At 34.3% G+C, this 120,472-nt stretch overlaps 3 protein-coding genes and 1 pseudogene across 6 annotated transcripts; 3 read left to right on the forward strand and 1 right to left on the reverse strand.

The window, feature by feature from the left end:
* Positions 1 to 3,890: 3,890 nt before the first annotated feature.
* On the forward strand, positions 3,891 to 17,051 carry LOC149411858 (juvenile hormone epoxide hydrolase 1-like; annotated as a pseudogene). The gene is made up of 6 exons (XR_016304723.1): positions 3,891 to 3,906; positions 8,022 to 8,228; positions 9,355 to 9,747; positions 13,449 to 13,797; positions 14,800 to 15,041; positions 16,208 to 17,051. The product of XR_016304723.1 is annotated as a juvenile hormone epoxide hydrolase 1-like (transcript).
* Positions 17,052 to 18,076: 1,025 nt separating this feature from the next.
* LOC149411859 (phytanoyl-CoA dioxygenase, peroxisomal-like) lies at positions 18,077 to 43,371 on the forward strand. Of its 2 annotated transcripts, none has more exons than XM_089646510.1 (8): positions 18,077 to 18,475; positions 24,289 to 24,411; positions 24,935 to 25,046; positions 25,225 to 25,380; positions 38,331 to 38,480; positions 41,070 to 41,210; positions 42,152 to 42,256; positions 43,176 to 43,371. In XM_089646510.1, exons 3-8 carry the CDS (start codon positions 25,008 to 25,010, stop codon positions 43,218 to 43,220), a joined length of 636 nt encoding a protein of 211 aa, XP_089502636.1. In that variant the 5' UTR covers positions 18,077 to 18,475; positions 24,289 to 24,411; positions 24,935 to 25,007; the 3' UTR covers positions 43,221 to 43,371. The 2 variants fall into 2 exon arrangements, with proteins under 2 accessions (XP_089502636.1, XP_089502635.1); XM_089646509.1 differs by lacking the exon at positions 18,077 to 18,475 and adding an exon at positions 18,492 to 18,663.
* LOC149411860 (uncharacterized) lies at positions 25,397 to 28,883 on the reverse strand. The gene is made up of 2 exons (XM_089646511.1): positions 27,920 to 28,883; positions 25,397 to 26,757 (listed from the first exon to the last, which is right to left on the reverse strand). The coding sequence occupies exons 1-2, from the start codon at positions 28,247 to 28,249 to the stop codon at positions 26,251 to 26,253; spliced, it is 837 nt and encodes a 278-aa protein (XP_089502637.1). The 5' UTR covers positions 28,250 to 28,883; the 3' UTR covers positions 25,397 to 26,250.
* A 6,854-nt stretch (positions 43,372 to 50,225) lies between the features above and the next one.
* On the forward strand, positions 50,226 to 112,394 carry LOC149411861 (uncharacterized). 2 transcript variants are annotated; one of them, XM_089646499.1, is made up of 11 exons: positions 50,226 to 50,436; positions 51,544 to 51,669; positions 88,185 to 88,349; positions 103,028 to 103,222; positions 103,464 to 103,631; positions 104,540 to 104,737; positions 105,519 to 105,861; positions 106,733 to 106,860; positions 108,426 to 108,520; positions 108,646 to 108,748; positions 110,695 to 112,394. In XM_089646499.1, the coding sequence occupies exons 1-11, from the start codon at positions 50,323 to 50,325 to the stop codon at positions 111,613 to 111,615; spliced, it is 2,556 nt and encodes an 851-aa protein (XP_089502625.1). In that variant the 5' UTR covers positions 50,226 to 50,322; the 3' UTR covers positions 111,616 to 112,394. The 2 variants fall into 2 exon arrangements, with proteins under 2 accessions (XP_089502625.1, XP_089502626.1); XM_089646500.1 differs by lacking the exons at positions 50,226 to 50,436; positions 51,544 to 51,669; positions 88,185 to 88,349 and adding an exon at positions 98,807 to 98,948 and having other exon boundaries at positions 110,695 to 112,393.
* Positions 112,395 to 120,472: the final 8,078 nt, after the last annotated feature.

Consider the following 120,472-nt stretch of genomic DNA (forward strand, 5'->3'; position numbering starts at 1 on the left):
AAAAATCAGGAAATATTGGAACTGTCCCTATTAATATGGCAACCCACTGTACACTGCAATGTATTTGTATGTTTAACAGTGGAACCAAATATTGTCAACATTGATTTTTCCCATAAAACTATTTATTTATCAGTAAAAAGAAATTCTTAAGAGCGACAGTAATGTCAGTACAGCTGGATACACTTTCTTCGCAGACGATGATATTGCTAGTTGAAAACCTATGGAAAGCGCCGATAATTCCAGTATTATGACGAGTTGCTGCAAGTAAAATCCTCAAAAATTCACTAAAACCCTCCACACAGCATCCCCAAAGATGACATAGGCCCTGAGGGAAATTATTTTCTTCAGGGCCTCCTGTGTGGAGTAAATATAATTAAAAAAAAGTACTAGGTAAATTATTTGATTTGTGTATTTCACACAAACATTATAACATTATTATTTTTTTTACCTTTAAGTTGGCAATTACAGAAATATTCATTTAAAAAAAAGATTTCTTATGCTAGGTTTTTAACATTTGGCATTTTATTTGAAATTTAATTTAGAAAATAAGGAAAATATTACTGTAAGTAGATTTTCCAGATTATATCTTTTTCTTTACACTGTCAAAAATTATAAGCAAATATTGTTTCCCTATAAATGCGTGAGAGAATATTAATTTCACCTATCTTTAAAGTATGTTATAATATGTCAGAAACTTCAAAAATATCTGATATGTTAACTTAGAACTTATTTAAAACTTGTAAAAATTAAAAGAGCCAAGTTTGACGGTGATTAAAACCGTATGTAGGGCAATAGATGGCAAGCAGTAAACAATTTTTAATATAATTAACTATAGTTTAACACAACAGTAGAATAGCATCAAAAAAATATGAAGGACTTAGTTTTCAATTCAATTTGTTTATTCTTTTAAAAACATTACAAAATTACATTTTACTTTGTTTTTAAGTACATTGGTAAAATAGTATTACATGATAAATAAGCGGTGTATCAACAATACCAGCATCAATAGAGCTTGCCTTTTAAAGGCAGTTTCACCGATGCTAAATAGGTCGAAATCCGAATTGATTTTGTTCAACAGCAAGACAGCTCTTCCCACCGGCATGACCTGCAGGCAAGTTGGTCCTGCAGGCCGGGAGATAAACCAGTCTATGCTGTCGGTGACGGAGACAACCATCAGGAACATAGAGACTAATACTCTCCATGATAGTCGGATTTTCAAACCATCCACGAAACAGTTTGAAGAAGTGTGATACAATGTGCACATCTCTTCTGACCCGTAGATGGTTCATACCGAGTATGCCCAAGAGAAAGTCAGTAGGATAGTAGCCATACTCCCGCAGGTAGAAGAATCTCCAAAATTTCTTCTGCACGCTTCCAGCATGAGGGAATACTTCACCAGATGTGGGCTCCAAACCATCGACCCACTCTCAAGCCTACCTCTAACCAACGCAATGTATAGCATTTGGAGAACCCGTATAAGACGGATACAATATAGTAAATATCTCAAATCCAAATATAATATTGAAATTTTAATAGAAATAATAGACACTCTTCTACAATTTCTAGTTTTTAGTTTGGAATTTTAATTGACAGTAACAAAATACATCCAAAACCTTCAAAACTTAGCTTTACACCCCGCACACTGCAGTGCACCTCGAGTTAGCCATAATTTCACTGGACTGCAAATGTAGCCAGCCACACTATAAGGGTTGACAAACAATTTTAGTTATTAATACAAAATCAAGTTAAGGGTTTTAATGGTATGTAGTACTGTAGTGACTACAATCACATCATTTGTCAAATATTCAATGAATGCACATATTAAATGATAAGAAGATCCTGGCGATAATTGGATAAGAAAACGGTGTGCAATATAGTTGTGAATGATGAATATTTGGAGCAGGTGGATGAGTTTGTGTATTTGTGAAGTATGTTTACGAGAAATGGAAGAAACTCCATTAATGAAGGACTGAAAGCAGTTGGCGCTATCAAAAAATTATCCAAAGAAACAAAGCTAGCTGTCCACAATGGAGTGCTGGTACCTACCCTGAGGTATGGCAGTGATGGAACTGGCAGAGGAATGATGACTGAATGCTGTACAGATCCCCGAAGTATCTTAGTATAGAACCACAAAAGATTGTGTGAAAAATGTGGAGATCCGCAAAGAACTCAAGGCTAATGTAAGTGTGATTAAGATTAAGAAAGGGACACTCATATCGTTTGGGTATGAACGAAGAAAGGAGTGTAAGGAGAATATAGAGAAGTCTGGGACGTCCAAGGAAGACATAGCATCATCAAGTGAATCAGTTACTTGAGTCGGGCCTTGAAAAGAATCAGAATAATAGAAGAGTATGTATGAATGTGAATGAGGCAAGGAGTGTGTGCCAAGACCGAGGTGTTTGGCGGTCCATCTTCTGCTTGCCCCTGCCAGGAAACGACATAATAGTTAGTTAGTCAAGTTCCTGGCATGTTCCTTGTAGAGGCACAATGTATTTATTGCACATATTATGTAAAAATGCTTAAATGTCATGCCACGCTGCTAAATTGTTCTTGCACATTTTAAGTAATTACAATTTTTCTTTCCCGAATAACACAAAATATTTTTTTTTTACAAGAAAAAATTGTTTCAGAAATTACGTTTTGCATCTAGAAAGCTATTTTATTTTATGAAATTTTGAAGTTAAATTGATACAGTTAAGTGAAGCATAATATAATATATGTTGATTACTAATAAATTAAAATGAATTTTGACATAGATATATGTGTACATTATTTAAGTATTTATTATAAAGAAGCGTAAATTAACCCACTCCCCGACATCCGATCCAGCTGAAACTCATCAGATAGACTCGTCGTCAATGACAATACGTTCTATCAAATTTTGGTGGCAATCACATTTCAGACATTGCAGTAGTTAATACACAAAATATTTTTTTTTATTTGACGAGGTTGATAATATAGTTGTCGACTTCAGTTCCTGGGTAGGAAGGTTAAATCCTCAGTCAAACCAATTTTTTCTAATTTTTAAAAGACAATTTAAAATAGAAGTATTATGGAAAAAAAAACTTTGTTTCTACAGGTTGATATTTTTTATACTGTTTTTTGTTTTCTTAAATAAGTACTTAGGTATATATGTATTTTTTTCTTAATTCCAATCTTTGTGTTTCTGTTTTATCACTAATTACATTTTTTTTCTATAAATGTATTTTACGAAAACTTCACTGGTCTTTGACACATTACGCGTATTATGCCCACATAATTTGGGCGTGGCATATACGTATCTTATGTTCGGGTGACACACTACGCTATAATCTTACTCCAGAGAGGGGGTCAGACAATTGGGGAACTGCCGCGGAATATGATTTCTTTGTATGGGATCTGTCACTTTGACAGATGACAGTCGCCACGCCCACACTTATAACACATCATCTTTGTAGGTGTGTATGGCATTGTATGGCAAGCAATATTGAGTTTTATAAAACGCTTTGAATTTATAGCATCGCCTTTATGCAACTTGGTAGAATACACAATAGTGACGAGTAAGAGTGGCAGCGCGTCATTTAAATTTTGTTTGTGATTTAAATCTTCGATTGAATCTTTTAGTACTAGTAAATATACTTTAGATAGAACTTACGAAAGCATAATTTTGTACAGCGCCATTAGGGAAGGTCGTTGAAACTTAATTTAGTTGGGTTCCTTTTTTGGTTTTCGTACGCAGGCGGCGGCACTTCTCATGGCGGCCCTGCTTTTATGCGTTAATAAACCCAAAAACTGCACCGGTCCCAGCAATTATTTACCTTGCCACGCTTTACCGGTTTCTGGCGTTCTTTAGTTGTTTCTTCTTTCAGTTATTTGGCGACGGTCAGTTGGTGTCGGTAGTGAGTGCAATTGTGTAAGGATTTTCTGGTTTGTTATTGATCTTGTATTATTGGTAATTAAACCAAGCGATGCCAGAACTACCGAAATTCGTTGAAAATCTACCAAAATTAATATCCTCTGAAAATGTACCGAAGTTTTTCGAATTTAGAAACAAAATTCTTGAAATCTCAGTAATTCTCAGGGAAATTACTGAGATTTAATTACTTCCCTATGGATTCGAAAATTTCAGGCACATCCTCACTAATCTAACGGAGCCAAATCTCGATTGTGTAGGACCGACATTTATTCCGTATATTAACTGCTGTAATGTCGTCAGATTTTAGAGAAATGTGTATCTGTCTGAGTGTGATTGACACCTACCATATATCCCGCCATCCGATCGAGCTGAAACTCGACAGATAGACTTGATGTCGATGACAATACATTCTATCAACTTGCATTTGGTCACATGCATTTTTCTGAAATTGGATGACATTACATCAGTTAATATACGAAATAAATGTCGGTCCTACACAATCGAGATTTTGCTCCGTTGTTACATCCCAGGGATGGTCGCTGGGGAGGAAGGTTCAATCCTCAGTCCAACCAAAAAAATAAATATACATATTTTTTTAAGTACCTACATAAATCTCATTAAATGATATATTATAGTAAAAAAAACTTTGTTTTTCACGTTTATTTTTATACTATTATTATTTTTTTATTTATTTTTATTTGGTACAATATTTTTTACATTTTAAGTTTTCCAGTAATGTAGGCCTCACTGGGTGGCTTGCCCGTGCTGAGGCCTTCATTTTATAATATGAAAATATAATCTACATAATACATTTAAAGAGAAAATAATACATATAAAATATAATCTTGTGTGTTATTTGTAATTTGTTTGATGTGAGGTATCCATCTAAGGTTATGGTCAATTAAGATTCCTAGATACTTTATTTGTTTTGTTTTGTCTAGAGGAGGGCAATCGCAGATGTTGGTGTTTAAACATTCGTGTATTTTTATGGTGTTTGTGTTGTTTTTTGCTGTCCCGTGCTATTTATACTGTATGTTGTGAATTATGTCTTTGATATGTTAAGTGTAAGTATGTTTGAGTCTAGCCATGTTTTCACTTGCGAGATTACCAAATTCGCTATGTTATGTACATTATTACAATCCTTAGATTTGAAAAGTAAAACTGTGTCATTGTTATTGTTGTTATTACATTACAATATAACTTATGTACGACTACTATGATACGGGCGTAAGCCGTGAAATTGGCCCATGGTGGAATAATAGCAGAACTTGAAGAAAACTTTCACAGGACTTTGAAATTACCTGAAAAACCTTACCTCAGCTTTGCATTCTTTCCGAATCTATATATTTTTAACACGATCATACATGGTTTTACAAAGGTTTTACCACACAAACGCCTCAGGGATCTCATTTTTACAGCATTCACTCATTCAATGATTTTATATTCATACCGATGACGTGCAGAGAAAAAATTTACGCGTTTCATTGATTTTAAAACTCAATCTTGTCTCAGAGAACTTGAATATACCGGTGAGAGGTCGTAAGTAACGTCATAGTTCTAGTAACTTCAGTCTTTTTGTTTTGATACAAGACGCAGGAAAAGAAAGAGGATGATCGTCGATGACGTACATATGTACTAACTTTAGTTCTGTGAAATAACTGTACCTAAATTAAATAAGAATATTAATTGTTCCAAATAGAGTTTACTACAAGTTTTTTGTACTTCGATCCCTAGTATCTAGTATGGCGAAGTTTCTGACTGCAACGGTATCAGTTGTGCAGATTCATTTTGTACTGGCATCCCTAGTATCTAGTATAGCGATGTTACCGACTGCAGCGTTTTCAGTTGTTCAGACTTCATTTTGTACTGGCATTCCTAGTATCTAGTATAGCGATGTTACCGACTGCAACGTTTTCAGTTGTTCAGACTTCATTTTGTACTGGCATTCCTAGTATCTAGTATGGCGATGTTACCGACTGCAACGTTTTCAGTTGTTCAGACTTCATTTTGTACTGGCATTCCTAGAATCTAGTATAGCGATGTTACCGACTGCAACGTTTTCAGTTGTTCAGACTTCATTTTGTACTGGCATTCCTAGTATCTAGTATAGCGATGTTACCGACTGCAACGTTTTCAGTTGTTCAGACTTCATTTTGTACTGGCATTCCTAGTATCTAGTATAGCGATGTTACCGACTGCAACGTTTTCAGTTGTTCAGACTTCATTTTGTACTGGCATTCCTAGTATCTAGTATGGCGATGTTACCGACTGCAACGTATCAGTTGTTCAGACTTCATTTTGACATCCCTAGTATCTAATGCTACGTATACCATGATTTGTGACGTATACAGTATACATACGCGAGCCGAACTGCCGAACTGAACCTCAACTTATGGGAAAGGAACTAAGCAACCGCAAATGGAGCGATATGCCGCTTGCAGTTGCTTCGTTCTTTTCCCGTAATTCGTGGCTCCGTTCAAGTTCGCAAATGTATACGTACCATAAACGTATACGTACATAAATGTATACGTACCATAAACTTACCTTTTTAAGCTGTCGTACCCTTAAATTAAATATACCATTCCTAAGAGAAAGTCCAGTTATATTCAATTAAGTTCTAAATCCTGTATCTAAATTTCGCCAATAAACAATTAGATAATGTTAATTAAGTGTTAATCTCAAGTGACCTACCAGATAAGTATTGTACTGTATATTTTCTCCATAAATAGTTAAGTAATAACATAGATCACTGTAAAAATGTATTATAAGTTTGTACAGCGCCCTTGAGGTGATTTTGCACAAAAACGGCGCTATACAAGTCATCCAATTATTATTATTATTATTATTATTATTATTTATAATATGGCGACTTTACCGACTGCAACGTATCTGTTGTGCAGACTTCATTTCGTACTGGCATCCCTAGTATTTAGTATGGCGACTTTACCGACTGCAACGTATCAGTTGTGCAGACTTCATTTTGTACTGGCATCCCTAGTATCTAGTATGGCGACGATACCTACTGCAACGTATCAGTTGTGCAGACTTCATTTTGTACTGGCATTCCTAGTATCTAGTATGGCGACTTTACCGACTGCAACGTGTCAGTTGTGCAGACTTCATTTTGTACTGGCATCCCTAGTATCTAGTATGGCGACGTTACCGACTGCAACGAATCAGTTGTGCAGACTTCATTTTGTACTGGCATTCCTAATATCTAGTATGGCGACGATACCGACTCCAACGTTCTGCAGACTTTATTTTTTTAAACAGATAGGTACTTTTACAAAATGTGTAAATCTTAAATCAAGATGGAAATTTATATGTATAAAATTTCCCTTCATACCTTTTTATTTCAAGGATTGAAGTAATATTAAACTGGGCTAAAGTTCGACTGCGAATATTAAGAAACTGATTTATCAAGTTTTCACTTTCCATGGCAGTAACATGAAGAGCATTTAGGTAGGTACCTATTAATTATAAAGCAGTGGCGAATTGAGACCTTTTTTCAAATTACACACATGAGTGCAAAGCTGATGTAAGCGTAATGAGAAAGATCAAGAAAGGGACGCTCAGATGGTTTGGGCATGTAGAGCAAATGAGCGAAGAAAGAAGAGTGTAAGGAGAATTTACGATGCAAATGTGAATGGTAGCAGAAGTCGGGGACGCCCGAGGAAGACATGGCACGATCAAGTGAATCAGATACTCGAGTCGGGCTATGTCAAGATTCAGAATAATAGAAGAATATGTATGAATGTGAATGAGGCAAGGAGTGTATGCCAAGACCGAGTAGTTTGGCGGTCCGTCCTCTCTGCCTACCCCTGCGGGGAAACGGTGTGATGGTTAGTTAGTTAATTAGTTAGTCACACATGCTGGTATCAGGGATCGAAACTAAAGAATGTGCGAATTGTTTAATCAAAATTTGAACCTGAGGGATTCCAACATATTTTTGATACATTCGCTGTCCATTAAAAAATAACTTCGACGTACTTTGTTTATGCTTTTTCAGTACTTTTCAAACTTTTCTGTATAACTCTATTTTTGATTCCATGTACGACAATGTCAAATTTTTTAGGAGTAGGTTATCGTTTGCGTGTATTGCAAGTGGAACTATACATATTTCAAGCGACATTTATTTCAGATGGGTGCCTTCTGTCGTACATTCTCCTTCCTCGTCCTATTGTTCGCATTGTGGACAGGATTCAATCTGTATAAAGTATGTAGGGTGCCTCCAATGCCAGAGGTCCAACTGGATAAATACTGGGGCCCAGGACAGCCCGGCAAATCAGCAGACACTTCCATCAGGGCTTTCAAAGTGGAATTTAAGCAAGAGGTAAGACTTACTTACATTAATTCTTCCCATGTATACCTCATACTCCATAACAATGCACATGATGTATTACGCGATACACTTACGCTTGATTCCCCGACATTTGAACCCCGACAGTTGATCCCCCCGACAGTTGGCCCCTCGGCAGTTGATCCCCCTGCAATTCGATCCCTCAGACACTGATTATTTATTTTTTACTTCCTCGAATGCAGAGAGGATTTACGACCTAACTAAACCAACTGTATGGTTATCCTCTCTGCTTACTCTTTCGGAAACACGGCATTATGGTAATGCACGGTATTACAAAAATATTTTTGTAGCTGATTTCCACTCAAGACGCCTGCAGATATCACAGTGTCAACTTTTGTTATACAGCCGTATATTATCCTGTCTGCATACGTTATCACGGAGGAAATACAACAGAAATATTTTTTTGGAGATCAAGTGTCCGAGGAGTCAACTGCCTAGAGATAGACTAACCTGGGAATCAACTAACCGAGTGATAGACTGTCCTGCGAATCAATTGTCCGACGGACCGACTGTCGGGGGATAAGGGCGGGTCATTACGCATCTGTTGAGATAGCAGTCGTTGCACTTCGTACATTATAGCGAACTAGCGTCAAAGTCAGTACGGAGCTATTCACTATAATGGTGATTAAAGAACTCTCCACTGTACGATTGTGGACTGGTTCAAACATTAGAAAACATCGAAGAAGAGTGTCCACTATATTAGTTCACCATTAACACACCTGACTGATATCATATACGGAGACGGTCTGCAGAGCTCCCGGTGAAATCGGGCCGTGGGCTCATTGCACCAGAATGTATCCTTACTGTTTGACGTAAGCCTTTGATGAAGTTTTCTTGGGTTGTCATTGGGTGGCGATGAACCCCGGTTCCACAACATGATACCCTAGGTATCTGCATCCTCTCAGACACTTCATACGACTATTAACTGCAATCCACTTGGCAGTGTCCAATCTTACTAGCTCCCTCAGTCGTCTTCCATCCATATTGAGTACTTTGGATTAAGTAAATCAATCCAGTAGTTGTTATTTCATCCTTAAGGTTTCTATCGAATTTGTATTCATGAAATATTTATTATAAACTAAGTAATGCTATGTTTCAGATGGTAAGAGATTTGAAAGACAGACTGATCAAGACCAGGCCATTTACAAAGCCTTTGGAAGGTGTTGGTTTCCAATACGGCTTCAATAGCGACTACCTAGCGGAAGTTCTAGACTTCTGGCAGACCAAATACGATTTCGCAGAGAGACAGAAATACCTCAACATGTATCCCCAATTCGTGACCAATATTCAGGGGCTGGACATACATTTCTTGCATATCAAATCAAGAAATCCAAATCAGTTGAAGGTGGTGCCTCTGATTCTGTTGCACGGATGGCCTGGTAGCTTTGTAGAGTTCTACAAGACGATTCCATATTTTGTTAGACAGAGAGAAGGGAAGGATTTTGTTTTTGAAATTGTGGTGCCGAGCCTTCCTGGATATGGGTATTCACAGGTATGTGTTCAAAATGTAAATATAATCTTCTAATTTTATACGTTTTTAAATTAAATTACTAGCGCAGACCTGTGAAAAATCACATGATATTATAATGGTATGATTTGTGAGGCTTAAAGCATTTATAAAATACTAGGTGTGGTCCGCTACGCATTGCTGTGGCTCAGTGTGTCTGTGCAGATAGAAACAATAGCGCGTGTTGCTTTTACGTCCAACAGATGGCGCTGTTAAAAAAAACATGTTTTTTCATCTGTTGTTAATTATATTCTTATAAGATTTTACCACATCTGATAATAATATCATATAGGTATATAAAAACTTACGCGTATTCGAATGCAACGTTGTAGACATGGGCAGATTCATTCACAATAATGAATCAATTCAGTCTTATTCACCTGGTCAAGTGAACTAATTCATTAAATTCATTCATTTAATTCCTTCATTCGACACTTCATTTTGGTATTGTACCTAGATTGCTCACATTTAGGAAACTTAAAGAAAACAATAATGAACCATTTTTTCGCATTCACATAAATGTGTTCGTTTTGAAAAAAACATTTTAAATAAACACACAAAAAATATCAAATATAGGGATTTATTATGTACATTGCAGAAGTACATTTATAACTTTACTTAGAAAACCTGTATTTGTAAGCTTTACACTTTATAGCACAGAGTTCTTAAAGCGAGGAGAGCTTTGGAGTAACTTAAGTAAAAAAAGATATGTCGTTCCACAAAATAAACATGTTACAAATTTTTTAATAAATATGTTATTTTACAAACAAAAATTAAAAGTAATTTTACAAGTCACTAATAAAATCGTTAAAATGGGTGCCGCAAAGGAAACGGAAGGCGCAGGGCGCTGGACCTGGAGAGGAATAGTCGGATGTTTATTTTTTAACTGCCATTTCTAAATTGTGGAGCAATGCATCCCTCCATCTACTTCAGAAAAGTAACACCAAAGTTCGATCCTTTTTCTGGAATATATCTTGGCTATTCAATATGTTGCTTTTTCCTATAAAAAACGAAGGTAAAACATCATTAAACGATACCAAAAATAAAAAGTTTCACTCGATTTTTCTTTTTTTGCATAGAAAATTTTTGCTGGCAAACTGAATCCCAGAATAAAAAATATTATTATCTTTCTTCGTAAAACTATCTATATATTTACTATCCTTTACATAAAAAATATATTATTTTAGGGGCAATGAGATACGTTCTTAAAGCAATTATAAGAACTATATTATTACTATCCCACTTTTGTTTAACCGATCGGTTCACCTGGAATAAGCTTCAACCACATATATATTATATTTATTTATTTTAATGTTTGCAGGTACTTACCTCAATGGTAATTTTAAATCCATGCGCCAAATAAAAACTGATTGAACGTCTGAAATTGAGTGGCATACAATTCAGTACAAAAATACAGAAATCAAAACAAATTACTTGTGATAACGCTTAGAAACAAAACGATATTTACGTTATTGTTCTTATAAGTATGTTTTTTATGTACCTGCTTACTTGTAGACGTAAAACGAGATCGGTTGACTGTCGAATTGTGGGTGATGATCACCCACAATTCGACAGTCAACCGATCTCGTTTTACGTCTACAAGTAAGCAGGTACATAAAAAACATACTTATAAGAACAATAACGTAAATATCGTTTTGTTTCTAAGCGTATTGCATTATTTTCGCATGTGAAAAGGAGAAGAATACAGGAGATACTTTCGCTTTTTCACTAGAATTCAGATTCCGAAGTAGAAAGTTTTCACCTGACTAGGTACTAAATCGAAGGTTTAGCCACGCGGGAACTAACGACGAACCGATTGACAGCTGACATAGCGCAATGAATTAGGAACTTCTGACTAGTAAGTGTGTTGTGTCTATCTGCGACATTAATGAATTGCGTTCTTGCAGACGGTGCGGACGGACCTGTAACTAGTAAGGAAAGGGACTCGATTACGAATAGGGAATTGGGAACTCTGTCTCGAGTGTCACTGTCTCTGTCCTGTTTCACTTATTCCCTGAGATTGAGCGCTTGTCCGGACAGACTCGGTACATGGGACATAGGATTTGTGTCACGACGCGTGACGTCACAACTGAAAACGGAATAAATTCGTTAATTCCTTGACTGGGGACTCGATGAAAAGAGTCTTTTGGATTACGGCGCGGGACGCGGGATACTAGATACGCGATTTAGTGCGACAGGGCACAGTACATATAAACTTCGCGGCGCGCCGCCATAGTACCGTAATAATATTTAATTAGATTTCTATGAAACACTATAATATTTAAATCATTTAAAGTGCACATCATTATTAATTGTTACCTTATTATCATGAAATAATTTAATTGTAAAATGTTTAGAAAAAAATGCCAACGATAACGAATTAAGATTCAATTCCTTTTGAAAATGAGAATAAGATCGATTGTGTTACAAGATTGAATTAATTCATGGAATTAATTCAATCAATTTTGCCCACCTCTACAACGTTGTATCGAAATTTCAAAGCAATCGCTGAAGAACTTTCGGAGAGCTTAGATTTTGACCAAACAAACATTTATATTTTTATATAGGTAAATATTTACCTTTTTATCTACCTTCTAAAAATATAATACCTATGTGAGTATTACATATATATAAACCTTCCGGAATAAATTCTCTAAATTTTAGTTAAAATCCTATCAAAATCCGTTGCATAGTTTAGAAGAACTGAGCGCACAAACAGACAGGATCAATTCCTTTAAAAAACAAATATTTATGTTTATAAGACAAGGTTTTATGAATAGCATAAAGGATAACAAATAGATATTTCAGGCGACTAATTACATTTTTGTTGACAAATTAGAGGCGTCAGAAATTTACCTTTCGAATAAACACCGCTAGTAAACTAAAAAAACCATTTATCAAAAAATTGTATTCTAGAAATACATCCACATTTCAAATACGGAATGTTTAAAAAATTAATTAAAATTAAATAATTTTGGTACCTACTTTATCGCTTGTCCGTATTGTTCCCACAATTAATTCCGATAGTAGTTTTTCAAACATTTTCGGATTACTTGTAAAACGATCGGATGTACGACTAATCGATAGTGTCGCACGTTCCTAATTTTGCGGTGGTGGGAGGCTGTTTATTTTAGCAGAGGTCCCCAATCCCCATCTGTGATCCTATTCTGTTGATTGACATATTTAAGGCAGGTCCATGTTCATCTCACATGTGCATCCTTGTTCTTCTTCATAAGCCTTCTAACGTCCGTCTTTTGATTTATACCTCCCACATTTTTTCACAAGTTGTTAGTTATTGACTGCTCTTGTTTAACATTTACATTTTATGTATTGTTATGTAGCCGTTTGAATCGTAGGAAATAATAATAATAGCCGAATGCTAGTCACACATATGTCCCATCCGTTACCATGTCCCGTAAGTATAAGATGTAATACTCTGTGTGGACTATGTGTACGTTGTAACGTAGCCCTGCCATAAGATAACGTTGAAAAACTCTTTTGTCATTACTGAACCCCTGTACCGCTCTGAATGAAGTAGCAGAAGATGATAACGGACCTCCCGGCTTGAGTGAGAGTCGATATCGTGCCTTCGAATGAGCTAGTCCGAGGTGATGTCGATCGACTGGTACATAAATCCAACATCTCTAATTGCATAGCAGTATCTAATATAGAATTAATATGTTTAGGGAGCTTCGAAGACAGGACTAGGAGAATTGGAAATTGCAACAGTGATGAGAAATCTCATGGAGAGATTGAACTACAAGCGCTTCGTGATCCAAGGCGGGGACTGGGGATCAGTAATAGGCTCCTACATGGCCACCGTCTTTCCGGACCAAGTGATCGGCTACCACTCCAACTTTGGAATGGCCTTCACCGCCTCAAGCACCTTGAAGTTACTGGTTGGTTCCATCTTCCCATCGCTTGTCTTAGACAGGGAGTTTGAACAAAACATCTTCCCCCTGAGCAAGATGTTCGCTAAGTTGATAGAAGAGAGCGGTTATTTGCATCTTCAGTCTACAAAACCGGATACAATTGGTAAGATTTTTTAGTTTGGTTTAACATTTTTATAAAACGTAAACGATTGTACAATATGATGTAAATTTGATGGGCACGTGGCACGACTAAGATGTTGGACTTTCATTATTAATGTTTGGGTTATTTGGTTTGGAAAGAGAAGCCAAGGTCGCTTACAGATAATATGAACTGACGACTTGAAAAGAACTGTTGGTATCGGACGAGTGAGAGTCGTTAAGAATAGGCTGCGAAATTTTAAAAACTGTTCCTAAAACTAGACGCCTTAACGTAAGTATCCTCATAGCTTCTTTTTATCCTTCTGGTGCCCTCTCCTACGGGTATCATAAGGATAATCTTCAGCCTGCAGGGTATATCCGGAAAATCTCAGCGAAGCTACACTAAAAATATGCATAACAGTGTAGGGTTCGAATTCGCGAAGTGCAACGTCTTTCATCAATATATCATTGGACTTTCAGTTGGGTAACTTTGCAATTCAGGGGGGGGAACTATCAGCTTCTTCGAGTTGCACACAAAATCGTATAATTATTTCTTCCGCATGCATGCCACGAACAAACATTTTATTTAATAGTTTTATAGTAGACTAACTTATTGAGTAAAACTTCGAATTGTGATGTTTCATCGTTGAAGGTAATATTAACCATATGCCAGTAAAACTTATCGGTTAACGCTAAATTGGGCTGCGGGTTGCGAATCACTGTTACAACTGCTATGATTCAATGTCTATATCTACATGTATTGTGATACAGATAGGAAGTGGCAGTTACTCTTGCTGAAATGCCACCATTGGAACGATGCTATATTATACATGGCATTATGTAATTCGTAACAAGATCTGAATAAGTACTTAACTTATCAACTTTCCTTTTCCACGTCCACTTCCTCTCGTCATTCACTTCAGCCTAACAACACACCACAATTGGGGATGCCACACGGGTCCCACTTCGGGCAGTTGGGAATCTTGTGCGGTGTTCACATAAAATAAAAATGAAAACATTGTTTAAGGTATTGCTTTGCTGGACTCTCCCGCCGGACTGGCAGCCTATATCCTGGAGAAGTTTTGCGTTTGGACTAATCCCATGTTCAAGTCTCTGCGAGACGGTGGCATCGAGAAGAAGTTCGCCCTCACTGAGCTGATCGACATGGTCTACTGGGATGGTCTACTGGGATAGTCGGTCCATCGTCACCTCGGCGAGGCTGTACGCAGAGTCTGTCACTATTAAAACCATGGGGAGGGGACTGGACAGGTGAGAATTTTATTATTATTATTGATTCAGAGACTGTACGCATAGCTCCCGTCCACTGTGTTCATTTAAATATGTTTCTTAATAATTTTTATACCAGGGTTGCATTTGGTATATTATTAAGAGGAAGCTACAAGCCAAAATGTGTATATTCTTGATATACCTTATATTGTAGGTAATAGGCATTAAAATCGCTTGACAAACGGAGTCCAGAAACGTTTGATTTCAAGCACAAAACCGGTTTTTATTTATTTTTTAAATAATTTTATTTTTATTTTTTTTATTTTTTTATATTAACTCCACACAGGAGGCCCTGAAGAAAATAATTTCCCTCAGGGCCTATGTCATCTTTGGGGATGCTGTGTGGAGGGTCTTTTGTGGAGAGGAAGGAGTGAACATGGGTCTTGAAGAGTCCCATGTTATAGGAGGGAGGAAACACAGAGGCCGGCAGTTCGTTCCACAGCCGAGCTGTTGAACTTAAGAACGAATCGTAGAAGCGACCCGTTCTCATGTGACAAATGTCAACCGTGTACAAATGTTGGGCGCGCGTTTGGCGTGTATCCCGACTACGCACCGGTGCCGAAGGGATCAATGACGCTAGTTCCTCAGAGCATCTTCCATTGTAATACCGATAGAACAAGGACAGCATACCTACCTGACGCCTGTGCTCTAAATATTGCAGTCCGTTTGTTAAGATTGGGGAATCTATCAAACGGACTTTTTTTATAAGAAAGCAAAAAAGTTAATCAGGTGAAACTGTCACAGATAATCTTAGCTATAATACTGTATTTTTTAAAGTTGTTTCCTTTACGCGTTCATACATTTCTATTGAAAATGAAAATTTTTAGTAGTTTACATTTATATTTTTTATTAAGTAATTTATTTTTTTATTTGTATTCTACTGAAGCAAAACTATAGGAAAATCTTCAATTTATCTAAAGCATATTTTTTGGTATTCATAATGTACACCAATTCGTTATAAAGATTAATCAAAATAGTGAGGGACGTTTTTCGCTATTGTATTGTAAGTTGTTAGGTTTTATTTTTGACCAGGAATGGTTGCAGTACTTTGGTTTTGCTTTCTCCCTCCTTTTCCTCTATTTCTTCCATTGCTGGGCTTTGACCCACTTTTATATTTTATAAAGTACGTAATTATTATTTGTTTACAGTATCCCCACCGAGGTGCCGACGGCCATTGCAAGATTTGAGCACGAGATGCTGATGTTCACGGAGGGCCAGTACCGGAGCAAGTTCCCCAACCTGCTGCAACTCTCGGACTTCCCCGACGGGGGGCACTTTGCAGCCCTGGAGCACCCGGAGATCCTATCCGAAGATGTGTGGTTGGCCACACAAAAATTCTTAGACTTTCACCAGAAGAAAAGCACAAAAATTGAACTGTAAACCAGTATGTCATTTGAGATTTTCACGGCCAGAAGCATTATCTTGATTAATTTTTGGGTTATTAATTTAGCGGACGTTTCGGACCGCGTTGCTTTTTATAATTATACAGCAGTACTTGTTTACGAATAGATCATTTTTATTAAATAATAATAATTTAAACATATTAAAAACTTTAAAATGGACTTTTTCATACTTATTTCTAAGTGTATCCCGGTAGGGTTTTTTTTTGTTTTTAAATCTATCTTCACGGAATAAAGAATAACACAAGAAATGCCTTGTAGGCGTGTTTCGTGATCCAAATACAAGCCCACTTTGGGCCTATATTTCTATACAAAACTGTGTTTCACCATGATTACGAAATTAAAATGAATAGCGATACACAATTTCAGACAGACCGCGTGCTAAATGGTCTAGAACCAAAAGTTACTGTGGCTCATTTGTTTCCATTCAAATGTATTTGGAAGGCACTTCTAGTTTTTTTTTTATTCTATGGCAGCCTTATTCTGAGATTGATGAAATTTTGCACACTAGACCTTCGAAACAAGAGAAAGGTCATGTCTACATAAAATTTCATAAAACCACCCTATCCCCTTTTCCCACCCCCTAAAGCAGAAATTTTTATAAGAGGATAATTACAGTGTACTTATCTGATTTCGAAAAACGTTTTCGGAAACGCCGGGAACTTTAGCTAGTGTGCACATAAATGATGAGAATCATACTTCTATTGGAGTAGATGCCTGTTGATACAATTTTTGTTGTTTAAATTCATTCTGCTTGGCTGCTATAATGCACAGTTACTTACGCCCGGAATGTAAGTCGGTCCGTATCCTCGCTATGTGCGTCATTCCTCGCTCAAAATTTAAGCGGACGAAATCGGCCGCTCAAGCCGTGGTAAGAGACAGAATAGTTTTCTTTTTAAACGCCTAGGCGCTAGCAGTAACAAATGTCAAATATGACGTTTACGTGAGTAATGGCGTACAGAAGTAAATTACCTGATGTTATCAGTATGTACTGGACGATAGATGAGAGATGTTGATGTTTCTTATTGATAATCAATCTAAAATAGACTATTTAGTCTGGTAAGGTATTATAAGAATGATCAGGAAAGTGTTTTCAACGGTAATTCAATGATTAGTGCATTGAATCCAGCAAAACAAATACTATTTAAAAATTAGTTTCCTCGCATTTACTACCATGCTGATTGAAGTGGGGAACTTTATTGAAAAATCAACTCGTGAGTTAGAAGGTAAGTTTTTAGATTCTCACGGCCAAAAGCATTTTTGTTGTTTGTTTTTGGGGTGTTATGCCGTGTTGCGCTAACTCCTTCTTTAGCCGACGTTTCGGACAGCGTTGCAGTGTCCATCTTCGGATGGACACTGCATCACACTGCACACATCTTCGGATCTACCGGATCTGCCCTGATGATGGACACTGCAACGCTGTCCGAAACGTCGGCTAAAGAAGGAGTTAGCGCAACACGGCATAACACCCCAAAAACAAACAACAAAAATCGTGAGTTAGAACATTAAATTAAGCCTAAAACATTTGAAATTTTGAAAGCTCTCGATCTCCTGATGTTATTCCTATATTAAAATCATAGACAATACCTGTAATGTTGCTGATATCTAGGCTTCCGACCTAGGTATGTACGGATTATGTTAGTCGCGCTAAACTCGACATTCCAACCAAGCCGAACTTAAAATCAACTGATAGGTATACCGGGCCTCAGAGCTCGAAACACTAGATGTTAATCGTTGCATAATTTCAATGCAAACACATATTAACATGTAATCTGTCAATGTAAATTTTAAGTCCATAATCTCAGTTTGACTTACGGAAGTGCGGTAAACAGTTGCGGGTTTGCCAAATGTAACAAGATAAAAAGGGAAATATTAAAAATTATTATTTTTCATTCTCTCGCTAGTCAAGTACCCATCTATACAAATTTGACGATAATTCTTATATATAGATTCATAAAAAGATTCCTTTCTCAGAATGCCTTCGATTTCATGACATGTTAAATTGATAAGAGGAAGGTAAGCAGCTCTCTAATCTTTTGGCTGAGATATCACCTGATAATAGATATTAGTTACCGGTAGATAGTGAATTGGTTTGTGCTAGGTTGTGCGACAGGGAACTGTCACAATAAATATATTAAAATGAGTGTCTTTCGTATGGAAGAGCTTCGAAAACACTTAGATGGCATTAAAATATCCAAAAACCCGTGAGTAATATAGGACTTTTTACTTTTAACCTTATATTGACTTAACTAATAGTTTCCAAAACATCCAAATGGCACGAAAGTTTTCTAAAGCCTGTAAGTTATATTGAACGGTTCCATGATAACTCAACACAGTGACAATTCAACACACCTTTAAAAAGTGATATAAAGTCATTAGAAACAATGAAAAAACCTAGATTTAAACCTAACCTAACTTACAGGGTTTTCCAATAAGAGGTGTTATTTTGATATTCAATCGTAAAAGATCAATGGTTTCGTTGCTTGTGTGGTACGTAGCGCCGTCTTGTTGAAAGTAAACGCTGTCCAGATCAATACCATTCAATTCCGGCCATGAAAAATCATTAATCATCTCTCGATAGCGCAATCCATTCACAGTAACTGTTGCTCCAGCCTCATTTTCGTAAAAGTAAGGTCCAATGACTCCGCCGGACCATAAACCGAACCAAAAAGTCACACGTTGAGGAGAAGGAGGCTTTTCAACAATAACTCTTGGGTTTTCCGAGCCCCAGATGCGACAATTTTGCTTGTTGACGAAGCCACCGAGGTGGAAATGGGCCTCATCACTCAAGATGATTTGCATTTGATTCACTCAAGTGAATTTTAATAATTTCAATGCATTGTTGAAGCGTGTATCGTTCCATTTTTGTTAATGGCGTAGTTTCTACTTGTCAAATGTAAAAAAATGACAGATTCAAAATCTACCGAAATAGCGGGCTATTCAATTTTTTATTTTTTTTATAGTGAATACCTCACAAGAGTCCCAACTGCTCCCGTCTGGAGCCAGTGAGACTATGGCATCCCCAATTGGGGGATGTTGTGAGGCTGAAGGTAAGTGGGGAAGGGAAAGAGGAAGGTGGGGAAGTACCTGGCTATTCAGATCTAGTCACTAAACATGGCTAAAGCCATTTGGAGCAACGTTTCAATTCTGAATGGTGGTCTTACATGGTGCTCTTAAAATAACACCTCTTATTGGAAAACCTAATACTTAACCCAGTTAATAAAGTTTTTGTTTCATCACTTTCCATGACTTTATATAACTTTTTACAAATGTGATGAATTATCATTTAGATGATTTATCCGGTCACCATATTGAACTTCTTGCTTTTAACCTTGTATTGACTTGACTAATCGCTTTCAAAACACCTAAATCACATGAAAATTGTCCAAAGACCCGGAGTATTTTGAACTTATTGCTTTCAACATATATTGACATGCCAAATCTCTTCGAAAACAGCCAAACGGCGCAAAAATTGTCTAAAGCCTATAAGTAATATTGAACTTATCGCTTTTAACCTTGTATTGACTTGACTAATCGCTTCCAAAACACCTAAAAGGCATGAAAAGTAATAAAAGCCTATAAGCTGTAAGTAATATTGAACTTATTGCTTTTAACATATATTGACATGCTAGATCTCTTAGAAACACCCAAATGGCACGAGAATTGTTTAAAGCCTGTAAGTAATACTGAACTTATTGCTTTTAACCTTGTATTAACTTGACTAATCGCTTTCAAAGACATAAACGGCTTGAAAATGCATTTAGATGTTTGATTGTTAACAAAATAGTTTATAATTGTACTTACTACAGGAAATTTTGCGAGCATGTATTTAAAGTTCAATAGAACTGAAAACAATGTTTAAAAATATAGTAGGATTAAAAACATTACGCATTACAATGTTAATTAAAAAAAATAACAGAACATACCTACGAAAACCGCAAATATCGCGTCTTCGTTTTCACTTATATACATGGTGTCCGGAAACTCGTAGTACAAGCGGGAAACTGGTGAATCTACATCACATTTGGAGTCGATTTTGTAGTATATATTTTTTTTATTTGAGCTTTCGTTTTCGAGTAAATCGAGTCAGAAGTTGATTTTTTTTTTGATCAAATTCTTATAAATTATTACTGAAGATCAAAGTACCCAACTAATTAAAACTATTTAAAAGTAAAACAAATAATGACGAAAAAATTTGAACCCTGAAATAGCCGAAAAATATTTTTTTGTTGTTTTTTTTTTTTTTATAAAAATGCTCAAATCAAAAAACTTTATGTTTATTTAGGTTCCCCGTGTGGTATACATTCTCCAGTTTCCGGCTTGCACTACGAGTTTCCGGACACCATGTATATATATATTTTTTTTAATGGTAATTTGTCCGACTAAAGCTATCATAGGATATTAAAAATTATATCTATTTCTTTGTTGCGAATCACTCGAACTGAATTAATAATACACATATCACGATAATATCTAACTCTCATGGTACGGCGCCGAAAAAGAACATTTTTGGCAGGTTCTAATTGAACTAAACTTTAAGGCGATGCACTACGTCGTGTAATATTTTAAATTGAGCAGATATCAATAACAACCCTTACGTAGATGGCGATAAGGTTTAAATTCCCGTATAACACCATCCGCCTTTTTTGATTTATGCAAGAAAAAAACATGGCCAAAAAGTGCCTTTTATCTTATTTTGTGGATGTTCAGGCATAAATATTTAATTTTTTTTCGATTATTTTATAAATAACTTAATTTGCCCCATTATACAATAAAATCATAACCAAAAATGGGTTCGTAAGTAGGAGATTTTGAACTTTAAAGCAGTTTTCATAGGCCTTTACATGATTTTTTTCTGGCTTATAAAAAATCTTATCTAAAAATACTCGATTATTTCAAAGGTCAAGATGTATTCTACTCGCAGTATTTAATTAAACCATCTGAAAAATTTCTAGGCGACTAAATTTTCAAACCAAAAACACATGATTTTGCATTACTACGTATGGCATCGCCTTAAGATCTTACTTTTCATTTTAGGACTTTGAGATAAGCAGATAATTCAATAACGAATACATTGATACACAATACATTACAGAACTTGTGTAAAATAAACATTCACGGGTATTTTTATTGAAAAAATATTAAAACTGAATAAGCTTGTTTTTATTAGAGCATTGTACAGAGATGGGAGACATCCTGTATAAAACTGTTATCTCAATGAATATCGCAGTTACGAAAATGCGGGGGCTTTTGAAATATTTCCCAACTTTTAATATATTTCTTGAAATTGGCACATTAAACTCGGGAGTTTTGGAAATTGGGAAAAATATGGCCAAATAAGCTCCAGTATTTAACATAATATATTGACACCCAAATGGTACGGAAATTGTCCTAAGACTGTAATTAATATTAAATTTATTGTTTTAAAATAAAATGATGTGCCAGATCTCTTCAAAAAAAAAAGCGTCATGAAAATTGTCCAAAACCCGTAAGTTTTCATCAATTTGATTGCTTTTAATATTACATTGACTTGTCTTCAATGACCAATCACACCGAAAAAAGTCCGATGAACAAAGTTTTTAACATCATTGATTTGTTACGCTGATATCCACATTTTATTTAATTTCAATTACCATAATTATAATTTCGATATTATTTTGAATAGAGGGTTTTTGTTACAACTTTGGGGAGGGTTTTTTTGTAACGTGTAGACGATGTTTAATACTAGTCAATCCTTTTGTGAGTTTTTATGGTCGTTTTATCCTATAAATCACTAAGCCAAGATTTGATAGACATAATCCAGTAATTTGTCTGTTAACTAAACAATCTTCGAAAATTTTCACCGAATACGCGTGTGTTTTATATACATATTTTATATAGATGTCAGATGGCAGGTTTTTGAAAAACAGGGCCATAAATAATAATAATAAATGTAGAACGATCCATATAGAGAAAGGCAAAATTGTAGATGGGGACGAGAGTATATTTAGAAATTTCCAAATTACTAGTATGAAAAGGGATGAGGTTTATAAGTATTTAGGATACCCACAATCAAATAGATTAGACCATAGTAGTATTAAAAATGATATTAGGATTAAATTTCAAACTAGGATAAGGAAAATTTTAAAATGCAATCTATCTGCTAAAAATTTAGTAAAAGCAATAAATACTTGGGCAATACCTCTATTAACGTACTCATTTGGCATAATTAAATGGTCTAATACAGATTTAGATAACTTAGAAAGATTAATTAGAACTACGCTAACAAAGTTTAATTGCCATCATCCAAATTCAGCTATAGAACGAGTTAATTTACCTAGAAATTTAGGAGGTAGAGGTATAGTCAAAATAACTTCTTTGAAACATAATCAGGTGGAAATGCTAAGAACTTTTTTCCATAGGAAAGCTCATAGCTCAGAAATGCACAAAATAATTTGCAAGCCAGATAGAAATATTACACCTTTAAATTTATACGATGAGAATGCCAACATTTTTATAAATCCCAACCAGGAATTATTAGATTCCTGGTCAAATAAAATTTTACACGCAAAACACTTCAATTATCTCAACCAAACGTATGTTGACAAAATTAAGTCAAACAAATGGTTGAGTATTGGAGAGTTGAGCGCAGAAATAGAAGGATTTATGCTTGCAATTCAGGATAGAGTCATTAATACTAAAAATTATAGAAAGCATATAATCAAAGATACAAATCAAATTGATGATTTGTGTAGAAAATGTTTGGCTTTTCCGGAAACTATAGAACATATTATATCGGGATGTTCTATATTAGCACCGTCCGAGTATACATTTAGGCACAATCAAGTTTTAAAAATAATTCACCAAAATTTGGTAATTAAACATAACTTGATTGACTGCCGTAATGTAGTACCATATTATGAATACGAACCAAATTCATTTTTAGAAAACGAATTTTATAAAATATATTATGATAAAACTATACTAACAGACCGAGCGATTAGTCATAATAGACCCGATATAGTTTTACATGACAAAATTAAAAAAATAACTTATATCATTGATGTTGCTATTCCAAATTCCTGTAATATTCAAAAATCTGTTAGTGAAAAAATAAGAAAATACACAGATTTAGGAAACGAAATAAAAAGAATTTGGCATTCTCAGACTATAAAAATATTACCATTCGTTATTTCGGCTACTGGCATTATACCTAGCTCTCTAATTAAAAATTTAGGCGTATTAGATCTATCAAAAAATTTATATATAAAGATGCAAAAGTCGGTCATTTTGAATACATGTAGGATAACAAAAGATTTTTTAAATATTTATGTTGAGGGATCAGTAGGATTTATAGGCCCTGTTAGAAGTTCTACCGAGCCGAACCCTCTGATATGAAAATATCTGGAGACGGTGAATTTTTTTTCCCATTTGATATCTGGTGATTTGACGTGTTGTTGTTCTTGTATTGTTTTGTATTTATTTTACTTATATAATGCACTTACATAGTGTTGATTGACTAGCTGATCATTTGTGGAAAAGTGAGTGGAAGGGTTAAGTTTTTCCTTTGGGGAAGACTTAACCCGGACAACTAAATCGGAAGTTTATATGAAATTTGGATGATTTGTATAGCGCCGTTTTTGTGCGAAATCACCTCAAGGGCGCTGTTGTACGTAAAAGTAAGACGCGCTATTGTTTTGTGTCTGCAAAGGAAGACTGAGCCATAGCAACGCGAGGCGGGGCACAGCTAGTTATATATAGACATGTGTAATGTTACAATTGCATTACATAGCATATGTGTAATGTACGTGTTACATAAAAATAAAGTTGATTATTATATATGCTTTTAGGGTATCGTACAATTTAACTAGAGACAAAGGAATCTTGCAAGAAAGGGAACGCGCTTTTTATGAAGAAAATGGATTTCTGCAGGTCAATCGTTTAATCGAAACATCAATCTTGGAAGAGTGCAGGTGACTAAAAATATATTTTACTTTTTTATGTTTCCGTGGAAGAGCTGTAAACTCCTGGGCCCCGGCCCCAAAGACCACGGGTTTTCAAATCAAAATAAAAAGATATGTAAATTTACTCGATTAAATAAACAATAGTTACTCGATTAAATAAATAAAATATCGATAAAAATTACGGAAAATCATATCTTAGTAGCTCAGTGGTTAGAATTATCCCGGTCCAGGTCCAGGGTCCGATCCCCAGTTGCGACTGCTACTTTTTATTTTTTGTTTCTTGTTTGGTTAAATAAAATTAACTTCGTCTGCACTGATATTAACAATAAAATAAAATAAAGATTAGGACCAAGATTCTACCTCGGAACATTTTCTCTATCCGGGAGTATATACCATTTTGTTTCTATATAAGTATTTTTTTGCTATTGCATTACGTAATTTATTTACGACTAGACTAGTATTGTGACGAAGAGAATAAATTGTAATACGTAACTAAGTTCATTTAAAAAAAATATATTATGTATCGTTTTAGGACTCATTTTCACGATATTTGCAACGGAAGGGAGAGTTTGGATGGGAAAAATTTAACGAAGGAAGTATCTAGAATGTTTTCTGATACAGAAAACAGAGTAGTGTACAATAAGGTTTGTAAATCCCTCGGTTGTTTGAACCAGAACTTAGAATTATTTATTTATTTGGCATGAAAAAAGAAATGAAGGCCTAACATTTGAACTATATTTTCAAAATTCAATTATAAAAAAGCGTGTTGAAACTACTGTGCAAAAATCCATTTTGTTTATTGTGCTTGTGGTCTTCTTTCAGATACAAAACATTCTTGCTGACAGAATTTTTTCCAAATACACAGAACATACAAATCTTCTGAGTTATGTGGAGAGTATCGTCGGCCCCAACATCATGGCACTGCACAGTGCGCTGATCAACAAGGCCCCAGGGACTTCTATTTATCCTCCACATCAAGTAAGTATACTAGATTCCACACATAAAAAACAGGAAACAGGTAGTTCGAGTAAATAAAGTCACCAGTAACGAAAAATATGGAATTCCACAAGGTAGCATTTTGAGTCCCATTCTATTTCTCATTTAATGTGTAAACGGACTTACTGATATAATAAATGAATCAATCAACTATGATTTAGATTCTACCTGATAACCCCAATAAATAAATTAACCAACATTAATATGATATCAATTAGTTCTGTATTTCAAAATATCACACTTACAATATGGAAGAAGAAGCTTCCGTGACCCTTTTTTATATGTGCGCATAATATACCTATGAATATTAAGTTATGTTTTTGCCTAGGTACATATTATAATATTATATCACAAAATTTCAACTAAAGGAGGAGGCGCAACAGGGCGTAACTCCCAAAAGCCAAATAAATTTTACATAAAAACAGTGTTCTGAGCCACTTTATGAATCTGGATCGTTGCACCAATTCTCCCGGTGGGGGATCTGTATTAGACAGGTACTATTATGTCCAATGTTGTTCTAACAAAGGGCATATTTCAACACATTGTAACTCTCAAGTGCATTAATGTAGCACACTTTAATAAATAAAACTCAAAATGTGTCATAAATCATTGTTCGGTGACGTCTTCAATTGTGTCGAAAAGAAGTAAAGGATAATGGGAAGCAATTCCAGCAAAACTACGCAATATAACTTTGAGGATATTAGGTTCTCTATTGATCACAGTTGCAAGCGTCTCCAATTAATAATATTCAATGTTTCATATTCAATCATCAAGAATAATGGTCGTACTTGAAGTGTCTGAATACGTTATCGAAGTCGTGAATGAGGATGTAAATAGATCAATGTTTAAACATTACAAAGCATGGGAAATCTCTGGAAAGATGACTGGGGGCGACGAATCTTGGCTCGAAATTTGTATGGCTAGAAGATCTGAATTAAAAGAAGAGGGACGATTCGAGGTATGCGTTGGTGAATTGGATTGTGGACGATTAAGGTGTCGCGATCTATTGATGAACATCCCGTCTATCTCATACATGAACAATTCTCTTTCATGCTCTGGTAACTTCCTCAATTTTTTTGCAAGAATTCTGGCAAATAGATCGCATTCGTCTTCTTCATTGCTTCTCTTATTGATAGCACTTCTGAGGGTACTAAATGCCTCCTTCATTTGTATCCCAGCTTCTTGGAGTTCAGGAGGATTTTCTCTTCGGCGAAATGCTTTCCGAGCAGTTGTTCTTCTGGTGCGGGTTGCTGGTGTGAATAGTGGATCTGCAGCTATTTCTTCTTCTTCGTTAGAGCTAGTTTCCTGCTGTACGTCATGGTTTGTTTCCTGTTTCACCTCGGGGTTTGCAGGTTCAACCTAAAATAACAACACAGCGTTCATTAGTCACACTTTTTATCACTTTAGAAGCCGTCATCTGCAAAGTGTAGTTAGTAATTGTGATGTGTGGAAGAGGGACAGTTGATAGGTCGGCACTTGCATTATTTCAGATTTGTCAAATTTTAAAACTGGCTAATTAGTTATATCAGTTGGCAGCGTCGTTACACACAGAGCCAATAAAAACCATTTAGGTTTTGGCCATTTTAGATATTTTTAAATCAACCATTTTAAATGAAAATGAGACATTTTTGGTGGAATCAGAATAAAAAAATTAAACGAGAAATAATCCACACATTTTTAGAGCAGTTAACTACATTTTAGATCATTAAATGATCTACATTTTAGTAACATTATCTGTCAGATTAGATATTTATTTAAAAAAAATTTAAATAGATTCACCATTTTTGAAGTAAACTTTTAAATATAAATCTTGTTGTTCTCTCTTAAATGATTATTTATGAACTGCTGTAAATGACATTGAAAACATCGATGGTCAATGCAGGATGCAGAGTTGATTGACGCATTCTGATAGGCAGAAGTCCTCGCTTTCGGAGCATCAAAAAGTGCATTGTAATCCACACAAGTATAAACGCTAGGCATATATAAGTTGAGCTCTTTCAACATAAATATGATATATAATCATATCCATCTTATTAATTATATTCTTATACACCGGTTAAACGTATAAGAATTGTTTATTCGCTAGTTAATGTTGGCATGGTAAAGTCGGCTTTAGTTTTAACTATACTGACGCCTTGAAGTTAACTTTTCAATGTTCCGACATTACGCGTCGCGTTATATTTAAACCGTGTTTATAAGTAAGGGGCATACGTGTGACCATAATATAGAAGAAGATATAACGAGTTTTATAGTTTTGTAGAGTGTCATTTGGTGGCATGTATGACACAACGCGACTCAACCATTGATGTGTTATATTTAGATGAGACAAAAAATAGGTTCCGCTTGTTTACCTCCAATTGACCTTCAACTCTTCCAACGCTCTAACTAAAACAGTCTACGCGCACCGCTTATCGCGTTCTAACAGATGTACATGTACAGTACGCAGTAGCGCCTCTAATTGTAGCTCTATGGATTTAACATTGGCGTAAACGCGACTACCTTATTATTTAATTTAACTTACGGAATTTGGTGCAAGGATATTTCTGTCACCAAGGAACTCCAACATAGTTTCATAGGCAAACCAGACTGGCTTGTAAACGTCGTCACCGTTTTTAAAGGATGCCCTCTTCATTTTCTTCTTGCGCAGGTAACTTCTGAAGGTAGCCATCACCGAGTCCTTCTTCTTCTTCAATTCTTCCACCGGTATTACCAGACACGCGCTTAACCTAACCCAGGCGTCATATACTTTTTTTTTATCCTTGCGGAAAACATGATTTTGATCCCATAAAATGGGCTCGCTTCGATAATACCTCAAGAAGTTCAGTGTGAATTCGTTAGTCCACTCACTCATGATGATATTGTCATCAATTTTGATTTCGTGACTTTCGTTTTACCGATGACGCGATACGCACTTTTGATATCAGTAGTGGTCAACTCGCTAATTAGTAGGTACAACAATATTGTTACCAATGTTGAATTTGTTTCAAACTTTAGACATGCGTATTTACCAGTGACGCGATATGCACTTATACTAACATTTATTCTCTAGCTGAAGACGGACATGAATGTGTATTATTTATTCCCTTAAGTCTTCAGATTCTGTAATTAAGTACAACAATATTTATATAATCATTAAATTCGTGACGCGGTACGCACTTCAAATTTAGTTTCTAGCAGCAGATAGATTTTTAAGAGAGCCGTTCTCTGTGAACATTACACTCGTTAATTACAAGGATACTGCTATCAATGTTGTGTTTTTAACGCGATACGCACTTTTTCGTGACGCGATATGCACTTTTGTTATTAGCTGCAGACGGGTATAATATAATTATGAAAGCGTATTTACTGTGTGAAATAGTCCCGCTCGTTAATAAATCACAAGTACGTTGAATTCGTGACGCGATACGCACTTATACTTTCATTTTTAGTTGCAGACTTTTTAGTCCAGTCAAGTTAAACATGAAAAGGGGGTTGTGCTTGCAAAAGGTCCAGTCATTCTGAATTTTTTATATGTTGTTAGGACCTAAACCAGTATTAAAAAAAAAATTTTGCAACTTCGAAAGTGCTGTGCGAGCGGCGGTGGACCTAAAAAACCAGGAAATTTTCGGATTTTTTTCAGTTTTTGCTCAATATCTCAGTAAAGGAAGGGTCTGACCGGTGTAGTTGTCAAACATACTTTTAAAGAAGACTAAATTTGCTATAATTTGAGACCAAATTAAGCTATATAAAGCCATTGGTTTTCAAGATACAGTTCTTCAAAAATAGGCAATTTTTTCCAAAAAGTGAAATTTTTTCGAAGTGGTCACTTATTTTGTAAAATAATTTCTAAAATACGCATCTCACGTCAAATATTGTATGAAATAAAGTTGTTGTAAATTTAATTAGCTTTCATTTGAAATTAGATTTATATCTGTAGACTTAACGATTCTCTCAAAAATGACAGATAACCAAAAACAGTCATAAGTGGATTTTGGGTGAATTGCAAATAAACTGTTCTCACGTCTTTTTATGGTTTTATTTATCAAACGGTTAACAGATTTTTGATGAAAAAAAGAAAAGATATTACATCTATCGGGAATTACGTCATCTTCAAACATTGTTTTATATACCTACATACCAAAATGCTTGTACAAACATCATGGTACATACTATAAGGACAAATTACATGTACACAAAAAATGAAACTAATATAAATCATGTAGGTATTGTGTCTTGGTTGCCAAATCATGTCTTTCTTTTTATCTTAGCTGGGAGACGCGCCCAGTCTGTAGTCTGGTCATCTTCATCGTCCGAGCATTTCAGCTCCACATCCGGGACGCTAATGCAAAATTTGCCACCGTATGACTGACAGAGGACTGAGCAGTGGAGCCCAGCCTTTCTACACGAGCAGCTCCCAGAGCATCCTTTATTGCATTTACACGAAATTTTTCGCAAAAGGGCAGGAGGTGCGGGATCCATCGTGGTGGGGATGGGGGTGAGTCCTTGAGAAGACAGCTTCCACCCCCATTCAGTGGGATTCAAGTTGACTCCCCGCCACTTCTGCACTTGGAGGTAGCACCTTGCTGCATGGTGGCCTGCAGCATTTTCCGTCAGTGGCAAACGGGCGAGGTTTATGTTTGTTGAAGTGACAAACGTCTTATACCTCAGGAAATCCAAAGTATCCCTCGCGATGTCACCCCCATATAGAGCCACGAAGCACTTGATGCCTGCTTCACTCACGGCTTGTGGGGTAGAGTCTGGCCGAAGGAAGACCTCCACTTGCTCAGCAAGTGGTTCACTCTTGCTCAGAAGTGTGCTGATTTTGGTCTTTCCTTGGCCAAACGGTGCTGAGGTGGTATCGCACCCGGCAAATGCGTGGATAAATAGTACCGTTCCTGGTAATTGTCGGGAGTCCTGGTTATTGTAGGAGGTCGTAGAGTAGTGAGAGCAACCGGCTTCACCCTTCGTGCTCTTCTGAAGATAGACGTTTGTCTCTTCAGCGCCTAAACCATTGAGAAGAACGAGCAGACATCTTCTCCCACTATGACGACCCGATCGGCATCTGCTCTTTTTGATAAGGCCATCATGACGATCTCTCGATCAGCATCTTCTTCGGCAACAGCCACTTCTACTCCCTCCTTCTGAAAGGCGTCACAGAGAAGAGTTTATAGGGCGTCTCTTATTGTTTTCATTGCCCAAAACATGCTCTTGAGCAATTTGAATTACTGTGGATTCATCGAAAGTCAATTCGTAGCTGGAATGAGCTGCGTATCGCCGGAGTCGTTCCGCTGTTTTGGTGTTTTTTTTGTAGCATCTTCGGGGTAGCCGTCAAAAACGATGGAGACGTTCTTCCCAAAGTGGTTTCGGACGTAGGTGGTATAACGCGCCAAAAGTGCTCGAACCGTGCTTTTCCGCTGCCACACGACCTTGTGCAAGAGGTAGCCAACATCCAAAATGACGTGAGTGCTGGCATCTATCGGCGTGTGGCTGGAAAGAGGAGTGAAGGCAGAGTACAGAGTAGATTTTGTGCCCTTGCGCATCCCTTGTTTATTGAACAGAGACATCGGGAACGGGGCCAACTCATACTTGAAGTCATCCTGTAAATCCTGTTCAGATTTCTTTGCAATACACACTCGCTGAAAAATTGTGAGCGGATCCACAGCCACTCTTCTGTTTTTGTCCGGCAGTTTAACAATTGAGGTGATCGATGTCAGCGTGGTAACTTTATTTTTCCGTTTTATTACTACCTTGTCGTACATTTTCCCCACAATTTTCATTACTCCTTCCGTTCCAACTCTCTGGGCTGTGTGGCAATTAATTTCAGGACCTGCCAGTAAACCACTACTGATAGAAATTAAACTGTCAGTTTTGGTAAATGGAGGGTGGAGAGCAAACCAGTTTTTTAGTTTTTCCACATCACTATTATCTCGGATGATTCGAGAAGGTCTCATGTCTACATGCTGCTCTCTAGTATGACATGATAAGCTGCAAAAACTTTCCAGTTCTTCACAAATGTTCAACATAAACACCATTCCTGTTGTCCACCTTGCCAGAACACTTTCGGAGATTCCTCTTCCTTGGGTCAACCCACCGTAGGTTTTCATGGATCGCATCAGCTTCTGCTCAATTGTTAGGTCTGACCACAACCCAGACCAAAACTTGTCAGACCGGCAAATGGTGAAGGATCCTTTTGTGAACATGTCGTATTCACTTTTATCCATCCGATCTTGTAGAGCCATCATATCCTGAATGTAGAGGTGCGCGCTCTTAGCATACAAAAAATGTCCAGCTGCGTGGAAAAAAGGGAGCATCTTGTGGACAGTGTACAAATGAAGGTTCCAATCACCAGAACGCTCTGCCTGGATGAATAGTTTTATCAAAGTGGTCATACGAAAGTATTGGACCCACAACTGTGATGTTGGACCATTCGCTTTAATTTTCTCCAAGGCACTTTTAAATTTTGCCTTTAGTATTTGGTAGGTATCAATTTCTTCTGCTGATATAGTGAGAGACCTTTCAGTGTCTCGCAGCAATTTTTCAGTCTCGTCTCGCTCCTCAGGAGTTATGTCAACCTCATAAAAAAACAATGCTAGCCAGTGTGAGGTTTGCCAAAATGTGGGCTCGAACAGCTCGTGAATATGCGTGCCCATTCATATGGGTACCCATGGGTATAGGTACTAATGGGTACTTGAAATTTGAAATAGTCGTAATTATATTATAACCCTAGGATAAACCCACGATGATTAATGGATTTACTTCACAGCACAATAAAACCATAAAATGACGCGAGAACAGTTTATTTGCATTTCACCCAAAACCCACTTATGACTGTTTTTGGTTATCTGCCATTTTTGAGAGAACCGTTTAGTCTACAGATATAAATTTAGTCTCAAATAAAAGTTTATTAAATTTACAACAACTTTATTTCATACAATATTTGACGTGAGATGCGTATTTTATAAATTATTTTACAAAATAAGTGACCATTTCGAAAAAATTTCACTTTTTGGAAAAAATTGCCTATTTTTGAAGAACTGTATCTTTAAAACCAATGGCTTTATATAGCTTGCTTTGGTCTAAAATTATAGCAAATTTAGTTTACTTTAAAAGTATGTATACCGACTACACCAGTCAAACCCTTCCTTTACTGAGATATTGAGCAAAAACTGAAAAAAATCCGAAAATTTCCTGGTTTTTTAGGTCCACCGCCGCTCGCACAGCACTTTCGAAGTTGCAAAAATTTTTTTTTAATACTGGTTTAGGTCCTAACAACATATAAAAAATTCAGAATGACTGGACCTTTTGCAAGCACGGATGTACATCTTGACTGGACTATTTGTATGAGAGCGCATTAACTCGTGACGCGATGTGCACCAATACTTTCAAGCGGCAATATGGCGTATTGTGTTCGCGCGATGGCCGCTCGCTCGGGTGTCTCGTACATAGACTCGGGCACAAAATAACAAGCTAAAAACTGGCGTAGAGCACTGTACCGAGCTCCGTCGAAGCGACACGAGGAATGGAGGAATGCGAGTCACGGGGAGGCGAGGGAAGCTCCTCGGTCACACTCTCCCGCTCGGCCCCCCTCGGCTGCGCTCGGGTGTACTCGGACGGCCTCGGTCCGTCTCGGCGAGTTGCAGAGCAGATGTTCACTAACTAGTAAATAGGCTCGCTGCTTCGGCTCGCAATGTTGAACATGAATTCCTTAGTTTTTATTCGAAATGCGTATTTGTTTTGTTTAAATATTTGACAGATGATACTTACCGGCAACCATTACATGAATTTTTTCGAGCTCTCCATCCGAAACGATCCATTTTTAAGAAGAAAATCATTGATTTTTTAATTATAAATCAATTTTTGTTGATTTCTAATATGGCATGTTTTAAAAGTTAAAATATTACATACTTAATAATAGCCCAAAAATAGTAATACATGTCATTAACAAGCGACCGACAAGATACCCCTCCACTCGATTCCTCATAGAGTATAAGGTCTTAAACGTACGACAACTCCACCTAAAATTTTCGCTAATACATTTCCTGTTCAAATATAAAAATAAAACTCTCTTACAACACAACTACATCAGAACAATAACCAACGGTCACTACAAAGTACCTTCGCTACATACCACGTCAGCTCAAAGACAATTTTTCTTCCTAGCTCCTAAAATCTTTAACCTTATACCTGAAAACCTAAAAACCGTGAGTCAACCCCATTCCTTTAAAAAACAAATTACGAAATGGATCCTTACACACGGAATACATTACAACTACAAGACCCATTCATTCTACACTCTACATAGACTAAATACAACACACTCTTATCAATTTAATCACCTTTCATACAAAACATAATATATCCTTGTTCCTTAACTTAGCGGTAGTGTGTACATAATTAATTAGTGTGATCTATTTACTAATAATTTCTCAAATTTTTCATCTTCTTATAATTCTCTAACTTCTCCATCCTCTTCTTGCAACCCAAGCTAGATTTACATCATTTTTCTTATTTCTCTATTTTATATTATAGTAATGTATAGATTCTATGTCCGCAATCTGTAAAATTCACCCGCCATAACACAAGGTCAACCCTAGCATGGAGGGTGAAATATCACAAAAAACCACATGTACTCTCTAAATCATGTATCAAAATAATAAAAATAAATAAATTAAACCATGAATTTACTACCTAAAATAACCACAAATGCCCACAAACAATAGGCGTGGAACCTTCCATTTCCTCCGGGCATTTACAAGTCCGAATCTCACAGATTATAAGTTATACTAGCAGTTAAAAACCCGCTCCGCGGGTTTTTGCTGCTAGGCCCTGCGGGCGGCACTTCTTGCACGGCACTGATATTAACTGTTATGGTACCTAATATAATTTGCTCATAGGAGACTTGCAGTGCTTAAATATGTGTTACAACCGTCAATGTCTAAAAGTTGAATCAATATCGTTATAGTTTGTCACAACAATTAAAGATAGTTATAACAAAGTTGACTGAAATAATAGATTATTACATATTAATTAATTGTACCCGTGTTTATGGATAAAAGGAGGGTAATTGTGCGATGAGATTAACAGTCGGTTTAATTAAAAGGTGTAAATTTTACTCCAACTGGTGGTAAATCTTTACCTAAAACTGTTACTGTATCTAATAAAGTTTAAAGTTAGAATATATATACACCTTCATCAGGAGAGTAAAAATCTATATATAAAGGTAGATTATTACAATATAGCGCCCCTGAGGTGATATCTCACAAAAGCGGCGCTATGCAAATTGTCCAATTAATAAATAAATATAATGTTTACATTTTATTATGTACGTATGCATTGATATACAATGGAAATAGATAAAATAATATTATCCTATTAAACTTTATTTTATTAAAAAACAAATAACTTTTTTAACATCACTTTATTATAAACAACCAATACATGTTTCATGAACGAAGTATACACCGAAGTCAAAAATTAAATATAGATTTCAATTGGAAAAAAGAAGTGGAAGGAGGGGGGAGGGGTAAGAGTAGGCTGGGTTTAAAAGAATTCGGAATTACCACAGACATAGGAATTAATAGACGAGAAGATAAAGGCGAGGGGTAAAATCAACTGTTGAAGAACGAAGGGAGTGAAGATGACTGTGATTCGTCAATAAATCAATCTGACAGTAAATAGGCATCTCGCATTATAATATCACCATTTACTTCTTAAAAGTAAAATCTGCTTTGAATGAATAGACATTTTTACATGGGAGCGCAAATTACTCGCCACGTTATGAACAAATTTGCGAAGTCCAAATTCGGCAAAGTAAGGCAGCTTCTATATTCAGAGTCGTAGTTAGTTTCAGAGTATTTAGTTAAGACACTTTTATAAATGTTCATAATTTACTTCCCAGCAACCAACCAGCTTTGTGTTTCGCGTCCAGACGTTTCTCGATGTGATAGTAACAACTGATTCATATTATACGATGTGAATATGCTTAAAATAAAATAAAATAATGCTTATATATGGAATGTAATACGACAATTGGGTTTATTCTCTTTTTTCGCATCTATTTTTACCAGTTTTCATAGTACAAGTAAACATTTTGCCGTGTTATTTCGTAAAATGAACCGATGATGCCTCGACCATAGTTCGCACAAGAATGATGACGTCACGTTTTCAAATATCACTTGAGGCCGTACGCGAGCCCAGCCGGCTCAATGGAACCGGTATGGGGAGTGGGGATAATACGCTTTTAATCACTTAGGGCAGGTCTACTAATATTCATATGTCTATGGGAATTACAATATGAAAGACCAGTTAAGTGGGAAAATATTTAAAAGAGAGTTTATAAAAAAAATCTCTTGTTAATTATATCTACTTTTATAAACATGTTCTCTTATTTCTAAAATTTCGAAATTATTTATTTGTGATGCTTTATATCCTGTGTGAAGTATTTTAAGACCTGAAAAAAAATGCATAAAACCATAAAACAATATATTCATAAGACAAATAACATTTAATAACGGTTATTCTAATAAATTGAAAGTTGAAATACTAAATAAAAAAAATAAACATATTCTCTTCAAACGGTATTTTTACCCTATTTCTTAAGATATAAATAAACAATCAGGATTAAACCATCGCAAATAAATAATTTTTAAATTTTAGAAATTATGAAACATGTCAATAGAAAATCAGATATAATTAATAAGCAAAAAAAATTATAAATAATAATGAAAAATGCCATTGCAAAGTTTAAATAAACTTCCAGAAGAAATCTTCTTATGAAACGCTTAATGGTCAAGTAATTTTGCATATTTAAATATTCGCGCCAGTTATTTGGTTAGTTTTTACACCGCCAGAGGTGCGCTCTGTGTCGGCCAGCTATTGCCGGCCATATTGAATGAACGCGTGCTTTTTTCGTCAAACGTCAAACGTAATCACGTAATTGTGGATAATTTTCACTGTAATTTAATTAATCCAATGGATTATAAACTTTCTAAAACATATTTTCTTCGATATTATCCAAAAATTATATGAGGAGAAACGATATTTTTGAAGAATTATCGTATTACATGTGGCGATTCTTTTTCAGTATGAAATCGTGTCTTAATTTTTAATGTCTTATTTTTTTTGTATCCAGTCTGCCTGCAAACCGAAATGAACCTTACGGTTGCTTAAAATTGAGGGGCAGATTGGTATTTTTTGCCTGCAGACCCCCAATGCAGAATTTATCCGAATCACATAATATGAATTTGATCAATCAGAGGGCCTACATCGTCCAGACGCTGGGACAATAATACTATCAGATATCGTATGCATGGATCTTGAAATGATTTTTTACAAAAATGGACACGGGGGGTGCAAAACTACGCTCCCATACCAATGTGCACACTCAACGCAAATTTGAATCATCGCGATAATAAACGGTTATGTAAACATAACCTTTAAGTTCAAATTAACACGTTGGAAGGCCTTCCACCAAATTCATCTTTCGTTCATACGTCCCACGCCTACTCGCCACTCTGGACAGCGCAGATCGGCGCGCGTTGCGTAGGATGCGTACGATACGTAGGATTCGTTGCGTGTGACAAGTGTGTTTCTAGCTTCTACAATTGTATTTATTAGTCCTCCTCACTAGGGTGTCATGTGCTGAGGCGGACTAAATTTATTTAGTTCTTACTTTATTTGTCTTATTTGTTGTTTTAATGTCTTTTTCAGAGTTATTTCGTTAACCTCTTTTAACCAGATTTTTAATCTTGATTTATAATCAGGGCCGGCCCTTTGCGGGCGCAATCGGAGCAGTCCGCTTCAATTGCAAAGGCGCTGATAATACATCATTTACTTTAACACATCGTACTTGAGATTATTTCTTATAAAAACGGCGCTACACGAAAACAAAATATGTATAATTGAAAATTATATTTTGAAAATCCAAATATAATTGATTACAACGATTTCCTATCTGTTACTTGGAGTTGTTGTTGTTAGTTACGTTTGTTCAGGGCGGACCCTGTTCATACTCAACTTTTTGATTCGTTTTATATCTGGGGAAAGAGAAGGGTTGCTGAGTTTTATTTATTTATTTATATTATTATTATTTTTTTACAAAGAACACAACAAAATCAAAAAGAAAACAAAATCAAAGTAAAATCAAAAAACAAAATCAAAAAGAAAATAGAAGACATAATAAAACACAACATCTTAAACAAAAACAATGTCAAAACGAAATAAAGTGGAAACTAGACGCTCCACCAAGCAAGATGGAAAAATATAATACTAGGAAAATTACAAAACTTAAGTAAGATAAAACTTAGGTAAGATAAAGAGAGCTACTTAGTTTCTATAGTTAAATTATATTATATATGATATTCTTCAATCTGAAATAAACTTGTTTATATTTGGTGAATGATGTGTTGCATATATCAACAACATCTTTATAGTCATTACCCAAATTTTGTATACGGCGAATTGAGATTCTGTGTTGGAGTTATCACAATAGAACGGTAGATAATGCCTCAATGTTGGTTTGCAAGGTATATGTAAAGAAATCAAGTATAATAGTTCATGGCTGTCAATTATTGAATTTATGATTTTTGTTGCAAAATAAATGTAAGATCTTTGAATGTCAACTTAGAATGTCATTTTGATTCGATCTAGTATGAATACGAGGTTTAGTAGAGAATTCCGTATGTTTTAATAGTATATTTTTGGCGTATATTTGTTGAACATTTGGTACATTAAAACTATTGAAAATTTCAATCGAATACGTTCTTATGGGTACTTTCAGAGTGGTCTTTAAGATTCCTTTTTGAATTGCATTCGTATTCAGATATCTTTGTCCTCACCTTAACGCCTTTGAGCATGCGATTTCATATTTAATGATTCATGGAATATCCATTGTTTCTAATATCTATGGTTATAAGATATAAGCATTGTTTTACATGTTTACCTAATGTTTTCAGGATCTCCATTATATCCACTATCGTCCGGCAAACAATATAGTAGCAAGTTGGACTGCAATAGACCCCGTCTTCAAGGACAACGGCTGCCTCTATGTGGTGCCAGGAAGTCACAAAGAAGACTTATGTCAACACAGCAAATGCGAGGGACAGGTACAAATCACACCAAATGTATCAGCCCTCATAGCGTTTTCAGAGGTTTCGATTTTAGTTGATCAACTCGTTACTTGAAAGCATATGGAGTTAGAAATCTTGTCGTTCAATACAAGTTGGTCAACTAAAATTGAAACGTCTGAACCCGGTTTAGAAATTACACTGCATTCATTCGTTGCTTTCTTAGGTAGGTACTGTATTCATATTAAACTACACAGAGCATAGCCATCCAAATTGATAGATTTGCCCTAACATCAAATCTGGATATCATTTCGACGAGCTGGAGGCAAACAACGTGACAACATTTTTAGAAACAGGCACCAGATTTCGTAAGTTGACCGCCGAAGAGCGGACATTGAAATAACCAGACACCAAAAGTAAAGTTTTATTTTATTTTTTATTCTAGATAAAAGAAAATTACACTTTTCACTTATTTAACTAGAAATAACAAATACATTACACATAAATATATTACACAACGATATTATTCACTTTCATTGTTTTGTTGGTTGAGCATAAAACTGAACATATATTTTTTTAAATGTACCTACACTTTTTTCATTTTTAATTTCGTCTGGGAGGCAATTATATATGTTGCTCCCCTCGTAACCAATGTATTGCTTGCGATAGTGAGTATGTATGGTGTTTAACCCTTAAATGCATGATTTATTAATTTTTTTGGAAAAAAAAATATTTTGTAGATATTTACATGCATATGCAAGGAAATATAAAGAATTTTTTTTTTTTTGTAATTTTTTAATGATATTTGATAAAAAAAAAAATTGTTGCAGATTTACAACACCATGTATTTAATAAAAAATAATATGAACAATTTACGTATGAAAAAAAAAAAAAAAAAATTCTCAAAACTAATAAGTCTACCGGAAAAATACGAGTTATTACATATAAGTATTGTATTATTGTATCTACTTACCTAAGAAAATCAAAATAATAACAGCAAAACCAAACTGTAATTCTAACCTCCAACCAATTTTCGAGAATCTTCACTTTGTTAAAGAAAAAGTGACATTTGACATTCGCGAAAGAAAAAAAAGGTGATGCCACTCGATAAAATATATTACCGTGAACTTAATAATTCTAAAACGGCATGCATTAAGTATACACCAAAGAGTTAAAGGTGGTTTGAACGGTATGTTGCACTTTTGCAACAGTATGCATTTAAGGGTTAAATGTATTTTATCGTGTTGCCGTGTAAAGTATGTGTGTACTTGGGACGTTTTAATGAGTTCTGTATTTGTATGTATGAGTTTATTATTTATTTTGTAAATAAGGAGACATGTATTATATTCATATAATTTTCTTAATTTTAATAGTTTTGTTTCCATGTATAATTTTTTTGTTGATGTTCTAGGTTTGAAATGAAATAGCTTTTTGATTACTTTGTTTTGTGTTACCTTTAGTTCATTTATATGTTTCACATGTATTTCCCAAGATTTCAATCAAGTAGTTTAAATGTGAGTGTACGAGGCTATAATATAGGACCTTTTTTAAAATTTTATTTGGTAACAGATATGATATCCGGCTAAATACGCTAATCAAGGGGGTGATGTTATCTTTAAAATCTTGAATATGCTGTGTAAAAGTTAGGTGTTTATCAATGCACAGCCCAAGATATTTCTCCTGTATCAGGATTTGCAGGTTGTTATATTCAATTTTTAAGGGTACATGAGGAGGAATTATTAGTTTAAGTAAGGAAACGGTTTTGCAGCGCAGTCCATTGTGGAACTTTCTGCGCAGGGTCTGATGGGTCGTTATAACGAACCGCCTGGCATAGCGACGCTAAAAATAAGTGAGGTGGGTAAATTATAACACATTTTTAAAAGTGTCTAACTATATAGTGCAACGAAATATTCGAATTTGAAAACAAGCTCGTATTTTTGATAATCAAGCAGCCAGCAATTTGTGCGCCTTTGTAAAAAGGATTAAAGGAAAAGGTAATTCATAAGCAGATTTTATCATCGAGGACTAAATAATGATATTACAATGTGAGTGAAGTTGTCTGTTCACTGGCAGATTCTTTTATTGACAAATCACAGAAAAGGAGATGGTCTCGCCGCCTCCTCGCTCCTCGCAACTTTGTTTTTTCTTATTCGAAAACTAAGAACTAAAACTAAAAATTGAGAACCTGTTTTAGGTTCTTAGGTTCATTCTTTGGGTTAAATAAGTAAATAAAAAGTAACCTTAAGACATTAAAATGCACTAATTTCCATTTCTGGTTACCGAAATAGTTGCATCTCATTTTTGTGGAACTGAGTATTAACCGTGTATCATTTTTGCATACCTGCATTTACCGATTTTGATTTGGTTCGTAACGTTGAAAGTTTATTTCTATCATAGACATATGATTAATATTCATATGTCTATGATTTCTATAAACACGGAATCGTTGACAGAAACAATCTTAAAACATTGTTGTGCAAGGTTTTTGTGTATTATGAATTAGTGTTTTTTTATTTATTTTGTGAACACCTCGCTAGGATAACCAGTATCTACCTACCAGGGTGTTCGTGTGTTATTATTATATAAAAGATTTCTTCTAAAGCTTGCACTTTGTATTAAATTTCACAGGGGAAGTCGCAGTGCTATGGCATAACCAATTATGACAGTGTTATACCAGAAACGGAAAGAGTTTACCTGTCGATGAATTCTGGAGATACGATACTATTCCATCCACTGCTAATTCATGGATCTGGACCGAACAACACTAACGTAAGTTTATCCGCTAAGGAGTTATTATACATTTTATTTTATTTATTTATTTAGTACAAGATCTACATACTGTACATTTGTAAAGACTGTGCAACTAGGAGGAGTTCCCGTTTTAGGACAGTCAAAATTTGGACAAATTAGAGTAGATATTTTGTTCAAAAAAAAGAGAGAGAAAAGAAGGAAAAAAAGTGGAGAAGTAAAAGAATAAAAATTTAAGAATAGCAATAACATCGTCTTAGCATTACGCTAAGCGTTCCGTTGCAACATCTCTTTCTGTTGGGCAGCCGCTATCGCTACAATCATAGTTTATTCTCGTAAGTGACTTATTTAAGCAGCTTACATGTCAAATATAACAACGAAAACGATATTGTAAGTCATTTACCGATCAAGCCCTAAATAAGTTATGAGTGGGTTGAGTTTGTGAGAGATCTAATCGAGTTCAATTAATCCCTTTTTAAATGTTTTTCACACACGAAGTGTGATTATTTATCAAAACTGTTTATACACCTGAAAATAAACGATTTCGCGATAAATTCAGTAGCTATGCTTATGGTGATCGATTTATTATGAACTGACTCAACTGTCAAAAGTTAAATTCAGCGGCAACCATTACATTGAAAATGTTCAAAACACGTTGACGGAAAGCCTTCTAACGGCGAAAAATCGGTTGCTGTGAGCACTTACATACATTAATCTTCCGAAAAACTTATCTGAGCTTTAATTAGGTACCATAGGTTGGACGAATGTGGAAACGCCCTTGTAAGTGACTTCTGAAAAGCTCACAAAATTTGCAAATTTAACTTACCAGTGTAAAGCTAGAATTACGTACTTTTTTCGCATATGAGAAAGAAAGAGAGAAGTTACAATGATCATAATATCAGCCGTATGCCTTTAAATCTTTACATAATTTCATTTGCATGAATGAATTGTTTAATTTTCAGAATTACCGAAAAGCCATATCATGCCACTACGCATCTAGCGATAGCAAGTACACCAAGGGACGGGTCATCGCCAACGAAGGAAGTGACCAAAGCTCGGTAATTACGGTATGTATAATATCTCTTCATAACAGTGCTACGCCCAAAGGTGGGACTGGTTCTGATCCCTCACCATTCAGCTCCTGTCCACCTTCATTCCCGTAGTGCAGTCTGACCAATCTAACTCCACCTAAGTCTGGCCACCTCTTCCTCGGCGTACCTCTGGGTTGTTTCTACTGGGGCAACTACTTGGTCATAACTTTTGGTGATACAATGTCTTACGATTGTTTCATGATTAGATTTTTGAGTTAATTCTTCATTTTAATTATGTGTGATCCAATTTTGAAAGTGATTTTCCATAGTATCTCCAAAAGTGTTGAATAATTCTTCCCATAATTTATTACTCATCCTATGGACCTACAAAAACCTGGAAGGAGCAAATCAAGAACAATTTGAAGCTACGCGATTAGAGGGAATATGTATGAAAAATGCCAAAACACATTAATTTTTTTTGATGACATATCCTATTCCTTGTCTCATCAAATACACCAAAAATGAAATCACAAAAATAGTTTATTATGCACCACTTTGAGTATAAATCAATGCAAAAGTTAGCCATTCAAGATTGCTGCCAGGCAATTTCAACTCACGTTCATTGATGTATTATAATGCAGATGAGACATGAAACGAAAAAATAGTTTCCGCTTTTTTACCTCCAACTGACCTCCAACTCTCCCAAAGCTCTAACTAAAACTAGCGAAACGTGTTTAAACTTATCGCGTTCTAATATTGGAACAAGTTTCGGCGAGATGTTAGAGCGCAGTAGCACCTTTTGTAACTCTATACCCTCCCTAGATTTGGCTTCAATGACATTCATACAAAATCACACTAATTCTCTGTCCAGGGCCTCTTAGGTTTATCTCTCATCCAATACCTACAAATTATTTAAAAAAAACTATTTTTTAATTCATTAAATCTTTTTTTTCAGCAAACGGCGAAACATATAAGGGGAGTTAGGAAGTCAGCCCTCTAAACGAAGATAACCTTAAAGTAAAAAGGATATTTCGATTTATATAATATTAAAAGAAACTATGTTTTATATTATTATAAACTCGTATTTTTTATTTTTATAAGTGTCAAAGACTTCATCATTGAAAAATCTGAGATAAAGTGCATTTACTACTGTTAAATTACCATCGAAAAATAAGTTAAAACAAGTGTGCGGTGTATTATATTTCACGGTTTGGACAAAATTGATTTTATACAAATATTAATTGTATTATTTTTGTAATATTTTTTTAAAAATAAATGTTTTTTTTAAATAGTTCGTCTTCGAATGTACTTTTTTCATTATTCAGATTGGTTAGAACGGGTTGATTAGGAGAATTTGAACAATTCATCAAATTTCAACGTTCATTTTCAAGTTCTGTGAAATTTTTTTCAAGCTCTTTTTTTATTTCAGTTCTGTCAACTAACTAGCTTATAATGATATATAATAACAGAACTTGATTATGACTTTCACAGAAGCCGAAAATGAACGTTGAAATTTGATGAATTGTTCAAATTCTCCGAAGCTACCCGTCCTGAGTGTTTATTACAAGAAATAGTTTATTTTAAAATTAATTCAATCAAATTTAATAACATTATAATTATTTTTTGCAAGTATTCTTTGGTTTTTGTTATTGTTACAGCTGTTTCGGCTTTCAAGGCCATTTTCAAACTGTGGTTATAACCACGTTTAGACGACTTATTTATATAAATCTATTTTACCCCCTCCCAATTTAAATTTTATGATGTCCAAGATGATTTATTACCGGTTAAACCTATTTACTGATAAAATAATTGTGACAGTAGATTTCATATTCTGTGGGTTATTTTGAAGTCTGTTTTCCCCACACTAATGTTATCTTAATTGTTTAATAATGATGTGGCTGCTATTAATTTATTCAAACGTGTTATACATATTGTTTAGGTTTGAAAATGGCCTTGAAAGCCGAAACAGCTGTAACAATAACAAAAACCAAAAAATACTTGCAGAACTTAATTATAATACTTAATATATTATATTTAATTTAAGTTTTAAAAAAATTAAATGGAGTTCTAAGAATTAAACACAAAAATAATAAACGAGAAATAGCATTCAGAAAAAGATTACGGAAAATGCTGTGTTATAATTTACTTGATTGGGACTACCGAAAAATACTAATAAATTTAAATAACCTTCAAATTAATATTTTTCATTATTTAGTGTTTATCACAAGATATGGCAATCAGAAAAAAGATTATGGAAAAATTCTGTGTTTTAGCATGTTATAATTGGGACCACCTAAAAATACTAATATTAAATGACCATGCAATGCGAATGCGATGCGATACTATGCTAATTAATGCAAAATCACATAAAATCATGTGTTTTTGGTTTGAAAAGATGATCGTTTTGTTCAAATCCCTTCGGCAATACAGCTACCCCGTCTTTAAACAGTATAGACAGAGGCACTCTTATGTAAAGTACCTAAGATATTTATATATTTTAAGTATCTTACATAAAAATAAAAATAAAATATCTGTTAAATTAAACAAAATTATTACAGTTTTTTTTGCCTACTGTAAAATTCGATAAATGGCAGTTACGCATTCTACGAAATATTTTCGATGTCCGAGTTGTACAGTTTATTTTGATAATTTTAGTCAAATTTTACCAGTGTGCGGTTATGGGCGCAACCGGGCGTTAAGAGGAAGCTACAAGCAAAAAATGTGTAAATTCTTGGTATACCTTATATTGTAGGTAATAGGCATTAAAATCGCTTGATAAACGTTCTAGAAACGTTCGATTTCAAGCCAAAAACTGGTTTTTATTTATTTTGTAAATAATTTTATAAGAAAGGAAAAAAGTTAATCAAGTGAAACTGTCACAAAAAAACTTAGCTATAATACAGTATTTTTTAAAAATTGTGTCCTTTACGCGTTCGTACATTTCTATTGAAAAAATGTTTTTTTTTAGTAGTTTACATTTATATTTTTTATTGAGTAATTTATTTTATTATTTGTATTCTACTCGAGCGTAGCGATAGTATAACCTTCAATTTATCTAAAGTATATTTTTTGGTATTCATAATGTACACCAATTCGTTATAAAGATTGATCTAAATAGTGATTTAGCATTAAGCTTCGCCTTAACAGGTTTGACGGAGGAATTCTTTTTATTGGTTGTTAATTCTCGTCCAGTCTTTTCGAATATTTTATAATCCCTCATAAAACGCCAGGCCGCTCCCAATATCGAAATAATTTTTGACTAGTGGATCGCCTTAAAAGCGTCAATGAGAAAAGAATATCAACAAACAAAAAATACGTAAAAATAATTTGTCAACAAACAAAAAATACGGTCCACCTTTTGAAGAGCAAGTATACCATATTATATTGTGAAACTGGATAGAGCATATTTGTATACATATACAGGGTGTATCGGCACTAACCCGACAAACTTTAACCAGCTATTCCTTAGCACATTTGGAGTAAAAAATGTTATGGGCACTTTGCTGTCCGGTAACATTTTTTTTTCAATTAAAAACAAAAAAAAATAAAATTTCCACACTACATCACTGTCATTGGCATTGTGTTTCGTGTTCAACAGCTGTTATAAGCAAGTATGTCAAAAAGCGTCTTCGCTCTTTCGCACACACTAAATAATAATAGTTAAAAATGAGACGAATGGTGCCGTGCCATTTCGTTGTGATTGTAAGTTTGCGCCAATATAGGTACACACGTGCATTATTCAACGGAATTCGAATAAAATATTTGCCAGATCGGTTTTCAAACTTTGACAAAGGATAAAACAGTGGTGACATGTGGTGAACATATGAATAATATTTTTTTTATTAAAAAAAACGTTAACGGACAGCAAAGTGCACATAAGATTTTTTACTCCAAATATGCTAAGGAATAGCTGGTTAAAGTTTGTCGGGTACGTGCCGATACACCCTGTATATACAATGTATAATTAAATTTTTAGCCTTTTTTCATTCCATGCCTATATTTGTATCCCCATAAAAATAAAATAAATGTAAATATTAGTAAATCTTGTTAGCCTCTTCAGTTAAACTTGCACGTTTTGTGCATTTTACAGGTATTTGTTGTAAGTTTTAGTTACTATTTTATTTTATTTTAATACTTCACATCGTAAGTATAAAGTGAATAAACGTATAATGTATAAAAAATAACTTAAAAATTATAAGTATAAGAAATTATTAGTACTAAACATTCCAAAATAAAATACATCTTTCGGCCAGAAATACCACTATTTCCATGCTATAAAATTATATAATGCCCTTCCTATTGAAATTAAAAAAACCATGGATATAGAAAAGTTTGAAAAATACATCATATTATGGCTAACTAAAAATGAAGATGAGGAAATCATTAAATTTATGAAGTAACCCCAACGCAACCTACAGACAACAAACATAAATACTTTTTGCTTAATTTATTTTATATTTTGTGGGAACCAACAAATTAGAAGATGAGGAAATCATGATCAACACAAATACAACAAACTACAGTCCGCCTCGGAACAGGAATACCTAGTGAGTGAAAAATAAAAACAAAAATGAATAAATAATACAGAAAGGTATGTGCTTCTACTCTCGTGGTACGAGAACACCCAATGGAAGGCAGAAAAACACTTTCTTTTATAATAAAATACATTAAGCAAAAGAGTCTGATTTCCTTAAGCCTTTAGGTACTTGTACTTCTATATCTATCAGTTCTTACAAGACTACTATCTGATCTTACACGATCACAGAACTCAGATTTAGGGTCTCATTTCCCTTAATCTATAACAAGGGTGGCCAACCCGCGGCTACTTGTGGCCCGCGGAGAATATGCACACATTTTTTTCTTTTAGTGTACATAAAACCACCAAAAGAACATTCCAACAATATCTCTTACAGGGAAGTATCTCAGTAGATTGATTCAACTATCGTGACAATTTCTTCTATGGTAAATTCGTCTTAAAAACTATTACTAGGCTTGTCGACGACATTGAAAAACATATTAAAGATAATCTGAAAAATCGAGCATCCAAGTTCATATTTTATGCTCTAGCATTGGATGAAAGCACAGACCTAACAGATTTTTATCAAGGGTGTTGATGTCTATTTAAACAAAATATAACAATTAGCGGAACTGGACCCTGCTTGCTCACGAGATTTGTTAGGATATATGTTACATCGACATTGAATCGTTTTTGTAACAACTCAACAACCTATCGTGGTTTAACAACAGATGGTGCTTCGGGAATGATTGGGAAACGCGAAGGCTTAGTCAAATTGATTGAAAATGAGGCCTGCAAATTTGGAAAAATTTCGATGCAAAATTTTCTTTGCATTATTCATCAGGAGAATTTATGTTCCAAGTACCTTAAAATGGATCATGCCATGAAGGTGGTCATCAAAACAGTGAACTGTATTAAGTCGAAGGATCAACCCCTTCACCGTGAGTTCCAAGAGTTTCTCAAGTCTTTGGATTCACAGATAATGACATGTTACATTTTATGCAGAAGTAAAATGGCTGACCCGTGCCAAAATGTTGAAAAGAGTGTTTGATTTGAAGTCAGAAACACAATCATTTTTCGCAAGCAAGTCAAAAAGTATCCCAGAATTTGAAAACAATGAGTGGGTTAGCGACATTTCTGGTCGATATAGTTAGCTTGGTTTGGAAGAGTTTTACAAAACATATTTGGACAAGAAGAAATATCCTGCATTTTACAAACACGCTATTTGGAAACACCATTGGAGTATAAAACCAAATTATTGCTTTTTTTATTTTATTTATTAAATTTAATATAATTACATTTAATACAATATAAGATATGGGTAGTCCCACAAAGCTGTGACAATCAGCTTGTCTGTAGGTTCTACCATTTAATGTTAAAATATAATACACATTAGCTTAAGTTTAAATATTAATACCAAATATAATGTTTAGGATAGATAAACGTTTTGTTCATTTATTAACCAATTTTTTGTCAGTTTAGGGCAGGGTTCCTCATTATTTTTCAAGTTAAAGTTTTCGTTAAATTTGTTATAAATCACAGGTATCAAATAGTCAAGTGTTCTGCTACCATACTTATTTGATATTAGTGGAATTTTAAGGCCTTTTTTTTCAGTAAATCTTGTTTTGTGACTATGCACCAATGGCTTTTTGTACGCATTTTCTCCCGCATTATCCATAATTATAATAAACCAGAGAAGCCCTTTAATTGGGAGTAGGCCCTCAGAGCCATACAGTAATTTTAAGTTGTTTCTTTGTTTGTAAATGCTAGGTTTAACAATTTTTTTAATTATAGCAGTTTGTAGATTTTGAATGTATTTAATATTAATATTACTCGAGTGTCCCCAAGTTCGAATTCCATATCTAAGTATTGATTCGACCATAGAATGATATATAAGTTTGAGAGTACATCGAGGCAATACAAATTTTAATTTATAAAAATTACTCGCCAAACATCGGAACTGGTTACAAATTTTGATCACACTTTTGTCCCATTTAAAGTTATTGTCTACGATTATGCCAAGGTAAGTATATTCGTTTGCAAAATCAATTTTTTCACAGCAGCAAATATTATCCATTTTTTTATGTATACAATCAAAATTATGTGCAGTTATTTCAGCTTAAAACTAACATTTCAAAAAAACATGACATAACCATTTATTTAGTGACAGTACATTATAAATAATAACAACAATATTTACAATATTTTATTCCCAGTGAGTTTAAAAAAAACTCATTTCGGGAAAGACAACATTAATAAAATAAAAGGAACCTATTTTACATGACAAAATTAATTTAAAAGGGAGTTCAATGAACGGTATACCTACATAGATTTTAAAACAGACTAGAGAGACTTAACACAGTTAAATGGAGAATATTTCATAAATAAATTAAAATAAATAAACACAGAAGTTAGAGAGTTCCAATGTGTCACTGATTTATGAAACTGCTGAGGAAATAGCTTTTAAGAGCTTTTGTCACTGTTTTTTTGTTCGTTGCTGTACGTTTTACGTTGCTAGGTAATGCGTTGTATTGCTTATATGTAAGTAAGGAGTAATTTCGAATTTAGTCGTGTAAGTAGATGACGATAAGTGTATTTGATTTTGTGATCGTGTTTGGCTGGTGTAGGTATATCGGAATTAAAAACTGGTTTAGTGTTGGTGTGTGAGGAGTGTTGACTTATTTGTAGAATGGCAGTTGTGATGTTAAATTTTGTCAGAATCGCACATGTTTATCCTATAGACATAAAATATTTTTACAATGATTTCGAAATGCATTTCAAATTACCAAAATTTATTTGTATCTTTGTTATGGGTCACTACAAGCATTGTCCTTGTTGAAACAGAACCCTTGCAATTATTATACTCCGGTTGGGCCATACCATAAATTAACCACTCACGGCGATAAAATCGGTCACTTTCTTGTATAGCAGAACGCAAAAAAAATTGTAAGATTTTAAAATTAAACAAACAATAACCAAGAACTTCGAGAAGTAGGTACCTAAGTGTATTTGTCAATACAAATGAACTAACACCTAAACATACATTTTACAGTGAGAAATAATATTTAATCCTAGAATTCGTGACGTGCTTTATAAAATAATATATGTTTATAAAAATTACCAGGCTGTTAGATAAATTATTTTATTTGGGATTGGACCTTGTTTGTAAATGTGAGGGGAAACATATTACCTTATAATTCACATATATAAAATACAAGGTAACATTTCATTTTCATGATATTATTTTATAAAATATTAAATAAGAGATCATTTAATTTAAATAAAAATTAACGAATTTGATCAAAATTAGTATAATCTCCTATTTTTTGTGTATAATTAAAAAAAATAAAACAACTGACCCCGTTTAAATAGTAGTTCTTACTTATAGGGCAATAATTCAACCTGGCCAGTAAACTTCGCACTGAACATTCATATAGGAGAAAAGTCATCCATCCGTAACTAGCTTCAGGGATGTTTTGACGGGATCGAAAACGGTTGTGGTTTTGTGTTGTTGCCTTCCGCCGAATTCAAATATTTTTTCGTTTAATTTCTGATATTATTCAATCTCCACAATATTTTATTCAAAATGTTATCCGCTGACGACGTTAAGAAGTTTATCGAATTAAAACGATATGAATTGGATAAGGAGAAGAGGACTTTATCAGCAGTTCAGTTTACATCGCCAGTCCGTGAAGAAACGGTAGGCTTAAAAACTATTTATCCACTTTGAACTTGTTAGTTTTAGTAATTAATACATGATTTGAAGTGTCTATTTTAAATTATCAAATGACATCATTCTCAACCTGTTGAATCGGGCTGCCATGCCTTTAATTATCGATTATTTCGGCAACCTTGGCAACATATCGATTATACACACTGTTTTCGCGCTTTCCAGCAACGAAAGCTAATATTTATGTAAACAGCGTTCATAAAAAGTTGTGCGTGTGCGAAAGAATAACAATTCATTGTCTGCTTTTCATATTATCACATTGTTGGAAAATACTCCAGTAAAACATAAGTATCTTCTGTGTGTTGGAAAATGTGCCAAACTTATTAGTGAAATTACCAACATAATAACATGTTTTTTAAAGAAATAACCTGAATCTTCTCATCTAAAGTACGTTTTATAACATTTTTCTTCACATTTGTGTGTGTTTTCACCCGATTATAGTAAATCTAGCATGACACAGCACTTATTTAAACATTAATCAATCAAATTGAGTACAAACACTGATTGATTCAATAAAAGACATAATAGACTAATACATACATTGTTGTTTACATTCAGATTTGTTTACAATTGTTGTTTCTACAATATTTGTGTACAATTCAATATTTGTTACAGATAGAATATAATAATGAGCTCTGTAGCACAGTGCTATTTTGATTAAGAATTAAAGTTTCAAAAGTCAGTTTGCAGTATCAATTCCCTCTGCAGTATAAAAAAATATTAACATGGACATCATTTTGTAAATAGCAATGTTGCAACATCTTCAGAGCCATTTTTGTAAGGTCGAATATTTTCAAGTAGTTTAATAAAAAGAAAATATTATCACATCCACTTCTTCATCACATCCACTTCTTCATCTCATCCACTTCTTCATCCCATCCATTTCTTCATCCCATCTAGTTCTTCATCCCATCCACTTCTTCATCACATCCACTTCTTCATCACATCCACTTCTTCATCCCATCCACTTCTTCATCCCATCCACTTCTTCATCCCATCCATTTCTTCATCCCATCCACTTCTTCATCTCATCCAACCTAATAAAAATTAATTAACTAAAATAACATTTTCTTGTAGGAGTCTTTAAGAGGTGGTTCTGTAAATGGAAAGCACAGCTCCGATTCATCCAGAGATTCCAGGAAAACTTGTACTTCTGTATCTAGAAATGAACAAACGGATTATTCAAAAGAATTGAAAATCAATGTAAGTACATGATTTGTTATCTTAAATAGGTATACCATCAGTGTAAGTCAAATACTGCAGAAGAACCATCTGCAAAATGTTCAGGACGGACAAAAAACTATCTAGGGATATATGCGCTCTTGCTTGCTTATGTACTGAGGATGGTTCATTTGCAGTATTGACTTTAACTGAGTACAAGCAGGCTATTAGTATCTATCATTAGTTCTTTAGAGCAGTTTCCGTTGTAAAACCCATGATACGGACTTAGCAACACTACTTTTCATCTTTATGGAAGTTCTTGGAATCGTTCTGTTGGACAATGAATGTTGGCTTGTTAATCAGACAAACCAACTTCAGCCCAGTATCTGACAAACGTACTTCTTATTTGATCGGCTTGCGCATCATTCTACTAACGTCAAGCAGGATAATCGGGAGTTTAAGGGTTCCAGTCCAGAGTTGGCTACCGAATTCGACCATTAGGCGTACTAGATATCTTACAGGGCCACTATTGATGAATCTGCTTGGTAGATTATTGTCATCGGTTCTAATGGAATCGTTGTACAGTAAATAAATTTTCCATCATTATTTATTTATGGCCTCTCACTTTGAACTTCTGCCCTTTGAATATTCTAAGATAATTGTTTTATCAATCAATAATTTGTTCTAGCACGCTGGTACATAAATTAAATAGCATTTTTATTTTCCGCTTCATTCACAATAATACATTTGTACGCTTCTGTTACTCTCACTCTTGACATAATTCAACTCAAGTATTTGATTCTTTTTGTCATGCCATGTCTTCCCCGGTCGTCTATTATTTACTTTCGCTTCGTTTTTTTTATTAAAATGTTAAGAATTAAGACAAAAAAAATTTGTATCACACATTCTAACTAGTGTATAAGTGTATTAGTCATAATGTGAATTGAATAAAATAAAATACAGAAAATGTATTCCCCAGCACGGGAAATTCCAGTTGGGAAAACTTTATGAAATATAATTATGTCAATACGAACCAAGCCTGTGACAGACTACATTATAAGCGCGCTATATCCTCGTGGCTTGGCCATCCAATTGGGATTGAATGTTGAGCGATATGCTGAAATACGCCAAACCATGATGCGTATAGCGTAATCTGTGAGCCCTATCATAGTAAAATAAATAAATATATTGTCCTTACACTCTTTTCTCCGTTCATCTACTACACATGTCTAAACCATTTATCTAATGGTCAAACATGGTTTTAGCACGCGTATGCATCAGGAATCAAAGGCTCTACACAAATTGTGTAGTTATTATTATTTTATTCTTTCTTTTGCCAGTACCACGCCTCACTGCCATACATCAGGGTTGGTATCAGCATTCCATTGTGAATTGCTAGCCTCGCTTCTTTGGATAACTTGCCTTTACTGGCTGCGTATACCTCCAAGCTCATCGTCCCACTGGGTTGGTATAGGTACCGATTCGACAAAAACAGGAGAACCTGCGCCGAAAACTTAAGTTAACTACGGTTTGTAGTGCAACCACTGTGGGATTTCTGCGTAATCTCTCCAGTTTTTATCGATTCAGTACCGATACCAAACCAGTGGGACGACGGGGTTATTTTAACCGCAAAAGAAATTATATAGATATTTTTTGGCCTCATGTTTCTATCAACAAAAATTTCATATTTCATTCATACGTTTCCATAGTTAAAATAATTTACGATACAGTGTGTGCTAAAAGTAATGGCTGCCTGAGAATACATACAGTTAACATTACGGCAAGCTTTCCTGCCGCACCCAATAATTTCCCTAATGGATTGCAGCTTTAGCATTAATAAGGTGGGGCCTCCAAACTACAACCTGCTATCATGATCATACATTATTTATTTATATACCTTCTCCGAGGGTTGGGTTCTGTACTCAAATACAGGGTGACTAGTACATGATGTACTATATTGAGTGAGTCCGGTTGTTTGAAAAAAATCGTTTTTTAAAATTCATAATAATAATAATAAGGTGTTTATTCCGGTATGTGGGGAGGTTAGTGCAGTCCCACACATTCCATATAGAGATACAACAAAATATATAATCAAAAACAAAAAAATAGAACAGAAAAACAAAGAAAAGAAAACAGAATAAATAGAAATTAAATAGAATAAAATGATAAAATAATAGAATAATAGAAAGTTGAAGCCTTTAGGGAGTCGTGACTATATTAGGCGCTAGTATTTTTCTCCAGTGTGCGTCAATGCTGGAGGATGGAGTGAGGCGGGCTTCCATAGTGAGGATATTTCCAGAGCTTCTTATCCTTTCCTTCATTCCTGCCACCCTGGATCTAATAAGGGCTGCATATCCGGGAACTCGCCCTTCCATGAACATACGGGAAACGCTGCAGTATCTGGGGAGACAAAACATTGTGCGGAAGGCGTTGTTGTATTGGATCCGTAGTCTTTCTATACTACTCTTTTTGTAGTTTGCCCATAGTTTGCACGTGTACAACGTTGCGCAGAAGGGAAGGAAGAGCGTCCTTTTTACTGCGGTACTGCAAAGGCGAAATCTTCTACTGAGCATGTTTGCTTTAACGCTGAGAGCTCGTCTTTGTCTATCGATATCATCATCGTCCATCAGATTACTGGTGATTATGTGTCCAAGGTATTTAGTTCCTTCGGTCACCTTCAAGTGTGATATGTTTTATTTTACAGAAAAACATACATGCACTCCACACAGCACCCCAGAGATGACATAGGCCCTAAAGGAAATCATTTTCCTCAGGGCCTCCTGTATATAAAAAAAGTAGATAGAAGCAATATTTAGTGAGATAAACGTAAAAAGTAAAGAAAATAACAAGGCACCTCTCAGGGTTGTTATTGTTGGGGGGACTCTAAAGACCTTCATTTCTACTGCCAAGAAGAATGCATTAGTAAACTTTTATGTAGAAATGAAGATCTGCATAGTCCACCCAACACAAAGTGATGGAATACCCTCAAGTATAAAATCTAAATTATGTCATTAACAGCTCTGAAATTTTAATATCTGGTTTATTTATGAACAACATTAATATTTTCAGTGCGCTATTTCATTTCTGTCATGATCTAACGAGTTTTTAAATATTTATTTCACTATTCAATAATAATAATCGTTGAATAAGAAAAAATAGTGTAGAATCTCGGACGAAGCCAATAATCAGTATTTTTTTAATAATATTCATTACATTTTATGCAAGGAAGCTTTTGACTGTCCAACTAGGAAAGTTTCCCGTTTTAGGACAGTCTGACTAGTTACAATGTATATTTTTGAAAGTGTTTTGTTTTTACCTATTTATTGGTTAGTAACATAGAAATTCATATTAGTATTATCATGAGCCGGCGTGACTTTCGGTGATTTGTCAATATATGAAGCTGGCAGAATGCAGGCAACTCGCATTCTAGTATCACCATTCGGTAATCGAAAATAAAATCTGGCTACGAATTACTAGTGCTTTTTACAATGGCGCGCAAATTGCTGGCTGTCTAAAAAACTTAACTACATATCCCAAATCGGGTAAATAAAAGCTTTTACAGGAAGATTGGGAAGTACCTATCTATTCAGATGTTGTCACCAAACATAGCTTAAGCAGTTTAAATTTTGATTATGCGGATATTGAACCATTCCACGTTGTATTTTCGGAAGCTTATTTAAAATTAAAAATAATATTATTGTTATTAAACCAATTTAGAATAAATTGGTCCTTTGTCCCCCATAAACTTTTTTTCTCTGTGTCTCATAAAATTGAACCCTTTAATAATTCGCATCAAGTAACAGTCACCCTGTATTTTATTTCACCACATTATGAAAGCCATTAATCAGGCTGCAACGTATATTATAATTATATTATTTATTTACTGTTAGTTTTTTGAAGGTTTTTGTCTATTCTTTCCCCCAAAGGATAGCTCGATTTTTGCACATTTCTACTATCTAATTTTTATTTTGATTTTATTCAATAGTCACAATTTCAAATCGTATGTAGCATGTTTTTGATAGCGAATTGATAATTTATTTGCCTTCGGAGGTGGCTTCTAAACATCATCACAAAAGAGTATGACATGTTGTATAAGACGATGTATGAATGTGAATGCTTCATTTAATGATGCTGCTTCTCGCACTAATGTTATGTATAATACTTCTCAGAAATTGCATAGGGCACAAAACTCTGTCTACATATTTAACTTGAAGGAGATTGCTTGCTTCAAAAAGCAGATATGCAATAAACCTTAACTGTATCAGTTTATTATTTTGATTCTTGGATGATTATAACTATTATAAAAAAATAGTATTGAAGTTTAAATAAATGTCTGTATGGAGGTTATTTTTTAGACGTGTCGGCGACGCCAGTCTCGAAGACTTATGTTATTTTCGTTTAATGCGACATTACCTACTTACAAATCTATTCAGTCATATGAAAATAATAAGGCCTACGCGTTTCCACCATTTCCCGATTTAAGATTAACTTAGAACACAACATTTTCTGCACTATTGTATTAAATTCATACTAGCAGTTAAAAACCCGCTCCGCGGGTTTTTGCTGCTAGGCCCTGCGGGCGGCACTTCGTTGGGCTTCGCCCAGTTTGAGTGATACTAACAGTTACATTTAATAGGTAGATATTAGATCAATGGGTAGATATATAATAGAAAGACATTCTGAACCATTAAACACCCCTCACCCCAAAATAAATCTCGTCAATGAGAAAAATGTTTCCTCTTCCATACCACCGAAATGATTTAATTTTTAAATCGAAACTTAAATTGCAAAATATTTATATGTAATTTGAAAATAAAAAAATATCAACATATTACAATATTACATATAACTTTGGTAAAATAATATACTCTTACCAAAAGACTGTCAAAGTAATTACATTTTTTTAAAAATATATGAAGAATTATTTTATTGGGATAAGTCCTAAAAATCTACATATTTGGGTGAAATAATATTACGCTCTTACCTAACGATTGTCAAAGTAAATACACCAAAACTCTCTTAATTCTTAGGCTGGAAAACCTTACAGGTGGGATAAATTGAGTCAAAAAACAAAACTTTTTAAGCAAGTACAATTTATTATACTTTTATTTTTTACAATCTACAACATAATATTATACACTTTCATTAGGAAAAAATCTCTTTATAAACAATATTATCCGTATACCAATCAGTCAGAATTTGTATAAATAACGATGACTGCGCTCAAACTGTCCATAAGAAAATACTGGTTCAGGAAGTAACAGTCCACCCCGTTCAAAAGTTTGTCCTTGAGATTTATTGATGTTCATTGCATAAGCTAATTTGACTAATTGTAACATCCGACAAAGTGTTTTAAATTCTAGGAATGAAATGTACTGTACCTTTTCTGTTCCCCGTAATGATTTTGGCTTGAATTAAGTTACAGCTGAAATTTTTATAGCACCGCTTTTGTGAGATATCAGCTCAGGGGCGCTTTCCGTTGAAGTACATCCTCATTGATAGCATAAACATGACTATTTTTAGGGCACAATATGGTACGTTGACTCATCACTAAGGCATCAGGAGTTGTATGTGTCTCACTGTATATATAGTGAATAATATCTTGACAAATATTTACATTGGGAATAAGCACAGATGATTCTAATGTTCCTTCTACCGAAGGAAGTTTGCCATCTTCCAAGTCCAAAAGCCATTTAGAAAATATATTTTCACTTTCTAAAGCTCTGACATTTGTTTTTAATTGAAAAGTTTTCAAATGGTACCAAAGTATGCTGCTTTTTATGCAAGCGGCAATTAATTGTCCTCGTGAAGTACGTCGACACACTGGAAGGATCTGACGAAAGTCTCCGCCCAAAACAATAACTTTGTTACCAAAGACAGAATCACTTCCCATGATATCACGTATAGTACGCTCAATAACTTCTAAAGCTACACCTGGTGCTTCATCCCATATTATAATATCTGCTTCCGTTATAATTTTCCGATTCTTTGATGTGACCTTACATGTTGTATTGTCCTGTAAATTGATGGGTAAATTAAAAGCAGTATGATAAAACTCTTTTACCTTTTCGTCTTAGAGTGTGAATTAAAGTTTAGTAAAGGTATGTTTTATTTATTTATTTATTTATTTATTTAATATCAACGGTATAAATATACCATAAACAATGATAACATGTCACAGTTAAAATCGTAAAAATATTTTTAAAAAAGAATTACAAATATATGTGGCATTTGATTGTAAAATGACATTAGAGAGTAAGTAAGTAAGTAAACAAGAGATACAAGTACATAAGTTTCTATAGTGCAAATAAGGTAGAATTAGATTAAATTAATATTGATTGAAAAGATTTGATAGCATAGCCCTCTTGTACCTACCTTGCGTGCAGTTAAATAGATCTGCCACATCTGCGTATCTATTACTAACTTCATGCAACCTAGGTACAAGCGAGTGTTTGGAATACTCAGTCCTGATATTGTTGCATTTAAACAAAATTTTAGATCGAGTAGCTCTCGTGGGTATATGAAATTCAATGAGGTTAATTAAATCTGGACTGTCTATACTACCATTTACAATTTTGAACATAAATATTAAGTCGGATATAATTCTTCGATCTGAGAGTTTTAATAAATTTAGATTTTTCATCAAGTAATTATAATTTATATTTTCAATGGGAATACCGAGTTTAAAATTAATGTGTCTTAGGAATTTATGTTGAATTTTTTCGATTGAATCTGAATGTAATTTGTAGTGGGGGGACCAGATCGAGGAGTTATATTCGACTTGACTACGAACCAGGGATGTATACAAAATTTTTAATGTTGAAATATTCTTGAAACCTCTGGAATTTCGAAGAATGAAGCCTAGCATTTTCATTCCTTTATTATTAATATTATTTATATGCGATATAAAGTTTAATTTAGAGTCGAAAGTTATCCCCAGGTCATTAATTTCTCCGACAGAGGTAAGGATTGAGTTATTGAGTTTATATGAATGAATAATTGGTTGATTTATTCTGTAAAATTTAATTGAATAACACTTATTTATGTTCAGATGAAGTTTGTTAAGAGAACACCAATTAATTAACCTGTTCAAATTATTTTGTAGACAGATACAATCTTCAGCGCTTTTGATTATTTTAAATATTTTTAAATCATCTGCGAAAAGTAACGTATTAATATCTTCATCAAATATATTTACAATATCATTTATGAACAGTAAAAATAATATTGGGCCTAAATGAGACCCCTGTGGTACACCACTGGTAGCTATAAATTGATTGGAAATGAACAAATTGATTTTTACAAGTAAAACTCTATTAGTTAGATAGCTAGCAAACCATTCTAAAAGTTTTCCGTCAATACCGAGCTTACGTAGTTTGATCAGGAGAATTTTATGGCATACTTTATCAAAGGCCTTGATAAAGTCCGTATATATGGAATCGACTTGAGTTCTGTTAGCTAATGCGTTTGATATATAGTTTTCATATAACGAGAGATTTGTCAGAGTTGATCTACCTGACAAAAATCCGTGTTGATTCGGAACAATGAGATGGTTAATACATGGTGAAATTTTATCAAGTAATAGTTTTTCAAAAAGTTTAGGAATTACAGATAGCTTACATATTGGTCTATAGTTAGTAACATCACTTTTATTACCCTTTTTAAATATAGGAGTTAGATAACAACGTTTCCAAATATCAGGGAAGCACCCTGTGTCAAGGGATTGATTAAACAATAGAAAAATCGGCTCAGCCAGTGAAGTAATGCAATTTATCAGGATATTGGGATGTACATTATCAGGTCCAGCCTTTTTGTTTTTGTCTAAGGATTTGATTTTACTTATAACGTCGTTTAAGTTGATGTGTATGGCAGGGATATGTATGCTCTCGTTAAGCGACGAAGGTGGTATATAATTGTCTGGGATATCTTCGTCATAGACGCTTTTAAAATAATCAGCAAAATAGTTAACTTTTACATTCATGTCAGTACTACTCTTTTCTTTGAAGTGCATTGAAAGGGGTAAACCTTGTTTGTTTTTTCTAAGAGAGTTAACGTGAGTGAAAAAGTTTTGTATATTAGAAGGTATAGAGTTTTCGATTCCATTTATATAATTGAAATATGAATTTCTTGATAGTTTTTTACATTGAGTTCTATAGTTGTGAAATATCTTGTAGTCGATAAGAGAGTTCGATTCTTTAAAGTTTTTGTGTGCAATTTTTTTTACAGATAACTAGGTTAATTAGCTCGCCACTGAACCATTTTGGGAACTTCGCTTCCTTGAAGTGTGAAAGTGGTACAAAGCTTTCAATGGCCTTATTAATAATTTTGTAAAATAATTCAAGATTATAGTTAATAGTATTATTATGGTGAAGAAATGACCAGTCTTCATTTGCAAGATATTGATTCATGTTAGAGTAGTCAGCTTTGGAGAAATTATAAGTTAGATTAGGAAGAACAGTTGTGTCATCTGGTGAGTTATTAGTAGTGATGGTTAAGCTTAGGGCGGGGTGGTGGCAGTCTAGGGGGAGAAGCTCGTCAACTGATTTAGCAATATGGACTGAGGTATCACTGCAGAATACTAAATCCAGCAGCCGATTATTGGTATTGTAGACTTGATTGACTTGATGTAGAGAGAGTAAGTTCGTCATATCTATTATTTCGCGGGCATTTTCTGGTAGGCTTAAGTTATTATAAGAGTCCTTATTCATCCAATCAATGCAAGGGGTATTATAGTCACCAAATAAAATTGTTCTGGCATCAGGGTATTTATTTTTAAAGGTTTCGAGGTCATCTATGTGGTTTCTGTACACTGTGATATTGGATCCAGGAGGAATGTAGACACATCCCAGTAGAATTTTGCCTGATTTAGTTTTTAGTAAAACGAATACCTGTTCCACGTCCAGATGTTTACAAATTAATCGAGTGGATGGCAGTAATTTGTTTTCCATGTTTCGCCTGGGCCATCAATGAAGAAACATTCATTGTCATCATTTTCATGTGAAAAAACTTATTCAAAATAGAATTATATGCTTGAAGTTGTACGTCATTGAGTTTGGCAGCCATCAATTCACCTAAAGTGTTTTCAGAAATTACATTAAAATCAGATACTTGTCCAAAACTGCAACTTTCATCAGGTTCAGGTAAGCCCTGCATTCTGCAAGATGAATTCTCCTTCATAAGAATATCCTGTATGTTTAAAAGACAAAGATTAATTAATAGCTGTTTCTTCAGCAACACCACGATGAAAAAAATCTTCAGCCGAAGATCGAAGGGATACATTGTATTAAAATTAAAACAAATAGATGTCTAAGAATTTTAGGCATCAAATACAATGCAGCCTCCGTCATGCACTGCGTCCATTCTCGTATGTCATCAATGATGTTGTCGCCTCCCCGCTGTCGCCTCGTCCACTTTTTACCAGCTGAAAAGACATAGTTATTTGGTACATCTTGATACAGAATAGAGCGTCCCTCAATATCTTTAAGATTTAATTGGAACCACGCTGTTAAAGAGGTGTTCCTTGTAGATGCTTCCCTAAGAGCCTGTTCCTCCCGCCCCTCTACAAAATAAACAGATTGGCTGTCGGGTAAATGTAAAGCCAGAAGTAAAATTGAGTGAGATTGATCATGTATAGATAAGTGAGAAAATCTCTAAAAACCCAGTATAAATAAATAAATACTATCCAAAGAGGAACAAATTTCAACATTAATATGAGCATCATATTTTTTGCTAAGGAATGCATTATATGGAACAACAAATCGATTGTCGATACGTATATCCCGAACAACGTGATTTTCAGAAAAATTATCACGTATCCTGTACTCTGGGTAACCTGCGGAATTATTATCAGTAGCATCTTTAAATGATTTGGGGAATTTTTTAGAGCACTTACCGTATACCATGCAGACTGACCTTGGATTAAGTACGCCACATGGTCCATGAATGTTATTTTTTTAAATAATATGGTACAAAGCCGTTCTTCGGATGGGGTAGTTCTGCAGATACGGCATTATCAATATCAGAAGCTGTATACAACTTATCTTGGCTGCAAAGTGTAAACACACCATGTAGATGAGGGAGTCCTCTTTTTTGCTGATCAATTACAGAAGTATACACCCAACAAATTACCTTTCCAAAAACATGTTTCTCAGTCATATCATGAATAAATTCCTTGACTTTTAGATGGAAAACCTTGGCTACTATATCAGGCCTGTCCGCGGCCGATTGATAATGTTCCAATTCGGTTGGTATTTCTGTCCATTTGGGATTGCATGTAAAAGTTATGACGACGACAGGACGACCAAATTTACGTACCATTGCCATTGAAACTTGATAAAGTTTATTCACATGGCGTGGTCCACCAGTAAATGAAGATGGAAGAATGACTGTATTACCTGCACATACTCCTCTATCAGTGGCTAAATTTCTTACATGGTTTTGCAAACCTTGATAGCATTCCACTCTGAGGTGTCGTTGGTTTTTCCTAATGTAATCTAGGCGACCAGATTGGTAAATAATGTAAGCATGAATTAAATACTGTTGAAAAAGTTTACCCGCATAATGGATTGGATTAAATATGTTTCTTCGCACTGCTAATTTACTTGCATAAAACTACATAGCAGTTACAGTATGACATTGAGCAGTACAGAAATCAGCATGATGCTGAAAGCCTGGAGTCCAACCACATTTACCTGATGGAAATAGTAGTGGGAAAACCATGGGATCTAAATGCTTTGATAAAGTTGCCATCCTTTGAGGTCCTTCAACATTTTTAGGTTAAACAGCGATATCTATACCCGATGACAAATTCCCGTCTGTCTGCTACGTAAACCATAGCGATATCGTGAGAACTGGTTGGAGCATTGTACCTCTGATGAACGTGTAAATAATAGACGTATATCTCTCACCTGCCCACCCTCAGCCGCAATGCGTATTTCTTCTTCCTCGACAGCTTCTTTTAGTTCAATCATCAATTATTTGCATTATATTTTTATAGCAATCGGCATAACATGGATGACTCATACGCACTCTAACAGCCTCATCAGGATCATATAGATAAAGCTGAGCATAGGAAGGTATTTTACCTGCAACTTGTATACTTCTGGAAGTCAGATGATAAACCTAACCAATTTTTTTAAAACAATATGGACCATTACCTGGGATATTAGCTATTTGCGCTCCAAATGAGGCAAATCTATTAACACTGTATACATCAAGTAGCATTTGTATTGACAAACAAAATTCCTAAAGTTTTTAGATTGACTACAATCTCCTGTCAATCATTCGTGCTGGAGGATAAGCTAAAATTTGTAGTATATGGCACTTCAATCGCTTGGTAAATTTCCCTCTCATTCGAACATTCCGAAATTTGACCAATTCTGGTAAAATATTGCCCACATACCTTTTAGCCATAGTAATTAAATTGAAATAATAATCTGAAAACAAACATTTCTTTTTAGCGATTCACAGCGATAGTTTTTAAAAGAAATATCTACGGTTATCACGTCAATAATAATTCTGTAATTATCACATATTAAACATGACAGCTGATGACAGCGAATGGGGTCGGTGTTGTAATATCAAAAAAATAATTAATTACGTATTTAAGTATCGAGTGGAACTGGTTATTTTTTATTTAATTTATGATGGTGGATTTATAATTATAAATTATATTTATTATTTATAATTATTTATAATTATAATATATCTCACATTAAATAATCACACTGACATTGTACATTGCTTGACACTAACTGGCTATAAAAGTTTTTTACATTTTTTCCATATACGCTGGCAACACTGAACAATCTGTCTTTCGCGTGAATAATGATAAACGTCAAATTTTAATACGTAATTGTGGATAATTTTTACTGTAATGTAATGAATCCAATGGATTGTCAACTTTCTAAAACATATTTTCTTCGATATTATCCAAAAATTATATGAGCATCGTGTCATTTTCAAATCGTGCCTTAATTTTCAAGTTAGCGGAATTTAACTGAAACAGACAATTTAAATTTGACCAATGAGAGGGCCTACACCGTCCAGACGCTAGAGTATTAATAATATCAGATAAGATACTTTCAGCCTGGTATTTTAAAAGAGAAATATCTTCCAATATAAACCATGGGAAGAACTACCGTTGTTACCAGATAAATGAATCGCCGTAGCTGCGAACGTGAAAGAAAAGTGCCTCGTGATTTCAGTAGCGACTACAACATCAGTACACAACTTAAGTATCGGATACTTACGTAGCCTTGTGTAAGAAGGGCCTAAGAATGCGGGCGACGGAAGTATGCAACACCGGTAACTTGCCGCAGCGCCCCGTGTACCCGTTCTCGGTATCACGCTTTCTTACTACACTCGATTATGTTGATTCCTTACCAGCCTTTGAGGTAGCCGCCGACGTACGATCATTCCTTCAAAAAAATCGAACAAAAAGAATCCTTGAAAACAGTTTATATTTCCCCATTGATTTTAGCGTAATTTTACTATGTAAAGTTATGTAGCCACAGTATTGCCATGTTTTAAGTTGTCTCAATTCCTTGTCCTTGAATCAAGGGGGTGGTCGCAGCACGCAATGCCACCCCTTTTGTAATTCCTGTGGCTCGTTATATTAGGGGCTGTCGCCTTGAAATTAAGTCTTTCTTCTTTCGAAGGTATTTCTACACGCATGTTTTAGGGTTCGAATAGTGATGGACACGTTCGAAACGTTTTGATAATCGACACATCCGTAAATAATTTTTGATGGATAAATTCCTATCGAAAGGCGCTCAATCGAGGTATGTTTTGTTTTCACATTCGGCACATTGTTTTATGCCCAACTCAGGCTTGTTTCAGCTTGAAATTGATATATTTACCTAGACAATAATTACTTTACAATTTGCGAGGATTATAATGTTTTTGAGAGACAACCGTCAATTGATATTTTTTCTGAAGAAAGCTTAAAAACTTCGCCTTTTAAAATAGGCTTAAAGTTATAGTTAGATATGCACCATAATCGAAAAAAAATTTCACAAATCCTTCAGTAATTATTTTTTGTTTCACAGCAGGATCTTTTATAATACATATCCACTGTGTTATAATCCACAAAATGAAAATTTTACATGAGACAACAAAAACGAATATTTACAAATTCGTAAAACTAATTAATAATCTTGAAGTTTATATTAATTTGGTTATTTGTTTTACAAAATGTTGATGTAAAATATTGCAATTCTTACAATTATGACATATTTGAGGGTTGGGTAATTTCATCGATGGTTTTTTCTAAAAAACCTAACAAAAATGAACTCATAAATTTATTTTTCGTATTAAATATGTCGTATTCTGCAAAAATTACGATATCATGTTGTACTTTGAAGAGTGTTCTATGAAACCACTGAAATGTAATGCTACGTATACATCCGCGAGTCGAACTGCCGAACTGAACCTCAACTTATGGGAAAGAAACGAAGCAACTGCAAATGGCGCGAAACGCCGCTTTCAGTTGATTCGTTCCTTTCCCGTAATTCGTGGTACGGTTCCCGTTTCGGTTCGCAAATGTATACGTTCCCAAACTTTTTTACTCTTACATTCCCAAAAAATGTAGTTTGAAAGGTTGTACTAAAACACAGTCGATATTATTCAATATTATTCGTAACCTTCACTGGCTCAAGTGCCCTGAAAGAATCCAGTACAAACTGTGCTAGATGGTGTTTAAATCCATCAATGAAATGGCCCCACCCTACATCTCTGAACTATGCGTCCCGGAAAACACTGGTTTGAGGCAGTCAACTCTTAGATCAGCAACATCATCAGCTGTAGGCAGACTGATAGAACCTAAGCGCAAGCCAAATACTAAGTTTGGTGATCGCGCTTTCAGAGTATCTGGGCCGAAGGCTTGGAATAAACTCCCTCCGAAACTAAGATCCATAACAAGTCCAACAGAATTCAGGTCTAAACTAAAAACTTACCTTTTTAAGCTGTCGTACCCTTAAATTAAATATATCATTCCTAAGAGAAAGTCCAGTTATATTCATTTTTTCAATTAAGTCCTAAATCCTGTATCTAAATTTCGCCAATAAACAATTAGATAATGTTAATTAAGTGTTAATCGCAAGTGACCTACCAGGTAAGTATTGTACTGTATATTTTCTCCATAAATAGTTAAGTCATAACATAGAAAACTGTAGAAATGTATTATAAGGTTGTACAGCGCCCTTGAGGTGATTTTGCACAAAAACGGAGCTATACAAGTCATCCAATTATTATTATCATTATTATTATGCGCCACGTTAAAAGCATTGCATTGTTTTGAATTTTTTGATGTCGATGTTTCGTTATAGAACATTGTTTCGATTATTATTTATTTTGAATCACTCGTCACTCCCATCACTACTATACCGAAGGAATGTCGCAAGTAACGTTTAGTACTAATGGAATTATATTCTTAGTTTTTGTTCACATTTTCGGAGGTTTCGAGTACTATTCCCTTTGAATATATTTGGATATATTCAAGAATTATTCTCTGTGGTTAGATCGCTAAAATCTTCGACTTAGGCCTAGATATCGAGAGTTTTATGATATTATACACGGTGTCTGGAAACTAATAGTACAATCGGGAAGCCGGTGAATCTACATCATTTTTGAAGTCGATTCTGTGATATAAATTTTTTGATTTGAGCTGTCGTTTTTCGTTTCGAGGGTGAACATTTTTGGTCAAAGTTGAAAATAATCGGTCATATTTATAATTATGTTAGTTTCATTGATGTGTTGTATTTAGTCTATGGTTAGTTTAATTTCAGCTGTTTGAGTGTTCCAGAATGTATTTTAAAATGCGTCTAAGTAGATCCGGCTGTTAAGCTATTTTTAATCCTTGTTAAAAATCCTTGTTGTTAAAAAAAATAAAGTAAATTTTCTTTGCATACTCTATGTGATGTAGATTCACCAGTTTCCCGCTTGTACCTACTACGAGTTTCCGGACCCCGTGCACAAGAAAACTGCCAGATATAAGTGTTGTTTGTAGTGTGTGAAAGACCTTACAAAATGTCTTTACAGCTATCGTTAGGAACATTGTTAAAAAAAACACCTTGATATTACTCCCCTCCCGTCACAACATTCTTTAATTTGGGATGCCATTCATAGTACCTCTGATGTCAAGCGTTACTTACTTTTTTTATCTCTAAATAGTATAAAATAAAGTCTCTATCCGTATCTGTCAATTTGTGCGCTTAGTTCTTCTAAACTAAGCAATAGATTTTGATACAGTTTTCACTAGCATTCAGAAACTTTTATTCCGGAAGGTTTATATATAATACATACATCATACATATTTACACTTATGGAAAGTAGAGAAAAGTTGATGTTTTTTAATCAAGTCGTAAAAAAACATTTTTGGGAACTTACATTGCTTACGCTGGCTAAACCTTATGAGATACATCAACAAAATGTACTACTGAATTGTATATCTTATGAGGAAGCTACAAGCCAAAAATGTGTATATTCTTGGTATACCTTATGTTGTAGGTAATAGGCAATAAAATCGCTTGACAAACGGAGTCTAGAAACGTTCAATTTCAAGCACAAAACTGGTTTTTATTTATTTAGTATATAATTTTATAAGAAAGCAAAAAAGTTAATCAAGTGAAACTGTCACAGATACTCTTAGCTATAATACTGTATTTTTTTAAAGTTGTTTCCTTTACGCGTTCATACATTTTTATTGAAGAAAAATTATTATTTAGTAGTTAACATTTATATTTTTTATTGGGTAATTTATTTTTTTATTTGTATTTTACTTAAGCGAAATCATACGAAAATATCAATTTATCTATAAGCATATTTTTTGGGGTGACCGGATAAATCATCACAATGATAATTCATCACATCTTTAAAAAGTTATATAAAGTCATGGAAAGTGATGAAGCAAAAACTTTATTAACTGGGTTAAGTAGGTTAGGTTAAATATTTTTATTTTCACCGTTTCTAATGACTTTATATCACTTTTTAAAAGTGTGTTGAATTGTCACTGTGTTGAGTTATCATGGAACCATTCTACTTATATGTATAGACACCTAAAATTGATACCATCTAAATATTCCAAATTTGGTGGCACAGATTAATTTTATCACTTGACGTTAAAAAAACAATAAAATATTGTAGTAACTGCTAACTTCTCGCACGTAACTAGGTACCTAATTATAACTGGATCGATAAAGCCATTATTTTCATGGTCGAAATATTTGGGAGTGTTTAGGTACCGTCCTACCCTCAAGCGGAAAGTACTATCAGTATTCCCTGATGAGACCACCATTTATGGGCGAATGCTTGATACGGATTTAGGATTGATTTTATTGTGTGGTGAATAGATTTGAATAGTTTCGTGTCTTTCTCATCCCCGTTTTCATCTCTCCACTTCAGACTCATGACATCCTATCATAGTCCCATTGGCTCCGAACAGTTGGGGCTCTTACGATGCAAATGTGAATGGTAGCAGAAGTCGGGGACGCCCGAGGAAGACATGGCACGACCAAGTGAATCAGATACTGAATCGGGCCATGTCAAGAGTCAGAATAATAGAAGAGTATGTATGAGACGATGTATGAATGTGAATGAGGCAAGGAGTGTGTGCCAATACCGAGTTGTTTGGCGGTCCGTCCTCTCTGCCTACCCCTGCGGCGTGATGGTTAGTTAGTTAGTTATAATATTATATTTGTCGATCCTCATGATATGATCAAGAAATTGTAGATTTGACCACGTTTGAAATCGTATTTGTGTCCAGGCGATTCGACTTTTAGTTTTGAGGGTGTGCTATGTCGCCCATTTTGAGAATCATCCCCCTACACCCACCCCTGCGGGCGAACTGAGCCATATTTAGATTATTTCATATCACAAGCCTCCGATGCCAAGATTCTTGGGTAAATGACCCGGCGCTGCTGCACATTATCGACTTTTGGACTAAAATATTCATCCTGAAGTCGGCCGACGCCGTTTCTTGTTAGCTCAATTTAATATTTAATAATCTTTGTAGAGCAGCCATGTGTTGCTAGTTTTAATAGCTAGTAATAATGCAATAAAAAAGCAACGAGAATTTTTAATTTGTACTTTATATAAACAAAAATGTATTTTGAACTCCACTGTACGCTTAGGGGAAATTAATATAACTACGTATTCAGAATACAAAACTCAAATTAGAATTTGAGGCCAAACTACCCAACCAAACTGAATAATATATTTTTTAAATCAAAAGGAATAGCAAGCATTTAGTACGGATATGTCCCATTTTATTTATTTCTGTTCTAAGTGATGACATATTATGAGCTATTAAAGAATTCGATTTTTCATAATTTTAGAATAACTTTGGCATTTTTTTGTAAGTACCCTTCAGTACTTTCATCATATTTGTTCAGTTTGCAATGTTTTCTATGTAGGTATTTAAAATGCGTTATATAAGTCTTAATTTTTAATTTTCCGTAAAAAAAATACTGTTTTAGAAACTAGATAAAATTATCTTTCCGGTTTAAGCATTTAAAATAAACATTACTATTTCTACATAATAAAATTTTAATATCAAACGTGAAAAATATTGTCAAAAACGCATAATTTTTTTTTACTTAATTTTCTTACTCCAATCATAGTAAAATTGAGAGAACTAGATATTTCGCAAACACATACGTTTTGTTTGGGGAATTTGTAAGAAAACTGTACCTTCACTTTTATCTCGTTCATATAATAGTAAAAAAATAATTTTTGTAGTTAAACCGATTGTTACGCTAGCGGCGCGAAATATGAATTATTCGTTTTTGGCTATTTTTAGAGTTTAATCAATGGAATCCAGTAAAAATATTTGAAACAAACTGAAAAGAATAATTATTTTTCTTTCTAATGTCGTAAAAAATTATGTATTTCCGCATGGTAGAAAAAAATATAAAAATACTTTTATAAAATATGGTCGCCCGGTCACATATGACCCTCAACGCTGGAGGGGTTAATAATAATTTTAAAAAAATTATCTTCCCTAACCTATTATGGCAATATGATGAATATAAAATAAAATATAAAGCATCGAGAAGGAGTGTTTTTTTGGTGGAAACTAAAATTTATATAGGAAAAATATGTGTGACAACGTAAATTTCTGATACAAAATTTATGTCCATCATAAAGCTTTTTCAATTATTAATTTAAAAAATATATTATACTTCATTGTATTTACATAGTATTAACACAATTTAATAATTATCATTAACTCACAAATAATTGCCAAAGTTTTCCCTAAAAAAGTGAAAAATCCAATTCTTAAATGACCTCTATTTTAAAATGTAGAAAACAAATAAATAAAATTGCAAATTGGTTAGGTATTTTAGTAAATCCAAATTTAAATTTTGTATGGGCAGCCGTTCATCTTCGACGGTTTTAGTGACCTTATCTGATGAGCGTATTTACATCATCATTGTCTCTTCCCCCCACCCTTCATCTTCACAACAATCCAAAATGATTGAGAATTCCATATTTGGACCTGATCTGAATACATTCAAACCTACCTTTTCCCCATTTTCTATTCCTATCCATATTCCCCACCCTCGCAATGGGGTTGCTATGATCCAACTGGACTCTTTTCACATAGACTCACTGGTCCCGAGCAGTGAGATTCTTGTGTAGTAAGAAACAATCGATCATATTCTTCGCAAATACATATGGCATAGTTACACAAATATTCCCCAGATGTCGTTATTTCACATATTATTATTATCTTAGATCACCATCCCGCTGTAGTAAAACATTTTAGTTGTGCGGAACATTGGCGATTTCTAAGTAAAATCTGTACATTTCCGGCACGATATGGTCACAGTTGCACGAATTTTATTCCGAGACAATTTCTAACATTATCCGTAAAAGCTTTAAAATAAATGTGTACGTGTACAAATATTGACCTCATTAACGTATTTTCGATTAACATAATAAAATGAGAAAGTCTTTATTTTTTTGTTTTGGTAAATTTGTCAAGGTTATTTAGGGAACATGTTTTATTTTATTGGAGGCCAAATGTCACTATTCATTATTTTTAATATGACAACCCTTATTAGGATGGTGGGTCATCAGTGGCGGTTTTCCCTAAAGTGCGTTTGTAAATATACAGGGTGTATCGGCACATACCCGAAAAACTTTAACCAGCTATTCCTTAGCACATTTGGAGTAAAAAATGTTATGGGCACTTTGCTGTCCGGTAACATTTTTTTTAATAAAAAATTTATCATTCATATTTTCAGCACATTACTTTTACTTGCGCACGCCGGGATTTGAACCCGCGACCTCCATTGTACTAGTCGAGAGCTTTACCCCTCGACCACGGAGGCCGTGAACTTCATATTAATATGTAAATGAAATCCTTAGCACGGAAGATCCCGGTGAGGATGTCGTTATCTCTATTTGTTACAAAAGTTAGAAGATAATAAAACACTAATTAATGCCACAACAACCTGTCAAACGTAGTATATTTGTTAACAATACTACCAATAATTATTTCGTTAGCTTTCTAACTCAAAGGCCTCATACACTATGTGTCGTATTGTATCATGTTACTGCTGCCACTACCTAGCATTTACATATACACTTTACATTTCTTATTAAGGCGATGCACTACGTCGTGTAATATTTTAAATTGAGCCGCTATCAATAACAACCCTTACGTAGATGGCGATAAGGTTTAAATTCCCGCTTAACACCATCCGCCTGTTTTGATTTATGCAAGAAAAAAACATGACCAAAAAGTACCTTTTATTTTATTTTGTGGATGTTCAGGCATAAATATTTAATTTTTTTACGATCATTTTATAAATAACTTAATTTTCCACATTATACAATAAAATCGTAACCGAACTGAACTTTAAAGCCGTTTTCATAGGCCTTATACATTATTTTTTTCTGGGCTTATAAAAAGACTTATCTAAAAAATACTCGATTATTTCAAAGGTCAAGATGTATTCTAGTCGCAGTATTTAATTAAAGCATCTGAAACATTTCTAGGCGACCAAATTTTCAAACCAAAAACACATGATTTTGCATTACTACGTATGGCATCGCCTTAACTAATTTAAGTCTGTATAACTTAGGAGTAGGAATATTCTTATTCTTATTTTTGTACAACAGGTTTATACCTACAAATAATTAATTATTGTATGCATTTACTATTTACTTGCTGTTATAATATGTCAAATGGATATGGTTATATATATTTTTACTATTACTTTTGTGAACTTACAATCTTCAGAATATTATTTTTTTATGAGCTATGTATGTAAAAGCCCAATGGGCGTATAAATAAATAAATAGTATTTTGTTGTACGAAAGACCCTCTAGTAGGCTTCTATTGAAGATTGTTGTATGGAATATGCGACACAAGTGCGACGAAATTAAATGAAACTAAACTGAGCTATATAAATGCTATGTTATTTATTACCTTAGCGAATATAATTTTTCGGTTTGTGATTTTTCTAATTGCAGCTAGGTACATACACATACAAGTAGGTAGGTACATACACATTATTATTCTACTGCAGAAGTCACATAAAATGATGTTTCTAAAACTATCGACATAATAATATTGAGTCAACAGTTTAAGAAACATGTTGTGAAGCTTTTCAATATGTTGGAAGTGTAAGAAAATTGGGAATTATGGATATTAAGGATCTGATCACTGAATATGGCCAAAGTCATTTCAAGCAGCATTTTGATTTGCGTCGCGACATTTCAACGATAAATATATATATAAACAGTTTGGGGATGAATGCAAGGCTGATGTACCTACACGTAATGAACGAGATTAAGAAAGGGATGCTTAGATGGTTAGGAAATGATACTCAGTAAAGACCTAATTCAGAATCGAAACGTTGCGTGAAATTGCTTTCGCTGTGTTTGGTGATTAGACCTGAATAGCCAGGTAGTTGCTTCCCAACCTTTCCCTTCACATCCCCTTCACCGCTCCAATCCGCGTATCTTTGCGGTGTAGTGACGTAATAGTATGTTAGTGTTTGTAATTTTTTTACGTTTAGGGAAAAGTTGCAGCGTCCATCATCAGGGCAGATGCATTTTTCAATCTCTCTTTTGTACAGTTTCAAATTGACCCATTTTAAAATCAGACCAAACTAAGAATAAAATTATCCTTAATTAGATATATTATTATCAGATGTTGTATTGTGCTGAATCAATTCTGTAAATCTTTTATTCATGTTAATTAATTAGTTATATTTGACGTCTCATTATTGTAATCGTTAATCATTTGTTGTCATGTAGTTGCAATAATACCAGTGATAGAGATTCACAGTGTCGCCCTGGTGAAAGACCACCATTTCGAATCGAAACGTTGCTTAAAGTGTCTTTAGCTGCGTTTGGTGACCAGATCTGAAAATATAGGTACTTGCCCACCTTCCTCCTCATCATCTAACCAGTAGCGTGCACAAACATATTATTCAGGGTAGGCTGGGCAGTAGGCAGTAAGAAAAACAAATTGACATAAAAAAATCTAAAGGTAAGTTAGGTAAAGTTAAGGTTAGTTAAGTCAGGTAGCTGCTGGCTTTATTAGGCTTGATATGGCTTCACGAGGTATCCAAATAATCGCTTAATTTATACATAAGTTAATTTCTGAATACGTCAAATTTTAAGAACGAATACGGCAAAGTTGTACAGATGGAACTGATTGCTACATTTTCGATTTTTACCTAAATGCATGGCCTTTTTCAATACTAATACAAACGAGTCTTCCCTTGAATGCGCATTGCGCACACATGTACCTTTTTGTGTAGAATTCAGCCTATATTTGACATGTGCGTCATTTTGCATACTTAGTTTCTGCTTTTGACACGTTATAATAGAGCGGTCGGAGGGACGCGCACGGCGCACAGTGGCTTAAATTTGAGCGCTGGCGCGACATTGACCCCAGATCGGCATGTTCCCGAAATGAATTTTTTTTACCAATGTGTTCTCAATTAATCACTGACATTAAAAAAAACCATTGAAAATAACATCCGAAGCTTACTTACTCGGTAATTACGCACAGAACTAAGAAGTTCGGGCGCGCAACTATGCTGCTGTATCTAGGCGAGTTTGAAGGCGTGCGAAATCAGGTTGTTTGTGTACTTATTTTACAAAAAAAGTATTTTTAAAAATCACTTTAGATATTCTTTAAGATACGTACTTTATTTAAATAAATGAAATTTTTTTTTTTTTTCATAAATTATAACTGTTGCCTTGGTTCAAAATTTACCTTTTTTTCCAATTATTTTTACAATTTTTTGCCTTTAATGGAGTAGGAATAAAAATCTTCACAAGTCTTCACGCTAATTTTAATATGATATTATTGCTGTGTCTTTTTTGTACATGGAAAAAAAATATCACCACCAACTTTATCCAGCCACTCCAGTAATTGCATTTTTAAGAAATGATTGTACTTAATTTTCGTCATTTTTTTTTTCAGAATCCAATATTTGACTCCGATATGTCAAAGAAAGATCAACTGTATGTAATATTTAGTTCTGCGTACCGTTAGAAAAAATTTAAGTTATTCACAATCATTCACTGTCAATTTAAATTAACATCTGAAACTCAATTATTATGTAATTAGTCGCAGAACAGGGGTACACTGATATTCGGGCGCACAACTATGCTGTTGTATCTAGGCGAGTTTGAAGGCGTGCGAAATCAGGTTGTTTTTTAACTTTTTGTACAAAAAAGTATTTTTAAAAATCACTTAAGATATTCTTTAAGGTACGTGGTTCATTTAAATAACTGAAATATATATTTTTTCATAAATTATAACTGTTGCCTTGGTTCAAAGTTTACATTTTTTTTCTAATTTTTTGCCTTTAATGGAGTAGGAATAAAAATCTTCATGAGTCTTCACACTAATTTTAATATGATATTATTGCTGTGTCTTTTTTGTACATGGAAAAAAAATATCACCACAAACTTTATCCAGCCACTCCAGTAATTGCATTTTTAGGAAATGATTGTACTTAATTTTCGTCATTTTTTTCAGAATCCAATATTTGACTCCGATATGTCAAAGAAAGATCAAATGTATGTAATATTTAGTTCTGCGTACCGTTAGAATAAAATTTAAGTTATTCACAATTATTCACTGTCAATTTAAATTAACATCTGAAACTCAATTATTATGTAATTAGTCGCAGAACAGGGGTACACTGATATTCGGGCTGATATTATTATTATAATGTACAAAATTGTTCACTGTATTTTTAATATCTGTTTTCTTAAAGAATTATAATCTATAAAATACAAACTTAGCGCCCAAGTTACACGCTACTTTTTATAAAAGCATTAAAATCATTATCAACATTTCGACTAATAAGATTCAACAAAAAATAAGTGGTATTTCTTTTTAATACTTAAAAAAAACATCAATGATGCCAAATGGTCGAACGCCGAGAGAGATGTCGCGCCAAATCATCAAAATTGGCCACTGTGCGGCGTAGTGATTCGTGGGTGGAACTCGCGCGTATTTTTGAAAGTGTAGATTGATTTCTTGAGTAAGGTGTTTTCTACCCACTCCATAGACTAAATTAGACTAGACACAGCATTTTCATTGAAAAATAACCCCAACACAATTTTGGTTTGGTTCACGTGCACATTTATGAAAAACCCCACGCATTGTATCGCAATGGGATATGGGCACTGTGCATTGCGTTTTACCTTTTGTTGGTCTAGAGTTAGACTATTTTGCTTGTCAGCTATGCTGGGCATGTTCATTTTTTCAATCACAAAAATAACCCAGTTCCAAATATTTTAGATTGTACCTACCGCGGACTTAATTTAAGAAAATGTAATCAGCTATCTGAATACAAAAAAATATAAGTACCTTACAGATAGCTTGAAGGCAGCGTATTAACAAATGTGAAAAATTCAACGAGATTCATTCATTTCCGGTAAAATTCCTGACGTCACATGAATAACACACCAACAAGTGAATCCACCAATAGGGTGATTCACATAGACTAAAGTATAAAACATCAATGGTCCATTCCCTTCATAACACACCCTAATTGAGGATGCTATAGTCCCATTGGCTCCGAGCAGTTGGGACTCTGTACAGTATTCACGTAAAAATCGCAAGGGTTATCACGAAGATATGCAGATAAATATGGAGGGTAGAGAGACGCAATCCTGTCTCACGTTTCGGTTCTGGGTTGGTCCCTACCTAATAATTTCCCGCAGGCTACATCTGAGCGGAACTGCGCTCCTACCTGAAGTAATCTACATTTTAACTCCAAAATATGCGCAAAAAAATTATTCATAATACTGCAAGCATTTAGTACTGAGCAAAAATGACTTTCTTTCTTTTGTTGTCTAAGAACAGATACATAATCTATTTTTAATTTCTTAAGCTGAGCGTTAGGCGGCGTCCACCGATCCATATAATGAGTCAGTGGCATGGTGCTTAACATTAACCTTAAGATTACCAGTATTATTGCAAGGGGCTAAGCACGCCATGCACACAACAATCTAACAATGGCCACATTACATGATAGCCATCTCTTATTTTATATCGATAACTTGTAATGTTTCTTTCTTTTAAAACTTTTCTAACATACTATAAAACTAGGATAAAGAGAAAAACCACCGAACGGGAAATCCCTAGAAGTGTGATCTATAATTTGTACTGATTTGAAAGAAAACCAATGTAGCTGATTTATAAGAATAAGCCAATGAAATTGATAATCTGTTTAAGAAAAAAATTCGATATTTGAAAATATTTAATGCATTTCACCCGAAGTGAGGACAAAATGAGTACTGTTTTTTTTATCAAGATACTGTTAAAAATGTGACTGTACGACCATTTCCTAGTCAAATATTAGTCATTCAGAATATATCTGAACACGTGTTTACGCAGGTGGCTTTGTCCGAATAAATAAAATAATGGACTAGCTGCGAAAATATTATTATTGAAATTTGTGAATTCATTCGATATAGACCTCAAGTCCCGTTTTTAACAGGAAAACGCATAATTTGACCAGATTTCTAATGAATTAACAAAATTGAGTATCAGTAAGTTTAAAATTTACGGATATAAAATATTGGTTATTTGTTAAGAATCTGGTCAAAACGGGTCTGCATGCCTTTAACGAATGAATTGACAGGTTTCCTAATAAACTATCAGTAAAACACGAATGTGTTATGGCGATGTCGAAACACGTGTTCATAAAAAATCTAATATTTACGCATTTCGTCATTGTGTAGTATCAGGTGCATTAACGCGTGTTTCGATATATTATAAATGTACTAAAAGTTTATTGCCGACCCGTTTTTAACAGGTTTTTAATAAATCAGCTATAATACTCATTTTTCTGAGTGCGGAGATGATCTGTACAAATAAGGAAACCTAGTATTTTTTAAATTTTTGTATTAATATTCAAATTCTAACTTAAATACCAGTTTTATTTTATTTTTTATAATTGTCGTTTACATATTATTTGAGTTTCAGTTTTGTCCACCAAAACGATCAAAATCTAGCGAGGTACGCGTGACGTCACACGTACCTCGGTTTTGTCGGTTTAGTAAGGCCATTCCCAAACGGGTCGACATGAAATGAACAAATCCGAAATAAATAATTAGTAAGAATTAAGAAATAAAAAAAACATTTAATGTTACTTTGTGTTGACCCGTGTCCACGCAACTTCACGCAACGTGACGTCACACGTACCTCGGTTTTGTCGGTTTAGTAAGGCCATTCCCAAACGTTTCGACATGAAATGAACAAATCCGAAATATATAATTTGTAAGAATTAAGAAATAAAAAAAAACATTTAATGTTACTTTGTGTTGACCCGTGTCGACGCAACTCGAAATCGCGCAAATTAGCCCGCATTCAAGTCAAGACACGCTGCGGGCCGACCTGTGAGGAAGCGGCCGTAGTTCTGCCAGAACCGTCCGACCACCACATACATTCTTTTGATTTATTCTTCTTTACATAAGTGGATTTTGAGCTTTTCGTTCTGTTTGACCGTATCTACCTCCAAATGGCACATAGACCGGAAAATTATCGGTATAAATTTGAACGAAATTGCTATTTAAATGCATTATATTAATTTCCGGTAACTTGCACATTTTTCTTATAGTAATTTAGTTGATCCAATTATCACAAGTCCTCTTTACAACCTTTGACTGGATAAAAGATTGCCTCACACCCAAAACAAAAAAAAGCAGTACGAAATAGCGTTTTTTATAAAAAAATTAATTTATACAACTTTGCGTTCCAACATAAATCGGTCATTTGTAATTTACATTCAATATAACTCCTTTTTTATCGTATTTATTATTTTATTTTATATCTCATAGAATAAATATATACAGTTTCTTAGAATAAATTTATACAGTAAATAAAAAAAAATATATAAAAAAACATCATTAACCCACAAATAATTGCCTCTAAAATCACGACAAATTGAATTCTTCAATGGCCTATATTTAATAATTCAAAACATTGATAAATAAAGTAGCACATATCCGTACTAGACATTAGCTACGCCTTTTGATTACAAAAATAATTATTCGGTTTGGTTTGGTAATTTGGCCTCAAATCAAAAACTAAATTTTGTATAAAAAAAACTTACTTACTTAATAATTTTACCGAAAAAAATACATGGCGTTCTATCCTGTCTGCCTACCCCTTTGGGGCACGAAGTGATGGTAAGGTAGTTGGTTAGTGAAGTTTAAACGGCCAATGCAGTAAGGTTAGCGCTGGAGTATTGATCTCAAAGATGATTCTAAATAGCACCTAGTACTGCACCAGTCTCCCAAATTAATCATATTATGCCTTTTAAATTGGCTCTGCTCGCTCATTGGAAAAATATGGGTGGCTCGCGTCAACATTACTTGCAGGGGCGTGCCTATCACTAAATATATCGAAATATTAATACGTGATACGTCCAGAGATGTGCTTTATTTCAAATAAATCCATTTCAAATAGAAATGCAAAATGCAAAATGGGTATTTTCCATTTTGCATTTTAAATGCTTTTCTAAAAACCATTTTGCATTTTAAATGCTTTTCTCAATGCATTTTCCATTTTAAATGCTTTTTTGCAACATTCTTCCTACTTTCTCCACTAATTTTTTTTTCATTAGCCCCAAATATCAGTCGGTCCTCAACCTCGCTATGAGAGATGAATTTACATTTGTCAAGTTGCTCCCTGGTAGGAGCCCTGGCAATTGAGTGATACCATTACAAAAAATACGGATTCAAATACTGAACATGGGGCCATGATGCTGTAATATTAAATGTTAGATAGCAGTTTCTATGTTTTTACGTTGGCAACATTAGTCCTGCGCAAATTTCTTGTGGTTTCATAATCTGTAGTCGTGGTGTTTTTGGATTTACTATCATGTAATATGTTTGTTCTACATTGCTGTCCATTATTAAATGACAAAATTGTTTAAAACTTGTATAATTATTTTAATTGTTTGACCTGAGAAACCATTTTGCATTTTCAATGCATTTTGAAAATAGGTATTTTGCATTTGAATTGCTTTTCTAAAAACCATTTTGCATTTTCAAATGGAAAAGTTTTGACCCATTTCCATTTTGCATTTCAAATGGTTTTGGGTACCCATTTTGCACCTCTCTGGATACGTCAGAATAGTGTGAAAAATATTAATTTTAATCAAGCAACAAATGGGAACTGGGAAAAAAACACAAGTTTAATTCTGATCAAAATATAAGTACTTTCCAGTGGATATTTACCATTATTATATTTTAACTAGCTGAAGTCCCGGCGTTGTCCGGGCTTTAAGCAGAGTTTCATCTTCCTAATGTTTTGAAGAAAAAGTATGCAAAATTTCGTCAGTCTCCGAATAAACTGTGTATTTGTATAAACATCAAATCAACGCTGCCCGCCACAGACAATCATTTTTATGCAAATAGAATATAGATTTTAGTTCAAATTTCGTTATTAAATGGGCTAATTTCTACCTTCAAGATTCCATTTCCATTAATTAATTTATTTATTTATGAATTCATTAAAGAAAAGAAAATCGAAATTCGAATAGATGTATTTAAAAAAAGGTTGTTGACGCGCTTTAGGAAAATTTGTTTTATTTATGTAAATATAAAAGTGTCCCATAGGCATCACAAATTCAATCAATCAAATTGTACATACTTTACGGTAAATGTGTACATATTTAATTTGTTATATTTAAATTCATAAAGCAACGTTCTTACTTTATCAACGTTAACTTACAAAACACGACGCAGATCTCATTTTCGTTTGACACCTTAATTCGTACAAATAGCTCATTTGTTGATCAAAAATTCGAAAAACTAAGTTTCACCAATCATATCCATCAAATTGTGAACAAAGGTATGAAAACACTAGGCTGAACAACTAAAAACTTTAATTCTTTACAAGCCATTAAACTATTATACGTATCTCTAGTAAGAAGTCTAATTGAATATAACTCAGTAGTTTGGTCTCCATCTTACAAAATTCACATTGACAACATTGAGCGAATACAAAAAAAAATTCTACGTTTTATAAATTTTAAATCAAATATCACTGTCGAAGACTTAAAATACAATTTCTTATTAAATACTCTAAAAATACATACATTAGAAGATAGACGTAAAATAAACGATTTAACGTTCTTATTCAAAATACTTAACTCTAAATTCGACTGTTGTGAACTCCTGCAACTTATAAACATACATACACCCACAGTAACAACACGAAAAAATACAATATTCTACAGCAGCACACATAAGCGTAACTACATTGCCCACTCTCCGATACAACGACTTCACACCATGGGAAATCATTACCTGGGTGATGTTGACATATTCAATACCAACTTGGCAAGTTTTGTGGATCATTTAAAACATTTATTTCAACAATACTCCTAAAAACATCATGTAAACCTACAAATAGCTGTAATTTTCTGTTTTTGTTTCTTGTGTTTGTATGACTTGTTGCATAGCTTTTATCAAATGTAATTTTATTCTTATTTTTTATGTTTCAAAGTATCTGTCAAATTAAAATTATACTACCAACCATGTAAAAGCCCTCTGGGCGTTAAATAAATAAATAAATAAAAAATACAAATATAACTCTTAGCTGTAAGTATCACGGCAATAATTATTTTTGAGCGAAATTTCCGCTCAGTCGCGATTGGTGACACTGGAACTGTGCAATTGAGCCACATTTTAACTTAGCTAATGCTCAATTTGACTGGCGAAAGCGGCCGCCAGGGTCTTGTCTGGAGGTTGTTGTTTACTTATAAACTAAAAAATAAATAGTTTTTTTTATTCATTCAGAAAATCATAAAATATGTGACCACCCACCGCCTCTGTTGCCCGACTCAGTTCGCCGAACTTCAAGCAGAGTAAACAGCACCGCAATATATATTATAATTCCTACCTCTCTTTTCTCTCCACTGTTCATACTCCATACAGCACACAACCAACAATCTACATATATACAGTATTCCTCATATAGTTGCCCCTGCACAGAGGTCTGAATCGCTAATATTGCTGGCCAAACGTCATATTCTGACTTAAAAAACGGAGAACTAAGAAAATGTATTATATGACACTATGTGTACGGGAACAATTAATTTGTGTATTTAGTATTGAGTGTTCGAATTTAAATTACTGAATGATTTTATCAATTTCTTTCCATTTATTTACAAGATGTTTCCTCCTTTGTCCAATAATTCTGATAAGGCCAATTAAATAATTAACTAGTACTTTTTACAACGAAGATCTTGTAGATAATAGTGCTTTAATGAGGTACTAGACGCGTGAAAAATTACAGTGTAGTTTTAATTCTTGTCAAATTAGTTCCAATTTTGAAGATAACTATTAAAATAATTCTCAATTAAAATATTAGAATAATAATTAAATATTAATATTGTTGGTAGGTTACCTACTTTATAGCTTGTCTGAATTCTTCGCGCAATCAGTTCCAATTTTGAAAATGGCATAAAGTTAAAGTAAATCCAAGTTCTTGAGTTCATTGAACCAAAGTTACGCAGAACACATGCATGACCATTAAAAATTATTATTTATGATGGTATTTAATTAAAATTTGTTCGTCTTTTAAATTATCATAATCCAAATATATTATGTGTATATTTTAAATGCCAGTATTGGTGCAAATAAACTTATAAGTATTTTGTGTAATTTTTTCAAATATACGTTTTTTTAAATACAATATATTTTTGTTGATAACTCTCAGGAGTTAATAAACTCATCACGACATTTGATTGCCATTTTATTAATAAATATACAGGGTTTCCGGGGGGTAAAGTGCGCTAACTTCGGGGGTTGTTTCCACACGATAGTACAAGTAAAAAATATAAATAACTTTTTAGAAGTTGTAACTTTATGGTAGGTTTTAGGTAAAAAAAACCTTGAATTGTTTATATGAGAAAATAAACCTTGCAATTTCAAAAAAAGTATTTTATTTTTATTTTTTTGCTTCTACTATCATGTAGAATCGTGTATATAATGCCTTTAAGGTGATGCAATGCGTAGGAATGCAAAGTCATGTGTTTTTGGTTGGTAAAATTAATCGCTTAAAATATTATAGATGCTGTAATTAAATACTGCGAGTAGAATACATTTGGCCTTTCCTACAATCGAGAATTTTCTGATTATTTTTATAAGCCTAGAAAAAAAAGTATCGGTCCTATTAAAAATGCTTTGAAGTGTAAAATCTCTTACTTACGAACCCCTCTTCGAATATTATTTTATTGTATATTGCGGAAAATTAAGTTCTTTAGATTATGATCGAAATTTTTTTAAATATTTGCGCCTGAACTTCACAAAATAAAATTAAATAAGCGTTTTGGCTATGTTTTTTTGCATAAATCAATACAGCAGCCGGTGTAAAGCAGAAATTTCAACCTTATCGTTATCTGCTTAAAGATTGCGTGATTTCGCTTTATTCAGAATGTTACACGTCGATGTGGATCGCCTTAAGGCGATGCCATACGTAGTAATGCAAAATCATGTGTTTTTGGTTTGAAAATTTGGTCGCCTAGAAATGTTTCAGATGCTTTAATTAAATACTGCGAGTAGAATACATCTTGGCCTTTGAAATAATCGAGTATTTTTTAGATAAGTCTTTTTATAAGCCTAGAAAAAAATAATGTAAAGGCCTACGAAACCTGCTTTACAGTTCAAAATCTCCTACTTACGAACCCATTTTCGGTTATGATTTTACTGTATAATGTGGCAAATTAAGTTATTTATAAAATGATCGAAAAAAAAGTTTAAGCCTGAACATTCACAAAATAAAATAAACGGCATTTTTAGGCCATGTTTTTTTCTTGCATAAATCAAAACAGGCGGATGGTGTTAAGCGGGAATTTAAACCTTATCGCCATCTACGTAAGGGTTGTTATTGATAGCGGCTCAATTTAAAATATTACACGACGTAGTGCATCGCCTTAATAATATTTGACTATGTTATCGTTATAGATCAACGAATGGAAAAACATGCATTTATGATAATTTTGCAACTGCCGCGCCTCAGAAATATAAATGAAGTGTATTCTCGGTGCTGCCATTTCTAGTTACTATTATTTGTCTATCCTTTTCCTATCTTCCTAATATACAAAAATATCAGCTTGCGCCAAGAGAGTAGAGAGTGCTTTGAAGTCGGAGACGCCCGAGGAATACTTAATGTACAAGGTTTTCCAATAAGAGGTGTTATTTTGATATTCAATCGTAAAAGATCAATGGTTTCGTTGCTTGTGTGGCACGTAGCGCCACACAAGCACTTGTTGAAAGTAAACGTTGTTCAGATCAATACCATCCAGTTCCGGCCATAAAAAATCATTAATCGTCTCTCGATAGCGCAATCCATTCACCGTAACTGTTGCTCCAGCCTCATTTTCGAAAAAGTAAGGTCCAATGACTCCGCCGGACCATGAACCGCACCAAACAGTCACACGTTGAGGATAGAGAGGCTTTTCAACAATAACTCTTGGGTTTTCCGAGCCCCCGATGCGACAATTTTGCTTGTTGACGAAGCCACCGAGGTTGAAATGGGCCTCATCACTCATGATGATTTGCATTTGATTCACTCAAGTGAATTTTAATAATTTCAATGCGTTGTTGAAGCGTGTATCGTTCCATTTTTATTAATGGCGTAGTTACTACTTGTCAAATGTCAAAAAATGACAGCTTCAAAAGTAAAATCTACCGAAATAGCGGGGTATTCAAAATAACACTTCTTATTGGAAAACCCTGTAGTTAATGTAGTTTTTTTAAAGGTAACATTATGGTATACAGTAGTGAATGGTGGAAGATGTCACGAAGATGCCCGAAAAACACATTAGCAATAGCGAATCATTGCGGTGTCCACTAGTTTATAATAGTTTTAATAAGATTTGAATTTTATGAACATAGTATTTTTGTCCAGCTTTGTTTGCAATTTGTACCTTAGTGCGCGGTCACCGTAAACTATAACGTGAACTGAATTTTTCCTACATTTTCCACGCAGTCTGAACTCGCCTTTGCAGGGGACCGCTGTTCCGTACCAAAACGCGGTTAGTTTTTTATAATTTTACGTTTTATTCGTGTAGCTTTTTTTATTACCTGATTATTAATAATTCTAAATCATGTATTTTATTGTGATAAGTATGCAGAATTCCATCGCACTAAATTTTTAACATTAAGTTTTTTTCACGGATAAAATAATTTTTAAGTGTGGAAAAACACGAATAAAACAATTGATACATTTTTGTTATTAATTTACATACGAAACATTAATAATTCGTCCCCGTATTTTAAAATGTGATTTATTGTTATTAATTATTATAATAATTTAACTTGATTTTGTATTGTTAAAATACGTACAAGATTTTGCTTCATTATAAAACCTCAAAATCAAAAGGGTATAATATTGTCCTCATAGTTGGTATTTAATATTTTTTACAGTAGTTATTAATATATGAACGTGGCTTAATTCTACATAAGAAATTAATCTAAAATTTCGAATTTATTCGTCCGAATTATATCGGTTTCTTCCGTTTCGTTTATTATATTTTACACTAGCTGTACCCCGCCACGCGTTGCTGTGGCTTAGTTTGTCTGTGCAGATCGAGAAACGATAGCGCTTGTTGCTTTTAAGTACAACAGATGGCGCTATTAAAAAACGTTTTTACCTGTCACATGTGACATCTATATAATATAGGTGTATAAAAACACATGCGTATTCGAATGCAGCATTGTATCAAAATTTCAAAGCAATTGGTGAAAAACTTTCGGAGATTTAGGATTTTGAACAAACGAACATTTACATTTTTATTTGTATAAATTTGTGGGATTGTTTTTCGTCTGTCCTTGTGCAGACGTCGCGACGCTTTGTCTACCAGCCGCCATGGCGTATTTACGACGTGTATATGTGTGAAGAGAGGATAGAGTTCCCAACAACACGTTAAAAACACATTTCGCCCATATTTCTTTTTTTTTTTCCTTTTGATTTTTCCTTATTTTTTCAGTTGTCATTACTTTCCAATAAAATTGAATCTTATATAAATTGCTGTCGTATTACGATTTGAACAAAATACGGGATAATATAATTATATACCCTTTCAACGTGTTTATTTTTTCATCCATATAGGTTTCGTCTTGCTATGAAAACATTGGATGTGGTAGTACTATTTATATATGTTCATCTGAGTCAGAAGCTAATTATTAGTCGTGTTTTAAAGTAATTACACATTCATGTTTTACCTGGAATTACAACGGAATTCCGATTGATATTAAAACATTTATTTATTTATTTTTTATTATTTAAAGAAAGCAAGACAAAAATATATATTACAGTAAATAATAAAATAAAATACAGAAAAAAAAGAAAAGTTACAATAAACTACTTTTCAGTAGTTTGTCGATGGCAACTTTTCACATAAAAAATATTAAAAAAAGATATAACTTATTTTACTTAATGACAACAGTGATAACAATAAAAAATAACAATTTGTTTTAAAAATATAAAAACATATACACAACAGTGATAGTATCTATAGTTTGTATTAGACTCTAATACAAACTATTTCTTTCAGCGAGCCAATTTTTCAACATAATATTTGTTTTTAAATTTGTACATTTCAGCAGGTAACATATTTAAGCAACTAGGTATCATGTAGTCCAGTGTTCTTTGTCCATATTTATTTAAATGCTTAGGTACAATTAGTCCTTCATTTAACGTAAAACGAGTATTGTAAGTGTGGTCCAGTCTATTTATGTATATAATATTTTATTTTTATCAAGTTCATAACCTGGCAATATGTGATAAAAACTTACTTTAAATTTACGTGGTTTATATATAAAATTTGAATGATATTTTATATTTATTGTAAGTAACTGCACTTTCATTCCGGAGTGGAAGATTTTCGCAGTATTGCAAAACTGTTGTAAGACTATAAAATAATCTAAACTTTGCTTAAAATGGCTTTAGTTATGCTTAGTAATTGTATTTAATCTCCCTCCCTTTTGTATTAGCCGAATTCAGGATCCTATAGTCCTACTGGCTCCGGACAGTTTGAATTTTGCTTGATAAGTCTTCTTCTGGTGTCTTTTTGTAGAGACGCACATTTCTGTAACACAGTGAACAGTAAACAAGAAGGAAATAGATTTGACCCGGCAATATTGTCGTAATATTGTCAGCCGAGCAAACTCACAGGCAAGACAGGGCAATACGTCGACAATAGTAGGCAATACACGGCAATCTTGCGCAATCTTGAACGGTATTGGACGTTTTTAATATTCACACAAACAAACATAAAACGTACGTTCTTTATCACACTAATACTTAGTGATGCTGCATCTCTTCCTTACATACTAAATAGTGAGGCAAACGATGAGACAAACGATGTACGTATATCTGTTTTCCCCGCAGGAAAAAAATGCAATCGTTATCATCTCTTACACCCGTATTAAATACATGAGACGCCGCGTGCCGTTTCCGTCGCCACGGGAATTTAAAAGCGCCCAATACGTAAATTGTCGTAATAAATTGCTCGATTATCAGAAACTTCTCGAAATCGATTTAGGACTTTTGCGCCACCTTGTACAGGGTTTTACAATAAGATATGTTATTTTGAATAGCCCGCTATTTCGGTAGATGTTACTTTTGAAGCTGTCATTTTTTGACATTTGACAAGTAGAAACTACGCCATTAATAAAAATGGAACGATATACGCTTCAACAAAGCATTGAAATTATTAAAATTCACTTGAGTTAATCAAATGCAAATTATCTTGAGTGATGAGGCCCATTTCCACCTCGGTGGCTTCGTCAACAAGCAAAATTGTCGCATCTGGGGCTCGGAAAACCCAAGAGGTATTGTTGAAAAGCCTCCTTATCCTCAAAGTGTGACTGTTTGGTGCGGTTTATAGTCCGGCGGAATCATTGGACCTTACTTTTTCGAAAATGAGGCTGTATCAATAGTTACGGTGAATGGATCGCTATCGAGAGATGATAAATGATTTTTTATGGCCGGAATTGGAGGGTATTGATCTGGACAACGTTTACTTTCAACTAGACGGCGCTACGTGCCACAAAAGCAACGAAACCATTGATATTTTACGATTGAATATCAAAATAACACCTCTTATTGGAAAACCCTGTACATCATCGGGGCAGCATCTTCAACCTGGCGTTTAGATGGTCGATTGGTCGAAAGCGTTGGGTTCCCACTCAGGCATCGCGGGCTCAATCCCCTGCCTAGCTTAGTCCTCCATCATTGCACAAGCAACGTTTTCCCCTTATAATGATCGAAGTACGAAGAATTATTCGTGCGAATGCGAATTAGATGCGAATGGTTGTCTTTCTTAAAACGAAATCGGTGATCGGGTATCTCAAACATGACAATTCAACACACCTACAAAAAGTGGTATAAAGTCATGAAAAGTGATGAAAAAAACTAGGTTAAATAGGTTACATAGGTAACTATTAAACCTAATTTTTGTTTCATCACTTTTAATGACTCTACATATATCACTTTTAAAGGTGTGTTGAATTTTCATTTTGATGAAATATCATCATGGAACCAACGAAATCATAGGCAATATAACCAAGTTATTCGAAATCCAATGTAGACATTGACCTTCCTCTTGTTTTGAAGGTCAAGTGCACAGAGGAAAATTAACGAATAACGAATGAATTGATAGGTTTCCTGATAAACTTTTAGTAAAACACGAATGTATTATGACGATGTCGGAACACGTGTTCATAAAAATCCTAATATTTTCGCATTTCTTCATTGTATATTTATAAGTCAAACGCAGGTGCATGAACACATCTTCCGATATAATATTAGGAATTTACTAAAAGTTTATCAGGAAACGGCCTTCAATACCGTTTTCAACCGGATTACCAATGATTTCAAGAGATTCTTAATAAATTGGCAATGCTCATTTTTCTCTGTGTAAGCATTAATTTCAACAATCGGGGAATAAAATTGTAGTTGTATTCAAATCGAATACATGCCGCCTGCCACAGACACTCTTCTTTATATAAATAGATTAATTTAAGTAGTTTTATTTATTTGATTCCAGGTATATTCAGAAGACAGTGATCGAAGTGCCTTAGGATATGAACAGCCCACATCAAGTGACCGAGTTGGTAGACGCGGTAGGAAAGTAGAAGAAGTGAAATGTTCTGCAAGGAAAGGATCAGAACAAGAAGAAGAAGCAACTGCAGACGTAAACAGATTACTCAAGGTAAGATTATATATCCATTGAAATTTTTATGGAAAGATATGATTGAATGCAAAACAATTTTAATGAAAAGACATGATTGAATGCAAAACAATTTTTATGGAAAGATATGATTGAATGCAACACAATTTTTATGGAAAGATATGATTGAAAGCAAAACAATTTTTATGGAAAGATATGATTGAAAGCAAAACAATTTTTATGGAAAGATATGATTGAATGCAACACAACTTTTATGGAAAGATATGATTGAAACAAAACAATTTTTATGTAAAGATATGATTAAATGCAAAACAATTTTTATGGAAAAATATGATTGAATGCAAACAATTTTTATGGAAAGATATGATTGAATGCAAAAATAATTTTCATGGAAAGATATGATTGAATGCAAAACAATTTTTATGGAAAGTAAGATTGAACGCAAAACAGTATATTTTCAGTATCGCCCCTATGAAAGATCACCATTCATAATAGAAACGTTGATTGAAATGGCTTTATTTATTTATTCGGGTTCTCCTTAAAACGGGTATGAACCAACATATTATTTTTTTTATTTTTTTTTTATTTATTTATTTTGTTTATTGCAGAAACAAACAGTACATAATTACATAGATGACAATAGTTACAAAATTATAAAAGTTAGTACAATAATTGGTACCAATGACATGTTGCTGACATATATGCATATGAGGTATATTATACATTTTACGGTTAAGTTACATTTTTAAGTTAAGTTAAATTAGTGTGCTGGGGAAGGAGAGAGGTGTGTGTGAGTGTTTGTGTGTGTGTACGTGTGCATGTGTGTCTGTGTGTGGTTGTATGTGTTATGTGGGCGAATTAAGTGTGCTAAAAAAGTTTTTCTTATATAGAGGGAGAGAATCAAAAAATATATCGGTGTTTGTGCTTGTTTGAATTGAGTTGAATGTTTGAAGGATACGAGAAATAGGGGAATTGGCTGCAGCGTTTGTATTATTACTAGTTGTGTAAAAAAGGTTGGTGTGTCGAGTTCTTTTAAATGGGGTGTTAAAATTTATTTGGGATAGAAGTTCTGAGCAGTCTATTTCGTTGTGTATTATTTTATGGAGAAAAGTCATGTCAGCTACCGTTCGCCTGGATTTCAGGGATTGGAGAGTGCAGATATAATTATTGTTGTATTTATAACCTAGGTACTTAATGAATTTATTTTGTATGCGCTCTATATTATTGACATAGTAAGTGTATTTGGGATTCCAGACAGGCGATGCATATTCCAGTGTACTTCTGACTAGTGAGGAATAAAGCATTACTAGCGTACGAGGATTTTTAAATAATTTACTCAGACGCAGTACGAAACCTAACATTTTGTAAGATCTGGTAGTGATTGAAGAAATGTGCGTATTAAATATAAGTTTACTGTCTACGTAGACTCCAAGGTCTTTACATTCGCTTTTTGAGATCACGGGTTCATCGCGGAGTGAATAGGGAAAGTTAATTATATGCTTGTTTCTGGTGAAGGACATGGTGTGGCATTTCGAAACATTGAGGTCCAAATAATTAACAGTGCAATAGTTGCAGAGCCTGTCTAAGTCACTTTGTAGCTCTCTACAGTCCGATAGAGAGATGACCGTTTTATAAATTTTCATATCATCTGCAAACATTAAAAATTTTGAGTGTTGGAAACATGAGCCTATGTCGTTTAAGTATATGTTAAAGAAAAGCGGACCAAGGTGAGAACCCTGAGGAACGCCCGAGGTTGCGTTGATTATTTTGGATAAGACACCATTTATTGAGATAATTTGACTACGATTACTAATGTATGACTTAATCCATCTAAATAAGTCACCGTGTATTCCAAGACGAGTAAGTTTATTTAAAAGAATTGAGTGAATAACGCGGTCGAAGGCCTTTGAAAAATCGGTGTACATAGCATCGACCTGTACCCTTTCGTCCATATTGCTGTGCAAATAGTTGACAAATAGGACCAGGTTAGATGTAGTAGACCGGTTTTTCATGAATCCGTGTTGGTTGGGTGTAATTGCTGTAGCGATAGTCGGGTAAAGTTGGTCGTAAACGATTTTTTCAAGAATTTTACTTAAGATAGGAAGTTGAGAGATAGGTCTATAGTTTGTAACGTCATGTTTATCGCCTTTTTTATAAATGGGAGTTATTACGGCAGATTTCCACTTATGAGGAAACGTTCCATCACTTAATGATTTTTTGAAAATTGCGCTGACCGGAATAGTGATATATTTACTACAATTACGTATGAAGATACCAGGCAAACTATCTAAACCAGGTCCTTTGTTAATGTCAATGGATGAAAGATATTTGTAGGTGATGTCTTCATTGATTTTAATTGAGTTTATGGCTATATTATTTAACGGATCAGGTTCCTTGACATCAGGTGCTAAATTTGGGGTATGATCAGTGAAGACGGTAGAGAAATAGTCAGCAAACAGGTCAGTGATCTCCTTACTGTTGTGTGCGATTTTCGAGCCGTATGTTAGGTGTTCCGGCATGTAGGGAGATTTTCTTTGCGTTTTGACAAAGCTCCATATTTTTTTTGTATTATTTTGTATAGAATGTTCTAAATGTGAAATATAATTGTGGTATGTGAGAGTAGCAATTTTCTTTTGTCTTTTTCGGAGCAGTGAAAAGGTTTGGTAATCTAGTGGGTTCTTGTGGCGTTTCCAGGCTCGAAAGAATTTCAGCTTTTCTTTTGTAATGTTAATAAGAGCCGATGAGTACCACGTTGGGAAATTGGTTGGTTTCACAACTTTCTTTGGAACAAAGTCATCTATTAAGGCGTCGATGATTAGGTAAAAGCTGTTAACCGCCGTGTTAACGTCCTGTGCGTTTAAAACAGAAGACCAGTCAGTTTTTGCCAGAGCGTCATTGACTAGGTCATAGTTGACTTTATTGAATAACTTGATCGTCTGGGGTGAGGAAGTGGTTATGGGGGCGTAAATATTGAGTTCAACTATTAAGGATGTATGATGTGCGTCCTCCGGAACCAGAGGAGAGTCGGCAGGAGTGACGCAGACTGTGGTGTTACAGAGCACTAGGTCGAGTGTTCTACCGTACCTGTTTGGAATGTGGTTGTATTGTTTTAAATCCGAATAAGATAGACAGTTAAGGAGGGTGGTGGAGCAGATGTCAGTACCACGGGGATGATATGTGGTGTTCCAGATGATGTTAGGCATGTTGTAATCGCCAATTAATAAGAAGATATCGTTTGGATAGTTTGTGGTTAAATCGGAAATTCTGGACGTATGACTGTTGAGAAAGGATAAACGCTGAGTATTTGATAGCTTTGGACCGACTCCGGGTAAGTACGAACAACATATGTGAATATTAGATTTACGGCGTTTTGGGTCTTTTAATGCTAGTGAAATCCAGATGTCTTCAGCTTCCGAGCTCCACGAGTCGCGTGAGTGAACAGTAAATTCTTTTTTTATACCTATTGCGACACCACCTCCTTTGGTTTTACCCGTTAGGGGCGTGTCTCTATCTTTTCTGTAAATATTATACCTGGGGTCGAAGAGCTCGTTGTCAGATATGCTGTCTACTAACCATGTTTCAGTAATTAAAATTATATCGAATTCATTTGACAAAACATTATGATAAAACTCTTTCGTTTTAGTGCAAAGGCCACGCGCGTTTTGATAAAAAATTATTAATTTTTCGGACATAAGAGAGCGAAGTAAATTACCGATTTATTGTTGTCTGTCACAAGTCCACTGGGATATGCATTAGGCGAGTGTAACGCTTGATAATATATTGAATGTGCAAGTGTGTAGGTATGATTGTTAAACATTTTAGCGGCTGTTATGGGTAGAATGAGTGTGTTGTTGTGGTGTGTTGTGAGCGTGGGAGTAAATGATGGATAAGTTGAATTTAATGAGTTATAAAAAAAGTGAGTAGACAAGGTAGAAGGTTTTGAAGTTATAACAAGTTTGATAATTGAGCCAGGCCAGATATTAGGATTGCGGGAGAGGTATCGTTCTTCCTTATATATATCTTGGAGTTTCGCACCCATAAAAAATTGAAATTGTTAGCGATTTTAAACTCTTTCGCGGAACGTAATAGATATTTGTTTTTTCTTGTGAGTTGGTCGTTAATAAATATTTTCCCTCCGGCTAAACCTATGCTACTGCAGTCGAGTCCTTTCTTCTTCTTGATGGCGGCAATCAGTTCGTCCTTCAGTTTCTTGGTAACGAGTTTGGCCACAATGTTTCGGGGGCGGGTATCGCGAGGGGTAGCAAGTCCGGATCCATCGGGTAGAGGATGTAGGCGTATTTTTACCCTGCTGGCGTAAATAATGTCTTCTCTGTTAATCTTTTGTCCCACTTTGGTTGCAATTTTAATAATTGTGTCGGCAATGTCTTCGTTGGTGTTTTCTGAGATGCCGAAGATTTCGATGTTGTTTTCGAGCAGCTGTTGGTCGTGGTTATTGTTCCTTTTGTCGAGGTGGTTAACTATTTTCGTAAGCTCCGCAATCTCGCCTTCGAGCCTAACTGATTTTGTTTTTTCTTCTTTAAGGTCCAGGTCCATTGTTTTTAGTTTTCCTTCATAATCATCGATTTTTTTTGACATGTAATCTATTGTTTTTATGAGGTCCCTTATTTCGGATTTAAAAGACATTTGAAAGCTGTCAAATTTTAAGTCGATATGCTTCAGTATTTCGGAGTCATCAGACTGCAGCTTCTTAGGAGGCATTGCAAGTTATTCAAATAATCTTTTGGATTTGGATTCGATATTTGTTTACCTCAGTCACGGCCAATAGGAGTGAGCAGCAATAGCAGTAAGCCAATGACAAGGCAGCAGAAGAAATGGCGGCGATTACACCCAATCACAGCTGTCTAAACAAGAGTGACAGTTAGTTTAACACGGGTCACTGATATTTGGTTATAAATGCTGAGTTTAAATTTGAATTAAAAGCAATTTTTTCTGCACAGAGTCCGTGGATAACAGTCACACTTATGGATTGCACTTAGCTCTATTCGTTTTACTGGAACTAGATTCCGATGGTGTAGAAATGAACAATTTTAACGGTTAATACAACAGGTGTAACTTGAGCCGGTAAATGTATCTATGGTTGATTAGCTAGAAGATCACAAATTTGAGACAAATGTAAGTATAAATGGTCATGGGGGTACGGCTAGGTTTGCATTGAGGCAGTCACAATGGTTCCGGTCATGTTTATCCGTGTTAGTGACCAAATCTGAATAGCCAGGTATTTCCCATCCTTCCTCTTTTACTTCTCCATCTTCTCGCCCACTTTCTGCAGCCTCACAACATTCCAGATAGAAGATATTTCACTGACTCCTGTCAGTTTTTCTTATATGGTATTGCATGAAAAAAATATTAAAAATTAACAATTATATACCCACCCAAAATATTTAAAATTATTTACATAATTGTTTTCAAATTCCTAATTTAACAATCAAATGATCATAATAATATGCAAACAAGGTTACAGGATTCCTTAAAAATAAAATGAATTCATGCTTTTATGAATTCTTTTTATCACTTTTAATGATTTTTATTTTGGCCTTTTTTCATTATACCATTTATGGAAATGACTTAAGCTATACTTAGTAACCAGATTCTTCACAAAAAAATGTCCTTATGTTTTTTATTGCTTTAATTGAATTCCCCACGCAGAATTTTATTGTTTTTATGTGCAAATTTGTGAAATGAATATGTCCTTGCAACTCAGCGTCTAAGACAACCTACATAATAATTCAAACACATCTTCCCAGACATTATAATTGACCTGTATATTATCATAACGAATGGGTTCCTAAAGTAGATTATACAAATGTAGGGATGCAGACCAACGACGAATGAAACATAAAAAATTAAAATATTTACTATTTTATTTTAAATTCACTCTTGAAATAATCAACCAATTTTAAGCAAACTTTGTTTTTTACTGTAATTCATCAGCTATTAATAAAAATATATTTTTTGGTTTGACTGAGGATTTAACCTTCCTCCCCAGGGAGTCAACCACACTAACAAATAAGTCAAACCCCGATTGGGTAGGACCGACATTTATTATCTGCTGTAATGTCTTCCAATTTCAGAGAAATGCGTATATGTCCGCGTGTGTATGCGTGTTTGCCACCAAAAGTTGATCGAATGCATTGTCATCGACAACGAGTCTATCCGCCGAGTTTCAGCTCGATCGCATGTCAGGAGGTGGGTTTATTTACACTTCCAAGATTTGTATTCTTTGGTTAATTAACGTAAACAAAATCGAAAACGAATAGATGTATTAAAAAATGACCGTAAATATATTCCTTCTATATGACTAATTAATTAACTAACCATCATGCTGCCCTCCGCATGGGTAGGCAGAGAGGACGGACCGCCAAATAACTCGGATCTTTGCACACACTCCTTGCCTCATTCACATTCATACATCGTTCAATACACACTCCTCTGTTATTCTGACTCTTTGACATGGCCCGACGCAAGAATTTGGTTCACTTGATCATGCCATGTCTTCCTCGGGCATCCTCGACTTCTTTTACCATTCAAATTCACATTGTACATTCGCTCTACATGCCCGAACCATCTAAGCGCCCCTTTCTTCCTTCCATATAATAAATATGCATACAAACAGTGTTAATCTCAAGTGACTTAGCAGGTAAGTATTGTTCTGTATATTTATTAACTGCCTGTATCTAACACAAATAAGATTAGGTTCATTTTAACGCAGCACCACGTTCATTGGTCTAATGCAAGGCTGCCCAACCCCAGGCCCGCGGGCCACATTGTGGCCCGTGAACGAATTATAAGTGGCCGCATGAACCATTTTCAAAAAACTCGCCAATTTGAAAAAGCGCGCCCGCGGTAAAACAAAGAATGCAACTTGCGCGCGGTCATGTGATTAGCTATTCCGCTCGGAATGTGACGGACCATAGATATCAGAAATCAGAACATATTATATGACAGACAGAGAGAAACTAAAAGTAGATGCTTATTACAGTTGTTTGAAAGCAGATTCCAGGATTTCAAAAGTACAAAACAATTTTATTTTTTTGTTAATACTTTTACAATCAGTTTGACTGAAATAATTAGTTATCCTGCCGATATCCAGTTGGAACTCACTGAAATGGAAAATCATTCTGCACTAAAAAACCTTTTTGCAGAAAAAATATTTTCAAAGTCGCAAAGTTCTTCAGAAGAATTTGGAGATTTCTAGAAATTGGTGCCAAAGGAAGACTTTACCGCTATAACTGACCTGACCTTTCAATTTTTAAGTAGTTTTGGATCAACGTATGTTTGTGAAAAGTTTTTTTCTAATCTTAATTTTGTAAAAAATAAATACCGCACATCTCTAACTGAGCAACATATGTCTGAGTTGTTGCTACTGACAACATCTGAACTGACTCCTGACATAGGAGAATTATCAAAAAAAAACAATGTCAGAAATCACATTGATTGTACCATTTACTTGGATTTAGATTTTTGCTACATAAAATGTTGTTTCGTTATTTGGCAGTAGATGCTATTTATTTTATTATTTTGATAAACGGCAATAAAATTTCAATATGTTTACTTGTTTTTTGTATAAAACAAGACTTTAAAAAGCTTAGGTAACGAAAATATGAACCGTCAGTATTCAGTAGCCCGCCAGTGATTTTTAAATCATTAATTTCGCCCAACTGTTAAAAAGGTTGGGCAGCCTTGGTCTAATGCATTGTACAGACATATGAGTCGACGAAGAACACAACCCGCTATGGAAATTTCTGCTGGTTCTGATTTGCGAAATATCAAAATTCCGATTTCAATTTCCGAAAAATTCCAGAGCCGGTTTTGCAAGTCGACGACTCATATAGTTTTATATTATTGGTTAATGAACTTGGATGCATTCTGTTAGCCACAACTTGTTATAATAGATTACCTATAATTAGTAATTAGTAAAAATTACAGCACACTTCAGGTGATTTGTCACAAAAATGACGCTACTTAGATCATCTAAATATTATTATTATTAATCTCTTACACGCTATATATGACTTTAGCACCGCCACAGACCGAGCTGGTTTGAATCAATTCATTCTGATCCTGATTGCCGACGATATGACCTGTCGCTATCCACCTTCTCGTTAAACATGAAATTAAATTATAAGTGTTAAACCAATTACAAATCAACTTGTAAGTAACTGGTCAAGTAACTGTATGCATCACCCTCTAACATATGTTCCTGCATTCCTCTGCCCAACCTGTTACCCAATTACCTGTCCCTGTCTGACAGTGTGTAGCACCTTTACAAAAAATTATTTATTCTTGACCAGTCTGTTAAGAAAACCGGTAAAGTGAACATGTTCCTTTAGTTCCTGATTCGATTTAGTAGCAACCCGTGGCACGCCCATAGTTTAAAAAAATTGAAACAATCCAGATGAACATAATATTGATGTTTTCTCTTTTGATTGAATGTTCAGTGTAACAGATCCTCTACATTCTTTGACCACTGGTTCCAGACCATTGATGTTGTCATTTCTGACCAAGATTTGCTCATCTGTGAATTAGTATCAACACAAAGTCTCCATGGGATGTTGAACATTATAAAAATATAAACCATTTTCTGACACACCCATCTTTAAAATGCGCCGCTTGCAAAATATTATTATGTCTTCATTTTGTAGCACATAAAAAATGCTACGCTAACTTTTTGCCTGATTAGAATTACACATCCCAAAGTGGTAGATACTCTCAGTATTCCCCTGGTGAGAGACCACCATTCATAGTCGAAATGTTGCAGAAAATTTGAATCTGTTATAAGATCTGTGGGCAAAAATGGATAATTTTTTTTTTTTAATAATGTTCAATATTATATTATTTATATTTAGCTTCTCGTATTCCACACCCAAAGTGTTGGAGACATTGTTTATAACAATGAGACTGTGACTGGAATATAATGCACATGATAATGTACAGGGTGACTGGTACTAGCTGCTGCAAAATAGTAGAGACATTTACAAGCACAAGTTTATTTGAAAGTCGTAACAATTCTTAACAATTATAGACGTTTTTCTGAAAAACCCCTTTTTCTTTATCTTATTAATCATGCCAAGATTGACCTTGTATGCTTCTTCGTAATTTTGACATTTATTGTTTTCCTACACATTTGTTTCAGGATTTCATTTCTTTTACATTCATTCTTTCCCTGATAATTTTATACCTTTCTGCCATACATCATTGTTGGTATCGGAAATCTATTGTGGACTGCTAGCTTCCCTTCATTTTACAACTTATAAAGCCACTATTACATTCAGTTCTTCAATGTACTTGCTTTCTCCCTTCTGTAAAATTTCGTAAAAGACTACCCGTTTCTCACAAACATCCTTTCGAAGTTTACAAACCCATCCACTGTTGACTAGAGTTGAAGATACTGCTAGTATTGCACTGGTGAGAGACAACAACTCAAATTCAAAATATTCCTAAAATTTACTTTAGCTATTTATAGTAGTCAGATATTAATTGCCACGTATCTACCTTTCCGAACTTTCTCAATCTGGGGATAGCTGGTGATATTTTACCATTCTGAGTCGGAACATTACTTGTATTGGCTTTAATCCTGCCTGACCATATCCGATTAGCCGGGTACATCTATAACTTCGTCCTCACTTTCTTCTGGCTCGCACTGTGGCTTGGGACAGTTGGGACCAGTAATCACATATTTTTTATTTTTTGGAATAACTTAATGAGTAAAACCTCAAATTGTAATATTTAATTATTGAAGACACTGTCTAGATTGCATGTTCGGGCATATATACCGATAGATATTTTCAACAATTATTTCCTACCTTCCTGTCCTTGTAACCCTGTCACCAGGAGACGAAAGGTTTGCCAGTACAGTTTCTACACCGCCTCTGTAAGGTTGCATTCAAAGTTTAGTGGAATTTCGCCGTGGAGTTTCTTTACGTGCTGGCAAAGAGGAACATTGAGGACGACACCATAACCAAGGTAGGACTTTCATTATTCTGGTGGCATCCTTTTATAGATCCCGTTCGTTCCCCTTTTGCCATACAATATTTTTGGAAGAAATTCGCGGCCGGAAATATATCCGGTTATTTCCAAGAGCTATCGAACCATTGCATTTAGTTCGAGTTGAATCTTGCAAACATATATAAAGATAGCAGCCAATAAAAATGTGCTGTGAGAAAAATGAAGGCAATGTCGGTAGTTCTTATTCGAAGTATGATACAGTTAAATATGACCGAAGGATATAGGGTCTTATTAGCTCAGTTGGTAGAGCGGTGCCCCGGCAAGGAAAGGGTCCTGGGTTCGAGTCCTAGATGTGACCGTATCTTTTTCTGTTTCAAATATTTGTTTAGGAATTGCTAATATTGTCATCAATAATTAAACGAATTTTTTTGTTTAAATATTTAGAGTCAATATCCAATCACTCTGTACTGTGTTCTACCCATTTACAATAAATTATTGAGCCGTCAGTGTGATTCTAGTTCTGACCCGTGCTGTGCGCGCTAATTGAGACTCCTATTGTGTTCCATATTGCCCAGTGAAAATATCACAACAATACTATCTAGAATCTAGCATGTAGTGTTATTTAAAATAGTTTATAAATAATTGCGTTGTCCAGTAAGTCCAAAAAGATTTTGTTCACAAAATCATATAAATGTTTGTGATCACTGAATTTAAAAAATATTATAAAAAATTCTACTATAATTTATATAATATATATTATCTAACTTTGTCTGTAAAAAAATATGCATAAAGGAGTATGGACTTACACCGTACGGTGGTTGTAGAAATCCTCCTATTAATTATTAATAACTAACCATGCTTTGCTGTGGCTTGTTGCTTTTACGTCCAAAAGATGGCGCTGTTTTTTACACCGGTGACATCTGAATAATATAGGTATATAAAACACATGCGTATTCCAAAGCAACGGTGCGTCAAAAATTTAAAGCAATCCTGAAGAAGTTTCGGAGATTTAAGATTTTGAACAAATGAACATTTACATTTTTATTTCTATTTTATTATTATTATTATTTTTTTAAAGAGTAACAAACATTCCCAGGTTACGAATAACCTGACAATATTTGAAAATCTTCTACAACCACAGCAGTAAGCGGAAAATGTTGCTTGTGTTGTGATGGAGGACTTAGCCAGCCGAGGAATTGAACACACTAGGCCTGGGTGAGACCCAAACGCGCTGTCAACTCAGCCACCGACCGGTCATAGATTAAATTTTTTATTATTAATAATTATTTATTTAATATCCACCATATAAATAATTACATGTCACAGAATATAAGCATGATCAAACACTAGTAATAATTTAAACAAAAATAACAATTAACTGTGGCATTTAATCATAAAATGACGACAGAAAGTATAAAATTAATACAAGCTCTAGAAGAAGATTCAAGTATAGGGTTTTCCAATAAGAGGTGTTATTTTGAATATTAATTAAGGAATTAATGATTTTTTATCGCCGGAATTGGATGGTATTGATATGGACAACGTTTACTTTCAACAAGACGGCGCTACGTGCCACACAAGCAACGAAACCATTGATCTTTTACGGGAAAAGTTTCCGGACCGTGTTATCTCTCGAAGAGGTGATCACAAATGGCCACCGAGATCTTGTGATTTAGCACCTTGCGACTTCTTCCTTTGGGGCCACGTGAAAGAGAAGGTCTACGCCAACAGCCCAGCGTCGATTCAAGACCTCAAAGATGGAATTCGTGAGGCTATCGAGGACATACGGCAGCCACTTTGCGATTTGGTTATGGAAAATTTCATGAAAAGGATATGGTCCTGTAGGCGTGGTCGTGGTGGTCATTTGACTGATGTTATTTTTCACTATTAACGGCATACCTTCCTCTTTATAATGAAATAAACATTCAATCATTTATATTAAAATATGATATTTTTCTTTGAATATCAAAATAACACCTCTTATTGGAAAAACCTTTATATACAAAATATTATAAACAAGTATGAGTAGACTTAGGTTTAATTAATAATGATTTAGAAGATATGATAGTATAGCCTTTTTGTACCTAGCTTTTGTGCAGTTAAACCGCTATATCTGCGTACCTATTACCAACTTCATGTAATCTCGGTACAAGCGAGTGTTTGAAATGCTCAGTCCTGGAATTGTTACATTTAAACATGTTTGTTATTTGTTTTTGGGGTATTATGCCGTGTTGCGCTAACTCATTCTTTAGGATTTCAGAACACTTCAGAGCTTGTAAACTCGGCCACCCTGACAAATCGGCAATTGCCGAGCATTTGATTGACACCGGGCATTACTTTGGATTTGTTCCTGAAATCCTGGGGAGACCCAAAACTTATAGAGCACGGCTGATTACGGAGGCCATTGAAATTCATAAAAATCCCGTAAACATTAATAGAGACGATGGAGCTAAGCTCAATAGTTCTTGGTATCCGGTAATTTCCGGATACACCAGAGCTAAACGAAGAAAACCACTTTAAATAAAAATGATACGTTAATGTTAGCTCAGAGGGTTGGAGCTGGCAACACGGTATCACAACCTCATAATTAAGCTCACATTTTAACACAACCTCAAATAACACATCTGCCCTGATGATGGACACTGCAATACTGTCCGAAACGTTGGCTAAAGAAGGAGTTAGCGCAACACGGCATAACACCCCAAAAACATATAACAAAAATACTTTTGGCCGTGAAAATCTTAAATCATATTTCATTTAAACATGGTTTTAGAACGAGTAGCTCTTATTGGCAAATGAAATTCAATGAAGTTAATTAAATCAAGGCTATCTACACTACCATTTACAATTTTGAACATAAAATAATAAGTCGGATATAATTCTTCGATCTGAGAGTTTTAATTTTTTCATTAATTTTATACTTTCAATAAGAATACGGAGTTTATAGTTACCGTGTGTTAGGATATCTGATTAATTCGGTTATTTCATTATAATATATGTATTTTTTAGTCAAAGTCTGATTTTTTATAATACATACTATGAATACAATTTGATATATAATGCAATACCATGAATAATACAAAAAATAACAATTTTAAAAATTAAAAATATCTTACTTTTTCGTATAATTTCTTCTTTTAAAAGCGACATAACTTACTTCCATTGAACACATTAAGTTTTTAGCTCGTAAAAAAGACAATGTTATTTTTTGAGATGATCTCTATTCAGATGCTGCATTAAAAAAGTAATTATGTATATAAAATTTCCTCAATAGAAAAAATCGCAAAGTGTGCTCCGAAAATTATGAAAATAAAATGGTTCTGTAATTTAATATGCTAAAGGTACAAAAAATTCGTAGTGTCATCAAATGCTTAACTCGTATGTAAAGAGATTTTTGCTCAATTTTAAAGTATGTAGTGTTTTTGTTAAAAAATTTCACAAAAATCACTTTCGCCTATTAATTATAATCATTTTTTTATAATTGGCACTCTCTCTCTATCATTCGCATTTAAATATCTTCCTTTCAAACCATCTTCAGTAATCTTCTTCTTCTTTTTGAACGCTTATAGCGGAGCCTTAAGGGGTGTGAGAATGTTGCATGCTGGTAAAAGTTCCCAACCAATCAAAACCTTAAAATAGATCTGATTGCTTTCGAGTTCAATCGTTTTCTCGGTAAACTTTGTGATTGACTTTTGACTACATATAATATGACCCTACACTGTTTCACTACCATTTGCAGGTTTGAGTTTGTGTTCCAAGTTCTGACTTAAGTTTTTCTTGCGAATAAGGCATTTTTTATGACAGGATGAATTTGCGGTAACTTGCCATCAGCATCTATATGTGATTCAAAATTCCGAGTCATCGCTGCCACAAGCAATAATGCATGCTTTTAAATTTGCCTCAAGATATCTCGACTCTCTCCATATATGGCGCTAAACTCAAGCTTAATGCATTCGAGGTTGTCTAAATCCCAGAGGGTAGATCTCTCAGATGGATCAAGCTCTATTTCTATATAAAGCTTTGACTTAGTTCCTTTCCATACTCTGTGACATATAGTCTTAGTGTGTCTAGTGTGAACGCATAAATCTGAACTTGAACGTAGCACGGTGAAACTGGTTTGGTCTAAAGAAATATATCAAAGTTTCAAATCAAAACCTTACAATGAACTCCACAACATCCTCCCACAGATATAAAATGAATAGAATGGTTTAATGAGTACAAATCAGGACTAAAAATCTGGCTGATAGAGGTTAACAAAAAAACTCTTAAAGAACACAAAAAACGACATAGATGACAAATAAAATAGAATTAAATAACTTTAGTCAGCTTCAGCACAGGACCCTCGTGAGGAGGACTCATACCATAGTATAGTAATAATACCATTACTATTTAAATTCACCACAATATTTTGTGATGCACAATGTTCTATATAGTCTAAAAAGAAACTCTCTACAGGGCAACCAGCTTCTCAGAAGCTAACTTAATTCCAGCTTCAATGGAACCCCCGTGCGAATGTCAATGGTTATTTAAATTTTAATTTGACTTGTAACTATTCTAGAGAAACTAGAGGTCACTGCCCATTTTCTGTTTCAAAGCCCTCAAAGAACAAAATTACTGAGGCTTGCTAAGAGAAATCTCTGTATCCATACATACGTAATTAATATTTCTATACCAATTACTTGTTTTTATGTATCTCTCACTTGACTTATGGAGTGTGCTATTTGTTGTTGCAGAAGTGTCCCACCTCCGCCCCCATGGGGATGCTACGTGCGGGGGAATTCTCCCCCAACCACCCCGACATCGCACTGAGCACCCGCCCGCTAGAGGGGGGCCAGAGAGACGTATTCGTGGGGCTCGGCCTGTACGAAGAGCGCCGAAAGGAGCTGCTGCAGAGGAGGCAGAAGGAGTACCGCGAATACCTTGCGCAGGTACACTTCAATCAAACAAACCAAAACCATCCATCCTTGTATATATATATATATATATATATATCATGGCATCGCGCTGAGAAACTGAGAAAGGGCTTAATTTAAGTTGCATTCACTTACCAGTATCTTCATGAAAGTTAAACAGACTGACTGAATGATCTCAACATCCCACTTTGACCTCCACCATATGAAGAAAAAACAGGAAAGTTAATAAATCAAAATGCAATGTTCTTGTTTCCAGCAAAGGACCATGAATGCGCTGGCTAAGCAGCAGCTGCACTTGGCTACTGTGAGCGCTGCTGATGACTTCCACCATCCACATCACCAAGTCAACCAAGACCACCTCAAGTCTTTCCTAAGTCCGGCCGGGGGCTGGCAGGGCGAATGGAGGGGGCAGCAACCAGTAGAGGTAAATTACAAATGCATTATTTGTTGAGGGCTCTGTAACGCGACAGGGCTTTAATCTAGGTCCACTCCTATTTTTAATTTTTTAAAGTGATATCTCAGAGGTTAGTCTGCATTCAAGGTCTCTTATTTTTGCTATAGCCTAGAACTATTCACAGTACCACATTGGAAAAATTGCTTGTTGCCCGGAGAAAAAGGAACTTCTATTCATGATTTTATTCTTAGGGCCTTACTAATAAATGTGTATTAAATTTTACCCATGATAAATAGTTATTAATGTAGGGTAAATGGTTGTTTATCGGTTGTGTAAAATTTAAAACACATTATTAGTAAAGGGTTAATATTTTACTTTTTCTTACCAAGGTGCGCCATTTTTGGTTTTACTGGTATAGTGTGGAAAGACTATATTTAAACTTGACAAAATTAATAAACTTGTACAAAAACCACAATAATTTGTTTGTATTATGTACTATTCATCTATTTTTTTCGTAATATGTCCATGATTTGAGCACGAATTGCATTCATCAAATCGAGCCCAGTAATGTGCCTAACATTTAGACTGATTTTTTTTGTGTTCGAATCTAAACTTGAAAAATTTTTTTGGGGTATATTTTAATTGCGATTATCAAGTTTGTATGTACTCTGATAAAAGAGTTTTGGGGTGATTACCTATGTTGTTCATCCTCATCCTTTCGCCAACATTTCGGAGCAGTGTCCATCATCAGAACAGATGTGCAGAGTGCTGTAAAAAGAGTATTTATGTGCGTAGTTATAATATCTTGTTGCCATTGTCAATCCTCTTTAATGTAGTTATGTAACAAACACCCATAGACCATTTACGAACCAATGATGTTCTTTGTATTAAATATATTTTTTGCTTGAATGTGTTTGTAAATAAATTCTCTCCTTAAGCATGCAAATCCCGCCAAGCAACAGCCCCCGGATACTCCCGAAGACATGTTCCATCATCCACATCACCAGGTCAATCAGGACCACCTCAAGTCCTTTCTCAGTCCGGCCGGGGGCTGGCAGGGGGAGTGGGGGAACAGACACGCAGGAGGGGGAAGGCGGCCATCTTCTGTTGCCGTGCAGACTGACCCTGAGAACATGGTGAGACAAATTATTCAATAATAATGAAACATATATTTTATTATTTATAAATTTTTTGACCCTGGTGTTTGAACTCCCGCCACATTTGACACTGTCATCCAATTGGCCATCAAAGCTATTTTTCAAAATATTTTTATGGCTGAAGGGAGTGGTGAAGGGAAGAAGATGGAAAGAGGAAGATTGGGAAGTACGTACTTGGCTATCAAGATCTAGTCACCAAATACAGTCAATGCCATTTCTAGCAACATCTCGATTCTGATTGGTGGTCTTTCACCAGGATGTAACTGAGAGTACTATGATCATGGATGTCACAGAAACCGATTCTCGGCCCGTCAGTGTTTGGTCAAGTTTTAAGATGGCTTGTTTGATCAGCCGTTAAGCATAATGGTTATTTATTTAATTATTAATGCCCTTTTATTGGCTTTTAGATAGGAATAGTAAAATCATACAGTTTTTTAAATTTATTTTTATACTTAACTGAACTACTCCAGCAACAATCTTTTGTATTTTTTTAGTGATAAATTGAATATGACTCTATATAATTTTTACCTCCATTAGTATTCTGGACAATGATGAGGAGTATATAAAATGTGGTAGTTAGTCCCAGAATATTTGCCCTGAAATAATTCCCGACATCTAATATTAAGTAGTGGAATCCGAAAGCTTATCAGTGCAAGCAATTCTGGACTGTCAAATGCACCATCTATCAGACAATTTAAGCATATTCAGATATTTTAAATATGGCTTTTATTTCTACTAATATAATTTATCTCGTTTTTAGATGGCGATGGATAGACGTCTAACCCAAGCAGAGCGCGAGCTTTCTCCTCGCCCCATTCCCAACAGTCCTCCTATACGCTCGCGATACATTCCGGACCGTGAGCAAATAATACCTCGCGTGCAGCAAACCCAGCTTGTGCAGACCCGGAGTCAAGGCTACCAGTCGAACCCACAAAGCCAGGCATACCCTCAGTCCCAGCAGCAGGATTGGCGATTGCTTGTTGAGAAGGTTAACATAGGAACACAGAACAATTTGATAGTGCCAAGCAATGCACCAAAATATCTCCCGTCTACCAATCAAGATAATAATTATACAGGGGGCTACTTTGATCAAGCAATGAATGGTGAGTTACTTTAAGAATTATAAGCCTTCAAATGCTCTTTTTCTTATTTGTGTGCGTTTCAACTTCTGTCACATTGACTTCATTGACGATCAGTGCCATTTTGAATTTTAAACATTTTACGATCATCTTAAATGCCGATTCTCGGACCGTTTTGATTTTGAATTTGAAACAGTGTTAGTTGTCAAGCACCCGGAATGGAAGAAGGCACCCGGAATGAGGCAATCTAAAGTACTCATAAACGGACCGGACCCTAACCGAACCAGGCAACTACTCGATATGGACAGAAACTCACTGAGGGAACTGGTAGGACTATTAACGGGACACTGCCATCTCAGGAGACACATGCAACTGTTGGGAGTGGAAAACACCAACATCTGTAGGAAATGTGAAGAGGAGGAAGAGACTCCAATTCACCTATGGTGCCAATGTCCCGCTCTGCTGGGAATAAGGCTCAGATACCTGGGAAGACACAGTGTGGAACCAGAAGACATCGCCACATATCCAATGACAGCCCTGGTGAACTTCATAAAAGGGACCGGGTTACTGGCAAGGGAATGAGGTAAAATGGGAGATAGTACAATGGGCCTATGGCCTAAGTGCTCGCGGGGAACGTAAGTAAACCGCCTCCGACTTTAAAAAAAAAAAAAATAGTTGTCAAGCATGAAAACAATATCGTTATGCTTGACGGCTGATCACAATTTGATCAAAAGCTGAAACGGATCAAGAATCTGCATTTAACAGGAACGGATGTTGAAAAATTCAAAATGGAACTGATCATTATTCAGCACTTGTGATGAGATTGAAACAGCTAAAGTAAAAAAATTTCAAGTTAGTTAACTATTGAGTTTTGACTTTGTTTGATTTTTTTCAGGCGTGGGAAAGAATATCTTCAGGAAAGACAGTCCCAGAGCCCGGCTATTGCAAGATTTGAGACACACGTACATGCCGTCTTTGTTTGATGAAGATGCCATCAAGCAGAGAAATGAGGAAATGGAACAGGTGAGCCATCTTATCTGTATTGTGTCATCACCCCAAAGTAACAGTGGGATGTCTAGAAAAAACCTGTTGTGTATATTAGAACTTTTAGGAATAAAGCACTCTCTCAGTAATCAGCATCTCGATTATCCGACAACTACTATAATCCGCCATTATTTTTACTAGTTGTAAGTACAAAATCAAGATCTGTAATTCACCGGTATTCATGTGTCGTATTTAGTACTCCGCCGTGTGCCTAGACTCGAGCGCCAATCTTCGTACACCGATGGGTTGAGTTATCTTACACTTACACATTTAGTTACGATAACGCTATCGACCTTATTCTCACTGACCATTTTACCAGTCACCAGAGTTATTGTTGTTTTAGGAAATTTTGGTTAGTCCTCTGTATTCTAGCAACTGTCGCATGTGTTTCTGTGCATTTTTTTTTAATAAGTTTACAAAATGGAGTGTTTTCGCAAGCGTAAACATGGCACTTTAACTTTAAACATAAATATGGAAATTATATCTAAGATCAATAGCGGCCTTTGTTTGTTTTTACGAAATATCTATTTAAATTTTTGCATAATATTTTGTACTTATGCACTATAATCCACGGCTTTCACTAATTGGACACATGCCCTGTTTTCGGGGTGGCAGATTGGTGAGATAGTCCTGTAATTATTAAAGTTATGTAATAATTAATTATTGAAGACAATATTAGCGATTCCTAAATGAAAATTTGAAACAAAAAAAGATACGGTCACATCTAGGACTTGAATCCAGGACCCTTACCTTGCCGGGGCACCACTCTACCAACTGAGCTAATGTGACCCTATCTCCTTCGGTCATATTTAACTTTATCATACTTCGAATAAGAACTACCAACATTATCTTTATTTTCTCATCGCACATTTTTATTGGCTGCTATCTTTATGTATGATCGCAAGATTCAACTCCAACTAAATACAATCTAGACAGTGTCTGAGATAAATATATCTTATTTTAATTTTAATGTGTGACATCTATTGACTCTATCTGCAAGTCTAGGATGAATATTTTATTTTTGGAATAACTTAATGAGTAAAACCTCAAATTGTAATAGTTAATTATTGAAGACAATATTAGCGATTCCTAAACGAAAATTAGAAAAAGATACGGTCACATCTTGAACTTGAACCCATGACCCTTGCCTTGCCGGGGCACCGCTCTACCAACTGATCTAATATTGTCTTCAATAATTAAATATTACAATTTGAGGTTTTACTCATTAGGTTATTCCAAAAATAAAATAAAGTTATGTAGTTCACCTATTTAATGACATAGCATTCATGTTCTACTTAATTGCAATAGAACTCATTCCAACCTAAAAGTACCACAGTAATAATATCTCAGAACAGTTTATTCAAGAAATCCCACTGTTTTGGGGTGTCAATGTCATTATGAGAATATGCCATCATTACAAATTCATTCTTTTGTACTGGTCAGTTTAGACTCGAAAGGAATATACATAATAATATTTTTGATGTCAATTTTTAACACAAGCCAATTTGTAAGGGTTATATGTAAAATTATTCTGTTTTATAAAGGATGCTGCATCTAAGAGAGCAGCCTACCAACTGGACCTGAAGAAACAGATTGATGAACAACACAGGATCAAGGAGGAACGTAAAAGGCATGAAAAGTAAGCTTTTTAATTTTTACATCCACGTTGCTAATGACCAAGAATGACATTTTTGAATTTTGTTTCTCTGTGCTGGATACAGCGATTACCGATGGTATTAAATAATGTGTTGTTTTTCACTTCAGAATGTTGGAAGAGGCAGAAACTCGCCGCCTTGAAGAGCACTTGAAGATGTTGAAGTTATCTCAGGAGACGGAGATGGACAAACAGCAACAATTGGCTATTAGGGTAAGAGGAGACTTTAGGACATTGAAAATATGTAAAACATCAATCCAATTTCTAGTACAGCCTAGAGATGGGTCATGACTCATTTTATTAAGAGCGGGAGCCACGGTACGGCTCAAAGAGTCGACTCAATTGAACAACGGCTCAATTGAATGGGAGTCTTGAGCTCAAAGCGTATGAGCAATGAGAATGCTTTACTCGCTCGATATGACTCGCCTGATACGGCTCCTCCGGTGCGGCTCCCCCGATGCGGCTCCCTGCATAAGCACATGAATGATCGTACAACTCTTGGTACCAGAATGCCGCCTTGTACCACTATAAAAATAGGATGCTAGGTATTTAGTAGGTGTAAATACATACGTCCAAGTCCTGATATCGGACTTTCATTAGTAGTTCACGTCTCTGAGTATGTAAAAACGATTAATACTTGGATAATTTTAATTGTGCTATTTTTCTAAGTATCTCCTGAAAAAAAAAGAGTAACCATTCAATTGAGCCGTGGTACGGTTTACCGGGAGTCATATGAATACAGCTCATCGAAAGAGCGAGATCAACTGTGGCGGCACGTACATGAACCCCTTCATTGCCCACAACTTGTTCTGAAAAGGGAGAAAGCTCATAATTATTGTCTTATTTTTATTGCAGCATTTTGGTGAAATATGTATTTCCTCAAGGCAAATATGTAGAATTTTACTGTTGAAAGTTTATATATTTTCATAATATTGTATCATAATACAAGTAATATCACCGTAATTTTTTTTATTTTTTTTTATTTTTTTATTTATTATAAATTTTTAAAGATACAAGTTTTATGCAGTCCCATAAAGCTGTCACACATGACGGCTTGTCTGTAGGTTCTACAAATAATATATATAAACATTTTTAATTTTTAATACATGTATGACACAAAATTATACAATAAACAATATCACAAAATAATATATATCAAAGTACCTACCTATATACAAATTATTTAGGCAGGTACGTTGAGATGTTCAGGAATACATCAATAATAAAGTTCAGAGATACATTGATTCGTCGCTTATTAGCCAATGCTTAGTGTTTTTGGGGCAGGGTCTCTCATTATTCTGAGGTTTAAAAGAATTATTAAATTTATTGAAAATCTCTGGTATTAAATATTTAAGCGTTCGGCTTCCATACTTATTTGTTACTCTTGGAATAATGAGGCCCTTATTTTCAGTGAATCTTGTTGTGTGATTATGCACCGGTTGCTTTTTATATTTGCTATCTCCCTCATTATCCATTATAATAATGTACCAAAGAAGACCCTTTATTGGAAGTAGGCCCTCAGAACAATACAGTAGTTTTAGATTACTTCTTTGTCTGTAGATATTCGGTGGTACAATTTTTTTTATTATAGCAATTTGTAAGTTTTGTATATATTTAATATAAATATTGCTTGAGTGCCCCCAAGTTCGTATGCCATATCTGAGTATGGATTCGACCATAGAAAAATAAATTATTTTAAGAGTACAATGAGGCAAAACAAATTTCAGTTTATAAAAATTACTTGCAAAATATCGGAGCTGGTTACAGATTTTAGCCACTTGTTTATCCCATTTAAATTTATTGTCTACTATTAGTCCCAGATAAGTATATTCGTTAGTAAAGTCAATTGTTTCACAGTGGCAAATATTTTCAATTTTTCTATGAATACATTCAGAATTATGAGCAATTATTTTGGGTATATTCCATATTCCCAGGCTTGGTGATTTTACATACATACATTTTGTTTTTTTAACATTAATAATTAAACCAACATCATGAGCCCATTTTTAATTAAATAAATAAATTGTAGTAGAGGCTTCTTTTACGCAGATGTTGTAAAAATGTCCCACATATCTTCTACTACTTCACTACTAATCTAGGATTAAACTGGTGATGAAACACCGGGCCTAAATGTAATAATTTTCTCAATTTACTTTCAGATGAGAAAAGACTCGAACGAATTTGAACGAAGACGATTAAAACTTCAAACCGAGATTGAGAATGAGAAGAAAGCCATGAGGATGGTCAGAAACCAGCCTAAACCTCCCCCAGAATCTCCCACAAGAACCACTCGATCGAACCCAGTCGCTAGAACCAACGCTCCAAACAACGAAATGGAGAACAGATCGAACCTACCTTTCTATTACACTTCGCCGAGATTGGAAAATAACGAAGTTGAACCAGAAATACTCAGCTATAATGTACGAAGAAACAATCCGCATTTGGGGCAAGATCCACCTCCCAAAAGAGTCCCATATTCTACAAACATCCCCGATAATTCAATCTTCGCTGAGTCGATTCCTGTCAAAAATTATAATATCGACGATTTGGCTACTGATTCTCATTCCAATCAAAGAAACAATAATATTTCTGAGATCAAAGACAAGAAGAGACACAACATTGAAGTAGAACACCGGAGAATCAAAGAAGACGTCGATAATTTCAATAGGAATCGAACAAATCGAAATAAAAATGATCGACCGAGTTACGAACCAGCGTTCCTCAGTAAAAACATCACGGAAATGATAGACACGAAGAATCTAACAAAGTCTCGAAATTATAATGCTAATTTTGACGACTCTTTACCGATTCCCGTTCTACGCGAACCCGAGAAAAATGTCAAGATACAGAATGAGTTTATCACCGAAGAACAGAACCACACGAGCGATGCGATGAGAAATGTAGAAGAAAAATGGAAAGTTCCGGCAGTTCAGAAAAACATCTTAAAGAATAATTTTTCGCCTGACGGTAAGCAGGAGAATATTCTGACACAGTTGGGTTCGATTCGCAGACAGCTGCAACTTGAACAGCTGAAGTTGGATCAGTCACAAATGTTCCCAAAGCAGAAAATGGTCAAGTAATAATTATATCAAGTTTGTTATTTGAGTAGGAACTAATAAGTTATATAATTTGCTACTCATTCTGGTTTTAATCATATTATGGCATGACCTGTAATCTCATCTGCATGAAAAGGTTTTCCATGTTTTTTATAACGTTATGTAGTAATAGTTGTCAAATAATATGTGGATGTCTGCATTAAGCCTTGTTCACATCTGAAGAAAAATGTATCGGCGATTTTTTGTTGTAAGTGTCGTAGCTTGACTATTTACCCGTTCAGTTGTTGTTTTGACTTTGCACTTGTACATTGCAGAGCACATCGCAAGAACAGAAGAATGAAAATATTTTTTTATGTAAGGAAGAAAGTGTTCGTTTATGGAAAATTAACAATTTTTTCTTTGTACATACTTTGTTTTCCTTCTTTTTTCTTAGGGCATGCCTTTGCTGGTGATAAATACCTCTTGTGTGAATAAGGATTTGCAAGAAGTTAATTTCGCTTATGTCTTTCTGACAATACTGAGTTTATTAATTGAGACATCTTTTTAAATATAGTTTCATAAACCTTGATAATATATTATAATAAGTTTAAATGTATAATTTTCCCAATTCAGTAGAACTGATAAACTTAATATTATTTGTTATTTTATTTCACTAATTAATAGTATTTATTTTTGTGTATTTTTCTGTTTCTCAAACTGTGTCTTAGTAAATAATATTAAAATGACTGTTAAAAATAATCTCCAAAACCTAATAATAATAATTTTTCTTTATTACTTATTTCACTAATATAATACATAATCATATCCATTTAAACAAGCTCTTAATTTTGGCAATTTTTATTTTTTTTATCTGCATGATTTTCGATGATATCACATACCTACATATATACATATTATTATTTATTAAGTCAGATAAGAATTTTTTGCACTAAGTAAATAATCTGATATATTTATTATTGGCGGTAGATACAAATATGGTTATAAATTTTATAGCTTTGTTGTGAATTAAATGTTATTTATTGATTAAATTATTTTTTAGCGCATTTGGCAGCATAAGTAACAATTATCTTAAAAATAATACTTTTTTAATATTTTATGTCATTTCTTGATTTATTTAATTAATTTTGTAATATTTTGTTGACATATTGTAAATTCTGATTTGATTTTATTCCCGTTGAGTTATTATTGTTGTATGCGATTCAATGAATATTTTATCAATGGGCTCTTTTTGCGAATAGTAAGTCATCTTTTTATTTATTTACTAGTTATACCCCGCCACGCGTTGCTGTGGCGCAGTCGATCTGTGCAGACTGCAGATAGAGAAACAATAGCTCATCTTGCTTTTAAGTCCAATAGATGGCGCTATTTTTACCTGTCACAATATAGGTTTATAAAAAGACACGTTTATTTGAATGCAAGTTGTGTCAAAATTGGAAAACAATCAGTAAAGAACTTTAGAACATTTAAGATTTTGAACAAACGAACATTTTTATTTTTAAATATACTGGGTGTTTATAGATGTTTGAAATGTTAGTGTGAACAATTATTCAATTATAAAAACATTAAGGACGGGTTGTTTCGGAGAATTTGAACAATTCATCAAATTTCAACGTTCATTTCCGGGTTCTGTGAAAGTCCTATTCAAGTTCTATTAATATATCATTATAGGCTATTTGCTTGACAAAACTGAAATAAAAACAGAACTTGAAAAAATCTTTCACAGAACTTGAAAATGAACGTTGAAATTTGATGAATTGTTCAAATTCTCCGAAACAACCCGTCCTTAGTTAATAGATTAATACAATTCATAAATTTGAAAAAAGATTCAAAATAAAATCATGAATCATGAATAAAACAAAGGAAAGAATAAAGAGAGATTTATATCCATCTCTTATTATTTTAATAAAAAAAGATTCACGATACAATCATGAATGATGAATGAAACAAAGGAAAGAATAAAGAGAGATAAAATAAAAAAAGACTCACAATACAATCATGAATGATGAATAAAACAAAGCAAAGAATAAAGAGAGATAAAATAAAATAGCCGAAGATAATACAGGAAAGATTTGTTTGGATTTTATTTTTTTGGTCATCTGTCTTTCCTAATGACACTTAATAGTACCGAATTTTAACTAAAAATGAGAATGAATTACCGTATAATTCTTGACACACAGTCCTTGCTTCATTTACATTAATACTTATTCTTCTGTTGTTGAAATTCTTGATATGACCCTACTTTGTCCGACCCTTACGCAAACTACCTACGCATCCCTTTCTTAACCTTGTTTATTACGCAGTCATTGGTTTTGCATTCTTTTTAAATTTTCCAATTTGTAAAACAGGGTTTTCCAATAAGAGGTGTTATTTTGATATTCAAAGAAAAATACCATTTTTTAATATAAATGATCGAATGTTTATTTCATTATAAAGAAGAAGGTATGCTGTTAATAGTGAAAAATAACATCAGTCAAATGACCACCACGACCACGCCTACAGGACCATATCCTTTTCATGAAATTTTCCATAACCAAATCGCAAAGTGGCTGTCTTATGTCCTCGATAGCCTCATGAATTCCATCTTTGAGGTCTTGAATCGACGCTGGGCTGTTGGCGTAGACCTTCTCTTTCACGTGACCCCAAAGGAAGAAGTCGCAAGGTGTTAAATCACAAGATCTCGGTGGCCAATTGTGATCACCTCTTCGAGAGATAACACGGTCCGGAAACTTTTCCCGTAAAAGATCATTGGTTTCGTTGCTTGTGTAGCACGTAGCGCCGTCTTGTTGAAAGTAAACGTTGTCCAGATCAATACCATCCAATTCCGGCCATAAAAAATAATTTTATGGCCGGAATTAAATACACATAACACCTCTTATTGGAAAACCCTATACAATACATACATCTGGAGGAACCTGTCTATACTTTTGCTTTTGTTCAAACAATAACCTAAAATCAATAATAATACTTTTATATATTGTAAATGATAAATATTTACATATTATTTTCTTACAATAAATATCTATGACATGTAATTATCAATAAATTTAGACTTAACTATAAAATATTATTATAAATGTGATATTTAAACATATAAACCATCCATAATCTGCCTTTATAATATACCTAAATATAACTGCTTTTGTCATATACACTAGCATTATAACACATAGTTGGTAATCATGCTGCTTTAATTTAACACTATTGCATAAATAAAAAAATATATCTTTATATATAAAAATTCAGCCTCGAAAAGTAGTCGATCGAAATCGCTGAAAATTTCAAAGTTTGTTCTTATCAGTGCAAGGAGTGATTAGAGTGTGGTTTGAATGTTAAAAGAAGTCGGGTACGCCTGAAAACACTTAACATAATATCTCTGCACCGGAATGATATGCGGAATTGAATTAAAGTCGATGTAATGTAGTTTTTTAACAGTAACATTGTGGTAAACATTAGTGAATGGTGGGAGAAGTCGGAGACGCCCGAGAAAGACATTATAGCAATAGCGAAGCATTCCGGGGTCCACTCATTTCGCTTTATATTACAATGCTAAGATGTAAATAATTTCTTGTTATAATAACCTTATTTTGCTCCAAATTACAATTGTGTGTATTTATTTCATTGTAAAAATATGTTATTATACATCGCTGGTGCTCATGACAGTTTGCTTCTTTTTTTAATTTAATTTTTATGTAACGCCGCCCACGAGCGCATTTTATGATGTAAATACAGGGGAACTATATCGCCACCCGGCTGGGCAGCTTTGCGAGGCCGATCAAGGAAAGGGGGGCTGTATTAAGATATTTATTAAAGACGCATGTTGGTAGCTTGTTCCACATAGAAGCTGAACTTATGCAAAAATGAGTTAAAAAATCGACCCGTTTTCATGAATCGGACTTGGTTGTTCCACTTGTGTCCATTTGAGTTTCACGCTCAAGCACTAGTCCAAAGGGGACCAATGCTACTAGCTCCCTAGACTCTTAAGGATGCTGTTTTGATCTCCACATTGTGCAGTCATCTATGTTTGGATCTCTCAACTCTTGTTTGTCCCGCACGCTTGTTCTGAGAAAGACTATTTGGTGACAGGCCAACTTCCTTCAGAGAATCGGCGTTTGGACTGGATTTGGATGGTCCCCGTTAATCGCGGATTCTCAAACCGTTTTAGCTTTTGAACAAATTGTGACATGCTTAACAATCTGACGTTATGCTTTACGGCTAACCAGAATTTGATCAAAAGCTGAAACGGGCCGAATATCGGCATTTGACAGGGACATTTCAAATTTCAAAAATTCAAAATGGCAACGATTGTCCATTTCTACAGATATTATAATTATTTTTTAAATGCAATTATTCATTCTATCATATTAATTGAAACATTATAATTTATTGTTTTTATCCTCTGACTGTGGTAATTATTGTAATGTGACAGTTTTAAGAGGTCTGTTATTTTATCCTCTGACTGTGGTAATTATTGTAATGTGACAGTTTTCAGAGGTCTGTTATTTTATCCTCTGACTGTGGTAATTATTGTAATGTGACAGTTTTCAGAGGTCTGTTATTTTGTGTCTTTGAAATGCGTTCTTAAATCTGGTCACTAGATTGGGTGACCACAGATTTTAGGTTTCGCATTGTTTCTTTTACTATAGTATTTTTAAAAATCATTGGTAATGTAGTCTTTCATAAATAATATGCTGTAATTTAACCCCTTAAGCCTCTGGCTGGAAATGGATCATATTTCGTGTTTTGTTGTCTAAACACTGAATTAAAAATAACGATAATTGAAATCAACAATAATTAAAAATAAAATAACATTTAACAAATTCACAAAATTTCATAATTTTTCTCAAATTGTGGTCAGAACCTTTAGTTTCACAGTGAATTTTAATTCTTCTGTGGTTAACTTCTAGATTTGAATATAAAGCTTGGTGTTTTCTCTTTCTAACACCATTTATCTAATATTTCTCACCATGCGAGTAAGGGAGACACAACATTTTCTATGAGACCATATGTTCCCAAAAGCATTAGCTTGAGGGGTTAAGAATTTAATATAATCATTTTTTTTTTTGTTATTTTTCAACTCAAATAATTCTCTCATTTGCCCTTGTGAAAGACCGCCATTCAGTATCGAAATGTTGCTTAAAATGGCTTTAGCTATGTTTAGTGACAACATCTAAATAGTCAGGTTCTTTCAAAGTTTCCTTTATCCTACCCCCTTCCTCTACCCCATTTTCTTGAGCCTCACAAAATTCCACAAGATGGGAATTTCAATCAGATTTTCATTATTTTTTACACAGATAGACAGAAAGACATTCGAAATTATAGTATATAATAAAAATTATGAATTAATAAATAGAGCTTCCATAGTTAATTGGTTTTATTTAAGATTTGATCATTTTAATAAAATGTTTTGTCATTATTAATTCTCATTATAAAGCTGAAATAAAATTATATTGGAATTTTTTTTGTTAAATGTGTAAATCACTTACTGTCTTAACCCTAGATAACTAAACTGTTTTCATTGTTTCATTGGAACTACACTTTCGTCGAGTGGACTACGCAATAAAACACTAGAAATAAATCAAAAATATTTAATTAAGATAGTAACTTGTTACATGGCATAAAAGTAAGGTTTATAATGAAAAAATTAATATCAAAATATCAGTCTACACAGTGACCACACATGTCAACATTATGTGGACCACAAATAGCCTTTCCACATCTGGTGCAACGGTGTTTGGTCATCCTCTGGGCCTTGGATGGATACAGTTAGCAAATTTTAGGCACGTTTGACGTAGATGGAATTGGAGCTTCTATTGTAGAAGATTCGCCAACATTAACAATACATATAAGAATGTATGAATGTACGTACCTTAAAAATAAAAATTGTTATAACCAAACTTTCGTCCAGCGGACGACGAGATGGTCTTAGGGCACTTCCTAATATGCGTGTGGCCGCAATCGCGTCATGTGCTGCACTGTTTACTCAAATTAAGAAGGTAATGAAAAAGTCAAGGTCGGGGAGCGGGGGGAAGTGGGGCCGTTCAAGTATTACGTAAGCAGATTTATTACAATTATTTACCCCCTCTTCCCCCTTGTCACCAAAAGTAAGCAAAGCTCTTACCCCCCCCCCCCTCCCATGCTTACGTAAAAATTGGTACCTATATGCATTTTTCTGTTAATGTATTCTGTTTTTTAACCTCTCGGACAAAGACTATTATTTACTTTGTGTTCCTTTGCGATCTGTCAAAACGTGAAAATTTTTGTGATATTTACGAGTTTTGTTAAAAGCTTCATAACTCACGTTTTGGGAAACGTAGCCTCATTCTAAAAGATTTTTTGGAAAGATTATGAAATTCACTATCGTATTGTATTGTTATACGTAAATATTTGCGTTTTTAAATATACATTTTCTGAAAACGTCAAAAATATGTAAAAATCGCTGACCATTATTTCAAAGCTGTGAAAAATGTACTTTTTTCTGAGTATCATAAAGAAATAACACTTTATATATTGAAGAAATATAATTAAAAACTGTTAGTCACCTCAAAATATTAACCGTTCAAACTAAAATATTTTTAATAAATTATTTAGAAACGCAATAAATTATGAACAAACAAGATGACAGATCCAATCGATACTTAGATAATGCACCTCTACATTCCATAGATATTCTTGAATACAGACGCGTAGCGTTATTCATTATCGATACTCTGTTTTTTAAATCATGGTAATCCGTATACTAGTGATGGAAATAAATCGATTTTTGTAAAATCTCGCGCGTTTACGTGAAAAGACGTTCTAATAATAATAATAATAATAATTGGATAATTTGTAGAGCGCCGTTTTTGTGAAAAATCACCTCAAGGGCGCTGAATGTCTTGACCGCTATTATCATATTTACGTCTTTTGACGTTCTAATGTTCTGAGTGGTTAAGCGAGTACCTAAACATATTAATTATTTGTGGGGATCCCCGAATATGTATTCGGTTTTCAAACATAGACAATGTGTAAAAAAAAAATAACTACTGCTGAGCAGTGCTGACGTAATCACTATCTCGCCCCCCCACCCCCCCATGTCATCAAAAATAAGCAAAGCAAAGACCCCCCCTGCCCCCCTATAGTGCTTACATAATACTTGAACGGCCCCAGTAGGTGATTTCGAATTTCGCCTCGACGAACGATTAGTTATCTAGGGTTAAACATTATTCTAGAAGTAATTTCAGGAAACCACCATAACTTTACATTAATTCACTTATATGTTCAGTAGAATTATTTTAAAGAAATTCTGCTTGTGTGTTGGTGTACTGTACCGTAGGACTACTGCAGGGTAAGAGGGAGATTGCGGGTGGGTGTTTCAAAATATTTCGAGCCGATTTGAATCACTATCGACTTGGTCAAGTGCATTCAAACGTGCGCTCTTTAAAATGATTTTTCTGTACCTCCCTATAATCATTTCTGTTACAACTTGTGGTAATTCATTATTTTATTTCACTGATCTTGTCAGAATAACGAGTTAAAGATGTAAAAAGAATACATAAGCTGCAATTTAATAGATGGCGCTAATTGAGGTGAATTATTTGTTTGCGCCAGTACATACGCGGTATGAATATATAGTTTTGCTCGTATACAAACTCGATTCTTTCAAGAAAGGCATAAACATACAATATTGTATCGGTGATTTAATCCAAGTGTTGAATATTCTAAAATAATTAAATTAGTGCCATCTATGAAACAGCAGATTATGAATTCTATTAAGTATACCCTTAAGAATAACATACAAACAATGATACAAATTTATGATACCATCTGAGCTACTCAATTAATATACTCATTAAATATGTAGATGCATGTATCTTTGTTATTAGTGATTTCTTTTTAGCATATTATAACCATGTGAATGTTAACTAGATAAATATTTAAACAAACGGTGAAATATAATATCCCAGAAGAAAGATAATTAGTTTTTCATTCTTAACCCTTTCAGTACAGCATTTTTATTTCCTCATAAAGACCATATTTTATGCTTGATAACACCTTATCCCTTTCAGCCCCAGTGTTAATTCAAATTAATTTAATTATCGTAACGGTAGCGATTTAGAAAACACATGTTTTTGTTTTCTTATAGCTTGTAGTCTTTTCTGTGGCAAGTATTTTTTCCGCTCGGTTAAAATCCTTATTCCCGCCACAACAACGATAAATATTTTGACATCTGCTGATCGTGAGTTTCATCGAATTTTTGCCGTCATTGATTACTTAATTTAAGGTGAGATATTAATATTTTCTACTCAAATAACAAATATTTTAATGCATTAAGATGTGTTCTATAATAATAACATCAGCTCAATTCGCTGTTCACAGTCATTTGCCAGAATATTGTAAATGAATTTCAATGTTCATTCAAATTAACACTGGTAATGAGGGACATGTTTTCGACTAGTATGGCGAATTTTTAAAGATTTATTATCCTAGATTATTTCTTTATTTCTGAATGAATTTTAGTTAAAATGTTATTTGAGTGTACCTAAGGACGGGTTGTTTCGGAGTATTTGAACAATTCATCAAATTTCAACGTTCATTTTTGGGATCTGTGAAAGTTCGATTCAAGTTCTGTTATTATATTATTGTAGGGTAGTTGCTTGACAAAACTGAAATAAAAACAGAACTTGAAAAAATCTTTCACAGAACTTGAAAATTAACGTTGAAATTTGATGAATTGTTCAAATACTCCGAAACAACCCGTCCTTAGAGATTATCACTACATTGTAAATGAGCATTTTCGACATGAAATTTTAGAATAATTTCTAAAAAAAAAAAAAATTTAAAATTTAAAATTTTTTATTAATTTTTGGCATCAAAGGGTTATTTTTTATTAGTAAGGAAAAAA

The sequence above is a fragment of the Hesperophylax consimilis genome, chromosome 24 (assembly GCF_061612785.1).
Source record: "Hesperophylax consimilis isolate HC1 chromosome 24, BYU_Hcon_1.0, whole genome shotgun sequence".
NCBI classification, from domain to species: Eukaryota; Metazoa; Arthropoda; class Insecta; order Trichoptera; family Limnephilidae; genus Hesperophylax; species Hesperophylax consimilis.

Coding starts and splice junctions, on each gene's coding strand:
- LOC149411860 (XM_089646511.1), bottom strand. CDS start 28,249: ATGAGTGAGTGGACTAACGAATTCACACTGAACTTCTTGAGGTATTAT. Junction 26,758..27,919: donor ATATCCTTGCACCAAATTCC/GTAAGTTAAATT, acceptor TTGTTATTTTAG/GTTGAACCTGCAAACCCCGA.
- LOC149411861 (XM_089646499.1), top strand. CDS start 50,323: ATGTTATCCGCTGACGACGTTAAGAAGTTTATCGAATTAAAACGATAT. Junction 51,670..88,184: donor CAAAAGAATTGAAAATCAAT/GTAAGTACATGA, acceptor ATTTGATTCCAG/GTATATTCAGAAGACAGTGA. Junction 104,738..105,518: donor AGACTGACCCTGAGAACATG/GTGAGACAAATT, acceptor TCTCGTTTTTAG/ATGGCGATGGATAGACGTCT.
- LOC149411859 (XM_089646509.1), top strand. CDS start 18,599: ATGAGTGTCTTTCGTATGGAAGAGCTTCGAAAACACTTAGATGGCATT. Junction 18,664..24,288: donor ATTAAAATATCCAAAAACCC/GTGAGTAATATA, acceptor ATATGCTTTTAG/GGTATCGTACAATTTAACTA. Junction 38,481..41,069: donor ACAGCAAATGCGAGGGACAG/GTACAAATCACA, acceptor TAAATTTCACAG/GGGAAGTCGCAGTGCTATGG.